At 44.4% G+C, this 121432-nt stretch overlaps 4 protein-coding genes and 1 non-coding gene across 16 annotated transcripts; 3 read left to right on the top strand and 2 right to left on the bottom strand.

Moving 5' to 3' along the window:
- Nucleotides 1–1421: 1421 nt before the first annotated feature.
- Slc22a17 (solute carrier family 22 member 17) lies at nt 1422–8636 on the top strand. The gene is made up of 10 exons (XM_070025324.1): nt 1422–1689; nt 1851–2339; nt 2487–2590; nt 4834–4988; nt 6413–6578; nt 6785–6930; nt 7072–7177; nt 7335–7552; nt 7783–7894; nt 8024–8636. The coding sequence occupies exons 2-10, from the start codon at nt 2073–2075 to the stop codon at nt 8310–8312; spliced, it is 1563 nt and encodes a 520-aa protein (XP_069881425.1). The 5' UTR covers nt 1422–1689; nt 1851–2072; the 3' UTR covers nt 8313–8636.
- Nucleotides 3631–3694, top strand: Trnaa-ugc (transfer RNA alanine (anticodon UGC)). The gene has a single exon. It is a non-coding gene; the product is annotated as a tRNA-Ala (tRNA).
- Nucleotides 8637–14166: 5530 nt separating the features above from the next.
- LOC138829148 (bcl-2-like protein 2) lies at nt 14167–36278 on the bottom strand. Of its 6 annotated transcripts, none has more exons than XM_070025272.1 (7): nt 18415–18780; nt 17946–18060; nt 17152–17219; nt 16768–16874; nt 16234–16321; nt 15996–16147; nt 14167–15111 (listed from the first exon to the last, which is right to left on the bottom strand). In XM_070025272.1, exons 1-7 carry the CDS (start codon nt 18763–18765, stop codon nt 15072–15074), a joined length of 921 nt encoding a protein of 306 aa, XP_069881373.1. In that variant the 5' UTR covers nt 18766–18780; the 3' UTR covers nt 14167–15071. The 6 variants fall into 6 exon arrangements, with proteins under 6 accessions (XP_069881373.1, XP_069881415.1, XP_069881382.1 ...); XM_070025314.1 differs by lacking the exon at nt 18415–18780 and adding an exon at nt 18207–18280; XM_070025281.1 differs by lacking the exons at nt 14167–15111; nt 15996–16147; nt 16234–16321; ... (2 more) ...; nt 17946–18060; nt 18415–18780 and adding exons at nt 31373–34314; nt 34904–35343; nt 35794–35881; nt 36192–36278.
- Nucleotides 36279–40217: 3939 nt separating this feature from the next.
- On the top strand, nt 40218–61347 carry Ppp1r3e (protein phosphatase 1 regulatory subunit 3E). 7 transcript variants are annotated; one of them, XM_070025246.1, is made up of 3 exons: nt 40218–40634; nt 40907–41367; nt 43626–44568. In XM_070025246.1, the coding sequence occupies exons 1-2, from the start codon at nt 40218–40220 to the stop codon at nt 41327–41329; spliced, it is 840 nt and encodes a 279-aa protein (XP_069881347.1). In that variant the 3' UTR covers nt 41330–41367; nt 43626–44568. The 7 variants fall into 7 exon arrangements, with proteins under 7 accessions (XP_069881347.1, XP_069881319.1, XP_069881328.1 ...); XM_070025218.1 differs by lacking the exon at nt 40218–40634 and adding an exon at nt 58651–61347 and having other exon boundaries at nt 41288–41367; nt 43626–43703; XM_070025227.1 differs by lacking the exons at nt 40218–40634; nt 40907–41367 and adding exons at nt 41428–42476; nt 58651–61347 and having other exon boundaries at nt 43626–43703.
- A 646-nt stretch (nt 61348–61993) lies between these two features.
- Rnf212b (ring finger protein 212B) lies at nt 61994–94435 on the bottom strand. Its single transcript, XM_070025258.1, has 15 exons — nt 94384–94435; nt 91721–91821; nt 89429–89481; nt 88890–88964; nt 78045–78160; nt 76690–76750; nt 75702–75730; nt 72723–72769; nt 72460–72502; nt 72257–72317; nt 71315–71363; nt 69159–69198; nt 68287–68384; nt 66822–66883; nt 61994–62560 (listed from the first exon to the last, which is right to left on the bottom strand). Exons 2-15 carry the CDS (start codon nt 91818–91820, stop codon nt 62495–62497), a joined length of 900 nt encoding a protein of 299 aa, XP_069881359.1. The 5' UTR covers nt 91821; nt 94384–94435; the 3' UTR covers nt 61994–62494.
- Nucleotides 94436–121432: the final 26997 nt, after the last annotated feature.

The raw sequence follows: 121432 nt of genomic DNA, 5'->3' as shown, positions 1-121432 counted from the left end.
TTGGTGAGACTATTATCTCCAATTAACCAAGTGATAAATGCACTAGCCACAAACAAAAAATGCTCAGGCGCAGTGCCCAGGCTCTAAGCTCAAACCCCAGGACCCGGGTGTGTGTGCACACAGCCTTCCAGTCATAGGAGCCGGATTGTGCAAAGGCCCTGTAAAACTTAGAGAACTGGAAGAAGACCAAGTAGCAGGAATGTAGACTTTGAGGAAAGAAGTGCAATGGGGTGTAGAGAGCATGCAAGATCACATATGAGGTGTTCAGAGTATTTACCATTAAAGATGGGGGAAAACACACCCACAATCAGACCTTTGGTTTGAAAAGATCATTCCATCCACACCAAAACAACAGATAGGGAAGAGGTAGAAACAGAGGATGTAGAACACCAGTTGGGAATTAAGATGCTACAGTACTCTTTGGAAGTGGTAAGGATGCATTTGAAAACAAACAGGTTAGAGTAGAAAATAGTATAAGTTTGGTCTTGATCAAAGTTAAGTCTGAAGTCTCTATGAGACATTCAAGGCATGTGGTCTAACAAGAGGCTGCTTGCCTTAAGGATACCAGGCTCAGGAGAGAGCTGGAGATGTGTATGAATTGTGTGTGGTGTGTGTGTGTGTGTGTGGTGTGTGTGTGTGTGTGTGTGTGTGTGTGTGTGTGTGTGTGTGTGTGTATTGGTGATCAGAAAGCCTAGGACCAAGTCTCAGGGTTGCAGACAGCAATGGTGAGGAAAAGGTCAGGAGGTGTGCCTGCAATGGTGAAAAGGATCAGAAGAAAGAAAACTTCAGGAATGTGGGACTTAGCTGCCCAGAGAGTGTAGAAGAGGTGGTCAGCAGTACCAAATGATGAGAAACAATGGAGATTTTAGTAGTTTTGTCATGATACAACTCGGAGAGGTGGTTCCCAAGTGGGGCATTAAAGCTAGAAGGTTTAGTTGCTACCCCAGTTCCCCATATGCATAAACCCTGTGCAATTACCTGTCTATAAATCTGCCTATCCCCAAGTCCCTTCCTCCAAGGTGGCCTTGTCCATCCTGTTATCTTCACAATCTAACACAAGTCCAGGAGCATAGGTGCTTAATAAATTTTGCTGATGAAGGATTGAGGGTGGTGGATGGATGGATGGATGGATGGGTGGGTGGGTGGGTGGGTGGCCAAATTAATGAATGAGTGAGTGAATGAATGATAGAGAATTGGGAGCAAAGGAGGAATCAGGCAATATGTCTGCACTGCCTATCATCCTACCATCTTTTTCTCTTTTTACCGCAATGACTCGCAGACCCAAGGAACAGACGACAAAGCCCCCAGTCCCTCCTTCCCCTGGGCTCCATGCCTCCCTGCCCCCCCTACTCCCTCTGACGAAGAGTCTGGACCCAAGGTTCTGGTGACGTGGGAAGGGGAGGAGAGTCTGAAGGAAGGGGAGGGGAAAGCAGCAGAGAGATCGCAGAGACCGAGGAGGCGCCCGCGGCTGCAAAGCTGCAGAGCGGGGTCTCTTCGGGCTCTCCGGGTCCCCGCACCTGGCGCGCAGCTGGGCCTGAGAACCAACCGCACATCCTTTTGGCACAGGCCCCCAAGGCCTCTGCAGTCGGCAAGCTGGCTCCCCGGGTCGCTACCGGGACCCCCGAGCCCAATGGCGGGGGCGGCAACAAAATCGACAGCACGGTAGAGATCACCCCCAGCTCCAACGGAGTAAGTGCCCGCGCCCTGGGGGGCTCCGCCACCCTTTCCCTGCACCCCGGCCCCCCGCAGGCCCCCTGCCCTCCCCCTTTGCCCTAGCCCCCGCGCCTCCCCGCGCTCTGCAGCGTTCTCCACCCTTCTGCCCCCGCCCCCCGCCCCCGTCCCCTCCGCAGGTCGGGACCCTCGGAGATGCGGTGCCCACCGAGCAGCTGCAGGGTGAGCGCCAGCGCCCGCGCGAGGGGGAGGGCGACGGGCTGGGCAGCAGCCTGTCCCTGGCGGTGCCCCCGGGCCCCCTTAGCTTCGAGGCGCTGCTTGCCCAGGTGGGGGCGCTGGGCGGCGGCCAGCAGCTGCAGCTCGGCCTCTGCTGCCTGCCCGTGCTCTTCGTGGCTCTGGGTATGGCCTCAGACCCCATCTTCACGCTGGCGCCCCCGCTGCATTGCCACTACGGGGCCTTCCCCCCCAATGCCTCTGGCTGGGAGCAGCCCCCCAATGCCAGCGGCGTCAGCGTTGCCAGCGCGGCCCTAGCAGCCAGCGCCGCCAGCCGCGTCGCCACCAGTACGGACCCCTCGTGTAGCGGATTCGCCCCGCCGGACTTCAACCATTGCCTCAAGGACTGGGATTACAATGGCCTGCCCGTGCTCACCACCAACGCCATCGGCCAGGTGAGGCGGCCAGGCCAGGCCAGGCCAGGCCAGGCGAGCGGCGCGGCGCGGGGCGCGCGGGGAGGCCGGGGGGGGGGGGGGAGGTTGGGGGATTGGAGGCGGCGAGGGCGGGGCCTCACGCCTGCTGCACCATTTTCACCTCCTCAGTGGGATCTGGTGTGTGACCTGGGCTGGCAGGTGATCCTGGAGCAGATCCTCTTCATCTTGGGCTTTGCCGCCGGCTACCTGTTTCTGGGTTACCCCGCAGACAGGTGAGGACAGGGCTGGTGGAAAAAAAGAGGGGTGCAAGGGAAACTAGCCCCCACATCTGGCTGCCTTTGCAAGAGGTCAAGAACGATTTGCTGGACTCTGCAGTCTCCTCTGGACTTCTGGTGTTAACTTCACTCCCCATCAAGAAATACATCTTCCACTCAGCTTCCACACAAAGGAATGACCTTACATAGGTGGACTCTTAGCTCTATTCCCACTGATCAGTACCTTCATAGCCATTGGTCCATGGCCTCATCTCCAAAGACATACAACAACACCCCCTAACCCCAAATCCTCTCTCCACAGACCAAAAGTCCTGTTCCTCTTTGTCCTTAGAACCCTAACCACCTCCCTTACCATCACTGTGGATTAACAGATTTATCTCCCCTTGCTAATTGCCCACCATTCAGCTCCAGCTCAGTGGCCTCCTTCCTAAAGACCAACTGCCACATTCCAGCTGGCCAATACAAGTTTACAAATGATCCTATCTCTGAAAAGTAGCCCTGACCCCACAAATCAATAACTATCTCCAAGGCATAATACCCATAACTCTAGCCTTAAGGATGATTGCTGTCAACAGTACCCCTCATAGATCCTCAGAGATTTCAAATCCTCTTAGGCCCCAATCCACATTTCTACCAGTCCAGTGCCCTCATCTCCAAAGAGCAATAACTCACCTGTGTATCAAAATTCTCATCCCCAATACTATTTTCCTCTCCACACCATCACTACTGACCAGATGTTTCGGCTCCACTGACTGTCCTCGGTTTTCAACCCCAGTAATCTACAGCCCCATCGAAATGAATTTAACACCTCAGCTTCTATGGATCATAGGCATCTCAACATTCAGTAGTCTGGTTCCTTAACATCAGTAGTCATTTTCACTACCCTATAGGCAGATATAGCTGAGGGCCAATGGTTGGAAACACACAAGTTGGCAGCCCATCTCTGTGTATCTCTGTCTTCATTCCTATAGAACAATAGCCACTCCCAAAATTCATTAATGTAGTCTGATAAAAAACAGAAGCCACGGGGCTGGGAAGGTGGTTCAGTGGTAGAGCGCTTGCCTTGCATGCATGAGGCCCTGGGTTCGATTCCCAGCACCACATAAGCAAAAAGCCAGAAGTGGCTCTGTGGCTCAAGTGGTAGAGCGCTTGCCTTGAGCTGAAGAGCTGAGGGACAGTGCCCAGGCCCAGAGTTCAGGCCCCACGACTGGACCCCAAAAAAAAAAAGTTAAAAAAAATTAAAAACAGAAGCCAGGTAACCACAGTCCATCCACATGAAAAATGGCGTCATTCCATTGTATTAATAGCTTTATTCCCAAGATTCAGTGCTCCCTTTCCACTGACCAGTCTTCATCTCCCATTGATCAGTAATACTATCCCCAAAGACCAATCATTTGATCACCTAAGGATCAATACCCCTATTGATCCTTTGTCAGTGACCATCATCACTCACCAATAGGCACATCTCTCATGGTCTAGATTAGTAGATTCATTTCCACTAACCATTCATATAGATTAATCCCCTTACCCTACAAATCAATAACCATTCCCAAATATCATTTCTTCAGTCTGCAAAGATTAGTAGTCTCTGATCAATCATCCCACCACCATGGATTAGTAGTCCCATTCCAATGGATCATTAGCTCCATCTCCTGGCAAATAGCTTGTCCCACTGACCACCCTATGTACTATAGACCTAGGTCTCAATTCCAAGGGCCTCATCACCCCCAAATCAATTACTTGCTTTCCTAAGATCTGTTTCCTAAGCTTCTATCTTCATTGACCACTACTGTCCCCATGCACCAAGTGGCCTCACCTCTACATATCAAGAACTACATCCAACCCCATGTATCAATGATCTTCTTTTCCTCTGGATAGTCTGAGCAAGACAGGCTCCATTCCCAGTAACCAATAAATAGTTCTATCCCCAAGGATAGCCTGAGATCCCCTAAGCTGCATCCCACTCATCCTTGGAGGGTAATCTCACATGTTCTGATTTCTGACTAATAGCCCGATCACCAATAGCCATTGGTCCCCTTCCCTTAAGAACAGCCACACCTCAGTGTCAAGTAGCCAGATGCTACCTTCCCAGTTTCTATTCCTTCCCATCCTTTTTAGCAGTCCAGTTCTTGCTCCCAAAATCTCATCCTTATTCCCCCAGCTTTGAAGGGGACAACTGGGCCGCACCCATCACCTCCCCACAAAAGAGTTCAAGTAACCAGAAAAAGCCCTCTCTACAGGTTTGGTCGTCGAGGGATTGTACTGCTGACCTTGGGTCTGGTGGGCCCCTGCGGAGTGGGCGGGGCTGCAGCAGGCTCCTCCACCGGTGTCATGGCCCTCCGATTCCTTCTGGGCTTTCTGCTTGCTGGTGTTGACCTAGGGGTCTACTTAATGCGTAAGTAGCAGCCTGGCAGAGACTTCTGCCTAGTATCTCATACCTGTTTTTTGCATATCCAGGCAATTCCTACTGCCCCCAGAATCTCTTCAGCCCTTTCTTTAGCCTCAAATTTCAGTTGAATCTGTACTGAAGTTGAACTTAGAGCCTCAGTCTTTTGCTGGGCAGGCTCTTCCACTTGAGCCACACTCCATTAGCTCCTGCACGAGTTATTTTTGATTACAGGATTATACTTGTTGCCTGAGTGAGCTCCTGGATCGATCCACCTAGTTTAGACTTCTTGCAGTAACTAGTACTACAGGCATGAATCACCAGGTCCAGCTTCTTCCCACTGAGATGGAGACTTGAGAATTTTTCTACTGAGCTAGCCTGAAGCTTCTATCCTTCCAATATCTCAGCTTTCCAAGTAGCTAGGATTACAGGTGTGAGCTACTGGTACCAAGCTTCCCCTAATGTCCTTAAAGCCATGGTCTGGGCTAACTGCTATCAGAGAATTCTTATTTTAAAAGTGAAATCCTTCCTGGATGAGGTGGCTCATGCCTGTAATACCAGCTACTTGGAGACAGAAATTGAGAGAATCTCAGTTTGAGGGCATGTTGAAGGAAAAAAGGAAGACTTCATTCCAAATCAATAAGCCAGGTATGGTGGTACATGCCTGTGATCCTAGCTACTTGGGAGGTCAGTAGATAGGATGATCTGTCTGAAGCTGGCCCAAAGAGCAAAAATGAGAGATCTTACAACTAAAAGCACAAAAGGAATGGGGTATGGCTCAAGTGGTAGAGCACCTGCCTAATAAGAACAAGTACAAGGCCCTGATTTCAAATCCCAGTATCATCAAGGAAAAGAAATCCTGGCCAGGTATGGTTTCTTTTGGGGAGGCTGAAGCATAACGATCTTAGATTGTGTGTGTGTGCGTGTGTGCGCATGCACGCGCGTGCACGCGCACGTGCTCGTACACACGCATGTACATGTACTAGGATTCGATCTGAGGGCAAGAACACTATCCATTAGCTTTTCATTCAATGCTGGCACTCAACCACTTGAGCCACAGCTTCACTTTGGCTTAAGATGATCTTAAATTCAAGACCAGCCTTGAGAGAACTGATCTCACTAATTACCAGATGAAGTCCTGACAAGCCATTTGACCTTGGACAAGGAGTAGGTAATATGGTCATAAAAGAGACCCAATGTGAAAGGGCCTTTAAACTGAGAATGTTGAGCACCCTACAGGCCTTCAAGGTTTGAGAGGAGAGAGGTGAACCATCTCTCCCTCTTCACCCAGAGGTTAGTCTATGGGGGTGGGGTGATGCCTGTAACCTCTGCTCAGGGTCTGATCTAGCTCTCTGTCCTCCTCCCTCTCTCCCCTCCCCCCTCTTTCCATCTTTCCCTCTCTCATGCCTCCTCTGTCCCTGCTGTATCTCCAGGCCTGGAGCTGTGCGATCCAACCCAGAGGCTTCGGGTGGCCCTGGCAGGGGAGTTGGTAGGGGTGGGAGGGCACTTCCTGTTCCTGGGCCTGGCCCTTGTCTCTAAGGACTGGCGATTTCTGCAGCGAATGATCACTGCTCCCTGCATCCTCTTCTTGTTTTATGGGTTAGTATCTCCCCTTCACCTACAGCCCAGACCTACCTCTAGCCTTGCCCTTAGCCCAGAGACCACTCCCCTTCTCCAACTGCCCCTGTGACAGGCCTGCCCTAGACCCGCAGTGGTGGGAATCTCCCATCTCTTGATGAGGAGATGGGAGAAGAAGAAAAGAGAAGAAGGGGTCCCTCACTGTCTATCCCACCACCCTACCCCAGCTGGCCGGGTCTGTTTCTGGAGTCTGCAAGATGGCTGATAGTGAAGCGGCAGATTGAGGAGGCTCAGTCTGTGCTGAGGATCTTGGCTGAGCGGAACCGGCCCCACGGGCAGATGCTGGGGGAGGAGGCCCAGGAGGCCCTGCAAGGTAAGAGGCGGTGGCTGCAGTGTTACCTTCCTGGTGGGTCCCCACCATGTGAGAGGATCTTGGGCTCTCAGCTGTGTGTACTAATAGCCCCTCTTTTCCTCCCCTCCCTCTTTCTCTCTCTTTTTTTTTTCCTTCACACAGAACTGGAGAACACCTGCCCCCTCCCTGCAACATCCACCTTCTCTTTTGCATCCCTCCTCAACTACCGCAACATCTGGAAAAATCTGCTTATCCTGGGCTTCACCAAGTGAGCCTGGGTGTGAGCTGAGGGCCAGGCCAGTAGCTGGAATAGAGGCTGGGTGGGTGGGGAAGGCCTGAACACACCTGGAGAGGGCAACTAAGGATGTGGAAAGATGCAGATAAGGATTCACATACTGTTCTTTGCTTCCCCAACCTTCTCACAGCTTCATTGCCCATGCTATTCGCCACTGCTACCAGCCTGTAGGAGGAGGAGGGAGCCCATCAGACTTCTACTTGTGTTCCCTGCTGGCCAGCGGCACAGCAGCCCTGGCCTGTGTCTTCCTGGGGGTCACTGTGGACCGATTTGGCCGCCGAGGCATCCTGCTTCTCTCAATGACCCTTACTGGCATTGCGTCTCTGGTCCTGCTGGGCCTGTGGGATTGTGAGCATTCTCCCTTCCTCACAGTGGGGAACCCAACAGAGGTGTATTAGACAGGCTTAACCCTTCCCAGAGATTCCACGAGCCTTCACCTGGATGTATGGCCCTATCTGTTCTCCTAGCCAATTAGCTGAAATCCCCAGAGATTCCAAGAGCCAGGAGGATGACACCTAGGGACTAGGCCAAGCATGGTCTCTCCACCTCCATTCATATTGTCCCTCTTGGTCCCCCAGATCTGAACGAGGCTGCCATTACCACCTTCTCGGTCCTTGGACTCTTCTCTTCCCAAGCTGCTGCCATCCTCAGCACCCTCCTTGCTTCTGAAGTCATCCCTACCACTGTCCGGTGAGAACAGGGGTGCTACTGTCAGGGTCAGGGCCAGGCCTTGAGGCCTCTGAGGAAAGAAAGAGAGAGCTGCTGCTGAAGTGTGGTTGGGGGGAGCCCCTAGTTAAAGACTGAAAGTCTCTCTCGCAGGGGCCGTGGCCTGGGCCTGATCATGGCACTGGGGGCACTTGGAGGACTGAGTGGCCCGGCCCAGCGCCTCCACATGGGCCATGGAGCTTTCCTGCAGCACGTGGTGCTGGCAGCTTGTGCCCTCCTGTGCATCCTCAGCATCATGCTTCTGCCAGAGACCAAGCGCAAGCTCCTGCCTGAGGTACTCCGGGATGGGGAGCTGTGTCGCCGGCCTTCCCTGCTCCGGCAGCCACCCCCTAGCCGCTGTGACCATGTCCCACTGCTTGCCACCCCCAATCCTGCCCTCTGAGTGGCCTCTGAGGATCATGGCGGGAGGCTGATCCAGACAGAAAGTTAGCATGGGGCCCTGGCAAGGAGATTGGGAAGACAATGAGGAAGGCAGGGCTGCCCAGAAGGCTCAGAGGCACCTCACGCCAGCCATTGAGGTGAGCTCAGAGGCTGTCCCCACCCCCCATCTCCTCCCTGCCCCTTCAGCAAGAGTCAGGGGACAAGGGGAGAGCGCCACACTGTAACCATTGGGTCTGGGCTCCATCCTGTGCTCAAAGACATCCTCCCAGACCTCATCTTTCTTGCTCTATCATTCTGTTTCAATAAAGACATTTTGAATAAATGAGCAGATCATAGATGCCTGGACTTTCCTCCCTTCTGTTGTCCCTCTGTCTCTTGGGGGAAAGCTTCTCAGTGGAGCAAAACCACTAACAATCACCTATCCCCTTCCCTGTAATCTGTCCTCAAATGCCAGCTTATAAATTGTCACACTTACTGCTTACTCCGCTGCCAAGACCACAGTAGGTGCTTTAGCACAGTTCATGTCAGTGTTGTCCTTAAAACATTTGCAAGGGGGCTGGGAAGGTGGCTCAGTGGTAGAGCACTTGCCTTGCATGCGTGAGGCCCTGGGTTCAATTCCTCAGCACCACATAAGCAGAAAAAGCTGGAAGCGGCACTGTGGCTCAAGTGGTAGAGCTCTAGCCTTGAGCTGAAGAGCTGAGGGACAGCGCCCAGACCCAGAGTTCAGGCCCCACGACCAGACCCCTCCCCCCAAAAAAAATTGCAAGGTAGTGCTTAGATCAATTAGGATTTGTAAACATTGACTTTAATGCACTTATACAAAACAGGAATTTATTAGGTGCAGTGGGGCATGTTAATGGTAAGACTCACAATTAGAAACAGACCTTAGTCATGAAAGGGCAGGAACTGAGAGTCCTCCTGGTACAGTGGGCAGAAACTAGGACTATCCTCGTCAGAGTTGGATAAAGTCCAGTGGGCATCCAATCTTTGGGAAACCCCATTGAAGATATATTTCTAACAAGCATGTGACTGTCCTGCATGCATAACACACCATTCTTACCCTTATTTTTCTTTGGTGCTGGTACGGGGGGGGGGGGGGGGCTTGAACGTAGGACCTTATCCTTTGGTCCCACTTTCTTGATATGGCTGGTGGTTTACCATTTGAGCCATACTTCCTGTTGGACATTTTGTTGGTTAGTTGAAGATAGTCTTGAATCCTTTCCTGCCCAGACTGGCTTTGAACCAAGATCTTCCAGGTCTCAGCCTCCTGAGAAGCTAGGATTATAGGCATGAGCTACTAACACCCAGCTCCACCTTTATTTTATATACCTAGAAAGAGGGGAAGCAAAACAACAGTTAGAAGTGGGACTGACTATTAATCCACAATGGAGGGCTGGGAAGATGGCTCAGTGGTAGAGTGCTTGCCTTGCATGCATGAGGCCCTGGGTTCGGTTCCTCAGTACCACATAAGCAAAAAGAAAAAAGCCAGAAGTGGTGTTGTGGCTCAAGTGGTAGAGCGCTAGCCTTGAGCTGAAGAGCTGAGGGACAGCGCCCAGGCCCAGAGTTCAGGCCCCACGACCAGATCCAAAAACAAAAAACAAAAAAGACACAATGGATCCCCCTACAGTATTATATTCTTACAGCTGAGAAAACTGAACTCAGAGCTAGTAACTTTCCTAAGATTAGGGCTAATGAGTAGCAGAGTTGAGAGATGTTAAGATGCAAGACTTGGGAGAAGGGGAACTGGGCCGTGAGTTCTTACTTGCCGTTTTTACTCACACTGTTGATGTTACCACGAGCCACACCTCTACTGTTGCTGGTTAACTGGAGATCAAATCTCATGGTTTTGTCTGCCCAGGCTGGCTTTAAACTGTGATCTCTGATCTCAGCCTCCTAAGTAGCTAGGGTTATAGGTGTGTGCCACGGGCACTTGATCTTATTTATCATTTATTTTTGTTTATTTAGTGCTGCCACTAGAGCTTGACCTCCAGTATGAATGAGCTCTCACTGGCCTTTTCACTCATGGCTAGTGCTTTATCACATAAACCGTATCTCCCAGTGGCTGTCAATAATTATTTCTGGAGAACTTGTAAGGACTTTTCTCATTTAATCTTCACAGCCCCCTGATATAGGGTCTCAGAAAATGGAAGATTTGAGAAATTAAAAGGGGTTTCCATTAAGTTTCCATTAAGTGGCAGAGCCAAGCCTTCTGGCCATTCTTTTCTACCCTTTCTAGTTCCTTACATTACAGACCAGTGGCACATTCTATAGTGCAATGTTCATTATTCTTTTTGGCCGGGGGGGGGGGGGGGAGGGTTAGTCATGGGGCTTGAACTCTGGGCGTGGATACTGAACTCTTTTTTTTTGTTGGTCGTGGGTCTTGAACTCTGGGCCTGAGCGCTGTCCCTCAGCTCTTCAGCTCAAGGCGAGCGCTCTACCACTTGAGCTACAGCGCCACTTCCGGTTTTCTGGTGGTTTATTGGAGATAGGAGTCTCACGGTATCTCCTGCCCGGGCTGGCTTTGAACCGCGATCCTCAGATCTCAGCCTCCTGAGTAGCTAGGATTACAGGTGTGAGCCACCAGCGCCTGGCTGATACTGAACTCTTTAGCTCAAGGCTAGCACTCTACCACTTGAGTCACAGTGCCACTTCCAGTTTTCTGGTGGTATACTGGAGATAAGAATCTCATGGTCTTTCCTGCTCAGGCTGCCTTTGAGCCACTCTTATCTCCAGTAAACGACCAGAAAACCGAAAGTGGCCCTGTGGCTCAAAGTGATAAACACTAACCTTGAGCAAAAAAATCTTCAGAGACAATGCCCAGGCCCTGGGATTTTGAAGCTGGGCACAATAGCTCAAGCCTATAATCTTAGCTACTTTGAAGGTAGAGATGGAGCCAGCGTGGGCATAAACATTCATGAGACTCCATTTTACTCACCCTAGTGACACAGGAAGGACAAGTAGGAAGATCATAGCCTAGACCAGCCCTGGGCTAAAGCAACTAAAAAATGACCAAAGCAAAAAGGGTCTGGAGGCACAGCTCAAGTGGTAGAGCACCTGCCTGGAAAGTCAGGCTCTGAATCATGCTAAATGAGGTAAACCAAGCTCAGAGACAAACATAGAAGCTAGATCTAAAATACACTGGGACATGATAAATTATACAGTATCTAGGGATTCACCAGTGGGACCAGAGGATACTCTCAGGAAAGGAACACAAAAGTACAATGTCTATGTGCATCTAATCACAGAATATTTATCAAAATTCATTCAGGAAATGGAAATAAGATTTTTTTCTTTGTTAATGTTTTTGTTTTGTCTTGTTTATCTGTCTTTGGGAGGGTAAGGGGCAGCACAGAAATGGACAAAGTATGAACACATGTAGCAATGGTAGACACTAGGTTGAAAATGAACTATGCAACTTGTAGGTGAGGAGGAAAAAACTGGGAGAGCAAGGTAAGGGGTGACACTGTTCAGAAAGAAATGTACTTTAGCTGGGTACCAGTGGCTCACGCCTGTAATCCTAACTACTCAAAGAGACTGAGATCTGAGGACTGTGATTCAAGGCCAGCCTGGGCAGAAAAGTCTCTTATCTCCAATTAACTACTCCAAAACTTCTGGAAGTGGTGCTGTGGCTCAATAGGTACAGTGCTAGTCTTGAGCACAAAGAGGCTCAGGGACAGTGCCCAGGCCCTGAGTTCAAGCCCCATAACTGACCCTCCCCGACACAAAAAAAGTACTTTACCTGACTTATGTAACTGTATCTCCTTTGTGCATCACCTTTAAACACCGTAAAAATAGTAGTCCTTAATTTGCACCTAGTAATTCCAACATGACGTTTGCACAGGGTCCTTTTGGCAGTAAGAGCAAATGAAGAGTTGCTCAAGCAGTGTAAGTAGGAATACAGAGAATGGACTTAAGAACTGACTGAACACAGAAAACCAAAGCCAAAAAGAATCCCAAACCAGATCTACCTTCTAAGAACAAATTTACAGTTTTAGAACTAGCTATTTGATGCCCTCTAGTGGATGAGACTTACCCAGCATTAACATCAGTCTACTTATGTGTTTGACATTCTTCTAACAGTTAACAGTAAACACTTTACCCAGCCTCTAGCTACTTGGCCTCTGCACAAATTTCCAGAGATCTAAAGACAGACCTATACAATAGGAGACAATACAACAATCAAATGTGTTGGTAGTTAAAACTAATCTGCAAATTCAGAGTACAATTTAACTTGGGAAGTGGGTTAAGACTTCATGGATACAGAACAAAGCCACTTATCAAACCAACTTACAGTCATGCATTCAAAGGAAATCATAAAGAAAACAATCCCAGCTAGTCCAGTACTGATGAAGGCTAACCTAGGGCAAAAAGCATAAGACCTTATCCAAAACAAATTCAAGCAAAAAGGTTTGGGGTGGGAGTGGGAAGAAGGTAAAAAGTATTCAAGTGGTAGAGGGCTTGCTCAGCAAGCATAAGGCCAAGTTCAATACTGAGTAATGAAGCCAGGGAGCAGAGGATTACTATCATACTCTGAGAACAAGTAAATAAATGGGTAAAGTATGAGGTTAAAAGAAACCCAACAGATAATAAAAAAAATCAACCATAACTTGTGCTGGGGCGTGATAAAGTACCCAAGACTTTTAAGACCAATGACACTAGAATTTAAGGGAAATCAAGTAAAAGTGGCTAACCTAACCACTTGTAAAACTTAAACCAGGTGCCAGTGGCTCAGGCCTGTAATCCTAGCTACTCAGGAGGCTGAGATCTGAGGATTGTGGTTCAAAGCCAGCCCAGGCAGGAAAGTCCATGAGACTTGTCAGTTGTGGGGCTTGAACCCTGGGCCTGGGCGCTGTCCCTCAGCTCTTCAGCTCAAGGCTAGCACTCTACCACTTAAGCTACAGGGACACTTCCGGTTTTCTGAGTGTTTATTGGGGATAAGAGTCTCATGGACAAGTCGGGAGCTGTTCACGCCTGTAATCCTAGCTATTCAGGAGGCTGAGGTCTGAGGATCTCGGTTCCAAGCCAGCCCAGGCTGGCTCTTATCTCCAATAAACCACTAGAAAACCGGAAGTGGTGCTGTGGCTCAAGTGATAGAGCGCTGGCCTTGAGCTGAAGAGTGCAGGGATAGAGCCCAAGTCCAGAGTTCAAGTCCCACCACCGACCAAAAAAAAAAAAAGTCTCATGATGTTCCAGATATCAGCCTCCTGAGTAGCTAGGATTACAGGCAAGAGCCACCAACAGGAAGTGGTGCTGTGGCTTAAGCGGTAGAGCCCTTGCCTTGAGCTGAAGAGCGCAGGGACAGTGCCCAGGCCGAGTTCAAGCCCCACAACTGACCCCCCCCAAAAAAAGGCAATTGTAAAGCCTTAAAATGTGGGGTGTCACATTTATAGGCTCACACCTATAATCCTAACAACTCAGGAGGCTGAGAGCTGAGGATCGTGGTTCAAATCAGCCCAGGCCAGAAAGTCCCTAAGACTCACATCTCACAACCAGAAAACTGGAAGTGGAGACTATAACAAGGCTATAACAACTAGCCTTGAGTGAAAAGCTCAGGGACAGCACTCAGACTCTGAGTTCAAGCCCCACAACTGACCACTACCACCACAAACAACAAAAAAAGGTAGGTAATAAATGGCTTATTTGCTTGTACAGGGGAACACATGATTGTACATTCTAATCTGGCTATTATTTTACTAAACTCCAGAAACTAGACCACCATCCTAACACGTAACATTCCTGCTACTTGCAATTTAACTCTTACTCCTTAATCTACAAGTGGTAACTTCCCCACCAAAACCCTACTCCTATGGTGGGAATTAACAGTATGTGCAATCTGAAAAACAGGCAGATAAATCTTACACCCAAAAGGCCAGAACAGTTTTTATTTTCAAAACAACTTTATTCATTACACATTTTAAAAAAAATTCCCACCCCTGGAAATGAGCTAAAAAAAAAAAAAATAATAAACAAAATCCAATCTCCCACCTCCCTGTTCCCACTTCCTCCCATTCCCTCCAAATAAAAGGGAAAGAAAGGCAAAGGAAAAAACAAAATAAAACAAAAAACTGAAAAACAAAAACACCCCAAAACCCCCCAAAACAAGGTAGTGCATTTCCCCAGGGGGAAGGGGAATTTACACTGGAGCCGCTGGGAGCGGAACGGAGATCTTCCGGCTACAGAAACCTGCAAAGAAAGACACTCAAAACAGAAAAAGAAACACAAAAGGAAACAAAATAGATCACCAGGCAATCTGGAGAGGCAGGGAGCCGGAGAGAGGGGTGGGGTGGGTGGTAGACCTGGCAGGACAGGAGCAGGCAGGTGGGGTCTGCGAAAGGCAGGGAGAAGATGGAGGGAAGGTAACAAGCAGAACAGTTTGATGTCCTTCCAGAGCCCTGGGTAAAAAAAAAACCATCCTACCACCCAAGCCCACCTACCCTTGAGCAGCCCCCAAGGGAATAAAGGGGGCAGGGAAACATGGGGAGCAGTTTGCGCAGTTGAGACGTGTCCATGGCGAATCCCCAGAGTGAATGAGCAGCCCCCTGCCCCACCCCCTGGGCCTTCCCCTACTTCCCAGAGCAGGTCCCTCCTCAGCAGTTAGTTACGGGATTCTCCCCCCTTCCAACAGTATATCTTTTTTTAAAAAATATTTTTTTTTCCATCAAGGTCATCTTCTGTTTTTCTTTTTTTTTTTTTAATTCTTTTTTTTTTTTTCCTTCTTTCCTCTTTTTTTTCCTCTCTCTCCTCCTAATACACACTTTTTTTAGTAAGGGCAATACCATGATGTCGCTCTAGCCCGGCCCCTGGAAGAAAGAAGGAGAGTTAAGTGTTAACATGATCACGAGATAGTTCAGCACAAGACCCTCCCCGTGGGCCCTTGCCCCAGTTACTGTCAGGGAAGGGATGAATGGCAGTTTTCAAGTACCCTAAAACTCCACAATCTCAGAAATAGTGACACATCTGAAAAATGAGGTTGGGGAAAGAGTATGGGTAGATGAAGTTGGACATGAAATGGGGGACAGTACTTTGCCAAACAGTGGCAATAAAGTACATCTGAGATAGAGGAGCAAGGAAAAAAGGCCCATTGTTAATCCAGTTTTCTCCCACCACTCTTAAAACCTATCTTATGAAAAGCCAAGGTTTATAAACCTAATCTACTTAAATAGAAAGAAACAAAAGCAACATAGACACCACTACTGTAGGCCCAGTGATAAACTTAACCTTGCAAAAAAATGGCTCAACTAAAAGAATATCTTAAAATCCTTCCACAGCCTCTGGTAGTCTTCCAAGGGAGGCTCCAACCTCAATCCCTCCCTAACTCGGAGAAAAGTAGCAAAGTCCCAGCAGTGCTTTCATTGCTCTGAAGCCCAGTTCTCACTAACTTTCTGTATAAGTATCTTCAAAGCCAGCAATTCCCAAGGGGAGGAGGGGGAATGGAGGGGTTGAAAGCTGGAGAAAGCACCTCTCAGACCACATTAGCCTTGATCACCAATTTTTGCTCCAGAAAAGGATGAAACTGGCCTCCTGACCTGGCCTGCAGCTACCTTCCTCACCCTGCACAGGCAGGAAACCAAGTCCCTGGAGACCAAGGGGAGGGGAAAGGTGGAAGGGTTCTCAGATCAGGAGAAAATGAGCATACAGGGATAGTGGGGGGCGGGGGGGAGAGGAGCAGCCCATCTATCCTGACCTGTAGACGCGACCCCGGGGCCTGCTGTTAAAACCACTGTAGAATCGAGATCGGGAACTGTTGTAGTTTGTGGTCCTGGCACGGTAGCGGGCACGTGGGAAACCCCGGTCTGTCGTGCTGATGCCTGGTCTGTTGGTCCGTTTGGGAATCACCTGAAATTAAGGGATAGATACAAGAAAGCCTCAGTGTCAATATGGAGAGTGCAGGTAATGCCAGAATAGCCAAATTCCAGACTTACCTTGATTTGTCTTCCTCTAAAAAGGGACTCATCTAAGGCCAGGGAAGTCCTCACTGACTCTTTGTCTGAGAACTCTATATATGCAAACCTAAAAGGAGAAACTGCTCATTTATCTGACAGTTTGAGTTTAGCACACAGGTTAAACGCAATTTACCCACATGCTTTGCTAGAATGAATGCATATTCACATTTTTTAGCCATTTAATTTTTTTATATGAAAAATCTTAACCAAAACTTCCAGCTAATCTTGGAAGATTACAAACTAGGCCACCCACAGCCAGTCTTCAATTTTATTATCAGGTCTCTGAAGGCATTTACACAGCAACACTACATATATTAGTGGACAAAGACTGATTGTTTTAATAATAATTACAGCTCAACATAAAACAAACTATTGCTGTGAGTTGTGGTAAAGCAATGCCTAACATGCACAGGACTTGGGTTCAATTTCCAGCACACCAGGAGAAAACAAAAAATCATTTTTATCTATTTTTAAACTGTGATTAAAATCACCTCAACTTAATTACCTACTTACCCTTTGGGATGGCCACTAAATTTGTCACAAAGTATGGTAACGCGGTTGACTGAACCACAGCCATGAAAGTGAGCTTCTAGCTCTTCTGCTGTTGCACCATAGTCCACCTAAGGAGAAAGTGTATTTCACAGGTACTAGCAAACTCCTATCTCTCAACAAATCCCTGCCTAGACCTTAGTGTGGGCCATCTATATATACAAAGGCCACGACAAAAACACTTCTCTAAATAAGTAATTGTTTTTCTTCCAACCCCATTGTGATCATTTCATTACTTTTTACCTCCTACCGCCTCTCCCAAATTGCCACCTACCCTATCTATTCAAGATCATTAACTCCCCAAAGTAAGACTGTCCCTTTAAACCAAGTAAAAGCCTTAATACATACATTGCCAACATAGATGGAGCGGGCATCAGCCTCCATCCTCTCTTCAATAGACATGATCACTGGGCCAGCTTTGAAAGAAAAGTAAGAATTTTACAAATAAGCATATATTCTACTTGATCAATATATATACATCCACTATCACTACTGCTATTAATAAACTCAGTCAACAGACCTGAGTCTGTCCCCTTCGCTTCTATGCCCATTACCCATGAAAGTGCCTAGCACGTAGTAGGTTCTCACCGAATATCTGAAAAATTAATACATCATAGAAAAATACGAAACTATAGAGCAATTTCCTCTCCGTAAATCAAATTCCTACTAAATAGCTTTAGCTGAAATGCCTCAATGAGCAAAGAACGAAATTAAATAGGCTAAGGTTCCATTTCTAGATTAAAGCAGCCCCTTACATCAACACTTCTTTCTCTTAGGAGTCCAAATTAAAGAATGTCCAGCAAGATTAAAAAGAAAACAGAAGAGGAAAAAAAAAAAAAAAAACGTAGACGTGAAGGTCAAATGCTAGCTGGCAAGATCCCCAAGAAGGCAGAGCAAGAACAAAGAGAAAGACATTTATAAAAGGGACAAAGGGAAACAAGATTACCACCACCAAAACATAGCTGCTGTCTCACAAAGGTCAGTGGAACACATAATGGACTGTGACCAAAGCACCTGCATAGTAATCACTCAAACAAGCAGCCCCAAGGTCCCCAGAATCTAATTGCTACATTCTTCGCGCTCCCCACCATCCTTCCAACCCAGGGACCAGGGCTGCGTATGCAACTGCCTGTTTAACTCACCATTGCCTGGAGGTGGGCTCATGTTCATCTGCTTCTCTACCTCGTTCTGTAGCTCCTTTAGCTTCTCAGCTTCTTCCTCCATCTCCCTGACTCGAGCTTTGATCGCTTCCAGCTCCTACAATGAGGGGAGAGGACATGCAAAAGAGCTTAAGAGGCACCAACGTCGGAACTGCCGTGCACTCAAATCGGCGCCCACCGCAGCCAGGCTCGGCCATTTCCCTCGCCCCACGCGAGGTCCTAATTAAAAGAAAAGCAAGTTACCTTCTCTCTCGAGCAACCCTAGGCACCCATGACGCTCGATCCGTCGGGGGAGGCAGGCTCTTGTGGAGATCCAGGACCCGGCCCCCGCCCGGCCCCAGCCACGTTATTCCCCGCCCAACCCCACCCCCAGCCTGCCTCCCGCTCGCCACAGCTCGGGGCCTGCCGTGACCCGGCCCGCCGGCTTGCTCGCTCGCGCTCCTTCCCTCACCGGGTCCTCAATGGCGCCGTCCCCGGGGTCACTCTCGACCAGTCCCGGCTCTTCCTCCTCCTCTTGGCTGCCAGGCGCTCCCGAGCCAGGCCCAGGGCCCGGAGCTCCCGGGGGGGCACGGGGCCGGGGCGGCTCCTCTTCAGGCTCGGGCTCCGGCTCGGGCTCCAGCAGCAGCTCCCCAGGCTCCAGTTCCTCAGACTCCAGGCCGTTCCCGTAGTCCCCTGCGCCCCCCGGGGCCCCCTCCCCGGCCTCCCCACCGGCCCCGGGCACAAGATGGCGCCGCCGCCCCGGCCCGGAGCCCCGACCGCCCGCAGCCCCCGCTGCCGCTGCCGCCGCCGCCGCCGCCGCCATCGCCGCTCAGACTGGGGCCCGCCGCCCGGCGATTGGAGAACTGCGCCGGCCACGCCGAGGATTCATTAGTCAAGCAGCCTGCCCGTCACTCCAAGCTACAACTCCATTGGGGAATATTACTTGGCAATCAGATAAGACCCCACCTCTAAGGCGGGGCACTGCGCCAAATTCTCAAATCCCGGTAGGGGAAACCTGTCTGTCAATCAACACTAGTCCCACCTCCTTTAAGTCCTTAGGTAACAATACGACCACGCTGTGACGACACTTTCTTTTCCTCCCCGCCTGCGGGCGGGCCCTCGAAATATAGGACGCTCCGTGATTGGTCCCTGAATAGGACTGTAGTGGGCCAATCTTCCCATCGCCTCACCGCTTGTAGTCCAGTCTTACAGGTCGACTAGCTTGCGAAATTCGAAGGGTTAACAGCGTGCATGACAGGTGAACCTTGCCCGAACGGCCTGCGGGGCGTAAACCTAGGAAAATCCGAGGTCACATGACCAGTCAGCGCTAAGTGGGAGCCGCCATCTTGATCCTACTGCTGGCTAATAACGAGCTACTAGGAAGACGAGGCTCGAAACTGGGCGGAGATTTCCGGAAATTGGTCCCCTACCCAGAAAAGCACCTGTAGTTGGGATGTTGCCGGAAGTTCAGGTTCTGAATTCCAGGAGAGAGCGTCCCTTTCCCGACTTTCTCGCACTACATTCCACTTGGTCTCCCAAACCACCCTGAGACCTACCGGTCGTGAGTCCGGCATCCTGTCGTGCTGCAGAGGCCTTCGGCTTCAGCCTGGTTCTTCCCTTTGTCCCCGGTGGCCCCCGGGCCCCTCCCCCAACACAGGATCTAGTCTAGAATGTCATTTCACATCTCTCGGCTTCCAGTGTCACTCCTCCAGTCTGCGCTGCTACCACACTGGCTCACCTTTTCTAGCCAGTCGTCAACATTCCTTACTCAGGCCTTCAGATACCAGGACTTAGCTACTTTGCAATAGTTGTTTCTACCGTTGTTTATCTGGCATCCAGGGTGTGCATGCTGTCGCCCCTTAATCAGACCACTGCAAGTCCTGGCATCATCTCCTGCGAAGCTTTCCACCCTCCTGCCCTCCTGTATTGACACCAGTGGCTCTAATTTCTACTGCTTATTTAACCGTTTTGTGTTGTGCTTCCTGTTTCCTAACTAGGTGGCAAGTACTGCACAAGAGGAGCCAAAATCTCTGTAAGATAATATACCTAACACTTAGTGTCCTACTACTGGATGTTTACTGACTGAAAGATACACTGATTGGAGATCTGTGTGCTACCTTTCATTTTTTGCAATGCCCCAGCTTCTAAGCCCTTTCAGACTCTAGTATTTCCCCAAGCAGGTTCTCATCTGACTCTGAGGAATCAGAGACCTGGCCCGGGAGAAGACAGTGATGCTACATTTAAGTAGGGATCCTACACACTTTAAAAGCAAGGTAAGCCAGGCATTGGTGGGTCACGCCTGTAATTGTAGCTAGGAGGCTAAGAACGGAGGATTGTGGTCCAAAGCCAACATGGGCAGCAAAGTCCATGAGACTCTTACCTCCAATTAACACCAAGAAACCAGAAGTGGTGCTGTGGCTCAAAGTGGTGGAGTACTAACCTTAAGCAAAAGACCTCAGAGATAGCTTCCAGGTCCTGAGTTCAAGCCCCACGACCGACAAAAAAAGAGGGAAGGAAGGAAGGCAGACAGGCAGGATCACTCACATTGCATTCATACAATCCCAGCGATTTGGGATGCTGAGAGATTATTACAGTTGAAGACTAGCAGAAGCAGATGTCAGAACCCTGTCTCAAAAAGCACCATCAAGCAGGGCGCCAGTGGCTCACACTAGTAATCCTAGCTACTCAGGAGGCTGAGATCTGAGGATCACGGTTCAAAGCCAGCCGGGGCAAGAAAGTCCATGAAACACTTATCTCAATAAACCACCGGAAAACCGGAAATAGAACTGTAGCTCAACTGGTACAGCACTGGCCTTGAGCTGAAGAGCTGAGGGACAGCGCTCAGGCCCAGAGTTCAAGCCCTATGACCGACCAAAAAAAAAAAAAGTACCATCAGCCAGGCACCAGTGGCTCACACCTATAATTCTACCTACTCAAGAAGTTGAGATGTGAGGATCTCTGTTCAAAGCCAGATGAGCTAAAAAGTCCCAGTCTTATATCCAATTAGCCAGGGAAAAAGCTGGAAGTATTGGCATAACTCAAGAGGTAGAGGGCCAGCATTGGGCAAAAAAGCAAGAGTGGGGGCTGGGAAGGTGGCTCAGTGGTAGAGTGCTTGCCTTGCATGCCTGAGGCCCTGGGTTCAATTCCTCAGCACCACATAAGCAAAAAGCTGGAAGTGACGCTGTGGCTCAAGTGGTAGAGCGCTAGCCTTGAGCTGAAGAGCTGAGGGACAGCGCCCAGGCCCAGAGTTCAGGCCCCACGACCGGACCAAAAAAAAAAAAAAAAAAAAAAAGCAAGAGTGTAAGGGCCTAAGTTCAAACGCCAGTACTGGCATACAAAACCCAAACTCAAACCAAACAAACCATAATCAGTGGTGTGGTTCAAGTGATAGAGTGCCAGGCTAGTCTAGCAAGTTCCGGGTCTTGAGTTTAAAAACTCAGTACTGGAGAAAAAAAAATCTGCAAGAGAGTTTTGTAGGCAAACCAAGGACAGGTTTGAGACCCAAATGGATATGAACCCAAACAAAATGTTTAACAAGGGCTGTTGTTTGTGTTTCAAGAAGAGTGCTTGCCTAGCAGGCTGTTTAAGCCCCAGTACTGCTGCCAGAAGAAAGCATAGTTGGAGCAGGGGAATTTAGACCAGGGGAGATCCCTACTAGGGAAAAAAAAAAAAAAAAGGCAATTCCTTACCTGGAATTGTCCATCACTTAAAATTTTGCTGTACATCCATCAGCCATCTCAGCTTCAGTAATCCAAGGGAACTGAAGTTTATTTAGTATGAAGACAAGCTCTCAATGACCGAGTTCCCTGGAAGAAAGGTCTTCTGTACTGATCTTATCCCAATCAAGATGAGTGCATAAATTTTCTGATACTGAATTTAAGCAATGTGGTTAAAGAACATGTGGGTTTGTTTTTTTTTTCTTTTTTGGTCAGTCATGGGGCCTGAACTCTGGGTGTGGTCACTGTCCCTCAGCTCTTCAGCTCAAGGCTAGCGCTCTACCACTTGAGCCACAGCGCCACTTCCAGCTTTTTCTGCTTATGTGGTGCTGAGGAATCGAACCCAGGGCCTCATGCATGCAAGGCAAGCACTTTACCACTGAGCCACCTTCCCAGCCCAGAACATGTGGTTTTTATTGGGGAATTTTTTATTTTTGTGTGCTGGTAGTGGGGCTTGAACTCAGGGCCATGACACTGTACCATTGAGCCACAGCTCCATTTCCTGCAAATGTGATTTTTAAATGCCTCTGAATTCTATTTTTGTTAAACACTTGTTTTCATAACAGATGATTCCTTATTTTATCTCATTGAATTCTCACCTAATAACAACTCTATGAAGTAAATACTTCCAAAAACATAATTATTTTTCCACTTTGTGGTTTTTTTTTTTTCTTATTCAGAAAATAAGTGGTTACTATGTAGTCCCAGGCTAGCCTCAAACTTGAGAGGCTCTTGCCTTAGCTTCTGGAGTTCTGGGATTTTAGGCCAGTAGCATTTTATCCAACAAATCATAACCTGTGTGTGTGTGTGTGTGTGTGTGTGTAAAATGCACCATAATGTATAACTGGGAAAAGACTACAAATTCCAACACAATTACATCGTGTGTGTGTGTGTGTGTGTGTGTGTGTGTGTGTGTGTGTGTGTGTGTGTGTGTGTGTGTGTGTGTGTGTGTGTGTAAAATGCACCATAATGTATAACTGGGAAAAGACTACAAATTCCAACACAATTACATCGTGTGTGTGTGTGTGTGTGTGTGTGTGTACTGTGGCTTGCATTCAGTCTCGAACTCTTACTAGTTTTATTACTCAAGGCTGGGGTTCAACCACTTGAGACATACCTCCACTCCTGGTGTTTTGCTCCTTTATTGGAGATAAGTCTTGAAGTTTTGGGGGTTTTTTTTCTGCCCAGCTTTGAATAGATTTTGAGATACTAGCTTTCTGACTAGCTAGGATTACAGCCAGGAACCACCGTGGTCTGGTGTTTATATGTTCTAAAGTAATCTAAAAGGTAAATAAATACATTTATCAAAGTGAAAGATGATGAACAAAAGTCCAAGAGACTTCATTTCCAACTAACTAGCAAAATGCTGGACTGGAGGCCTAGTTCACCTGGCAGAGAGCTGTGAGCAAGAAAGATGAGTAAGAACATGAGAACCTGAGTTCAGGCCCCAAATTCAAGCCCAAGTACCAGCACACACCAAAAAAAAAAGGAAGAAGAAGAGGAGGAGGAAGAGGAGGAGGGGGAGGAGGGGAAAGGAATGAAGGAGGAGGAAGAGGGAAGAGAAGGAGGAAGAAGGGGGGGAGGAGGAAGAAGAGGAAGGGGGAAGAGGAAGAAGAGGAAGAGCAGAAGGAGGAGGAGGAGAAAATGGTCTTACAACTTTTCTACATTCATCAATATTTTTTTAAAATTTATTTAGCCAGTCCTGGAGCTTGAATTCAGGGCCTGGGCGCTATCCCTGAATTTCTTTTTCTTTTCTTTTTTTTTTTTTTTTTTGGGGGGGGGAAGGGAGTCCGGTCATGGGGCCTGAACTCTGGGCCTGGGCACTGTCCCTCAGCTCTTCAGCTCAAGGCTAACGCTCTACCACTTGAGCCACAGCGCCACTTCCAGCTTTTTTCTTTTTGCTTATGTGGTGCTGAGGAATCGAACCCAGGGCCTCAAGCATGCAAGGCAAGTGCTCTACCACTGAGCCACCTTCTCAGCCCATATCCCTGAGTTTCTTTTGCTCAAGATTAGCACTCTACAACTTGACCACTTCTGGCTTTTCCTGAGTACTTTATTGGAGATCAGTCTCAAGAACTTTAAAGCACAGGCTGGTTTCAAACTGTGATCCTCAGATCTCAGCCTCCTGAGTAGCTAAGATTACAGTTGTGAGCCACTGGCACTTCCAATTTTTATTAAAATGCATGAATGATTATTTGTCAAAAATAAATACACTTAAAAGGATATTTAAATAATTAGTTATAAAATCCCTATTAGACACCAACTTATTTATATTTGTATTCCCTTTGCCTATCACCTTGTATTCTATAAATGCTAATTGATCCTATTTAATGTCTTGCCTGTTGAGGTAGAGAATATCATCATGTTTTCCTCTGAGAATAAAATTATTTATTTTTTGCCAGTCCTGGAGCTTGAACTCAGGGCCCGGCACTGTCCTTGAGCTTCTTTTGCTCAAGGTCAGCACTCTACCACTTCTAGTTTTTTGTGTTTTTTTGTTTGTCAGCTGTGGGGCTTGAACTTGGGCCTGAGTGCTGTCCCTCAACTCTTCAGCTCAGGCTAACACTTTACCACTTGAACTACATAAGAGTCTCATGGACTAGGGCTGGGAAGGTGGCTCAGTGGTAGAGAGCTTGCCTTGCATGCATGAAGCCCTGGGTTCGATTCCCCAGCACCACATAAGCAAAAAGAAAAAAAAAAAGCCGGAAGTGGCGCTATGGCTCAAGTGGTAGAGTCTAGCCTTGAGCTGAAGAGCTGAGGAACAGCGCCCAGGCCCCATAACCGGACCAAAAAGAGTCTCATGGACTTGAACCATAAGAGTCTCATGGCCGGGCGCCGGTGGCTCACGCCTGTAATCCTAGCTACTCAGGAGGCTGAGATCTGAGGATCACGGTTCAAAGCCAGCCCGGGCAGGAGAGACCGTGAGACTCCTATCTCCAATAAAGCACTAGAAAACCGGAAGTGGCGCTGTAGCTCAAGTGGTAGAGCCGCTCACCTTGAGCTGAAGAGCTGAGGGACAGCGCCCAGGCCCAGAGTTCAAGCCCCACGACCGCCCAAAAAAAAAAAAGAGAGTCTCATGGACTTTCCTGCCCAGGCTGGCTTTGAACTGCGATCCTCAGTGTGAGCCACCAGTGCCCAGCTATACTTATCTTTAAATTGTACATTTATAAGTAAAGGACAAGGATGTTTTGGAAAAACTGAAACTCCAATGATATGCCTCTGAAGAGGCCAAAATGTGTTAACAGAAGGGAATGATCAATGGAGTTGAGAGTTAAATTAATGGGCAAAGGCTGGGCTGGAGGTGGTTCAAGTGGCAGGGTATCAGCTTTAATTAAGAAAGCCAAGTAAGAGTGTAGGGTTCTGAGTTCAAGCCAGGTGAAGACTTCTCCAATTGAGTCCAGGAGGGGAAAGTTTTGTCAGTAGATAACACAAAGGTATTTGGTTTCTTGGTAGTTTCATTCTCATTTTTTATTTTATTTTATTCTTGTGCCAGTCCTGGACTTGAATTTGGGGCCTGGGCACTGTCCCTAAGCTTTTTTTGCTCAAGGTTAGTACTCTACCACTTGAGCCACGGCCCTACTTCCAGCTTTCTGGTGGTTAACTAATGATAAGAAGCTCAAGGACTTTAAAGCCAGAGCTGGCTAGTCTCTTGAGCAGTTATAGGCAGGATTATAGGCAGGTACCCGGCTCATTCCTGTTTTTAATACCTACTTTGAAATATTCACAAGTGAGTAATCTGTGATCTAGAACCACATTCATATGGTATCCACTAGTCATTTGTGGCTATTGAGCACTTGAAACATGAGTAAGTAGTCTTATTTGAGCTGTGCTAAAAAGATGAAATACACACAATTTAGAGGGGTTAGTATGAAAAGAAAATTAGTTATATGTTACTTTTATATTTTTTTGGTACTGGTCCTAGGGCTTGAACTCAGGGCTTGGGAGCTGTTCCTGACCTTTTTTGCTTAAGATTAGCACTGTACCACTCTCAGCTCCACTTCTGGCTTTCTGATAGTTGGCTGGAGAAAAGAGTCTCATGGACTTTCCTGATCAGGGTGGACTCAAACAACAAACCCCAATCCTCGGATCTCAGCCTCCTGAGTAAATCAGACATGAGCTACTGGCACCCTGCTTAAAATGCTATTTTGAATATAATGAACTAATACTACTAAAACTTTATAGAGTTTTTGTAGTTTTTTTTTTGAGATAGTGTCTCACTACAGAGCTCAGGCTGGTCTCAAACTTGATATTTCAGCCTCAGCTACCAGAGTAGTTGGGCTCATACCACAATGCCCAGCTTGTTTTGGTATTTTTTTTACATCTGTGACTTGCTTTCTATTTCATTGGACAGTTCTGATACAGGACCTTGGAACATCTGTCATTTACTTACCTGTTTTAGAGCAGATCCCACTTATCTTCTCATGTTGTCTGGTCTTGCTTACATCAACTCCCTAGTTCCACCCTTACATAAAAGAAGGGCAGTCACGTAAATGTGAATGTGCCGCTGCTTAATTTTCATTCTGATTGTTTTTTTCTAGGCAATCTGAAAACCTTGTTTCAATATACTGTAATAGATATTTATGTTCATTATTTTTTAAAAAATCAGAAAATGCACCAGGCATAGGAGCTAATGTCTGTAATCCTGGCTACCCAGGAGGCAGAGTTCAGGAGGATGGTGGTTTAAGGCCAGCCTTAGCAAAAAAGTTTGAAAGACCTCATCTCAATGCCTGTCATCTCAGTTACACTGGAAGTGATAATCGGGAGACTAAGGTTCAGGCTGGCTTGGTCAATACAAGAGACCCTATTTTTTTAAAAAAGAGAACTAAAAAGGAAAAGGGCTGGGGGCATGGTTCTCAAGTGGTATAGCACCTGCCTAGCAACCCTAGTACCACATACACACACAAAATCAGAAAATACTAAAAAAAAAAAAAAAAAAAAAAAAAGAAAAAAAAGAAATGTACAACCCAGAGACAATCACTAAGACCTTGACATAAATATCCTTGGCCCCCTCTTACATTTTGAATATACAGATGGGCACTGGGTAGCTCATATCTATAATCCTAGTTATTCAGGTGGCTTGGATCTAAAGATTGAAGTTTGAATCCAGCCTGGGAAGACAACTCCAAGAGACTCTTATCTCCATTTAGCCAGGAGAAACAAAAAAGTTACTAGAGGCATGACTCAAGTGGTAGAGCACTAGCTAGCTACAAAACCAGAATCATGTCATTTGCAGGAAAATGAATGCATACAACTAGAGGACATCATACTAAGGGAGACAAGCCAAGTTCAAAACAACAATTAGCTGGCACCGGTGGTTCATACCTATAATCCTAGCTATGTTGGAGGCTAAGATCTGAGAATCAAAGATACAAAGCAAGCCAGGGCAGGAAAGTCTGTGAGACTCTAATTGCCAATGACTCAGGGACAGTCCCCAGGCCCAAAGTTCAAGCCCCATAACCAACAAAATAGCAACAAAAAAAGTCCTATGTTCTACTTATATGTGTGTATATGTGTGTATATATATAAATACATATACATATATACATATATACACATATTACATAATTTATATGGCTAAACATAGAGCATAAATCAAACTAAAATGACTATTCAGAAGAAGGGTAGGGGAAAAAAGAGGCTGATTAACAAATTGTAAGTATATATGAGGGCAACATAGATAAATTTAAGAAAAGCTATTGATCAGTAAAAGGAATGGGGAAGAAGAAATATAGACTCTGTAGGTGGGTGGGGACTCTCAAGATAAGGTTTGGATTGAAATTCCTCCCCTATGACTAATATAAGTTAATTAAAAACAAAACAAAACAAAAAAGTTGTTACTAGAAGTATGGCTCAACTAGCTGGGAGTGGAAAAGCCAAGAGCACGAGGCCCTGAGTTTAAGCTCTGGTATTCACACACAAGAAAACCCAAAAATTTAATATACAGGGAGCACACATGTGTTTTAGCCAGGTGAGATCATACTATACATGTTTTCTCACTAATATTACTTTTTTTACTCAGTAAGTATAAAAGCATCTTTCCTTGTCCGTAAACACTTATATATGTCTTTCCAACTTTATTTTTCATGGTTTTACTCAAAGTAACGTTGAGCACTTCTCTGAACATTCAATTTAAAATTTAAATCTACTAGGGTGGGGGAAGGGTACAGAACTCAAGGGGAAAAAGTGCAGTAGTTGAGCTCACTGGACAATGATGAAAGTAAGTTCTACAACTGGTGGGTGGAGACAGGAGGAAGAGACTGGGAGAGAATGAGAGAACAGAAGATACCGTAGGAAAGGAAATGTATTCATTACCTAACTCATGTAATTGTAATCTCCCTCTGTATATCACCTTTATAATAACAATGAAGTAAATTAACTTAAAAATATTAAATCTAGGTTGGGAATGTAGCTTAGTGGTAGAGTGCTTGCCTAGTATGCATAAAGCTCTGGGTTCGATTCCTCAGCACATATATAGAAAAAGCTGGAAGTAGCTCTGTGGGTTCAAGTGGTAGAGTGTTAGTCTTGAGCAAAAGAAGCTCAGGGAAGCTGGGCACTGGTGGCTCACACCTGTAATCCTAGCTACTAAGGAGGCTGAGACCTGAGGATCAAAGTTCAAAGCCAGCCCAGGCAGGAAAGTCCATGAGTGTCTTATCTACAATAAACCACCAGAAAACCAGAAATGGAGCTGTGGCTCAAGTGTAGACTGCTCACCTTGAGCTGAAGAGCTCAGAGACAGCTTGCAAGCCCAAAGTTCGAGCCCCATGAGCGACAAAAAACAACAAAAAAGCTCAGGGACAGTGCTCAGGCCCCAGTTCAAGGCCCAGGACTGGCAAAAAAAAAAAGGAAGAAAAAAAATTAAAAATTATTTCCATCCTCCTCCAGTCAAGTGTTTCTGTTTCTAGTCTAACATGAAATTTCTTCGTTTTGGTCAGTAAAATGGAAGGAATGTACAGGCTCAGGTCTTTGTTCCCTTCACCTCAGTGCCTGGAACTGTGCTTAGCACACAGAAGACACTTAGATAGTTGCTCTAGAAATGAATGATAAATGAAACACACCTCAGCATATTATGTTGTTGTTTTGCTTTGTTTCATGAGCCTGTGTTCTCACTCATCTGTTTTGTTCAAGGCTGGAGCTCTACCATTTGAGCTGTATCACCACTTTTGGCTTTTGCTAGTTAATTGAAGATAAGAGTCTTTCAGATTTTAAATCAGGATCCTCAGATCTCAGCTTCCTGCGTAGCTAAGATTACAGGCATGAGCCATGGACTCCTGGTTTCAGTATGTTTAAGTTTTCAAAGAATCTGCTATTAAGTAAAAAAAAACAAAAACAGAATTATCTACTCATTTACCAGAAACCATAAATGTTGCCTGATTTTATCAAAAGTGCTATTTGGAGAAATGGCTTTTACAGAGAACCGTCTAAATGAAACCATACATCCATCCCTCTGGATAGTCTAAAATTTAGCCATATTCTAAATCAGACCATTAAAAAGCATATTTGAGTTAAATTATGATATGCCTGACAGAACAAACGACTCTCAGACTCGCCAGTTAGTATTTCTAGAGAAAACAGTTATATAGATAAAACTCATTATCATATTTAGTGTTAGGTGGTGTTAGAGAATGGTGTCTACTATATTAAGTGTTGTCTCAGAAAAACCACAAAACTTTTTGCCCTCCTTTGAGAGGCTTTCATCACTATGAGGACTATGAATCTCATTGTTTTCCAATTGCCAAGATGGTGAGATCTGAATTCATGTATTTATAGGATAATTTTTTTGGGGGGGTCCATTCATGGGGCCTGAACTCTGGGCCTGGGCACTGTCCCTCAGCTCTTCAGCTCAAGGCTAGCGCTCTACCACTTGAGCCATAGTACCACTTCCGGCTTTTTTCTTTTTGCTTATGTGGTGCTGAGGAATCGAACCCAGGGCCTCATGCATGCAAGGCAAGCGCTCTACCACTGAGCCACCTTCCCAGCCCCTAGGATAATGTTTTTTAAAAAAGATGGTCTCATCTTTTTAAAAAGCTGATCTTGAATGTAAGATCCTCCTACCTCAGCTTCCCTACTTCTAGGATTACAGGCATGTACCACTATACTCAACTCTAAGAATGCTTTTCTGTGTATTAATTTTTGCTTTATCTTGCTATATTTCAATCTGCTCTTTATCCCTACTTTAAAAACGTGTATCTTCTCATTGCTTTTTTTCTTTTGTGTATTATAGTAAGATGCTTCAAGAGCTTTTTGGAACTAGGCAAATATAATCCAAATATTTGATTAAGTACACTGCAGTAGAAATAAATGCACTAGCTATCAAACCTGACAGTATTCACCACTAAGTATAGCTAATTCTCTTCCTCCTAGTGCCAGGTTCATCAAGTCACTCAGGTTTTGCTATAGTTTCCACTAATAGATTTATTTTTTTTAATTTTTTTTGGCCAGTCTTGTGGCTTGGTCCCTGAGCTGCTTTTGCTCTAGGCTAGCACACTACCACTTTAGCCACAGCGCCATTTCCAGCTTTTTCTGTGTATGTGGTACTGAGGAATCAATCCCAGGGCTTCATGCATGCTAGCTAAGGCACATCCCCAGCCCCACTGTAGATACTTCTATAGAAAAAAGAATGGAAAAGCAACATGAGCTCCTCTAAGAAATTATATTCCTCACAACACAAAAACCCAAAGGCCAATTTAATTATTAAAAGATAGGTATTTCCCATTATTATTATCATTATTCTTGTGAAGTTATGTGTTTTTGTTTTTTCTTTTGGTGTCAATACTGGGGCTTGAACTCAGGGCTCATGCTCTCATTTGGCTTTTTTTTTCCTCCATCAAGACTGGCACTCTATCATTTGAGCCCAATCCAACTTTTTGCTGGTTAACTGAAAATAAGAATCTCATGGACTTTTTTTTATCAGTCGTGTGTCTTGAACTCTGGGCCTGGGCACTGTCCCTCAGCTCTTCAGCTCAAGGCTAGCACTCTACCACTTGAGCCATAGCACCACTTCCTGTTTTCTAGTGGTTTATTGTAGGTGAGGACTTTCCTGCCCAAGCTGGCTTTGAACTGAGATCCTCAGATCTCAGCCTTCTTAGTAGCTAGGATTACAAGTGTGAGCCACCAGCACCCGGATTTTCCATAGACTTTTCTACCCAGGGTGGTTTCTAACTGCAATCTTCCTATGTAGTTAGGATTATAGGAGTGTGCCACCAGTGACCTGCTCAGACATGACTTTGTGATCCTAGACTAAAGGAACAGGAGATGAACTGAATAATCCTGTAGGTTCCACAGATTTCAGCAATTTTCATTAAAATGGCCAAAACTACAGCAAGGAAGCAGGGGCTCCCATTTTTTGCCAGATTGGGGGCGGGGGAAACTGCTGATCACCACATACTTCCAACAAAAGGCTGGATTCCAACTGGGATCTGCAAATATTTTTGATGTTTCCTTTGTTTCATAGTTGTTTGTGTCTATCTCAAAGTACCACACATCTACCTGTCTTGGGGTTTAGGTCAGGATAGATGGAGTTTTGGGCTCTGGGATTTCAACCAGGGGAGGGGAAGGGGAGGAGGAGAGTAGAATATTGTTTTTTAAATCTCAACACTTTCCCGAATCCCTATAACTTTTAATTGTTGCTCTTAGCAAGATCAGGAGGAGTTGATTGTATTAAGCAAAGTTCTAGCCCCAGGCTAAAGCATATAAAAGTCACAAAACCCTGTGCAGTCCTTCTCATTAAATTTCTGGGCTTTATTTATTTATTTTTTAATATCACCATTACATATTACACAAAAATAAAAGTCAAATGAACTTGGTATTTATAAATTATTAAATAAAAATACAGGAATATATATTTATATTTATAGAGCTTTTCTTTTCTTCTAAACTAACCAAATCTCTTCTCCTGCCGTTTTATGATTTAAAAAAGTAAAATAGTGTATGTATGCCCTAGAATAAGTGGGGAGTGGGATTAATAATTGCAGGACTGAGTTGCCCTACTTCCGCTCCTTCCTTGGCCTAAGCAAAGTCTCTATTTGTCCCTTTGGGCTCTGGAGAGCAAGAAACATCCTCTCCATCTATGTAATCTTTAAAAATGGTAATTATATTTATTTCCCTCATTTAATAAAAATGAAATGGATTTAAAAATTGGGAGCCATACTCAGCCTTCTTGGCCAAGAGCTAATCCCAAGAAACTATATGGCTCTGAAAGAGAGTCTCTAGTTTTCCCTGACAGAAGAGTCTCTGGGGTTTCCATTGCCCCTCAAATTAAGGGCAGAACAGGTCAAAACTGCCCACTGTGGTCCCATCTAAGCTACGCTTCTTGGAATACAGACCAAGCCCTTTCCCCTTTCAGAAAATAGCCTCTTCTTCCACCCAGGTGTGAAGGCCTCAAAACAGGACATTTCAGTAACTTCACCCTCGTCCCTGCTTCTCCTCACTTCTGAAGGCCCCCAGGAATGCTAACTGGATTGGTGTCCTGTGGTGGAGGGTTGGGAGAAGCATCTGCTCTGCACCTGGGGGAGCTGATGGCCTACTCAGTGGTTTTCCAATGTCTTTCAGCGGCAAACCCCTTAATGCAAATAAAATCTTACCCTGAACCCCGATAGGTAACACAGCTACAAGGGGAGCTGTTCTTTTTAAGGGCGAGTTGCCCAGTCTGCTCACCTCCCCCCCACCCCTTTACCTCCCCAAGGACTCCTGAGGCGCAACCCCTAGGATACTTAGGGGCTTTGCCAAGCAGTTTGAAAACCACTGGCCTAGTTTGTCCTGAGCAAGTCAGAGATTTTCCCCCACCCCAACTGCTTGCCACAGACCGGCTCTGAGTTTATGGTTCAGCATACTCAATATCAGACCAAGTGGCTCATGCAGTCTAACTACCTCCCCCATAAATACCATTAAAAAGTGCAGCCTTCTCTCAAAAGCAAAGGTCTGGACTAAACACCTGAGGCCAATTTGGTCCCACATTCTAGCAAGCACGACTAGGATGCCACATTCTAGGACCAAGGGAAAAATCCCCAAGAAGTCAACCGTGGTCTGGCTAAGCTGATCAGTGCTCAGGACAATGGGCAGGGTTCTAGAGCACTGTGAAGGAAATCAGCATTGGAGAGCAGCAATTTGAGCACCTTGACAAGTGCAGCATTGAGGTCTGGCTCAGGGCCTGCATTTGGAGTGAATTTCTCCCTCAAAAGAAAAAGCTATAATTTGGATTTGTTCTAGAGGACTGTTAAGTTCTAAAGTTAGTGTCCTCAGACTCTGAAGTAGAGACAAAGAATATAAATGCAAACAAGGTGGCTTCAAAGGAAATATAAAAATGCTTCTAGGTATTCTAGAACCCATACACCTGGCCCCTGATAAAGCAGCACCAAAGCCCACCACAAAGAATAGGCCAGTAATGGAATACCTGTCACCATCACACCCATGGGGCTCAGAGCTGGAAAGTTCCTCTCAAGGCATCAACAATCTCACTGAGACAATGCAGGACCCAGACTGTATTCTAGATCAGCATTTATGCCCATACCCGTGAAAGGAAAATTAGAGCCCCAATGTAGAGTTTTGAGCTTAACACCCTCAAAAGGAAAAATTAGAGCCCCAATTTAGAGTTTAAGTGTAGGTGCAGAGGTCCCCCAAATAGGCAACATTTTAGGCACCATTGTGCCCCAGTGGGAGGGAAGGGTGGCAGGCAGGTCCAGTTACCAAAGCCTCCACCCACCCAGGCTCCACAGCCCTGCCTTCAATCAGCCCAGGAGGCAGCAGCAAGTGCAAGATGCACACAGAGGGGATGATGAAGGAACAAGGCCAGTTGCAGAACAGCTTTTCTCTCCAAAGCCCTGCCAATGATTTTCTGCAGAGAGGTGCCAGAGTCCTCGGTCTGGATACAGTGTTTCTCCCTCAACCTTGAGGCCTGGGAACAAGGCTGGGAAGTGTGGGGAGAGGAAGGGCAAAGAACTATCCCTTCTTGTTCTTGCCATTGCAAGAGGGAATGTTTTCTCTTTGAAGAATCCTACCATCACCAGATTAGACAAACAGCCCAGCATGCACAGGAGCACACGTGCACATGCACACGTGTCCAAGCAGCCCTCAGCCATGGCCACCTCTTCCAATCACCTGATCACCAAGCTTCCATTCCAAAGGGATGCACCTTCTGGGGTCCCAAATCCCACTCAGCCAATGGAGGCACAATTCCTCGGAGTTGTGAAGCAAGTTCCAAGTGGTTTCATGTGCCCATTCTATAAAGCATCCTATTGATCATTCCCCCTTTTCCCGCCCAAATCTTGGAATGGTTCTGTCTCCTAGACCCTCACCTTCTTAAAACATTCCCCAATATCTCCTGATCATTCTTCCAGCCACCTGCCTAGCTTGCTCAGCTCCCTCACACATGACCTTCCTTCCCCCTGCCCTTCCCTGCTCCATGACCATTCATCCACCCCACTTGTTCCAAAGGCATTCTTTGTTCTGTCTCTGCTCTCCTGCCCCCCTCCCTCCCCAGCCACACCTAGCCACACTTGGCCCCAGACTTTCTCTCACTTGCTAGCAAAAAAGGCCCCTACAGTTACCAGGGCCCCCAGTGCCACGGCCCCCGTCAGCACTGTCCTCACTGATGCCCAGTTCCCCTCCCGCAGACGCCGCGCCTCCTCCAGGGCCCCGTCCCCGTATAGAGCTGTGAACTCCGCCTGTGGGAGAGAAGGGAAGTAGAAGAGAAAGAAGGAGAAAGGGATATCAGGAGAGGAAAATGTGGAGAGAAGAGGAGAGGAAGAGTTCCAGTTCCATCCACTGTGAGCACTATCCCACACCCGGCTCATCTTCAGCCAAAGCTCTGATCCCCCCAGTAACATCCCATCTTCCCAGGGTGCCTGGCCTATTTGCACTTACTGCCTCAAGTGAACCCCCCCATCCTTAGCAAAAAAAAAATCAGCTCAGAACTACTATCTTTTGCTGAGACTAAGCACCACCACCCCCTCCATAGACCTTCCCACCTCCCATGCCATGTAGCAAGGTGTAACACCTTTTCTGTGTAGGCATTCAGTGGGTACTGTGTATAATACTGTGTATTTGGTCCGCTGCTTGGGACCATGAGTAATCCAGTGATTACTGTGTGGCAGCACAGGGCCTCCCAGTCTGATGCCACCTAAATAGGGCGCTCAAGCCCCCATGCCTCCTTCCCAGCACAGCTGCCCCAGCTTCCAATCAGAACCCCCATTCTCCCCCTGGAGACCAGCTTTGCAGAGAGATGTTCAGAGCAGCAATGGAGAAGCTTCTTACCCAGCCCCCACTGCTGTGGATCCAGTCGGCCAGGCGTGTCTCCAGGTAGGCCACCATCCACTCCTGCACTTGTCCCACCAGTGGTTCCATTTCTTTGTTGACACTCTCCGCACACAGGGCAGCCCCAAAGACAAAGAAGGCCACAAGACGGCCCCAGTTGGGGCCTCCTTGGAAAAGTTCATCAGAGACCTGGGTGAAGCGTTGCTGGGCTGAGCCTGGGGTCACATGCAGCTGAGCTGCCAGATCAGAGAAGGTGCGCCGGAAGCGGGTCTCAAATTCATCTCCAGCTGCCCGCATGGCTTGATGCAGTGGGTCAGCTGCTGGGCCCTCCCCAGGGCCCGCTCCACAGACATAACCCTTCTGCCTCAGTTTATAGCCTACAAAGTCAGCCACCAGAGCCCGTGTGTCTGGGGCTGAGGCTGGGGTCGCCATCCGGGCAGCTGAAAGGGGCAAAGATGAAGACTGGCATGAATACATGGAAACTCTGGGCAGAGACCCAGAAGTGATATTTATTTCTGGTTTGGCCAACCCAAAGAGACAGGAAAGGGAATTCGCAGAGACCATTCACTGGGCAAGGACCAGCAAGGAAAAGGATTAAAGTCATGTGTAGGTCCGGAAAGGGGGGGGGGCACTAACTTTGTTATCTACCAAATTAAATGTAAATAGAGGAAATTTTATTTTTAGGATATTTTAAGATTGCTTTCATAATACCAGCTCCCTTTTCCCCGGCCCCAGTGCACCTTGTTTTGGCTCCAGGAAGGGACTTAGGGCCTCCCCAGAAGAAAGAAAGATGTTGGCAGAAGCACAAGATGGGGAGGAGACAGGAGCTGAAGAGAAAGGTGGGAGAAGCCAAGGGTTGCACGGGACACAGACATAAAGAGGACACTCACCCAGCCTGGATGGCAGCTCTTAGGACCCAGCGCTGGTGGCAAGGAGCCCCCAGCTGGGGCCTTTCATCCTCCTGGCCAGCGTGGAGCCCTGGTAAGAGGAAGGAGAGATCAGAACTCGGTGGAGAAGGCCGGGCTCGAGATCTGGCCTGGGAAGGGCTGGGAACTCCTGGGACTGGGCCCCTGCCCCCAACGTTCTACCAGCTGTGTGGCCGAATCCATGTTTAATGACTGTCCTCCCGGGAAACCCAGGGCCAAGGGCTTCCGGCCGGCACCTTCTCTACTCCCGGCTCCCCCTCCCCCCACCCCCCACCAGTGCGGCCCCAAGGCCCAGCTCCTCCCTTACCCCCACCCTCAGCTGGTCTGCAACCCCGCCCGCCGGCCAGGTTTAGGGATCTCACGGGTCAGGCCGCTGCCGGGATCCGGCCGTTTCCTGGTGCAGGAGCTGGGAGGGAGGGAGAGAGGGAGAGAGGGAGGGAGAGAGGGAGGGAGGGAGGGAGGAAGGGAGGGAACGAAGGAGGGAGGAGAAGGGGGGGCAGGAGGGAGGGCCCGGCGCCGGGTGATGATGGGGCCCAGAGATGCGTCCGGAGAGAGGGGCGGGGCTGGGACGCGGGCCCGGGAAGGGCCACAGCTCGGGAGGAGAGGGCCGCTAAAGGCGGAGAGAGGCTGGACCTAGAGGGCACTGCGGACTGTGCTGGGCGGTTGAGCATCGAGGCTGCTCGGAAGAAAGCACCCTGGGTCTGAGAACATTCCGGAGCAAATCCAGTATATCGGAAGGTCTTCGCTGTTCCTTTGCACTTGTTGAACTTTTTAAACCCCGGATTATGTGCCTGGAAATGAGGAGCAATTATTAAACTTCAGCCAGGCATCAGAGGGCCCGGACTTGGATTGCTCACAGTTTTTTGCAGTACTCTTATTTTATTTTGCAACCCGATTGCAAATTTAATTTACTTTTAATCCAATACACAAATATTCTCACGATGGAAAAAAAAAGTAACAAAAGCTCAAAGATCCACCCCCCCCACACACACACACTTTACCCACTCCTTACTAGCTGTGGATGTCGCCCTCCAAAGTTAATGTTTATCCTTACTGATTATGTATGTGTGCTATTTGTGCATGGCAATATATTTATACAGGGCAGTTGAGAGGGCCAGGAGCAGTCTGACAACAGATCCACATGAAAGCACTCAGGCATTGTGACCTTGTAGCTTCACCCCTGGACTCTTGGAGCAAGCAATTCCTTCAGCTCCATATGGAGAGATCACTAGCCAAAGGCCAGGAAGAGACAATCCAGTTCTCTTTTCCATGGTTCCTTTCCATTTGCTCACGTCTCCATTTGAAGCCTTGGTGCTCCTTCTACCTTATGATAGGTAAAGAAGCCAAGTCCTTTTTTTTTTTTTTTTTTTGTCTATTGTGGGGCTTGAACTCTGGACCTGGGCGCTGTCCCTCAGCTCTTCAGCTCAAGGCAAGCACTCTACCACTTGAGCCACAGCTCCACTTCCGGTTTTCTGTGTGGTTTATTGGAGATAAGAGTCTCATGGACTTCCCTGCCTGAGCTGGCTTTGAACCAGGATCCTCAGATCTCAGCCTCCTGAGTAGCTAGGATTATAGGTGTGACCCACTAGCACCTGGCCCATGTTCATAGATTTTATAACTATGTTTCAATAAGACAATAAAACTCCACAACATAATTTTAAAAATAACTCCTGGTGCTGAGCTCCTGTGGCTCACACCTGTAATCCTTGCCACTCCGGAAGCTGAGATGTGAGGATCTCAGTTCAAAGCCAGCCCAGGCAGACAAATCTATGAGACTTTTATTCCCAATTAACCGGAAACAACCAGTTCTGGAGGACTGCATTAAATGGTAGGATGACAGCCTTGAGCAAAAAAAGCTAAAACAGAGGTGCCTCGGTCCTGAATTCAAGGACCAATACTGACATAAAAAAGAAAAAGAAAAAAAGTTCTGTCCAAACAGCATTGTTATGTTTAATTCTCCTGTGAAAATGCAAGCAGGAATGAACTGCACAATTATAAGACAATATATGTCTCTTCTTATTCCAATTTAGCTACATGTGATTTTTCAGATAAATTATCCTGTTTTAAATCTAGAGATTTAGCATCTGGAGACATGGCTAAAGTGGTAGAGTACCTATCTAGCAAATGTGAGGTCTGAGTTCAAAACTCATTATCACCTAAAAAATTAGAAATTTCATTTTAATCATTTAATTTCTATTCATATTTTCCATATTATGGTTAGATGTTAATATCTTCATAATGAACACATAATGAACATATTATCATTAAATATTTTATTGTTAATAATTTTTAGTTGCTAGTTTTCCTTTTATTGATTTTATGTTTCTGTGGTAACAAGGAATCAAATCTAGGGCTTTGTGCATAAAAGGCAAGCACTCTACCACTAAGCCACATTCTCTACCTCTTAAATCTCTTGGTCAGTCATGGGACTTGAACTTGTGGCCTGGGCACTGTCCCTGAGCTCTTTTGCTAGCACTTTACCAACCCTTAAATCTTATACACAACTAAATTTGTGAGAGTAAACTCTAGAATTGCCATGCTGAGGTCCTAAACCCAGCTCCCCAGTAATTAGCTATGTGATCCTGGGCATGTTTATAATCTTCTGTCTCTCTCTGTATCTATGTCTCTGTCTCTTTCTCCTCATCTGTAAAGCAAGTATAATAACATTATCTTGTGATGGCTACATTTCCTGAGTTAACATTTGGAAAACTCTTACAACCTTACCTAGCATATTGAAAGTGCTATAAAAAGCTCAAGGACAGTGCCCATGCCCTGAGTTCAAGCCCCAGGACTGGCACAAAAAAAAAATGAAGAAAAAAGAAAAGATCAATAGGCAAGTTAGCAAAAATTAAAGATACTTCACATGTTAATACAAGTGAAGGTAGCAGATTCTGTGCCCTTCTCAGAAGCTCTCACTAAAACTAAAAATCCAAAGCCCTAGATGTAAGAGCTGTGTGCTCATTATGTGTGTGTGTTTGTGTGTGTGTGTGTATGCGCGCACGCACCAATAGCGGGGCTTGAACTTGCAGCCTTGTGCTCTCATTTGGCTTTTTCCTCTCAAGGATGATGCACCATTTGAGCCACATCCAATTCTGACTTTTTGCTAGTTAATTGGAGCTAAGAATCTCTGGAATTTGTCTTCTAAGCTGGCTTTGAACCAACCCTCAGATCTCAGCCCCATGAGTAGTTGGGATTACAGGCCTGAGCCACTGGTGCACAGCTTCAAATGTGCCTATTTGTTCAGTAATTTAAAGAGACCATGAATCAGACACAGTTTTTCCCCCTCTCAGATTTGCAGTTGAAGATCAGAACTCTAACCTACAGTTTTTACATATGAGGAACCCGAGGTCCACAGAAGTTGTGTCTTGCTCAGAGTTACACTGCTACACTGCATCAGAGGTAGTACTAACAACTAGGTCTTCCACTGCTCAATTCAGGCTCTCCCCAATGGGAGTGTTTAGTCACCCACTCTTTTGAACGCAACACCTCTCTACTGATCTTTCCTTTGTACTCACTACCACCACCCCTTCCAAACCTGGAGCAGTGAGTTTGCTTGGCCGCAGTGGCTCATGCCTGTAATTCTAAACTACTCAAGAGACTGAGAACTGAGGATCGCAGTTCAAAGCCAGCCAGGGTAAGAAAGTCAATGAAATGCTTCAATTAACTAGCAAAAAGCTGGAGTGGAGCTGTGGCTCAAGTAGTAGAGGCGTGTTAGCCTTCCTTCAGTGAAAAAACTAAGAGCCAGTACTGTTGCAAAGAAAGAGAGAAAAAGAGAAATTGGGGGGGGGAGTGAATGAAGGAAGGGAAAAAAAGAAAGAAGGAAAAAAGGAAGGAAGAGAAAATGATCAGATCTGAAGTTGAAGTCTTTTGACCCTTCTCCTGCAAGAAAATGAAAGACTACCTTTCCTTCCTTCTTCTTAACCCTTTCTGTGCTAGGGAGGTTGACCACATCACAAGGGGGAAAATGGGTGGCCTCACTTGGGACCGAAAGCTTGCAGTCCCCGCCCCCTGGTGCAGCAGCGAAGAGGGATAGAGAGCCACCTGTCAGAGGGATGTGGGCGGGGGCCGGGGCAGCGAGGCCCGCAGGACCGGAGAGTAGACGCCGCTGAGCGCACGCTCAGAGCAGACAGCTCGCAGGAGGCAGGATGCGATAGTCTTAAGACACTGGGAGCTGACAGCCAGAGGGAGGGAAAGGTGGTTACGGAGACCAGGCAGAGCCACCACGGGAGGTGAAGGATCGTGGAGGTGACAGCAAGGAGAGAACGCCGCGGCGAGGGGCTGCAGAAGCGGGCCCGGCGGTTCCCGTGTGGACGCAGAACAGGCGGGAGAGAGGGAGGGAGGGCAGCGGCAGGGCGCTGAGGGCTAGCCCAGCTGCGGCGGGGGGTGACATGTCCCGCGAGCGGCCCCTCCGCACAGACATTCCCCGCAACCTAAGCTTTATAGCTGCACTGACAGAGCGCGCCTACTACCGCAGCCAGCGGCCAAGCCTCGAGGAGGAGCTCGAGGAGGAGCTCGGCGAGGGCGGGACCCGGCCCGGTGCCCGATCCCGCGCTCACGCTCCACGTCGGGGTCGCCGAGCTCGCTCTGCACCGGCCGGCGGCGGTGCGGCTCGTGCGCCCCGCAGCCGTAGCCCTGACACCCGCAAGAGAGTACGCTTTGCGGACGCGCTGGGGCTGGAGCTGGCCTCCGTGCGCCGCTTCCGTCCCGGAGAGCTGCCTCGGGTGCCCCGCCACGTGCAGGTTCAGCACCAGAGGGACGCCCTCCGTCACTTCGCGCCGTGCCAGCCGCGCGCCCGCAGCCTCCAGGTAGGCGGCCGGGGGCACGCCCCTTCCCCGGGACTCCCCCAGTTGGCCGCGGCGGGCGTGTGGGAGTAGAATTTCCAAGGAGCACCCATCCAGCTGCAACCCAGAGCTGGCAACAGCTCTTCCCTTTTGGGGATCCCCAAGTTGGGAGTGGCTCTAGGCCACTCTTCTTTAAAGGGGCCCCATTCTGCCAGCCCGAAGCCGGGTCGGCCTCTGATTGGCCCGCACCTCTAACCACGCCCCCTTCACTCCTCCCCGCCCCTCTTTCCACCCAGGAGGCGCGCGCCGCCCTGGAGCCGGCCTGCGAGCCCGGTTTCGTCGCGCGCCTGCAGGCACAGCGCATTTGCTTGGAACGCGCCGAGGCGGGCCCACTGGGCGTGGCCGGGAGCGCGCGCGTGCTGGACCTGGCCTACGAGAAGCGCGTGAGCGTACGCTGGAGCGCCGACGGCTGGCGGAGCCAGCGCGAAGCCCCCGCCGCCTACGCCGGCCCGGCCCCGCCCCCTCCGCGCGCGGACCGCTTCGCCTTCCGCCTGCCCGCGCCGCCCATTGGAGGTTCTCTGCTCTTCGCCTTGCGTTACCGTGTGACGGGTCACGAGTTCTGGGACAACAACGGTGGCCGAGACTATGCTCTACGTGGGCCCGAGCATCCGGGCAGTGGCGGAGTCCCGGAGCCCCAGGGCTGGATCCACTTTATCTGAAACGAGGCGCTGGCCCGCCACTACGGAGAAACTCAAAGGCACCCGGGGCGGGGGCGGGGAGGGGGGCGAGGGGAAGCCGAGGGGGGCGGGAGGAAAGGGGAAAACCAAGGTCGGCGGAGTCCAGGGTGGGAGAAACCCACGAAGTTCAGAGAGGTTGGGGAGGTAAAAGCCGGCTGAGTGTAAGAGGGAACTCACGGCACAGAAAAGACATGCAGAAGGGCGCTGGAGGTATTAGAAGCAAACAGAAGAGAGGGTAAAGGTGAATATGGGAGAAAGTACCTCGTAAGCGGCGTTATGTATGGATTGTGGAGGTTTTTGATTTGTGAAGGCATTCAGATCGCCTCTACTAGCCTTGGCAACCTCGGGTCCTCCATCCCTGCCCATTTTAGCTTTTCTTTCATCCACAATTGCATTGCTTAATCCTGGGGACTTGGCCATTGCTCCCTGGATTCCCTTTTTACCTAGTCTTCATGGTCTGGCTGGGAAGTACTGACAGTAATCAGAGCTTCTTCGTCTCCAGGCAGGCAGGTGGGAGTGAAGGCAATTGTAGCCATGTTCTTTTAGTTAAATAATGGGACACCTAAGAGGTTGGTATACTCAGGGCTTCCAGAAAAAATGCCAGCCTTATCTTTCTGGGTGCCTTCTTAACCTCTAGCACTTTATGGACTGTTTGTCAAGGGGCACAAGAGTCTTCACCATTGTTTTTTCCTGCTATAGTAGAAAAGGAAGTCATTGACTAGTTGTATAAATTTGGACACATTACCTGTTTGAGTCCCAGTATCCTTCTTGTGAAATTTGGTCTGAGTTGGTTGATCTCTTAAGGCTACTATTTGACATCTACATCCTCTAACCTTATGTGACTGAAGATTGCACAGCACCTTCAACCCATGTTTAGGTCCCCACATTTTGGGCACATATATTCTAGAGCCCAGGAAAGATTCTAGCCTTCAGCTACAGAGTATTCCAGAGCTTCTTCCAAATCATTGCTTATCCTACACCCCTTGCTTTTTTGCTTTTGCCTCTACAGATTTCCAGCAGGGGGTACTCAGCTTTGGGAAGTGTATCTCCATTGAGAAAAGTAATGCTTGGAAGTCCCAAAATGAAAAGAAGCAATGTTGAGACCTCTCTGGATGAGAAAAGATTATTGGTATAGCTGGGTACTGGTGGCTTAGACCTGGAGTCATAGTTACTCAGGGAACTAAGATCTAAGAATTCCATCCAAAGCCAGCCAAGGCAGGAAAGTCCATGAGAATCCTGTCTCCAATTAACCACCAAAAACCTGGAAGTGGACATGTAGCTTCAGTGATGGAATGCCAGCCTTGAGCAAAAAAGCTAAGGGACAGCCCAGGCCCTTAGTTCAAGCCCCAGTACTAGCACACACACACACAAAGATTATTGATATTGATAAAAGAAATGGAGCCTGGCACTGGTGGCTCATGCCTATAATCCTAGCTAATCAGGAGGTTGAGATCTGAGGATCTTGGTTCAAAGCCAGCCCAGGCAGAAAAGTCTGTGAGACACTTATCTCCAATAAATCACCAGAAAACCAGAAGTGGCCCTGTGGCTCAAGTGGTATAGTACTTGCCTTGAGCTGAAGAGCTCAGGGACAGCTCCCAGGCCCAGAGTTCAAGCCCCACGACCGATAAAAAAAAAAAAAAGAAAAAAGAAAAGGAAAACCTATCAAGAATGAGAGCAACTTAGAAATTAAATGGCACCCAGAAGATGGCAGTCTCATTCATATCCTGAGTCAATTAAATGGAAAAACCTGATTCTTCCACGCCTTCACATTCAACCTGTTGTTCTGGTTAACTTTAACCTCTGGGTCATTATTTTATTGAGTCCATACTTACCTTTTTATCCTCTGACCTCTTTGCTTTTCTCTTTCTTTCTTTTTTTTTTTTTTTTTTTTTTGTCAGTCATGGGCCTGAACTCTGGGCCTGGGCGCTGTCCCTCAGCTCTTCAGCTCAAGGCTAGCGCTCTACCACTTGAGCTACAGCACCACTTCCGGCTTTTTCTGCTTATGTGGTGCTGAGGAATTGAACCCAGGGCTTCATGCATGCAAGACAAGCACTCTACCACTGAGCCACCTTCCCAGCCCCTGCTTTTCTCTTTCTTCCCTGGCCATCCCTTCTTATCTCTTTTTTCTTTGAATATGTAGGATATTTATTTACCTTTATTTCCTCCTTTTTTCTCTTTATCCTTGTTGATCTCTGTTATTCCTTCTCCCTTCAGAAGAGGTGAAGACCCTACTTCCTTTTCTTCCAAGACCATGGTTGATCCCACCTTTCTCCTTCAGGCTCCTTCACTGTCTTCTGAAGGGAGAAGAGGGAAAAGAAGCAGTTCCTGTTATTACAGATGAACAAGGAGCACCCAGGTAACTAACTCTCCACACTCTTTTTTTTTTTTCCTTGGGTCTGGTCATGGGGCCTGAACTCTGGGCCTCGGTGCTAGCCCTCAGCTCTTCAGCTCAAGGCTAGCGCTCTACCACTTGAGCCACAGCGCCATTTCCCGCTTTTTTCTTTTTGCTTATGTGGTGCTGAGGAATCGAACCCAGGGCCTCATGCATGCAAGGCAAGCGCGCTACCACTGAGCCAACTTCCCAGCCTCTCTCCACACTCTTTTCTGCCATTCATTTCTCAACATATTCTGCTTTCTCCTTTTCTCTATCAGTAAGTAGAAGAGAGTGGGCATATATGCCCATGTTTGCCCCTTCTCTCCAGAGCCTCAGTTCTTTGACAAGAGATAGCTGGGTCATTCCTAAAACAGGTGCCCATTTAAACAACATCCTTATCTTTTGAAGAAAAAAGAATTTCATGCATCTTGTGGATCACCTTCAGGTTCAAGTTCCAGCAAAGTGAAGAGAGAAACTGTATTGGAAACCACCACTCAGTACACTGTTGAGTCATCTGAGGGGAGCCCAGGAAGTCTCGGTCAAGGTTCAGTGTGTAATAATGTCTTGCCTAATGTGTATGTGTTGCTGTTATGTTGAATTAGCAATAATCATAGCACACACTTAACATTTGTCTGCTAAAATGTATTTTACATGCATGCTCAAAACCTATTGGTCAATTATCATTGTCTTTGTTTTAGATAAAAGTCTCAGAAAAACTTAGTAATTTGTTTAAGATCACACAGCTAGGAAATGGCACTGCTAGGATTTTAAGCCCAGGTAATCTACAGATACTATATGCAATACCATGATGTTATTTTTTTTCTTTAAAAATAAAATTACAAACATTGTTTGTGTATCATCTCTTGCTAGGAAAAGACCTGTGCCTTTCCATCCTCCTAGTCTTGTGAACTGGCTTGGAGAAGGCAAAGCACTGAGGGTCTCAGTCTTCCTTTGTTTTTCTCAAAAACTTGCTGTTGTTGCCTGTGCCAGTGTCCCAGCTCCCCAGGACCAGAAGGGGCCACTCTATTTGTCTGCTAAAGAACTTGGGAGTCTATTGATACCATCTAGAAGAATGGATTGATTTTCTTTACCCATTAAGGAATGAAAAGGCAGGAAAATGTTTAAGATAAACCAAGTAAGTTTATTTGAAAGTGAACAGAAAGCCGTGAAAGTAGTAAGACTTTTAGTTCCCTGACCTAGGATGGAATCCAGGGCCATGGCAGTGAGGAGGTGGTTGAAGGCTTCCATATGAAACCATAGATCCTTGAGATCAGTGTGTGAAAGGATTTCAAGATGGCTAACAAAAGGGAAGATTTAAGAAGTATAAGTTTTAGCAAAGTTTTATTTTAGTACATCAGGGTTAAGGTAGGGAGAAACAGAAACATTCTAAACCTCCCCAGTAGGAAAGAGGAGTTAAAAGACTCAAAATGGCAATTGTTACCTGCCTTTATTCCTTCTGAACTAAGGGAATACAGATGGTCACAACTAGCAGCCCCCCAACCCTTAGACAATGGTTCTGGGTAAGCAAAAATATGGAGTTATCTCTGGGACTACTCAAAACAGGGACCATAAGTGAGTCTTAAGCTTCCTTTCATCAGATAAGCCTCTCATCCTGCAGTCTACCCATTTACAGAGAGTGGCCAAGTTTTTACCATTTCAAAGGAGAAGGCAATTTTAGATAGCTAACCCCAATTAGTTTTCTCTGGTCTTGTAACTTAGCATTTAAGTGGAGGGAGCCTAACTGCTTTGTTGTTTCCTGGTTCCAATTTGAGTCTGCCCATTTTTATAGTTACTAAAAATAATATGGGCTGGGAAGGTGGCTCAGTGGTAGAGCACTTGCCTTGCAGGCATGAGGCCCTGGGTTCGATTCCTCAGCACCACATAAGCAAAAAGAAAAAAGCTGGAAGTGGCGCTGTGGCTCAAGTGGTAGAGCACTAGCCTTGAGCTGAAGAGCCCCCAGGCCCAGAGTTCAGACCCCACGACCGGACCTTCCCCCCCCCGCTCCCCCCAAAAATAATTATTTCCCTGTCTTCTCTCCCTATCTGTTCTGTCGTACCTTTCCATACAGTGTATTCTCTCCTGGCTCCACCAACCCTCTCTAGAGGACATTTTGAGTGTTTACTTCTCTTCCCCACTACTCATTGTCCTTGGCCAGGCAAATTCCCTAATATTTCCACAAGAAAGGTCTCTAGTTCAGACAGCTGCTAATGATCTATGCTTGAGCCCTCTTTGAGAGCCCTGGTATTATCTTTTGAGTAAATGCAGACTCCCACTGGAGATGGAACCAAGGATAAAACTTTTCTGAGCTCTTTATAAGGAATTGCCTTCTTAGACTCCCCATTAGTGGGATTAAGTTACAGTTTCCTCCTTTGTCCCAAGGCTGGGCCCTGCCCTGGGCTGAGCTGTCTTCTTTCATTTATAATGATAAATGCTACACCTATGGTACTTGGACTTATAAACTGTCAGTGCCACCCCACCTTGTAGAATGGGAGAAAATAATGAATATTGAATATTCATTGTGTTGTCTGGTCCTCTTGAGATTCCCAAAAGTTCCTGCCCATAAGCCTTTGGTGTGTACCTCTCTCTTAATGTGAGAACTGAGACTGTGCCTCCCCTGCTGACTTCCTGAGTTTGGACTGACCTGGCACAGCAATATTATATAAACCCTACTGTGCACATCAAATGAATTTGTCTATACTTCCTTTCCTCTGTAGTATTGTTTCCAAATCTCATCCATATTTCTTCTAGCCCCATTAAATGAGTACTCTAGGTAGGTCTGCAGCCAGGGACTACTATATCCCTGGTTGCTGGGAAATCTTTAGGGGTTGGCCAGATCTTCAGGGGTCCTGTCGTGTGTTATGTGTTCCAGGATCTTACCACCATTTGGGGTAATAGGAAAGTACCAGGGCCTAGCTCTTTAGTTCCCTGGCACCAGCAGCCGCTGTTAAAGAGAGCCACTTGGGAAAAACTTTTTGGTTGGGACTGTTTCTTAGGAGGCCATTTGAGTTACATTCAATAGGCACTATGGAAAAGCAAAGCCCTTTGTCAAAAGCAACCCTGAAGCAAAGGATAAGAAATATGACAGACAAGACCTTTATCTAGCCTAGGATAGAGTGATAGAAGGGATTAAAGGAAAGAAGTCCTTGAAAAAGATCAAGTTCTATCTGGTAACATAACTCAAGTGGTACATAGTACTTGCCTAGCATATACAATGCCCTGGGTTCAATCTCCAGTACCACCACAAAAGGAAATTCTTCAAAAAAAAAAGATCTAACAGGATAACTCTCATAATCACCTAAAAGATGAAAGAATTCATTACCTACCACCTAAGGAAAAAACCACCTTACTAATATGGAATGTCTAGCTGGAGCAAGTTTAGATATGTTATCATGTCATAATGGCCAAGTTGTGATATCACTACGGAACACCCACTCTTCCATGCATGGTGTAATGAAGCCAGACATGCTGAAGGGAAGAGTCAGCATGAGGAACAGACACCCACAGAAAGGTAAGCCCAGGGCTTCTTCTCATGGCTTATTGAATACCTAGGGGCTCTGTGGTCCTGATCTCTTTTGAGACTTCTTAGTTTCCTGATGGGTTCTTCAAAGAATTCTTTCACAAACACATTCAGCGTAGGTTTTTTTTTTAATAAGTTTTTTTAATTGTGAAAATACTGTACAGAGGGGTTCCAATTACATGAACATGAGCAAGGTAATGAGTACATTTCTTATCAAGCATTGTTGCCTCCTCCTTTGTTTTTCCCCTACCATCCCTTCCCTCCCATCTCCCAATCTCCCCAACTACATCACCTCCCCCCCCACACACACCTTCAGCATAGCTTTTGCTTTCTCAGATCCATCGATTCCTAGGACTTGCAGTTCTCTTTGGCTCTTTAGCTCTTCCTAGCTCTGGTATTTCTTAGAAGATGAGACAGATGCTGGAGCAGGATTCTTTTATCCATTTTGTTAGTCCCAAGGGTAGATCCATGTTTCTGAGTGCTAAAAGTCTACAACTTGGAAGAAAAAAAAGATAAATTAAAAATTACAAACCAAACTTGGGCACAACATGAGGAAAGATACCAAACAAATTGGTTTTTACAAAGATGATGAAAGGGGCTGGGAAGGTGGCTCAGTAGTAGAGTGCTTGCTTTGCATGCATGAAGTCCTGAGTCCTCAGCACCACATAAACAGAAAAAGCCGAAGTGGTGCTGTGGCTCAAGTGGCAGAGCGCTAGCCTTGAGCTGAAGAGCTGAGGGATAGTGACCAGGCCCAGAGTTCAAGCCCCACAACCGACCAAAACAAAAAAAAAAGATGATGAAAGATTATGTGGCAAATAGGTTTTCTTCAGTATATTTCATGCTCTTTGATATGATTACATAGTATTTAAAGGATAAGAAGTCAGGCACTAATGGGTCATTCCTGTAATCCCAGCTACTCAGGAGGCTGAGATCTGAGGATTGCAGTTTGAAGCCAGCCCAGGCAGAAAAGTATCTCCAATAAACTGGAAAAAAAAACAACCAGAACTGGTGCTGTGGCTCAAGTAGTATCCTTGAGCACAAAGAGGCTCAGGGACAGCATCCAGGCTCTGAGTTTAAGCCCCAGGACCAGCAAAAAAAGAAAGAAAAAAAAAAAAGAAACAACATCATTACAACAGCTCCATTCTGAGGAGCTAGGGAGTACTGTTTTAACATGGGGGGCTGGCACAGTTCAGCCCATAATATTATATCTACATGGAAACAATTTATTCACAGAAGTAACTACTAACTACACATAAGTATACCTACTCAAACTAAATGGCTTTTTGTTTGTGCTAATGCAGGGGCTTGAAGTCAGGGCCTGAGCACTGTCCCTGAGCTGCTTTTGCTCAAGGCTAGTGTCCTACCCCTTGAACCACAGCTTCATTTCTGGCCGTTTTTGGTAGTTTATTGGAGATAAGAGTCTCACAGACTTTCCTGCCCAGGCTGACTTCGAACCACAGTCCTCAGATCTCATCCTCCTGAGGTGTGAGCCGCTGGCACCTAGCTCCCAAACTAAATATATTTCCTACTTAGCCATTTCCAAAATATCTGGCATATCTGGGGTTTCTATATTGCTAACTGATGAAGGGGAAATCAAAAGGGAAGAGACACCAATCTTTTTTCTTTTCTTTTTTGTTGGTTGTGGGGCTTGAATTCAGGGTCTGGGCACTGTCTCTGAACTCTTTTGCTTAAGGCTAGCACTGTAGCACTTTGAGCCACAGCTCCACTTCTGTGGGTTTGTTTTTTTGGTTTTTTTGTCCCTCAGGTCTTCAGCTCAAGGCTAGCACTCTACCACTTGAGCCACACACAGTGCCACTTCCAGCTTTTTTTTCCTGTTTATGTGGTGCTGAGGAATCGAACTCAGGGCCTCATGCATGCAAGGCAAGCACTCTACCACTGAGCCACCTTCCCAGCCCTTCTGTGTGTGTGTGTGTGTGTGTGTGTGTGTGTGTGTGTGTGTGTGTGTGTGTGTGTGTGTGTGTGTGTGTGTGTGTGTGTGTGTGTGTGTGTGTGTGTGTGTGTGTGTGTGTGTGTGTGTGTGTGTGTGTTGAATGGTTAATTGGAGATAGGTGTTTCAAGGAGGTTTTGTTTTTTTGTTTTTTCCTGCTGGGGCTGGCTTTGAACTGCAATCCTCAGATCTCAGCCTCCTGACTAGCTAGGAAATATGAGCCACTGGTGCCTGGCAAGATACCAATCTTAACCACATTTTCAGTTCAAGTAAATTTTTGCAAATTTTACAAAACCTCATGTACATTGTCATGTGGCTGGGTCTCTCTCACTGCCTTACAGGAAGCACCTTGAAACTTTGGAATCCTTAGATATAGATGGGGTAAAGGTATCAATCATCCTTGCTAATCACTGAGCCTTGCAAAAGGAGAGAATATTTTTACCAAAGGTGGAGCCATTAACATCTGTATATTGAATATAGTAAGTCCCTATTCATCAGCACAAGTTCCTGAAAGAGGGGCTGAATATTGTCCTACTAAAAGTGGGTCCCTCCCTTTTCTCATATTGTCTGCTTAGACTTCTTCCTCTTAATCCAGTTCCTACCTCACTGCACTCCATCTTCTAAACCTAGAGGGTGAAACTTGAAGAGGCTTCATCTTACACTCTAGAATTGGGTCAAGGGAGGTTCTTCCTTTCGTGGATTATCTCCTTTCCTCCCAGTCTCCGACTCAGGAGTGTCTTGAAATAGAAAGGTGACCAAGTTTTCCACCTTTTATTAATTCCAATTTCATGATCAAAGGACAGCTAGAGTGACTCACCAATACTTCCAGGGTTAGGTAATTAGTTCTCCTATAAAGTTCCATCCTGGCTTTCTAGCTGAACATGAACACTTTCTAGTTAATCCAGTCTAACAAACTGTTTGGGTTATGAGGGAGCAATCTCTTTCTTGGTAATTGAAGGCTATCACTAGATAAAATGTTCTACTTTTTCCTTCCATCATTACATACAAATCAGTAGAGCATTGTATTATCATGATTTAGGAGAATGTCTTAATAGATATCAACAGTCCTAGCTCACACCCTGAAGAATCATCACTGTTTCTAACTGATTTCTAATTAGTATGTAATTACCCTCATTATTTTTTTTTTCCAGTCATGGGGCTTAAACTCAGGACCTGGGCACTACACCTGAGCTTCTTTTTGCTCAAGGCTTGTACTCTACCACTTGAGCCACAGTGCTACTTCTGGCTTTTTCTGTTTATGTGGTACGGAGGAATGAAACCCAGGGCTTCATGCATGCTAGGCAAGCATTCCCAGCTCCCTATTTTTTTTTTTTTTTTTGGTCAGTGTGGGGCTTGAACTCGGCTTGGGTGCTGTCCCTGCACTCTTCAGCTCAAGGTGAGCGCTCTACCACTTGAGCCACAGCGCCACTTTCAGTTTTCTAGTGGTTTATTGGAGATCAGAGTTTCACAGAGTTTCCTGCCCGGGCTGGCTTTGAACTGCGATCCTCAGATCTCAGCCTCCTGAGTACCTAGGATTATACGTGTGAGCCACCAGCTCCCGGCTTTAGATTTTTTTTGTAGCGCTTGAACTCAGGACTTGAGCACCATCCCTGAGTTTCTTTTGCTCAAGGCTAGCACTATACCACTTAAACCACAGCTCTACTTTGGCTTTTTGGTAGTGAAGTATCATGAACTTCACTGCCCAAGCTGGCTTCAATCCAAGATCCTCAGATCTCAGCTAAAATCCTCAACCAGATCTCAGATCTTAGAGTAGTTTAGGATCCAGGCATGAGCTGCTGGTGCTCAGCCTGATTTTTTTTTTTTTTTGCTATGTATTACTTTGAAAGAAAGCTCTTAGGAGCTGCAATTGTTACTAAATGTAATGAAAATTAGCGAGACAGACTATTAAGAGAAAATAGACAGCTTTGAAGCTTTGTGCCAGTTCTGGAGCTTGAACTCTGCGCCTGGGCACAAGGCTTTTTAAAGAGGACCTGGGAGATGTCACTGAAGAAAGAAGTGTTCCCAATTTTTATTACGAAGATGGAGAATCCTAAATAGGCTAAATTTGGCCCAGAACTTCATACAGTGTGGGGTAATGCTTTCCTCAAAAGCATTTTATTGTGACCCTTTACTTGACAGGGAAAACCAAACTCCCCAAATAGGAAGCAGAACTCCGAACCCTTTTTACCAGGGCACCGGGAGGAGCCAGAGGGGTCTGGTAGGTCCCAAAATGGTGACTCCAACATTTCATCTTCAGGAACACCTTTCTGGTATCAGATTGACCCATGAGACCACTGGTTCCTAAGATCCCCCAGAAAGATTTCTGGGTGCAAGATATCTGATCCATCTCAAGCACAAATTCTCAGTGGCTTGAGTTTTTTTGGGTTTTGTTTCAGTCTTTTTGGTTATATGGCTTTCTACAGCTGATGCTGCTGGTGGCGGCTAGGCATGGGCTGGGGAGGACAGGGCTCCTGTGTAAGTCAGGAGGAAATATTAAAAAGGACTCCCAGAGGACTTCCTAAAGCAGTAAATGTAGTTATTCCCAGTCCAGACAGGTAGAGAGAATTTAAGGGAGAATGATACCCAAAGTACTTAGAAGGTCCTGTGTTGATAGGTCGAGTAGGCGAGGTACCACTTAAAATACCCAGTCCCAGGGGACACCTTCTTGGCTGACCCCAGCCGTGAACCGGGCAACCAATTGCAGTCTTCAGCCGAGACCCTACGCAGCCAATGACCGGTCCAGTGCGTGGCGTTGGTACCCGCCTGCTGGTACTCGCCAATCAGAACTCAGGCCACCTTGGCACCGCCCCCTTGGCATCCACCCACCCATCAGCCCCGCCTCCAACTCGCAGGAGCTGGGAGGGCTGGACCCCCAGGCTCTCGGGGGCGGGGGGACAGTCCTGGCCCCGACCCTCCGCGCGGGTGGGCTTGGAGCAGGCCGCAGCGATTTATAACTCCACTCCCACCCGGAGGCCCTCTGCCCTCTTCCCCTCCCCGCTCCCCCTGCCCCCTCGGCTCATGGTGCGAGGCTGGGAGCCGCTGCCAGGGCCGGACCGCGGTGAGTGACCCCCAGCCCCTGAACTTCCCCTCCCAGCCGGTGCTCGACCTCCGACCTCCAGAGTCTCATCCCTGGCCGGGAGGAGGAGAATATTAGGTTCGAAGTCGTCCGATTCTCCTTTTTTTCCTCCGGACTTTTTGGTTACTTGTTTCTGGGGAGGACGAGGGGGTGTGAGGGAGTCTGGGTTGGGGTGCCCTTGGCCAGGGGGAGGATTGAGATTCGCCTGCCTCCTGAGGCTCACCCTGTGAGTGCCAACAACTTTTTGTTCTCTGACCCAGTTCCGAGCAATGTAGACTGCCTGTGAAATGGAGGCTAGGAGAAACAGTTCCTTCCCAGGCCGCTCCCCCATCCCCATGACGACCCCCAGGCAACCTCAACACACAGAACCGGACTGAGAGGTTTAGGAGAGACTGCCCCTGACTCGTGCCCAGCCACAGACAGAAAACCAACCTGGAAACCAGGAGCCCAAGTCCTCAGCAGTTCCCGGTTGTTGCGTCTTAACTCGAGACTTCTAAACTGAAAGAAGACTCAAGCTGAGACCTGTTTGGTAATGTGGGCCTGGATCAGATGTTTTTTGTGTGTCCTATAAGCCTCCTTGCCATACAATTGAAGCTCTTTTATATTATTATGTTAGGTAGTAATTATAGCATCAATTGAAAAAGACAAAGTTAATTTTAAAGATAATGCATACATATCTTAAGTACAATAATTAAAAGTACATTTACTTCACCAATCTTTTAGTGCTGAGACTTTATAACTCTATTGAATGGAGTTCCCAATTGCTTTTCTAGTTTTTACTACACAAGGGAGTCTCCTTGCTGCACCCTGAGAATTTTATCAAATTAGGGATGTTTGGGCCCACATCCAGGCTAATTAAATCAGAATTGAGAGGAGGGTGGTCTTTTAACTTTTCCAGGTCATTCCAGTGTATCACCATAGATGAGAGCCTCTCAGACACTTTTCATCTATAATTGCCAGTTTTTATTTCTAGAAAGTGAAGTGAGATTGGATACTTCCCTAGAAGGAATATAAGTGCAACACTTTTGAGATTTTCAAGGCTTATCACCAGATTTACAGTTGACTTGCTCACTGCTAACTTACCAGTTTTTACATGTATATTACTCTTTATGTCTCTGCAGAGTATTTTATTTTTTATATTTTTGTTTTTTGTGGTAGGGTCTTCAGTTTCCCAAATTGACTTAGTTTTCATAGGAACAGTTTTGATTGGTGTGTGTGTGTGTGTGTGTGTGTGTGTGTAAGACATGGGACTTGAATTCAATACCTGACACTTTCACTTACTGGCTAGCACTCTACCAGCTGAGCCACACCTCCAACCTCAGGAACAGTTTTTAATGAAGTATTTTTTTTTTAATTTTTTTATTGTAAAGATACTATACAGAGGGTTACAGTTACATGAGTGAGGTAATGAGTACACTTCATCTTGAACATTGTTACCCCCTCCTTAATGAAGTATTTTTATAGGCTTATGTGATATTTAACATTATTATATACATACAGGAAAAAAACATGGGCATAGGTAGTTTTTTTTGGGGGGGGGGCAGTCCTGTTGTGGGCCTGAACTCTAAGCCTGGGTGCTGTCCCTCAGCTCTTCAGCTCAAGGCTAGCGTTCTACCACTTGAGCTACAGCGCCACTTCCAGCTTTTTTTTTTCTGCTTATGTGGTGCTGAGGGCCTCATGCATGCAAGGCAAGCGCTCTACCACTGAGCCACCTTCCCAGCCTGGCATAGGTAGTTTTAAAATCACACAAACAGTTCCACTCCCACAGATAAACCGAGTGAGTCCAACGATTTGGGTGCACTGGAGAGTACCACTACACTGCGTTGTTGGTCATAGAATCCAATGGGTCAGGAGAGCCAGGTTCCTGCCCAGTGGATCACCCTTTCTATTTTCTTTGATACTTCTAGCAATTTGTCCCTTCCTTTGTCTTCCCATTCAATTACACCAAGCTTTTTTATCCATAAGCAATTACCATCACTGATTTTATTAAGTTGGGAATAGAAAAGGCAGAGGTTCTTAAACTTTTTGATATCAGCGAAGCACCTAAGGATGTAAATGTTTTTATTTTTTTTCTTTTCTGGTTTTGTTGCTTGAGCTCAGGCTCTGGGTTCTGTCCCTGAGCTAGGTCTCTATCACTTGAGCCACAGTGCCACTTCTGGCTTTTTCTGAGTAATTTATTGGAGATAAGAGTCTCTCAGACTATCCTTCCCAGACTGGCTTTGAACTGTGATCCTCAGAGCTCAGTCTCTTGTGTAGCCAGGATTAGAGGCATGAGCCACCAGTGCCTGGCAGTGTAAATGTTCTTTTTTTTCCTTTTGCCAGTCTTGGTGCTTGAATTTAGGGCCTGGGCACTATCCCTAAATTGCTTTTGCTCAAGGCTGGCATTCTACCACTTGAGCCACAGCACCACTTCTGGTTTCTGGTGATTAACTGGAGATAAGAGTCTCACAGGGCTAGGAATGTGGCTTAGTGGTAGAGTGCTTGCCTCGCATGCATGAAACCTTGGGTTTGATTCCTCAGTGCCACATAAACAGCAAAAGCTGAAAGTGGCGCTGTGGCTCCAGGTAGTAAAGTGCTAGCTTTGAGCAGGGAACAGTGATAGTGCCGGGTCCTGAGTTCAAGCCCCAGGACTGGCAAAAAAAAAAAAAAAAGGACTCACAGATTTTATTACCCAGGCTGATTTCAGCCTGTGTAAGAGATCCTCAGCTCTCAGCCTCCTGAGTAGATAGTCTTGTAGGCATGAGCCACCAGCACCTGGCTTGTTTGTTTGTTTTGTTTATTTATTTAGTGCTGGTCCTGGGGCTTTTACTCAGGACCTGAATAAAAGATGAGAGCCACTGGTGCCTGGCTGCTTTATTCTTTTTTTTTGGTTAGTTGGGAATTGAACTATGGCCTAGGTGCTGTCTCTGAGCTCTTTTGCTCAAGGATAGTGTTCTACCACTTTGAGCCATAGCTTTACTTCTGGTTTTCTAGTAGTTAATTGGAGATAATTGAACCAGGTGCAGGAGGCTCATGGTTCAAAGTCAGCCTGGGCAGGAAAGTCCGTGAGACTCTTATCTCTAACCACAAGAAAACCAGAAGTGGTACTGTGACTCAAGTGGTAGAGCGCTTGCCTCGAGCTGAAGGGCTCAGGGACAGTGCCCAGGCACAGAGTTCAAACCCTACAACTGACCAAAAAAAAAAAAGTCTCACAGACTTTCCTGTCCAGACTGACTTCTAGCTGTTAGATATTAGCCTGCTGAGTAGCTAGTATTACAGGTGTTAGCCACTGGAGCCCGGCTTACTTTATTCTTTATGCTACATTTTCCTCATATCTAAAGGCAATTATATGTCCTTATGGGAAAGGATACAACAGAGGTTAAGTAGATAGCAAACATCGTCAGAAGTTTCCTCCAGCTTGCATTTATTTTCTAAATTGTGGTATAACCACAGGCCGTGAAGCAATGTAGGGATGAATCTGGGAGGAGAAAGGTAGAACTATCACATAGGCAATTCATGTGGCAATTAAAAAGGACCTAAATTATGGAAGTAGTTCTCCCAACTATGATTTTCATGCTTTTTTTTTTTTTTTGAGACAATGTCTCTTTGTAGATCAGGCTTGTCTTGAACAGAATAAGTAGCCTAGGTTGGCTGAGATCCTCCTACCTCAGTCTCCAGAAATGCTGAGATTACAGGTGTGTGCTACTATACCCACAGCATACTTTTTTTTTAAAGCAGCAAAATTTATTCTGAAATTGTATACAATTGTATACCCCAAAATACAGAAAATATAAAAGCACAGGGACTTGGGATATAGTTCCGTTGTAGAGCACTTGTCTAGCATGTTTAAGTCCCTGTTCCCAGCACTGTAAAATAAATTGGAGGGAAAAAAAGCCAGGCAAAGTGGATTATACTTGATATTTCAGCTACTTGAGACAGATTGGGAAGGTCTCAAGATCTAGCCCATTCAGAAACCTAGCTCAATAAAACAAACTGGGCATAATGATACATATTGTCATCCTAGCTATATTTTGGGGTATACAAAAAATAACAAAACCAGAAAAGAGTGGAGGTGTGAGTCAAGTAGCAGAACACCTACTTACCAAGTGCAAGGCCCTGAGTTCCAACCAAAAAGAAAAATAAAATCTATGGGTAGGGTGGAGGGAGAGTTAAGATTGTATGATGCTTAGCCTACATGAGGCTTGGGTTTAATCCCCAGCATCAACTACCCCCCCTCAAAAAAGAAAACTACCCCCTCAAAAAACAATCTACCCATGTTGCCTCCATTTACCCACCTAAGATATCCTTCAAGCTTACTGAATTTAGATCTGTATTGCATTCTACTTGTTAAGATTCAATTTCTTTTCAATTTTTTAATTTTTTGCCAGTCCTGGGGCTTGAACTCAGGGCTTGGGCATTGTCCATGAGCTCCTTTTGCTTGAGGCTAGTACCCTACCATTTGAGCCACAGTGCCAATTCTGGCTTTTTCTGTTAATATGGTACTGAGGAATCGAACCCAGGGCAAGCACTTATACCACTAAGCCACATTCCCAGCCCAAGATTCAATTGTTAAAAGCAAGCACTAAATATTGATTGTAGCAAGCACTAAAATACTTAGTAAAGCCGGGCGCTGGTGGCTCATGCCTGTAATCCTAGCTACTCAGGAGGCTGAGATCTGAGGATCACGGTTCAAAGCCAGCCCGGGCAGGAAAGACTGTGAGACTCCTATCTCCAATAAACCACCAGAAAACCGGAAGTGGCACTGTAGCTCAAGTGGTAGAGTGCTCGCCTTGAGCTGAAGAGCTGAAGGACAATGCCCAGGCCCAGAGTTCAAGCCCCACGACTGACAAAAAAAAAAAATAATAATAAAATACTTAGTAATTCTTAAAATTACAAAAAATCCCTAGGGCTGGGCATGTCCTTGAATGGTAGATACTTGTCTGGTATGCATGGTGCTCTTTGTTCTATCCCCAGCACCATAAAAAGTGAAATCCCTGATATTACATGACACTGACTTCATGGACTTGATAATTTATTTTCTCAGTTCATCTATAGCATTTGCATAGGAATCCTGTCAGAGGTAATATTTATAAATACCAATGCAATTTCCCAAAGCATTCAAAGTGACTTGTGTTTGAAAGGATCTCTGAAGCCATCATAGAGAACTGAATTAAAATTAACAGAATATTCTGGGAAATAATCTGAGCAAGTATTTCAGGAATGAAGACTGGGGCTATCTCTGCAATCCCCACACCCATCACCCTGGGAGCCATGCTGCTGCTGGACAGCTTGCAGGAGTGGGTTGTAATTCATAATGAATCTGTCCACCTGGTTTTGAGGAGAAAGCTGGGCTAGACTGATAAGAGCAAGAAGTCTCTTGCCCAGTGTGAAAGGGGCTTAGTGGAGTGTGTGTGTGTGTGTGTGTGTGTGTGTGTGTGTGTGTGTGTGTGTGTGTGTGTGTGTGTGTGTGTGTGTGTGTGTGTGTGTGTGTGTGTGTGTGTGTGTGTATGTTGTGAAAGTGAAAGTAGGGGAGGAGGAGGAAGAAACATTCCCCTCTTCACGGGCCTAAACCCATGGGGAGTGAGCCCCGTTTGTCCCCTATCTCTACTCTCTTATCTCTTCTCCTAAGAGATGAAAAATGAATAAGCTGTCTGATTTGAGTTTAGGACTTGAAGGTAGTATTCCCCTCCTCCCAACTGTACCACCAAAAAGGGAAAGAGTGAAAAAGGGCTGGGCAGAGAACAATGCTGTCTGACTTTCTAGGTAGTGAGTTGTTGGTTACTTTTCTGTCTCCACATTCTAGAGGTAATAGTAAATTGTTAGGAGCCAAAAAGCAATAGGAGATTACTGTTACTTTTGTTTTCGTAGTTGAGTCTTCATTTAGTGATTCCTGTTCCATGAACTTTGAAAGTGAGAGTTGGGCTCAGCTCCAGAAGTAAGTTTGAATTGGAAAGCTAAAGACTGTGTATAAAGATAACCTTTTCTTCTTACCTTCAAAAAACCAGTTTTGTCTTTAGTGAAACATGCACTATTCATGTGACTTGAGATCATTTTTATCCTGGCTTCTATGGGCTTTAACCTTTTCATAAAGTAGCCCAGAAATTCTAACAGCCTCTGATGAGAAATTGTTTGAGGCACTTTAAAACAATACAACATGATATAAAGATAGTAGTTCAGTGTCCAACATAAGTTTTGTACAAATTGAGTAATATAGGGCTGGGAATGGCTCAAATGGTAAGGTGCCTGCATAGCAACTGTGAGGCCTTGAGTTCAATTCCCATATGTGAGAGAGAGAGAGAGAGAGAGAGAGAGAGAGAGAGAGAGAGAGAGAGAGAGAGAGAGAGAGAGAGAAATGAGTGATACGCCAAGAGGAGCCTCAATGATTAAGCTGTTTCTCTTCTTATTACAGCTATCTGTGAAGGGTACAAATCAGAATACAGCATGCCTCCTAATAAAGAGGCCAGCAGACTTAGCCCAGCATCAGGGCTCATCTGCCTACCTCCAATCTCTGAGGAGATCCAGCTTGTGTGGACCCAAGCAGCTCAGACCAGTGAGCTGGACAGCAATGAACACCTGCTTCAGACCTTCAGCTACTTTCCCTATCCCAGCCTAGCAGACATTGCCCTTCTCTGTCTACGTTATGGGCTGCAGATGGAGAAAGTCAAGACTTGGTTCATGGCCCAGCGCCTCCGATGTGGCATTAGCTGGTCATCTGAAGAAATAGAAGAGACACGAGCCCGAGTGGTCTACCATAGGGACCAACTCCATTTCAAATCCCTTCTCGCTTTTACTCATCATGCAGGGCGACCCCCAGAGGAGGCATCTCCAATGCCAACTGAACAACTTGGTCTTGGAATAGGTCCTCTGACGCTTAGTGAGCCTACCCAGATGAAGGGATTGAAGGTTGAGCCTGAAGAGTCCTCTCAGATCCTACCTCTGCCATTGAGTCATCAGAAAGCAAAGGAGCCCCTGATGACACCTGGCAGTGGAGCATTCCTCCACCAATCAGATATTTTGCAGGATCTCCAGAGCTGTGGCCTCTCCAAGGAGCAGGCACGTAGGGCTCCTGAGCAGTCAGCTGGCATAGGTTCTGCTTCCTGGAACAACTCCACAACTGTCCACCAGCCACATGCTCAAATTAAGCCCAAACCAATCTCAATACTTGCTAGTAGTTGTAAGGAGGAGTCAACATCTAGTGTGACTCCTTCTTCCTCTACCTCTTCTTCCTCTTTCCAGGTACTGGCTAATGGAGCTACTGCCACCTCTAAGCGCCTCCAGCCACTGGGCTGTATCTCGCAGTCACTCTCACTCAGTGAACAGGGACAACCCTCACATCTGGAGCCAGCCTGGTCCCATGGGCTAAGGCCTAATTCAGCTGCAGGTAGGGGTGGCCTCACAGAATACCTTTCCCCAGATATGCAACGCCAGCGAAAGACTAAGCGCAAAACCAAAGAACAGCTGGCTATCCTCAAGTCCTTCTTTCTACAGTGCCAATGGGCACGACGGGAAGATTACCATAAATTGGAACAAATCACTGGTTTACCTCGACCTGAAATCATTCAGTGGTTTGGTGATACACGCTATGCCTTAAAGCACGGACAATTAAAATGGTTTCGGGATAATGTAGTACCTGGCGCCCCTAGTTTCCAAGACCCAATGATTCCTACACCACCTTCAACCCGCTCCTTGAAAGAATGGGCTGAAACACCACCTCTGCCAACCCCTCCACCCCCCCCTGATATACGACCCTTGGAGAAGTACTGGGAAGCTCACCAACAGCTCCAGGAAGCTGACATTATTAAGTTAAGCCAGGCATCTAGGCTTAGCACTCAGCAAGTACTGGACTGGTTTGATTCTCGATTACCTGAGCCAGCTGAGGTGGTAGTTTGTCTAGATGAAGAAGAAGAGGAAGAAGAGGAGGAACTGCCAGAAGAGGATGAGGAAGAAGAGGAGGAGGAAGAAGATGGTGATGATGATGATGATGTGATTATACAGGACTAAGGTGGGGGCGGCTAGGGAAAAAGGAATCTGTTACTAAAAGATGAACCAATTTAGTAACTGCTTAAACAAAGAAACCACATTTTTATAATTGCCTTGTAACAAAGAACTAAAAAACTTAGTGTTCAGGGTGGGCTATAGGGGCATGGCTAGGTTGAGAGGATGGCCTGGGAAAGATCATAGGACACAAAACAATGTATTGGATCAGCAGAAATCTAGTCTCTAGCCTCCAGGTAGAGTGGGCTGAGGATCTGTGCAAATGACAGGCCAGTAAATAGCTTTAGCTCTCCTCCTTTTTGCGGTTCTTTTCAATTAGTGTAACAGGGGCCAGACGTTCACACATCTCCAGAAGGCCCGAGAAGGAGGAGAAAAATACTCTAACTCAACTGATGACTCTAATGCACCCACAGTCTTACCATTTTCACTAGAATATAAGGCTACCTTGTACCCCTTCTTTTCTGAGCACAAGTCCATACATCATGCAGCTAAGAGTCTCAGTACATCCTGGTCTTGTTGCCAGTATGACATTGTTTTGCCTGCTTCATCACTGAATCACACCAGTAGCACAGTGTCCTCATTTCTAATTCTAGGACCACTTTGCCTTCTACCTTTTTATCTCTACGAAATCCCTTTTGTCTCAGGGTAAATCTTCCCACATAGTTTGTGTTAATAACTGGGGTGGTGAATATTTAGGTTGGATATTTATTGGAGGTGGGAATTAAAGGAGGTGTACTTTAAAAGTAGAATTATGTTACAGAGTGATGGAGAAGGAATGCTTTCTCCTGGTGGAAAGGTGGCAGAGATAGTTCTAGGTTTGGTTTTACAAACCTGACATTACCTCTGTCCTGCTTGACAGAGATTGAATTTTCCTATTTTGCTACTGATTGAATTTGTGTCCAGAAAACTCTTCCTTCTCTATTGGTTTTATCTTGTAGACAGAGGGACTACAATCTTTAATTGGATTATTGATATTTTAGATTGGTTTTCATCAGTTGGATCATATGTAAAGCAAATAGATCAATGGTTTAGTCATCTAAAGTAAGGGTGGAAGCCCCCAATTGCTAGACTATAATAAAGGCCAAAATTAAAGTTGTTTCTTTCTTCTCCACTCTTTTATTTGGTCAGTTGTGGGGCTTGAACTCTGGGCCTGGGTGCTGTCCCTCAGCTCTTCAGCTCAAGGCTAGCTCTCTACCACTTGAGAGACAGCACCACTTCCAGTTTTCTGAGTGGTTTATTGGAGATAAGAGTCCCAGAGACTTTCCTGCCCTGGCTGGCTTTGAACAGTGATCCTCAGGTCTCAGCCTCCTAAGTAGGCTAGGATTATAGGTGTGAGCTACTGGCACCCAGCTCAGTTTGCCACTCTTATGGTCTAGAAATTGATGGATCCAACTCCATTAACATTTCTGATTTAGGGGCTAGGTGTGGTTTAGTAAAGGAGTATTTGCCTACCTTGTGTCACACTCTAGGTTCAATCCCATCATTAGTTTTAAAATATTTTGATTTCATATACGTTTATTATTCAGAAGGGCAGGGCTTATTGAAGTAAAGTAAAAGACAATAGATTGATATCTGTGATCACATTGTTTTCAGTAGCTGATGATAATGATTAAAATTAAAATTTCTGAGATTTCAGCAATGACAGACCCAACAAGCTTGGGAGTAACTCCACTTTTACATCCCATAGTTGTAGAACTTCTAATAACAATCAAGTTGCAGCATTCATAAAGGACATCTTTATTATTTATACACTTCAGTATGCTGAGAACCTGTTTCTCCAACTATTGTTTTGACAAAGGAAAATCAACATATTTAATCTAACTAAGCATAGAGGAAACAATAGACAAATAGAGTATACTAAATTAGGAAAAGGAAACGAGTGTTCCTTGTTAACATTGGTAATGGGATAATAATTCAAAGCTAAAAAATGAAATCCAGAAATGAATAGTTGATGAGAATGTTAGTCAATCTCCCAACTCCAAGCATGATACAGAGAATTATTTTTACAACTTTAGTTTCAAATTGTAAGAAATGAAAGGAGCTACATATTTTGGGGGATAAACATCTTCCTGTATTCTTACATAAGACTTGACCCCATTCCTGAGTGGGAAGATAGAATAGAGGAGGCAAAGATCAAAAGGGAATAAGTACAGAGTAAAACCATGAAAGAGAGTAGGAGCATCTTTTTCAAAGCCATGTTTCCTAATAGCTATTGGCCATCTCTTAGAAGCATGTACCCATCCCACCTGAAAGCTGATCTATCGGGGAGTGGTCCATACATCTTTCTCCCTGGCTAATCCCACTTGCCTTTGTTGGTACAGCGTCTGTAACAGAGAACAGAAAGGCAGATTTGAGTGTTTATAACAATAAAAAAGACTAGTAATGACCTCTTTGGGTCATTACATCAAATGAATTGGGATTTTACCCACTATTACTTTCCAGTGTTTTTTCAACATTATGATGACTATCTTTTCCAAAAAGATTTGATTCATCCTGTGTGACAAGGGTTTTGTTGCTGCTTATGAAACTATAACATTTCAGTGGTTTACAATAACAAGGTCAAATATTTGAAAATCAGTGATTGGCATATCCAGAGACAAGAAGGCACTTTGTGGAGGTGGCATTCCAGTAAATTTTTTAAACTTTGTGATGGATTTTTTTTTTGGGGGGGTGGGGTACTGGTACTGGGGCTTGAACTTAGGTCTGGATCGTTGAGCTTTTTCGCTCAAAGACTAGCTCTACCACTTGAGCCACAGCTCCACTTTTTAACTTTTTGGTAGTTAATTGGTGATAAAGGTCTCATGGAATTTCCTGCCTGGGCTGGCTTCAAACCACAATACTCAGATCTCAGCCTCCTGAATAACTAAAATTAAAGGCATAAGCCACCAGTGCCCAGCCAATCTGTTATTTCTATTTTCTTCTCATTTTCCTCTCTACTAAACTCCAGAAAAATTCAGAATGTATGGATTTGTATCCATACCATGCACAGCATGACAGTTATTATGGTTATCATGATACTCAAGAAAATCCCCATTGTTGGGGCTGGGAATGTGGCTTAGAGGTAGAGTGTTTTGCCTAGCATGCATGAAGCCTTGAAGTTTGATTGCTCAGTACCACATACACAAATACAGAAGTGGTGCTATGACTCAAGTGGTGGAGTGCTAGCCTTGAGCAAGAGCAGTTCAGGAACAAATGCGCAGGCCCTGAATTCAAGCCCCAGGGCTGGCAAAAAAAAGAAATTTCCCGAGCTGAAGAGCTGAGGGACAGTGCCCAGGCCCAGAGTTCAGGCCCCACGACCGGACCCAAAAAAAAGAAAAAAGAAAAGAAAAAAAATTCCCAATGTTAAAATATTTTTCAATAGCAGATATAACAGTTATCCAGATTTCTTCAACTACCATATGTGTGTGTGTGTGTGTGTGTGTGTGTGTGTGTGTGTGTATACACATACACATATACATACATACATACATATGTATATATATAGATAGTCATGGGGCTTAAACTCAAGGCTTGGGCACTGTCCCAAGAGTGCTCAAGGCTAGCATTCTGCCATTTGAGTCACAATGCCACTACTAGGTTTTGTTTTTGTTTTTTTGTTTTTTTTTTTGGGTCCGGTCGTGGGGCCTTAACTCTGGGCCTGGGCACTGTCCCTCAGCTCTTCAGCTCAAGGCTAGCGCTCTACCACTTGAGCCACAGCGTGTCACTTCCAGCTTTTTTCTTTTTGCTTATGTGGTGCTGAGGAATCGAACCCAGGGCCTCATGCATGCAAGGCAAGCGCTCTACCACTGAGTCACCTTCCCAGCCCACACTACCAGGTTTTGAGTGGTTAATTGGAGATAAGCATCTCACGGGAACTTTTCTTCCTGGGCTGGCCTTTGAATAGTGATCCTCAGATCTCAGCCTCCTGAGGAGCTAGTATTACAGGAGTGAGCCACTGGTGCCTGGCTTGCCTCAATATTGTGTGTGTGTGTGTGCGTGCGCGCGCACACGTCCTAGGGTTTGAACTCAGGGGCTGGACACTGTCAATGAGTTTTTGCTCAAGGCTAGCACTCTACCACTGGAGCCACAGCACCACTTACAGCTTTTTCTGTTTATGTGGTACTAAGGAATCAAACCCAGGGCTTCATGCCTGCTAGGTAAGCGCTCTACCACTAAGCCATACTCCCAGCCTTGCCTCATATTTTTTAACTACATTTTAAAAATTAAGATCCAGTTTGGATGATAAAGAGCAAAAAGTAGTCTGCTGCTCTCAGGAGGAACTAGCTATGCTGCCGTCTCTAGACAGGGACAGCACTTTCTGACTTAGTTACCTCTAGGTCTTCTGGGAGAAATAAAATTAACCATGAGCAAAATACTAAACTTGGATTTCCAAAGGAAGTACAGTATTCATGATTAACTGAATTCAATGGACACATGTCATCTGCCTATATTGGATACTCTCTCAGCTTCACAATGTGTCTTTAAATGAGTTAATACATTCTAACGGCTATAGAAATGGGTTTGAAGCCGGGCGCTGGTGACTATGGAGGCTGAGATCTGAGGATCATGGTGCAAAGCCAGACCAGGTAAGAAAGTCCATGACACTCTTATCTCCAATTAACTACCAGAAAACTGGAAGTGGTGCTCAAGTGGTAGAGCACTATAACCTTGAACTGAAGAGTTGAGGGACAGTGCCCAGGCCCAGAGTTCAAGCCCCATGATTGACAAAAAAAAAAAAAAGAAAAAGAAAAAAGAAAAGAAATGGCTCATGTCCATAATTCTAGCTACCTCAGGAGGCTGAGATCTGAGGATCATAGTTCAAAGCCAGCCCAAGCAGTGGCATCTGTGAGATGCTTATCTCCAATTAACCACCAGAAAATGAAGTAGAGCTGTAGCTCAAAGTGGTAGATCACTAGTCTTGAGCAAAAGAGCTCAGAAACAGCACCCAGGTCCTGAGTTCAAGCCTCATGACCGACAAAAAAAAAAGAAGAAATTGGTTTGACATAAGCAAATGCTCAATAAGTTATTAAAAAAACAGTTTGGGGGGCTGGGAAGGTGGCTCAGTGGTAGAATGCTTGCCTTGCATGCATGAGGCCCTGGGTACAATTCCTCAGCACCACATAAGCAAAAAAAAAAAAAAAAAAAAGCCGGAAGTGGCGCTGTGGCTCAAGTGGTAGAGCACTAGCCTTGAGCTGAAGAGCTGAGGGACATCGCTCAGAGTTCAGGCCCACGACTGGACCCAAAAAAAGCAAACAAAACAGTTTGGGGATTTGTATTTGTAGATAGTCATAGATCTCAAGTCATTTTCCATTGAAGGTTGATCCTTATGAAAGGATTTTTATGGAGGGATGCTATTTCCTTAGTGTTGTCTCTTAAGGTTTAGGCTCTAATATTTTTCTGACAAAAATAATGAGCATTTTGGACTATGCAAACAAGACAGTATGTCAACCTTAATATTTAAAAGCTGTTTTGAGTTCACCAGAAGCTTGCATTGAAAATGAACCTAAACATCCTCAAAACCTAAGCCATGAAAGTTAAAGCCAGGTATAATAGCTCATACCTATAATTCCAGCTATTTGAGAGGTAGAGATCAAGAGGATTGCAGTTTGAAGCCAGTCCAGGCAAAAAGTCAGCAAGATCCCTACCAACAAATAAGCTTGGCATACCTATAATCCCAGCTACTTGGGAGGCACAAATAGGATTGTGATCTAAAGCTAGTTGCAGTGGGGGAAAGGCAATGTGACCTAGGTGACAATGGCTTATCTCTAGAATCCTAGCTAGTAGGGGCTGCAATCAGAGGATCCAGTTTGAAGTGAGGCAGAGTATGATAGTCTGTGAGATTCTATCTCAAATCTGTAAAAGCCATAATTTATATGTAATCCTACTCAGGAGACTGAGATCTGAGGATCACGGTTCAAAGCCAGTCCAGGGCAGGAAAATCCGAGACTCTTACCTCCAATAAACCACTAGAAAACCAGAAGTGGCTCTGTGGCTAAAGCAGTAGAGCACTAGCCTTGAGCTGAAGAGCAGAGGGACAGCGCCCAAGCCCAGAGTTTAAGCCCCACGACCGTCAAAAAAAGACTAGACATTTTCATTTAATGGTACTGGGGTTTGAATCCAAGGCTTTGTACTTGCAAGACAGGTACTCTACCACAGAACCAGATCTCTAGTCATAGACTTCCAATTTAGCAGACTTCTTATAAACCTAACCTCTACCATGCTCTTTTTCCTTTTGTTGCCTGAATCAAAATCCCATATATTTCCAAAGCCTCATTTTAGCTATCTGTGGAGAAATGGTTTCCCAGTTGAAACTGTTCCTCCTCCCAGAAGAAACATTTTACTGGAAATACTCTGGGAATGTCAATGTGTCACTAGCTAAGGTACCTTAAGTTGAAATTCTTCATTATGCAGCTTGCTTTTAAAAACATTCTACATTAGGAACCTAATCTGATAGGAGTACAGAATGAATTAACTGTTTACCATATTTGAAACCCATGTTGTTGCTCACTGGTTACATTCTACAACCACCTAGTATAGTACTACCTAGTGTGCAGAACTAAGCCAGCATGTTTTTATACATAGATAAGTTGGCAAGCCAGGCCTCACCTGCAGGACTGGTAGCTGGAAAGCAGGAAGATTCTCGAGTGTGGTTCTGCTCTCTCTTTGACCTGAAGAACAGGATGGAATGGTGAAAGATAACTTAGGCAGTGCCTCAGCAGTTACTTGTGGACCCAAGTATCTAGGTAGTTCTAAAGGAACACTAGCAGAGATACTTTTACTGAAAAAAAGATGGGGAATAGCTGGGCATCAGTGGCTCACACCTGTAATCCTAGCTACTCAGAAGGCTGAGATCTGAGGATCACGGCTCAAAGCCAGCCCGGGAAGGAAAGTCCGTGAAACTCTTATCTCCAATAAACTACTAGAAAACCAGAAGTGGCACTGTGGCTCTAATGGTAGAGCACTTGCCTTGAGCTGAAGAGTGCAGGGACAGCGCCCAAGCCTAGCGTTCAAACCCCATGACCGACCAAAAAAAAAAAAAGATGGGGAGTAGAATGGATACTAGCTTTAAATTCTCAGAACTGAGCCTCCAAAATATTCAATATGGAATTTGAAACAAAATAACCTAAAAGACTAGGCATGGTGGCACATGACTCTAAGTCTAGCACTAAGGAGGCTGATGCAGGCAGATGGAAGTACATCTTCATAGACTTATATGCCAACTTAAGCCACATGAATTTCTATCTTAAAAAAGAAAAGGCTGAGGGGCTGGGAAGTTGGCTCAGTGGTAGAGCGCTTGCCTTGCATGCCTGAGGCCCTGGGTTCGATTCCTCAGCACCACATAAGCAAAAAGAAAAAAGCTGGAAGTAGCGCTGTGGCTCAAGTGGTAGGGCACTAGCCTTGAGCTAAAGAGCTGAGGGACAGTGCCCAGGCCCAGAGTTCAGGCCCCACAACCGGACCAAAAAAAACCAAAAAAACAAAAAAAAAACCAAACATATTTGCCGGGCACTGGTGGCTCACGCCTGTAATCCTAGCTACTCAGGAGGCTGAGATCTGAGGATCGCGGTTCAAAGCCAGCCTGGGCAGGAGAGACCGTGAGACTCCTATCTCCAATAAACCACCAGGAAACCGGAAGTGGCGCTGTAGCTCAAGTGGTAGAGCGCTCGCCTTGAGCTGAAGATCTGAGGGACAGCGCCCAGGCCCAGAGTTCAAGCCCCACGACCGACCAAAAAAAAAAAAAAAAGAAAAGGTTGAGGATGTCTATCAGTGATAGGTGCTTGCCTATTATGTACAAGGCCTTGAGTTGGATATCTAGCAGCAAAAAAAAAAAAAGACAAAAACAATTTAATCCTACAAGGCAACTGGCAACTGGGTGAGGAGTAATCAACAAAATCCAGGCTTCCCTTCACTGTAAAGGAATGGGATGGCTCCTCAAATATATTAAGGGGCTAAACTAGTGACAATGCCCTTGGTGGGCAGAGGTAAATCTGAATTTATAACTTAGAAAAAAGCTTCATTTTAGCATAGGTGCCAATGATTGAAAACACAACTTGGGAAATAATGTTTAACTTACTAGAACTGTTGGGGGTGAGGATTCTTGGGTGGTCACAATTCCCATTTAAGAATGTTCTGACAGAAGAAATCCCCTGTCCAAAGGAGGCAGATGAAGGTCTAAGGAGGGAAATAAAATAAGCATCAGCAGAGAAAAGGAAGATAAAGGTAAAAAAATCAAAGAAAAGGCCTAAGCCAGGGGCTGGTGGCTCACGCCTGTAATCCTAGCTATTCAGGAGGCTGAGATCTGAGGATCAAGGTTCAAATCCAGCCTGGGTAGGAAAGTCAGTGAGACTCTTATCTCCAATAAACCACTCAGAACACTGGAAGTGGTGCTGTGGCTCAAGTGGTAGAGCACTATCCTTGAGCTGAAAAGCTGAGGGACAGAACCCAGACCCAGAATTCAAGCCCCATGACTTACCCCCTCCCCAAAAAAAGGCCTATACATTTAGCCTAGAGAGGAAAAAAATATCAGCACCCCTGCTTACAACTGAAAATAAAAAGAATTTGCATGCATATTAAACACAGTGCCAAGGGCTGGGAAGGTGGCTCAGTGGTAGAGCACTTGCCTTGCATGCCTGAGGCTCTGGGTTCGATTGCTCAGCACCACATAAGCAAAAAGAAAAAAGCTGGAAGTGGCGCTGTGGCTCAAGTGGTAGAGCGCTAGCCTTGAGCTGAAGAGCTGAGGGACAGAGCCCAGGCCCAGAGTTCAGGCCCCATGACCGGACCCAAAAAAAAAAAAACAAAACACAGTGTCACTCAACCTTCTCTTTTGTTTACAAAGCAGGTTATAAACTTCAGTGGTATATGCCAGTAGAGAAGTTAACTCCAGGGCTGCTGGCAGAATGCCAGTGTTCTTCCTTCCCTAGAGGAAAGAAGCACAATGTCTCTCACCTGTAAGACAGGCTCTGAGTTGAAGCTGGTGAAGGGGTTTCTGGAAAACATTTAAACAAACCAGTCAGATAATTCAGGAACTGGAGAAGAGGTATACTGAAACCAGGACAAAGGAAATGGAGATCAAAATTTTTGATTTTGTGTGTGTGTTAAATGAAAAGGCACACAAATCACCTAGCAGTGTCTTATAAAGGTGCTTTATTCTTCTCCCTTTTGTGATCCATTACTGCCTTGAAGCAAAAAACAAAAACCGAAAGCAAAAAGGACTGCGAACATGGCTCAAATGATAGAACACAGAACACCTTAGTGAGTATGAGGTCTTGAGTTGGAATCCCAGTACACTCCCCACCCCCTACAGCCCCCCCCATTTTTTTTTTTTTTGCCCATCCTGGGGCTTGAACTCAGGATTTGGGCACTGTCCCTGAGCCTCACTGTGCTCAAGGCAAGCTCTTTACCATTTGAGCCACAGAACTACTTCCGGCCTTTTCTGTTTGTGTGGTACTGAGGAATCGAACCCATGCATGCTAGGCAAGTACTCCACCACTAAGACACATTCCCAGCCCCCCAAACATCTTAAATCAACATTCTACTTTCAAAATCTAGGAAAAAAAGAACAAACCAATACAAAATAATCAGAAGGAAGGAAATAATATTAAACCACAAGTAGATGAAATAGAGAACAGAAAAATAATAGAGAAAAACAAAGGTTTCTTTAAAATGACCAAATAAGAGACAAAGAAAAAAGACGGTTACTAATGGAGGAATAATACCCCCAAACTTTCAAACCTGATAGTAATAAATGAATTAGAATATCTATATTTTTCAAAGAAGAAAATTTGGAAGAATTAGGACACTCTTGGTGAATTATTTTTATTTATTTTATTTTTTGTCGGTCATGGGGCTTGAACTCTGGGCTTGGGCGCTGTCCCTGCGCTCTTCAGCTCAAGGCGAGCGCTCTACCGCTTGAGCCACAGCACCACTTCTGGTTTTCTAGTGGTTTATTGGAGATAAGAGTCTCAGGGACTTTCCTGCCTGGGCTGGCTTTGAATCGTGATCCTCAGATCTCAGCCTCCTGAGTAGCTAGGATTATAGGCATGAGCTACTGGTGCCCAGCTTGGTGAATTTTTTAAATAAAAAAGATTTGGAGGTACAGGAGAAAAAAAAAAGATTTGAAAATTCCAAAGGTGCCCCTTGCTTATTAAAAAAAACAAACTCTTCTATAGATATCCTCCAGGGATTGGCTAATGTCCTTGAAACTAGTAACAACTGTTCTAAGGAGATGTAAATAAATTTAGTGTGGAACCAAAGTACATCTCTGAAGCGTGTGTGTACACATGCACGTGCGTGTGTATATCTGTGTGTGTGTACAACCACACACTTGTACTAAAGCTTCAACTCAGGGCCTCTTGCTCTCTCTTAGCTTTTTTGCTCAAGGACCGTACTCTTCCACTTGAGCCACACCTCCACTTCCCAGCATTTTTATTTATTTATTTTTGTAGTCATGTGGCTTGAACTCTGGGCTTGGGCACTGTCCCTGTGCTGTTTAGCTCAAGGCAAGTGCTCTACCATTTGAGCTACAGTGCTATTTCCGGTTTTCTAGTGGCTTATTGGAGGTAAGAGTCTCATGGACTTTCCTACCCGGGCTGGCTTTGAACCATGATCCTCAGATCTCAGCCTCCCGAGTAGCTAGGATTATAGGCATGAGCCACCGGCACTTGGCTTCCCAGCACTTATAATAATAATAATCTTTTTTTATTCAACTGCTGGTCTGGCTTTGAACCAAGATCCTCAGATCTCAGCCTTGCCAGGGTTACAGGTGTGAGCCACAGGTGCAAGCCTTCACTGGAATGTTTTTACTTTTAATACACAGTGAAGACACCTTCAGTTAACAATTGACATCTTTACTTTTATGTTTACTTGTACTGCCATCTTGTGGCAATTTTAAAAACTGAAGTCAATTAGTTTTCTTAGATGCTATTACTCAGCTTGCTAACATTCCCTTTGAGAACTTGAAAACTTGTAATACATGTGTTGTTTTCTGGAATCCCTATGTGGAAAAAAAACGCAGTGTCATTATATTATACATAGAAAGCCAGAAGTGTGCTGGTCTCTGCACAGAATATGCTGACTTCAGACACCTATTCCCCACCTCTCACCAATATATGAGTTTCTGGGAGTGCTCCTTTCCTGCAGGCCTCTGCCTCCCTGATGGACAAATAGTAAGAATTAGTGAATATATCCTGGTTCTTTAGATTTCCTATTCCATAATATCTTTCTATATCTATATATGTAAGAATATATCATTCTCTCAGTGTGAGTATACTAATTTACCAATGACCCAGGTTTTGCTACTTCCCAAATGAACATAATGGATACTATTACTTCAACTCTGAGCACTTCCAGTATTTATTCCTGGACCAACTACATGCCAACTGATTTTTGTGTCAGGTCTCCATTGCCAAAGAAATTAGGGCCTGCTGCCAGGCGCTGGTGGCTCACATCTGTAATCCTAGCTACTCAGGAGCCTAGGCAGGAAAATCTGTGACACACTTTTTTTTTTTTCTGTCAGTCATGGGCCTGGGTGCTGTCCCTGAGCTCTTCAGCTCAAAGCTAGCACTCTACTGCTTGAGCCACAGCACCATCTCCGGTTTTCTGGGGGTTAATTGGAGATAAGAGTCTCATGGACTTTTCTGCCGGGGCTGGCTCTGAACCATGATCCTCAGATCTCAGCCTCCCAAGTAGCTAGGATTAGAGGCGTGATCCACCAGCACCTGGCTGTGACACTCTTATTTCCAATTAACCACTACAAAATCAGAAGTGGAGCTGTGGTCAAAGTGGTAGAACACTAGCCTTGTGCAAAAGAGCTCAGGGACAGCATAGAGGCCCTAAATTCAAGTCCCATAACAAACAAACCAAAAAAATAGGGTCTGCATGGCTTCAAACAAACATCATGGGCCAAACCTAATATAAATTTCAGTTTGCTGACTTAAAATAACTTTCCAGAGTTCAGGCCCACGACTGGATCTAAAAATAAATAAATAACTTTTCATTAAGCACTAGAAACCTTAACTTAGAAAGGTAAGTTGAATATTACTTACTTGTCCCGCACTACCAAAGACAGTTGCTCTGTAAGGAATGGACTCCACCGAAGAGGGCCTACTATATAAGGTGAGATAAGAAAATGGGTGCTAAATCTTTGACACATACCTGAAGTATCCTCAGTCTCAAACTGAGCCATATCCAGGCATTTCTTTCACAGTTGCAAACAATTTTAATGCTGCTATATAGGCTTTCTACTTACCTGACTACTTGGCTGCTATGCTGGGAACTGGGTCGTGGAGTAACTAAAAGAGAATAAAGTATAGGATGAAAGGCTCCCAATAATGGCACACTCTGCTTGCCTCACCAACTGCTGGTAGTGGTTATCTGGTTCTATGATATTAATCACATCATATGTAAGATTAGGAAAATCACATTATAGTCTGAGAGAAAACCATCTTCTATAAGTGAAAAGGATATTTATTTCTCTCACATAGATATATGGGCAAAATAAATATTCTCTACCTGATTGTGATGGGGAAGTAATGCCCATTAGTCGGGGTGTGGTCAATCTGGAAAAAAAAAATAAGCAAGCAGCTCTAATTTCATTAAGGAAAAGTTTAGTAGCTTAATGCCAAGCATCAGTGGCTCATGCCTATAATCCTAGCTACTGAGAAGGCTGAGATCTGAAGATCATGGTTTAAAGCCAGCCCTGGCAAAAAAAAGTCCATATTAGACTCTTATCTCCAATTAACCACTCAAAAACCGGAAGTGGAACTATGGCTCAAAGTGGTACAACACAAGGAAAAGAGCTCAGGGAAAGTACTTAGGCCCTGAGTTCAAGCTCCACAACTGATAGAGAAGATGGAGGAGGAGGGGGGAGGAGGAGGAGAGGGAAGGAGGAGGAGGGGGGACGAGGAAGAGGGGGGAGGAGGAGGAGGGGGAGGAGAAGGGCAGGGAGGAGAAGGGCAGGGAGGAAAAAGAGAAGGGGGAATAGTAGCTTGCTTTATCAGCACAGATTGCTTACTGTTATGTATTAAAGGTATTCACCCTAAAATATAGACCTTTCATTTCCAGTTCCCTAAGTGAAACCTTCACTTCTCTATTGCTCATAATAGAGGTCTTTCCTTTCTTCTCACAGTGCCTTACCAATTACTCTCTACCTTACATCTATCTGTCCATACATTCACACGTTCCTCCATTCTCTTAATTCATCAATCCAACAGGTACTTATTTAGTGTCTATATGTCCTAAATCCTGAGACAATTAACTAAGGATCCTCTCTGATAGGCTCACAGGCTAGTGAGTCTAGCTATATAGCTGATGCGTAGAGTGCTTGTGTAGTGAGGCCCTAGGCTTCATCCCCAGTAATACAAAGATATCACAACATTTAGGTATTATAGTGAGTGTATCATAAATACCTAAGTATGAAAGAACACTAATTGAGCCAGGTACTGATGGCTCACTCCTGTAATCCTAGCTACTCAGGAGGCTGAGAGCTGAGGACTGCAGTTCAAAGCCACCCCAGGCAGGAAAGTTTGTGAGACTCTTTTTTTTTTTGGGGGGGGGGCGTCCGGTCGTGGGGCCTGAACTCTGGGCCTGGGCACCGTCCCTCAGCTCTTCAAGTCAAGGCTAGCGCTCTACCACTTGAGCCACAGCGCCACTTCCGGCTTTTTTCTTTTTGCATATGTGGTGCTGAGGAATCGAACCCAGGGCCTCATGCATGCAAGGCAAGCGCTCTACCACTGAGTCACCTTCCCAGCCCCTGTGAGACTCTTATCTCCAATAAACCACCAGAAAACCAGAAGTGGGGCTGTGGCTCAAATGGTAGAGTGTTTGCCTTGAGCTGAAGAGCTGAGAGACAGCGCCCAGGCCCAGAGTACAAGCTCCACCAACAGACCAAAAAAAAAAAAAAAAAAAAAGGAAAGAAAGAACACTAATTGGTAACTTATGTGAATTTGGGGATGCTGTTATTTTTTCCTTTTTTCTTTTTTGCTGGTCCTGGGGCTTGAACTCAGGGCCCTTGAACTCACTGTCCCTTAACCTGTTTGTAATCAAGGCTAGTGCTACACTACCTGAGCCACAACACAACTTCGGTCTTTTTTCTAGGTAGTTTATTGGAGGTAAGAGTCTCACAGATGTTCCTGCCCCAGCTGGTTCCTGCAATCCTCAGATCTCAGCCTCTTAAGTAGCTAGGATTATAGAGCCACCAGTGCAAGGCTTGTATCTTTTTTTAATCCTACTCAATGGTAGGTCAAAGATACCACCAATTAGAAGGACTGTTTTTTGTTGTTGTTGGTGGTGGTTGTGGGGCTTAAAACTCTGGGACTGGGCGCTGTCCCTCAGCTCTTCAGCTCAAGGCTAGTGCTCTACCACTTGAGCCACAGAGCCATTTCTGGTTTTCTGAGTGCTTTATTGGAGATAAGAGTCTCAGGGACTTTTCTGTCCCTGCTGGCTTTGAGCTGGCTTTGAACTGTGATCCTCAGATCTCAGCCTCCTGAATAGTTAGGATTATGGGCGTGAGCCTCAGGTGCCCAACAGGACTGGTATTCTTTTGCTAGCACCTAAGTAATACTTAATGAACAGTAGGCACTAAATTTTTTTGGGGGGGGGTGGGGTCTAGTCGTGGGGCTCAGCCTGAACTCTGGGCCTGGGCGCTGTCCCTCAGCTCTTCAGCTCAAGGCTAGCGCTCTACCACTTGAGCCACAGTGCCACTTCCAGCTTTTATTCTTTTTGCTTATGTGGTGCTGAGGAATCAAACCCAGGGCCTCAGGCATGCAAGGCAAGCACTTTACCACTGAGCCACCTTCCCAGCCCCTGAATAAATATTTATTGAAGAACCAGAACATCTAACTTTGCCTAATGAAGTCTTTGCAGAGGAAGTGTTTTGAATTTTAAAGGATGAGTAAGAATTCTTTTTTTTTCTTTTATTTATTTTTTGGGTCGGTCATGGGGACTGACCTCTAGGCCTGGGCGCTATCCCTCAGCTCTTCAGCTCAAGGCTAGCACCCTACCACTTGAGCCACAGTGCCACTTCCAGGTTTTTTTTCTGCTTATATGGTACTGAGGAATCGAACCCAGGGCCTCATGCATGCGACGCAAGCACTCTACCATTGAGCCAACTTCCCAGCCCCAATGAGTAGGAATTCTTAAGATGGGAGTCAAGGTTGAGTGTTAACAATTAAGACTTCATTTCAGCACTTTTCAGTGAGTAACTTTTTTACAGAGGTAAGAGAAATTCTTCAATCATTTTCTCCATGGAACTTAGACAAAAAAACAACAGGCTAAAATAAAAGCTTCCCAGCACAAGGAAATAAGAAGTGTGTAAGGAGAAGAAAATGCTAATTATGTGAATTTGATCTTCCATATTGTATGCATGTATCAAATCATTGAACTACACTCTGAAATATGTACAATTAGTATATGTCAATTAACTTTTAAAAATGAAACATAAATGTTCAGGATAGGAAAATTTACCAGCTTATGGCAGCTGATAAAACTGACCTGCTTCCTTGGTACTGAACTGGAGATTCCTGCAGGTAAAGATGTATAAGGGAAGGAAGTTACAGATCAAACATTTTATTCTGTTTTTTTTTTTTGGGGGGGGTAGTGGGGCCTGAACTCTGGGCCTGGGTGCTGTCCTTCAGCTCTTCAGCTCAAGGCTAGTGCTCTACCACTTGAGCCACAGCACCACTTCTGACTTTTTCTGCTTATGTGGTGCTGAGGAATTGAACCCAGGGCCTCATGCATTCAAGGCAAGCACTCTACCACTGAGCCACCTTCCCAGCCCCAAACATTTTATTAAATGGATCTCAGTCTTAACTAGTTCAGTAACTCAGATGCAATGCCCTTATTTATGTTTAAGATTCCCAGGAGGACAAAAAACAAAAGCAGTATTTCCTCAGAAAATTATTAGCTTTGAGGTAATAAAATTTAGTTTCTATTCATCAAAGTACATTAATAATCCTGTAGACTAATATATCTGGGAAAATATGGAGACTTTATAGGGACTGAAAGTAACACAGCATGACTACAATGTGCGTACAATGTGCGAGAGCAGTTATAGAAATGAGGTCAATAAGAAAATTATGTAAATACACAGAAAGTTGTTAGGAAGAAAGACATTTTCTGGAAAATAGGACATGTAAGAGAGGAGGAAGTCTGAGATGTCTTGTGCTTCCTGAAAAGAAATTTTAAGTTGCAACATATGTCTTTTGTATAAGAGCTCCCTAGTGGGTATCTTATGACCTAACCCACAGACATTTGAAAATGGATTTCAAGTGTGCTAAATGTTGATCCTTTCAGCCCTCCCAGGTCTTCTGTGGCCTAATCCCTTTGCTATATTATAAATGAGGAACAATGCTAATTTCTATATGCACCATGATATGAAAAGTCATGATATGAAAAATGTTAGGAAGCACAATTTATACAGACAGCTAGACAGATGGAAAAATTAGCAAAAATAATAGCAAAGAAAATCTATTTGATTCACCTTTAGAATGGCTAGAAATTTCTTTAGTTCTCCATTCTCCTTTTTTAAGATTGACAGTTCTCTAAACAAAAGATGGAACAATCAGAACCAGGTCAGTTGATAAGAATTATTATGATTAATATTGTTATTGTGATTATCAATATCTAGTCAATGCAGATATACAAGATATTTGCATTAGGGATCTCATGATTCAAAGACAAAACAGAAATGTTTTGATGGTGCAATGAAATGAACTAAATAAGCAGTCACTTGGTAGGACTTCAGGGGAGTTTGCATAGAATTCTATTGCCCTTCAGACATTCATCTGGACTGCTGATGCCTAAAATATTTGTATCAAGAATTCCATTTTTTAAAAAGAGTTTCATGTTTTAGCTTAATATTCCCAAAATATTCCTTTCCAGAGCTAACATTTTAAATGTTATGCCTCATATTTATCAATGTGAATAAGCAGTATCTAAAAAAACAATTCTAAAGAAATAGGTTTTTGAGGAGTATTAAGATTCTGAACAAGGATTTAAAAAATGATCTGCCATCTGAGCCAAGCCCCCAGCCCTTTTTGCTTTTGTTTTATTTATTCAGATAGGGTCTTATACTTTTTTTTTAGTTGGTCATGGGGCTTGAACTCTGGGTCTGGGTGCTGTCCCTCAGCTCAAGTTTATCTCTCTACTACTTGAGCCACAACATCACTTCAAGTTTTCTAGTGGTTTTATTGGAGATAAGAGTCTCATGGACTTTCCTGCCTGGGCCGGCTTTGAACCGTGATCCTCCTATCTCAGCCTCTTGAGTACCTAGGATTATAGCTGTGAGCTACCAGCACCCAGTTTAGGGCAAACAGACTATAATCATCTTATCTTTACTTTCCAAGTAGCTGGGATTAAAGGCATGTAAATGCCATGCCCAGCCTAAGCAGCAATTTTGAAGGAAGGAAGTAGCAGAGTGCCACTAGAGAGGAGAAAAAATAAAATGGAGACTGAAGGGACCAAAAAAAAATTATGCACTTGATTTTCCTAAGACAAACATAAACACACAGGAGATAATTTTCAGTCTTTTCTTTTTTTGGGTCAGGTGGTGGGGCCTGAACTCTAGGCCTGGGCGCTGTCCCTCAGCTCTTCAGCTCAAGGCTAGCGCTCTACCACTTGAGCCACAGCGCCACTTCTGGCTTTTTTCTTTTTTGCTTATGCGGTGCTGAGGAATCGAACCCAGGGCCTCATCCATGCAAGGCAAGCGCTCTACCATTGAGCCATCTTCCCAGACATAATTTTCAGTCTTTGCAATCATAATGGAATAAGGACTATAGCCTCTCTGAAAACAAAACAAAATACCTAACTAAGGATTTGACTTGGCTTGGCACTTACTTGTTCTGGTTGGCCATTGTTTGCCTTGCCTCCTGCATGGCTGCTTCCAATTTTGTAATTCTATGTTTATAAAAGGCAAGGAGAAGATCTGTTTGTTTCTTCTGGAAATGCCACACCTACAAGGGAAAAAGGTCTTTTTGCTTTTCATTTTAATTACAGTTACAGAGTTTCTTTCCTTTTTTTTCTCTCCCCTCTCCTGCTTTTTTTTTTTTTTTGGGTCCGGTCGTGGGGCCTGAACTCTGGGCCTGGGCACTGTCCCTCAGCTCTTCAGCTCAAGGCTAGCACTCTACCACTTGAGCCACAGCGCCACTTCCGGCTTTTTTTTTTTATGTGGTGCTGAGGAATCGAACCCAGGGCCTCGAGCATGCAAGGCAAGTGCTCTACCACTGAGCCACCTTCCCAGCCCTTTTTTTTTTTTTTTTTTTTTTTTTAATGTCCATCATGGGGCTTGAACTGGGCCTGGGCGCTGTCCCTGAGCTCTTCTGCTCAAGACGAGTGCTCTAAAACTTGAGCTGCAGTGCCACTTCCTGTTTTCTAGTGGGTAACTGGAGATAAGAGTCTCATGGACTTCCCCAGCCAGGGCTAGCTTTGAACCGTAATCCTCAGATCTCAGCCACCTGAATAGCTAGGATTACAGGTGTGAGCCACTGGTGCCCAGGTGCCTCCTCTTTTTTTTTAACCAAAAAAAAAAAAAGAAAGAAAAAGAAATAAATACATATTCTGGCTAATAAGCTTAGAGTTCAGGAATACCATAACTAGCTACCATTTGGTACTTGTGTTTAGGTCAGCATACCCTGGTATTATAAGGAGACAATGACAAATCTTTCAGCAAGCAAATCTAGTTAAGATTAATTTTCTTTTGACATTGAAAAACAAGTCCTTGACGCACACTCCTATAACTAGCTTCCCTCACTTTTAGCAACAAAGGGAAATCCCAGAATTCATATTTTAGTATAGCTCTTTTTCTTTTCTTTTTTTTTTTTGCTGGTCCGGTGTTTGAACTCAGGACCTGGGCTCTGTCCTTGAGCCTCTCTGTCCTCAAGGCTAGTACTCTATCACTTGAACCACAGTACCACCTCTGGCCTTTTCTGTTTAAATGATACTGAGGAATTGAACCCAGGGCTACATGCATGCTAGTCAAGCATTCTACCACTAAGACTACTTCCCAGCCTGCTTTGCCAACTTATTACAATACTGTATTTAAGGATTTATTATAATATACCCTCTTTATACTTAAAAGCAAACAAAACTAGTTCTAGATAAATAGGAATTTATTTTATTTTTATTAAAAAGACTTTCTTTTCCTGAGGGGAGTCAGTAAAAAGAGTTTGAACTTGGCATCTTGTTAACTCAGCTTATTCATGGTACTCTACCACTTGAGCCTTGCCTCCAGCCTGGCTCTTTGCTGGTTATCTTGGAAATGGAGTATCCCAGAAACTTCTGTCTAGACTGGCTTTGAACTGTGATGCTGTCAGTCTTAGCCTTCTGAATAGCTAAGATTACAGGTATGTGCCATTGGCATTCAGTGGTTGTTTTTAAGTAAAAATAAAACATATTTTAGAATATTTGAATGAAGTAGAGGCAGGAAAAAAAAAATGAAAATCCTAGGATTTACCTAAAATGGAGGGAGAGCAACGATATTATAAATAGATGTAACAGAGCTCAAAACATAGAATTCCCAACATTTAATCCTAGTTTCAGGATCAGTCTGTGTGATAAAATTAAGTTAAAAGAGCCGGGTGCTGGTGGCTCACGCCTGAAATCCTAGCTACTCAGGGGGCTGAGATCTGAGGATCATGGTTCAAAGCCAGCCCGGGCAGGAGAGACCGTGAGACTCCTATCTCCAATAAACCACCAGAAAACCGGAAGTGGCGCTGTAGCTCAAGTGGTAGAGCGCTCGCCTTGAGCTGAAGAGCTGAAGGACAGCGCCCAGGCCCAGAGTTCAAGCCCTGCAGCTGACCCAAAAAAAAAAAAAAAATTAAGTTATAAGGATAGCTTCAAGAAAACCCAAATCGGGCTGGGAAGGTGGCTTAGTGATAGAGTGCTTGCCTCACATGCATGAGGCCCTAGGTTCAATTCCACAGCATCACATAAACAGAAAAAGCCAAAAGTGGTGCTGTGGCTCAAGTGGTAGAGTGTTAGCCTGGAGCAAAAGCAGCTCAGGGACAGCATCCAGGGTCTGAGTTCAAGCCTCAGGACCAGCAAAACAAAAAAAAAGAAAGAAAGAAAATAAGGAAACCCAAACCATGAAGGGGATATAAAATGGGAGTGAGTTCTAGGTCACTGGAGCTATATATCATGATGCTGCCTCAAAACAACAAAATTTGAAATTTGTATGATAAAAATTATAAAACTGGCCGGGCGCTGGTGCCTCACGCCTGTAATCCTAGCTACTCTGGAGGCTGAGATCTGAGGATCAAGGTTCAAAGCCAGCCCGGGCAGGAAAGTCTGTGAAACTCTTATCTCCAATAAACCACCAGGAAACTGGAAGTGGCGCTGTAGCTCAAGTGATAGAGCTCTAGCCTTGAGCTGAAGACCTGAGGGACAGCACTCAGGCTCAGAGTTCAAGGCCCACAACCGACCAAAAAAAAAAAATTCATTTTGGAGAATCTTTTTAGACAGAACATAGTGTAAAAAATACATTTTTGGTCTTTGTCCCTGGTTTGTAATTCAGAGCTCTTGTTATATGAGTTTGGTTATGAGCCTTTGCTTATATATTGAAAGCTTGGTTGCCAACATGTGGCACTATTGGAAGGTATTGAAATTTTAGGAGGCAAAGCCTAGCACATGAAAATCAGGTCACTGGGGGCATATTCTTGAAAAGGATCCTGGGACTCTGCCCCCTCCCTCCCTCTCTGTTTCCTGGCCACCATGAAATGAGCAACTGTTCTCTACCACACTGCCATGATGAATTGACTGGTTACAAGGCTTAAGTCAAGAGAGCTAGAGCCAGTCAATTGTGGACACAAGGCTCTGAACCCATGAGCCAAAATAAACCATTACCCCTTATAACCTCTATCTCAGTTGTTTTTGTCAGAGTTGGAATGGTAACATAAGTCCTAAAACCTTTGCAGTTTCCTGAGCACTAGAAAAATCTCCTTCCTTCTCTTCTCTTCCCTTCCTTCCTTTCTCTTCCCCCCTCCCCCTCTTTCTTTTTTTTGTGGTACTTAGGGCTCAAACTTCCAAAGTGAGTACTCTTTTTTCTTGCGGATCAGTCTTTAAAAAAATTTTTTTTTTTTAATTGGGGCTGGGAAGGCTCAGTGGTAGAGCGCTTGCCTTGCATGCATGAGGCCCTGGGTTCCATTCCTCAGCACCATATAAGCAGAAAATGCCGGAAGTGGCGCTGTGGCTTAAGTGGTAGAGTGCTAGCCTTGAGCTGAAGAGCTGAGGGACAGCACCCAGGCGCAGAGTTCAAGCCCCATGACTGGCCAAAAAAAAAAAAAAATTAATTGTTACTATTAATGTATAGAGAAGTTACTGTTTCGTAAGTCAGGTAATAAGTTCCTTCCTTCCTTCCTTTCTTCCTTCCTTCCTTTTTTCTTTTTTTGTTGGTCAGGGGACTTGAACTCTGAGCACTGTCCCTAGCTCTTCTGCTCAAGGTTAGTGCTCTACCACTTGAGCTACAGTGCTACTTCTGGGTTTTCTGGAGATAAGAGTTTCATGGACTTTCCAGCCCGGGATGGCTTTGAACTGCAATCCTCAGATCTCAACCTTCTAAGTAGCTAGGATTACAGGCGTGAGCCACCAGTGCCCAGCTATGAGTACAGTTCTTTTTGGGCAATGTTCCCTTCCTTTGCTCCTAAGTAGGTGCTATTACCACTGAGCCATACCTCCAGTCCTAATTGTTTGGCTGATTATTTTTCAGCTAGTGTCTTAGCTTCCTGTGTACCTGAACATGATCCACCTATGTTAGACTTCCTGGTAACTAGGGTAACAGACTCATACCACCACATAATTGAGAAGGGGCTTGCTGACCTATTAGTTATCATTACCTTTAGGTGTTGTACAAAGGAGTTTCAATTCAACATGTGAGTTTATGAGTCTAATACATCTTGATGGATATCACCTCTTCCTCTTTCTCCCCCATTTCTCCCAATCTCCTCAGGCTACCTAAGCATATTGAATATTATGACTGTATTCATCTACTCTTTCCTTCTCTTTGTTGACTTTTTTCTGCCTGGGCTGGCCTCAAAGCACAATCTCAATAATCTCAGTCTCCCAAATAGCTAGGACTACAGGCATGAGCCAACCAAAAGTATTGGAGTTTGAATTAAGGGCCTTGTGTTAGCAAGGCAGGTAGTCTACCAGCCATTTAAGCAATCTCTACTCATTTTTGATTTAATTATTTTTCAAGCGGGACCTTGTTCTTGCACAGGCCAGTCTCGGACTACAGTCTTTCTACCTCTGCCTCTCAAATAGCTGGCATTATAGATAAATGCCACCACATTCCGCTAATTCTTTTTTTTTTCCCCTGTGGTCATGGGGCTTGAACCCTGGGCCTGGGTGCTGTCCCTCAGTTCTTCAGCTAAAGGCAAGCATTCTACCATTTGAGTTACAGCACCACTTCTGGTTTTCTGAGTGGTTTATTTGAGATAAGAGTCTCATGGACTTTCCTGCCTTGGCTGGCTTTGAACCGTGATCCTCAGATCTCAGCCTCCTGAGTAGCTAGGATTACAGGAGTGAGCCACCGGTGTCTGGCTCAGCTAATTCTCTGACATAGAGTTTTATTAACTTTATTTTTGCTTGGGCTAACCTTGAACCTCTCATCTCCACCTCCCTCATAGCTAAAACTATAGGCCTGTGCCACCACGCCCGCCACTGTTGGATTTATTTTTTCAATATTAGAGATTTTCAAAGTTTTAGCCCAATGAGGAATGAAGAAATCCTTGTTTATTAGTTGTAAGATTTTTTTTCTGGCTGGGAAGGTGCCTCAGTGGTACAGTACTTGCCTTGCATGCATGAGGCCCTGGGTTCAATTCCTCACACCACATAAACAGAAAAAGGCAGAAGTGGTCCTGTGACTCAGGTGGTAGAATGCTAGCCTTGACTTGAAGAACTGAGGGACAGTGCTCAGGCCCAGAGTTCAGGCCCCACAACTGACCAAAAAAAAAGAAAAAGAAAAAAAGAGTTTATTTCAACAGTATATGTGATCATTATTTATGTTTATGTTGGCAAAAACCTAATTTCAAAGCCTTTAAGAATATATAAAATGTTGGGTGCCAGTGGCTCACGCCTGTAATCCTAGCTACTCAGAAGACTGAGATCTGAGGATCCTGGTTCAAAGCCAGCCCAGGTAGGAAAGTCCATAAGACTCTTCTCTCAAATAAACCACTCAGAAAACTGGAAATGGCGCAATGGGTCAAGTGGTAGAGTGTTCACATTGAGCTAAAATGCTGAGGAACAGTGCTCAGGCCGAGTTCAAGCCCCACAACTGACAAAAAATAAATAAAAGAATATATAAAGTAGGCACTGGTGGTTCACTGCTGTAATCCTAGCCACAAAGCTATTAGACCATGGTTCAGCCAATTCCTAAAACTGGCCAGCTGTCTCTTACAAATAAAGTTAAGGGAATATAATTACACTGATTTGTTTACATACTATGATTATTCCTTGCTATAATAGCAGAACTGAGTCACCGTAACAGAAATTGTATGAAATGCAAAGCTACAATATTTACTTGTTTGCTATGGTCTGAATGTCTGTGTGTCTCCTCCAAATCCACATGTAAAAACTTAGTCCTGAAACAGTAACGTTGATAGGTAGAGCCTTTAAGGAATGAATAGGTCATGATGGCAGAGCCCTCACAGATGAGACTAATGCCTGAATAAAGAAGTTTGAGCTGGTCGCCGGTGGCTCACACCTGTAATCCTAGCTACTCAGGAGGCTGAGATCTGAGGATTGAGGTTCAAAGCTAGCCAGGGCAGGAAAGTCCGTGAGACTCTTATCTCCAATAAACCACTAGAAAACTGGAAGTAGTGCTGTACCTCAAGCTGAGTTCAAGCCCCAGAACTATACACAAAAAGAGTTGGGGGCATGGCCCAAGTGGTAAAGCACATGCCTAGCGAAGCTCTGAGTTCAGCCCATAACTATAAACACACACACAAAAGTTCTAGTCTAAAATAGCCTTTGAGACTCAAGGCAAAATAAACTCCCAGCTATAAGTCCATATAAAGTCAAAAGCAAGTCACATACTTCCAACATTTAATGGCACAAAGTATATCACCTACTCCAAATGGGAGGATCAAAGCAAAACTGAAATCCAGTAGGGCAAATGCTGAATTCTTTAGTTCTAGGAATCAATGCACATGGTAACATCATGATGTGAGCTCCAAAGGACTAGGACAGCTCTGACTTCATGTTCTTCTTGTTTGCAGATAACATAAAACCTCTTACAAACCCATCAGTAATGTCCTACTGATGCAGATAATTTAAATTTCTTGCCATGGCCTATAAGAACTTAACTCTCAGATCCTACCTTAAATAACTGTCCTCTTAACCAGCTTTAATGTGTTTTCATTCATTAACAAAGATTTTTATGCACCTAATTTGTACCAGGTACATAGTCAGACATTGAGTGTTACAAAGATATAATCTGTTTTTGAAATGTTCACAGTTCAGTAAGTTAAACTGAACAAATAAATCACTTCTTTAAAGTTAAAAATTTTGCAGACTTAAAAGCAATGTGGGATAGAAGGACAAAGGACATTGACTCTGCCTACATAATTCAGTGATAGCTTTTACCAAAGAAGGAAGAATTACTGCAATGTAAAACTAGAAGAAAGCTGTCAGGATCCATATGGGACTCTCCAATTCCTTTGACAATTATCTAGAAGTGAGTGAGGAATTCTAAAAAGGTAGCTTGAGTACAGAAGAAAAATGCCCTTCCGAAGTCACTATAGAGATTGAGAATGGATATGTAGAGCATTTTTTTAATGACAATGTTTGGATATCACATATTAGGAACTAGTTAGAGAAAAATAAACACAACTAACCAAATCTCTGCCTTCATGGAGCTTATACTGCAATGCAGAACTTAGGCAATAAATATATAATATAAAGTTAAGGGATAACAGTGATGATAAGAAATAAAGTCAAACAAGGAACAAAGAATGCTGGGACTGCTTTTAAGATATGAGAATCAATAAAGATCTGATGGAGAAAGGAAGTTTTAAGCAGATGACTGAATGACTCAATCTGGGTCTGGGTATTTCATGGATCAGTTATTCAATTTTACAGATTTACGAAAATACATTTTCAGACTTCGCTGACTTCACCAAACTGGCACTTCACTAAAGTGATGATTAACCAATCTTTCCTATTTATTTTATCTTGATTATTTGACCATGTGTAATTGGTCCCATGATTAGGCAGGTTAAGATTCAAACTACACATAATTTCTCTACTGATGATTAACTAATCCTAGGCTTAGTTATTAACTATAAGTCTACTCTTTCTGTTGTTCATGTGACCTTTTTTACATTACTCTTTCAGACTCAGCTGGATTTTATTTCATCGTAAGATTAAACATGCTATCCCAAATATAATAGCTCACCTAACCAGCTAAAATCCAGGATGCAGCCAAAGCACTAATTATCCTTACTCTTTTGAATTAGGACTGAGGGATAAGATTGTGAATAAAAAAATTAAATCATGTATCTGCAACCAGATGATGCCTAAGGATCATCTGCATGTTTAGAAAAGCTGTTCTCTAATAACAGGTGCTAGCACCAGTGGCTATAAATGGGAAGAATGGAGGATTATAATTCAAGGCTAGCCTTTCTTAGTTTGACTTCTTCTTTCCCTATGTGAATTCCTTTTATGTCTTTCTCTTACCTTATTGCTATGACTAGGAGTTCCAAAATTACATTGAAAAATGAGTGGAAAGTGGACATCTTTGCCTTGTTACTGATTTTATGGGAAATGGTCACACGACACCTTCTTAACAGTAGAAGCTGGAGATGGTGGCATAAACCTGTTCTTTTGGGTTAGACAGAGAGCCTAAGACAGGCAGATCTAAGTCCAAACATGTGCCTAGGCAGAAAGTGAGACACAATTTCAAATATATTTAGCACAAAAAGGAACTGGAGATGTGGCTCACTGGTAGAGTATCTGCCTAACAAGCATGAGCCTCTGAGTTCAAATTCCATATGGAAAAAAAGGTGAAGTTGGGCTGGGAATGTAGATCTGTGGTAGAGTGCTTGCCTAGCATGCAAGAAGCCCTGGGTTTGATTCCTCAGTGCCACATAAACAGAAAAAGCTGAAAGTGATGCTGTGGCTAAAGTGGTAGAGTACTAGCCTTTAGCAAAAGCAGCCCAGGGACAGTGCCTAGGCCCTGAGTTCAAGCCGTAGGGGGGGGGTGGGGGGGAAGTGGAGCCTTCTCCTGGTAGATCTTCCCTAGCACAACTGGAAAAATAAATACAGAAGAGAAACAGTGAAGCCAGGTGTAGTGGTACATACCTGTAATCCCAGCACAATAGAGAATCTGAGGATAGCCTAAGCTACTTGTGAGACCTTGTCTCAAATAAATAAGGGCTAGGATTCTAGATCAATGATATAAGATTTGCCTAGCATGTACAAGACCTTGGGTTCCATTCTAAAAATGCCCCATCCCCTCAACACAACAAAAAGGACAGTGATAAAATTTTAAGAAGCCTATCAAGATAGGAATTCCAGGGGCTGGGAAGGTGGCTCAGTGGTAGAGAGCTTGCCTTGCATGCCTGAGGCCCTGGGTTCGATTCCCCAGCACCACATAAGCAAAAAGAAAGAAAGCCGGAAGCGGCGCTGTGGCTCAAGTGGTAGAGCACTAGCCTTGAGCTGAAGAGCTGAGGGACAGCGCCCAGGCCCAGAGTTCAGGCCCCGTGACCAGACCCAAAAAAAAAAAAAAAAAAAAAAGATAGGAATTCCATGAGGTTATAAAATAGTCTCAGCAGAGTGGGAAGAAAAACAACAACAACTACTAAGTTTTTACAATTTGAGAATCTCCCTAATAGTTCTCCTGCCGTCTTTCTACTTTCTCCAATATTTCTATTGCTCTAACAAGGTCAATGGTTTGCTAATGCTGACACATTAGGGGAAAAACCCAAATCTATTAGTTGGAAACCAGTAGCTCATGCCTATAATCCTAGCTACTCAGGAGGCTGAGATCTGAGGATCCCTGTTCAAAGTCAGTGAGACTCATATCTCCAATTTAACCACTCAAAAACTAGGAAGTAAAGCTGTGGCTCAAAGTGGTAGAGGGCTAGCCTTGAGTACAAGAGCTCAGGGACAGAGCCAGTATCCAGGCCCTGAGTTCAAACCCCACAACTGACAAAACAACAACAACCAAAAAAAACCTAAAACCCTATTTTATAAAACTTAAGCAGTCAGTTATAAGTAAATTAAGAGTTACTATTAGAAGGGCAATTGAAAATGAAAATCATTAGATCCTTACCACCATGTAAAAGTAAAGGAAAAATAAAAATGAAGAGTAAGATATACTTTCATAAATGCAAATTTATAAGCAAAAGGTTGAGAGTTAAACTACCAAATCCATTGTTTGCAAGAGGCCTGTATATTCAAAGTCATTTTTAGAAGATGAACCTATCTGCAGAGAAAGATGACAAAGCTCCCTAGTACATCTCTTAGTCACAGGGACTACTTACTAGAACTAGAAAGTACATCAGTTTTGGAGGCATGACTCAGTTGATAGAGCACCAGCCAATGAGCAAAAGATTCAGGTACAGTAGAATAGAAAGTACAAAACAGGCTGGGTGCTGGTGGCTCATGCCTGTAATCCTAGCTACTCAGGAGGCTGAGATCTGAGGATGGAGGCTCAAAGACAGCTGGGACAGGAAAGTCTGTGAAACTCTTTTTTTTTTTTTTTGGTCGGTCGTGGGGCTTGAACTCTGGGCCTGGGCGCTGTCCCTCAGCTCTTCAGCTCAAGGCGAGCGTTCTACCACTTGAGCTACAGCGCCACTTCTGAGTCTGTGAAACTCTTATCTCCAATAAACCACCAGAAAACTGGAAGTGGCATTGTGGCTTAAGAGGTAGAATGCTCACCTTGAGCTGAAGAGCTCAGAGACAGTGCCCAAGCCCAGAGTTCAGGTCCCACAACCAATCAGAAAAAACAAAAACAAACAAACAAACAAAAACAACCAGAAAGTACAAAACAGGAATTAACTACATTGTGATTTTTTAATAGCCTATTATAGATTCTGGGTCAATAAAAAGTTAACTGGCTGGGGCTGGGAAGGTGGCTCAGTGGTAGAGTGCTTGCCTTGTATACATGATGAGGCCCTGGGTTCGATTCCTTAGCACCATATAAGCAGAAAAAGCCAGAATTGGCACTGTGGCTCAAGTGGTACAGTGCTAGCCTTGAGCTGAGGAGCTGAGGGACAGTGCCTAAGTCCAGAGTTCATGCCCCAGGACCAACCAAAAAGAAAAAAAAAAAAAAAAAGCTAACTGGCTAGCTGGGTGCTGGTGGCTCACGCATGTAATCCTAGCTACTCAGGAGGATAAGATCTGAGGATTTCAGCTCAAAGCCAGCAGGAATATCCGTGAAACTACTATCTCCATTTAACCACCAGAAAACTGGAAGTAGCACTGTGACTCAAGTAGTAGAGAGCTAGCCTTGAGCTGAAGAGCTCAGGGACAGTGTTAGGCCCAGAGTTTAAGACTCATGGCTAACCGCCCCCTACACCCCCCCCCAAAAAAAGTTAACTGACTGAGATCTATATTAGGAAGAAAGCAAAGAGCACAGTCTCTCCATTATGTACAACAAAAATCTAAAGTGAATCTTTGGTAAAAGAATGAGGCAGTTAGAATTTACCTGGAAAATCAGTTTTTCTTTACTTTTGTTTTTCATACCTGAGAGATGTGACTAAAATACTTCAAAGCTGTATCCACAGGGCTTTTGAAGAACATTTTCTCCTGAGGTTTCAACTATGAAAACAGTAAGAAACACAGTGAGTATATCTACAATGAAATGAAATAATCCTACCATTTTACAATTGCTATATGTAAGTTATTTTGTTCTCTTTCTCTCTCTCTCTCTCTCTTTCATGGCAATCCTGGGGCTTGAATAGAGGGCAGGATGCCACCCCTGAGTTTCTTTGCTCAAGGCTAGCATTCTATACTGATTAAGACACAGTTCTACTTCCAGTTTTTTGATGATTAATTGGAGGTAAGAGTCTCACAGAGTTTCCTGCCTTGGCTAGTTTCCAACTGAAGTCCTCAGATCTCAGCCTCTTAAGTAGCTAGGATTACAAGTGTGAGTCACTGGCACCTGGCTGTTCCTTTTCTTTATTAAAGTATTACCTACATCTTGTTTATACTTCCTACAAGCTAGGGATGGGATAAGATGCTTTGTGACAGAGGTGGGATATAGGGCGGTGGAGGTGACTTACATTATCAGAAAGAGCCAGATACTTGCAATGAGTACCACAAACAGCACATTTTTCTGAAAGGTAAAAAAGAAAGTTTGATTCTCATGGGCATAAAGTAATACATTCCTAACATATATGGTAATAATCAAGTAGGCTAGCAAGAAAAGGGTTCTTACTGAAGTTAAAATATTGTTTTAAAGGAACATTAAATCTAAGCTCTATTCTTCAAATCAGTACTGCCATACTAATATGTTGAATGTGTGTGTGTGTGTGAGTTGTGAGGATTGAACTCTGGGCTTGGGTGCTGTCCTTGCACTCTTTAGCACCTGAGCCACAGCACTACTTCCAGTTTCCTGGTGGCTAACTGGAGATAAGAGCCTCACAGACTTTTCTGCTTGGGATGGCTTTGAACCCAGATCCTCAGATCTCAGCCTCCTGAGTAGCTAGGATTACAGGCGTGATCCAGCAGTACCCAACATTATGTTGAAATATTAATTAAGCTTCCACACTATATTTCTACTAATCTTTCATGTGTATGTTGTGTGTAAGCTGTTTGTGTGTGCATGCACACACACACCTGTTCTGGTGCTTGAACACAGAGCTGGCACTGTCCCTGAGCTGTCATGCTCAAGGTTAGCACTCTGCCAATTGAGCCACAGTTCCACTTTCAGCTTTTTTGTGGTTAATTGGAGCTAAGTGTTTCATGGACTTTCTTGCTCAGACTGGCTTTGAACCATGATCCTCAGACCTCAACCTCCTGAGTAGCTAGGATTATAGGTGAGCAACTGACTAATCTTCCTGTCTTTTTTTCCCCCAGAGCTGAGGACCAAACTCAGGGACTTGAACTGGCCAGGCAAATGCTTTTCCACTGAGCTAAATCCCCAATCCCCCTTCCTGTCTAAAAACAAATAAACAAAAAAACCCCTCAATTTTCCTTTGTGAGACAAAAAAAAGACCATTTTAAACACCCAATAGGAGAGACTATGTTTACAAGAATACTGGGAACAACACAATGATCTTAACTTTAACTTAGTATACTTGTTATCCTATCTGCCTGACAGCAGGCACATACTGTGTACTATCAGGAACTCCTCCAGTGATTCCTGCTCTTTTATCATTTTGCTAATAATCTTAGACTTGCTTTGAAGCTCTCTTATGCTCCAATTAGTTCCATCTGAAAGAAGCAAAAATTCAAGTTCCAATTCTTTAAAGTGCAAACTTAGTTAGTAGTGGTGCTAGTTATTTATTAAGATAAATTCTATGTCAGGAGAAAACATCACATGGCTTATGCTTCAGAGACAAACCACTTCAAAATGAGCTGCTGTTACTATAGTGAACTACCTTGTTACATCAACAGATAACTTTAAAAGAGTCATGTGATCCATGTAGAGAAAAAGCTCTCCAGAGACAACCTTAGTTGACTGCTTTCTTTTGGGGAAGAGGAAAGAAGATTTTTTTCCCCAGTCTGTCCTTCATATTGTTCCCAGCATCAGCTAACAAGTGCAAACAAAAGCCACTAAAACACTTGTACGCCTTTACCATCCAACAGGATATGGTTCAGGATCTTTGGCTGGGTATACTGAGACTTCCATCATGTGGCCACCGCCAGATCTCTAGCTTCATCTCTCATCATTTCTTACCTTATTCCTTATATTCTACCAATCTCAAATATGGGTAGCCCTTTGCACCATGGTTTTATAATGTCCTATGTCTATATACTGCTACTGTCTCAAACTACAATGATTAATTAAATAAGGACTTGCTTTATCCACTTGCTAACCTATACAATAACTACTGCGATAACACTTCTTCTGTAAAGTCTGACCAAAGTATACTATGTTAAATCCCTCTTCTGCAATGAGTGGAAGGACTGAGGTTCAAGGCCAGCTTGGACAGAAGTTTTGAGTCCCTACTTAATAAAAAAACAGGGCTGGAAGTATGGCTCAAATGGCAGAATATCAGCCCAACAATAGGCCTACCAAATGATATTTGTTCTAAATCACACAGGAAAGGCTAATATTTCTATCTAGATTAAAACATTTTTGCCAGAGCCAGGCACTGGTGGCTCACACCTGTAATCCTAGCTACTCAGGAGGCTGAGATCTGAGGATCTCGGCTCAAAGCCAGCCTGGGCAGGAAACTCCATGAGACTCTTATTTCCAGTTAAGCACCAGAAAACCAGAAGTGGCGCTGTGGCTCAAGTGGTAGAGTGCTAGCCTTGAGCCCATAGTTCAAGTCCTAGGACCGCCAAAGAACAACAACAACAAACCCAAAAAACAAATATTTGCCAGAAACTGAAAACAAGTCACTTACCCAGAGTCATACAGTGTTTACAGAAAATATGGCCACAGCTGGTGACAAAGAAATGGGCCCCATCTTTGCGGAAACAACGGTTGCAATGAAACCAATCCATTCTGTAGCAGATAAAGAGTAAGAACAATATGAAGAATAGCTGAATTATGGGCTGTTCCAAAATCTATGCAATACTTGGTTTAGTTTCCCATAGTCTGGGGATATGAACATATTACTGTGGGCATTCCAATAGATCACAGGAAGTACATATAAAGTGAGAAAAAGCTTGTAAATATGCTGTCATAAAGTCTATCAATCTATCTTAGAAAAGTAGTATGAAGACAGCAGCAAGATTTTTTTTTTGAGTGGTGAGATTATGACTGTGTATGTACGTGTGTGTGCCCTCTGGTGTTTTTGAGATTAGGGTATCACTGTGTATCACTTGCTGGCCCTGAACTCATAACCTCCTGCCTTAGCCTCCCTAGTATTGGGATTACAGTTGTGCATCATTGTGCCTGGCTCTATGCTTTTTTGTGTTCAAGCACTCCAGAATAATGTCTCAATTTGTAGTAGAAAAACAATTGTAGTGCTCGTTTTGGCAGCACATATCCTAAAATTGGAAAAACAAAAAAGAAAAAAAACAATTGTAGTTGGGCACCAGTGGCTCATGCCTATAATCCTAGCTACTCAAGAGGCTGAGATCTGTGATTTGTGGTTCAAAGCCAGCCCGGGAAGTAAAGTCCATGAAACTCATCTCCAATTAACCACCAGAAAACGGGAAATGGCACTGTGGCTCAAGTGGTAGAGCCCTTGCCTTGAGCTGGAGAGCTGAGAGACAGCTCCCAGGCCCAGAGTTCAAGCCCCAGGACTACACACATACAAAGGAGGGGGAGAAGAGAAAGTGAGAAAGAAGAGAAAGAAAGAAAAAACAATAGAAGAGAAAGAAAAACAATTGTAACTAATTTTGTTTTGGCTTTGTTTTGTTTTGTTTTGGTAGGTTAGTGGAGATAAGAATCTCACAGATTTTTCTGCCTGGGCTGGCTTTGAATCCAGATTCTCAGATTTCAGCCTCCTGAATGGCTAGGATTACAGGTGTGAGCCACCAGTACCTAGAAGAAAAAAAAATTTTTTTAAATAAACATTTAAGCTGGATGCTAGTGGCTCATGCCTATAATCCTAGCTACTCAGGAGGCTGAGATCTGAGGATTACAGTTCAAAGCTAGCCTTTGCAGAAAAGTATGTGAGACTTTTTCAAAAAATCTGGAAGAGGCACTGTGTCTTAGGTGGTAGAGCACTAGCCTTGAGCACAAAAAGGCTCAAGGATAGCTCCCAGGCCTGATTTCAAGACCCAGGACCGGCAAACAACACACACACACACACACACACACACACACACACACACACACACACACACACACACACACACACACACACACACACACACACACACCAAAATAAAGCAAACAACACACACATACACACACACACACACACACACACACACACACACACACCCCAAAATAAAGCAAAAAAAACAAAGAACAACAACACACACACACACACACACAAAAGAAATTCTGGGCATTGGTGGCCCATACCTGCAGTTCTACTACTCAGGCTGAGATCTGAGGATCATAGTTTGAAGCTAGGTCAGGCAGGAAAGCCTGTGAAACTCATCTCTAATTAAGCATCAAAAAAGCCAGAAGTAGAGAGGTGGTTCAAGTGGTAGAGTAAGAACCCTGAGCAAAAAAGGCTCAAAGGCAGTGCTGAGGCCTTGAGTTCAAACCCATTACTGGCACACACAAAAAAATACAGAAATGAACCATAATTTTACATTTAATAAAATCATGTTTAATGAATATGCTACATATGAATAACATATTCCCTAGTTTGATCCTTTAAAATTGAGGGATTGGAAGAGATGAGGGAGGGGAAGGGACAATGGAAAGGGGTGACAATCAAGATGCACTGTATCATAAACTTTCACGTTGAATTGCAACCCATTTGTACAATTAAAGATAATAAAGGGCTGGGAATATGGCTTAGTGGTAGAGTGCTTGCCCACCACATAAACAGAAAAAGCCAGAAGAGGTATGTGGCACAAGTGGTAGAGTACTAGCCTTGAGCAAAAGAAGCCCAGGGATGGTACCCAAGCCCCAAGAGTGTAAAAAAAAAAAAAGTAATAAAAATTATATAATGAAAAAAAAATTATCTTACAAACTGACTTTCAATCCCTGTTCCAGAAAATGCACAAAACTTAAAAAAAAATAAATTAAATTGGAAAAACTAATCAAAAGATAAGGTAAATTTTCTCCACTAAAATATTTTCCTTTTCATTTGTGTGTGCATGTGTTCGTGTATTTGCTAAGTCAATGCAGGCTGGTTTGTACCACGCATGAATTATGTTGTCAGGTAGACGAGAATTTCGATAACACTTGCAGAATGAACAGTTTCACGCAAAGGTATCTCCAGAACCAGGAGCTTCCGATTTGTATTTGTTGCCCTCGTTCCTCTGGCGTCTAGCCAGGACCCAAGTCTAAACTTCTGAAAGGCCCCGCCATGTACGCCTCGATTCAAGAGCAGCAACCATTAAAACACAGTTGAACAGGATGAACCCCGGGTAAGAAAGCGAATGGAAGGGTCAAGACACCCCCCTCACCCCGCCCATCACAGAACTCGCCTACTTTCCAGAGATGGGGATTTTCGAATTTTCACAGCGGTAATCCCAGAAGGCCTCAAATCTCCAGGAACCTTCCAGTTCTCCTCGCCAGGAGCAGGAAATGGCGGGAAAATGAAGAGGCGGCCACGCACCCAAACGCGGCAGAGTGTGGGCGTGGCCAGCGGTGCTTGCGTGATGCGTGGGCGGGAAAGCGGGCGGGGCCTAAGCCAGAGTTATGACTATAGACCCCGCCCCCTGCCGGATGCTGAGCCCAGGAAAATGCTTTGCATTTAGGGATTGGGGACAAGTAATGATTATGATTTGATCTCATACATTTACTATGGAAAGCACAATAAATTAAGCAACTAAACAACGAGAACTCAACACCACCAAATGGGATCACCAAGTGGTAGAAAGTTTAACATTCATTCTAAAATAAAATGAAATAACAGATGCTTTGAAAGGCCAACAGAAATAACAGAAAAACTGGAAAATGATACGGAGAGAAAGGAGTTGGGTATTAAATGAAAACTGACAAATCTCTGTGGGTGTGGAGGGGGTAACCTCTGTGTGTGTGTGTGTGTGTGTGTGTGTGTGTGTGTATGTGCGCACACGTGTGCTAGTCCTGGGGCTTGAATTGAGGGCCTAAGTCCTATCCCTGAGCTTTTTTTGCTCAAGACTATTGCTCTACCCATTAAGCTACATCGACACTTCTGGCTTTTTGGTGGTTAATTAGAGATAAGATTCTCATTGACTTTTCTGCTCGGGCTGGGTTTGAACAGTGATCCTGTCTCAGCCTCCTGAGTAGCGAGGAATTACAGGTGAGAACCACCAGTGCCCAGTTCAAAATTCTTATTTTTATCAGAAAGTTTAAATATGTCACTAGTAATAAACCTCACTATTTACTTCCTTTCAAGTGACAAACTCACTTTCTTTATTTTGGGGGGGAAAAAAAGTCTACCAAATATTCAAGCCTTAACATCCATAGTTAGAATGTGTGTCAGTTGATCTTTCAAGTAAAAATGGCATTCCATGAGCTGGTGGGGTATGGCTCAAATGATAAGAGGCAAGCCCAAGGTCCTGAATTTTTTTTTTTTTGGTTGGTCGTGGGCCTTGAACTCTGGGCTTGGGCGCTGTCCCAGCGCTCTTCAGCTCAAGGCAAGCGCTCTACCACTTGAGTCACAGCACCACTTCCGTTTTTCTAGTGGTTTATTGGAGTTAAGAGTCTCATGGACTTTCTTGCGCTTTGAACCGTGATACTCAGATCTCAGCCTCCTGAGTAGCTAGGATTACAGGAGTGAGCCACTGGCACCCGGCTAAGGTCCTGAATTTAAACTCTGGTGTTGTCTCTCTCTCTCTCTCTCTCTCTCTCTCTCTCTCTCTCTCTCTCTCTCTCTCTCTCTCTCTCTCTCTCTCTCTCACACACACACACACACACAAAGGCATCCCATGAAAAGCTTACAACTTAAACTACAACTACTGAATAAATGGTTTACCCTAAACATAACCTCAGTACTACCTAAATATCATGGACCATGTAAAAGGAGAAAATAATTTTAAAATTTATGAAATTATAGCAAAAGGTGATAAGATTGCTTAGAAGTAAACTATAAAGCCGGATGCCAGTGGCTCATGCCTGGAATCCTAGCTATTAAAGAGGCTGAGATCTGAGGCTCAGGTTAAAAGCCAGCTTGGGCAGGAAAGTCCGTGAGACTCTTATCTCCAATAAACCACTCAGAAAACTGGCAGTGGTGCTGTGGCTCAAGTGGTAGAGCGCTAGCCTTGAGCTGAAGAGATGAGGGACAGCATTCAGGCCCACAGTTCAAGCCCCACAACCAACAAAAAAAGAAAAAAGGAAAACTATAAAACAGTTCAATACCTCAGTCCTACATAAACAGAAAGAGCTGAAAATAGCACTGTGGCTCAAGTGGCAGAGTGCTAGCCTTGAGCAAAAACAGCTAAGGGACAGTACTCAGGCCCTGAGTTCAAGCCCTATGACTGGCAAAAAAAAATTCCAACAAATATTGATTCCAAAATGTTTTTTAAAAGGATGGTTATGTTTTATTAGACTTTTAAATAGAATCAGAGTCTGTGAACTTGCAGTCATATAGAGTGCTGCAAAAATCTTAAAGAAAGTATTAGCAGGAATTAGAGGCATGGTTCTAGTAGTGGAACACCAGCCATAAACAAAAAAAGCTGAAGGGGTGGGAATGTAGCTTAGTGGTAGAGTGCTTGCCTAGCATGCATGAAGCCCTGGGTTTGATTCCTCTGTACTACATAAACAGAAAAAGCCAAAAGTGGTTCTGTGGCTCAAGTGGTAGAGTGCTTGCCTTGTGCAAAAGAAGCTCAGGGACAGTGCCCAGGCCCTGAGTTCAAGCCTCAGGACTGGCAAAAAAAAGCTGAATGAAAGTCAGAGGCCCTAAGTTCAAGCCCCAGGTACTGTAATATATACATAAAAGATATTAGCAAATATAATCCAATAATGCATTTTAAAATTGCCCATTATGAACAAATGATATTTATGATAAGAATGAAAGATAATTCAATATTAGGAAATTCTTTTTTTTCTTTCTTTGTTGGATCTGATGCTTGAACTCAGGGTCTGGGTGCTGTCTCTGAGCCTCTTTGTGCTCGAGGCTAGTGCTCTACCACTTGAGCCACAGCACCCCTTCTGACTTTTTCTGAGTAGTTTATGGAGATAATAGTCTTGCAAGGACTTTTCTAGCCCAGGCTGGCTTTGAATGGCAATCTTCAGATCTCAGCCTCTGGAATAGTTAGGCATAAGCTACAGGCACCTGGCAAGTATTAGGAAATCTTAAGTGTTACTTAATATGATTATTTAGCATATCTATGTATTTGTTTATTTAGTTACTTGTGTGTCTCTCTGTGTTGCCAGCTGGATTTATATTCCTGGACTCAGGCGATCCTCCCACCTTAGCCTCCTGGTAACCACCACTAAGCCTGGCTTATGGTGGAATGTATGTATATGTATGTATATATGTATGTAGTTAGTTAGTTAGTTTTACCTTTCTGTGGTATTGGGATCTGAGCTCAGGGCTATGTACTTGCTAGACAGGCATTCTATTGATGAAACCATAACTCCAGCTAATATAGTAATATTTCTAAGAAGAAAAATCATATTGTCATTTTAACTTGACAATTGTCGGGTTTTTTTTTTTTGCTTGTTTTCTTAGGTGTATTTTACTTTTTTAATTTAATTTTTTTTTTTTTTTTTTGTCAATCATGGGGCTTGAATTCAGGGCCTGAGTATTGTCCCTGAGCTTTTTCGCTCAAGGCTAGCTAGCACTTGATAATACAAGTTTGATGAAAAGAATAAGCCCATTGATTCAAGAAGCTGAACTCAGCTGGGCTCTGATGGCTTGTGCCTGTAATCCTAGCTACTCAGGAAGCTAAGATCTGAGGATCAGGGTTCAGCCAGCCTGTGCAGGAAAGTCTGTGAGACTCTTATCTCCAATAAACCACCAGAAAACCAGAAGTAGCATTGTAGCCCAAGTGGTAGAATACTCACCTTGAGCTGAAGAGCTGAGAGACAGTGCTCAGGCCCAGAGTTCAAGCCCCACGACCAACAGAAAAAGAAGAAGCTGAACTCCAACTAGAATAAAATCAACTATATCTATGTCAGGATGTATTGTAGCCAATACTAACAATTTTAGAAAAATAATTGACAAAGAAGAGCTCTTGATAGCTAGAAATCGTGACACATTCCTTAGGAACATGTCTCCTTAGAAACTGTCAATAGTAAAAGAAAAAAAAAGAAAAGAAGCCATTGATGCTAGAAGGAAATGAGTACTTTTTTTTTTTTGTCCGTCCTAGGTCTTGAACTCTGGGCTTGGGTGCTGTCCCTGAGCTCTTTAGCTCAAGGTGAGTCCTCTACCACTTGAGCCATGGTGCCACTGCCAGTTTTCTGGTGGTTTATTGGAGATAAGAGTCAGAGCTGGTAAGGTGGCTCAGTGGTAGAATGCTTGCCTTGCATTCATGAGGCTCTGGGTTCAATTCCTCAGCACCGCATTAGCAGAAAAAAGCTGGAAGTGGCAGTGTGGCTCAAGTGGTAGTGCCTTTGCTTTGAGCTAAAGAGTGCAGGGACAGTGCCCAGGCCCAGAGTTCAGGTCCACGACAGACAAAAGAGAAAAGAAAAAAGAAAAAGGTGGGAGCTGGGAAAGTGGCTCAGTGGTAGAGTGCTTGCCTGGCATGCATGAAGCCCTGGGTTTGATTCCTCAGCACCATATAAACAGAAAAAGCCAGAAGTGGCACGATGGCTCAAGTGATAGAGCACTAGCCTTGAGTTGAAGAGGTGAGGGACAGTGCCCAGGCTCAGAGTTCAGGCCCCATGACCGGCCAAAAAATAACAAAAACAAAAACAAACAAACAAAAAAAGATATTCTGAGATGAGGGTTGGGAATGTGGCTTAATTGTAGAGTGCTTGCCTAGCATGCATGAAGCTCTGGGTTCAATTCTTCAGTACTACATAAACAGAAAAAGCTGAAAGTGGTGTTGTGGCTCAAGTGGTAGAGTGCTAGCCTTGAGCACAGAGAGGCTCAGGGACAGTGCCCAGGCCCTGAGTTCAAACCCCAGGACTGGCAAAAAAATAAATTAATTAAAAAAGAAAAAGAAAAAAAATAAAGATATTCTTAGATGAAGGAAAACATTGATAGGGTGTCATAAGTAGACTTATACTACAAGAATGACTAAGGGAAGTTCTTCAAACAAATAGGAAATAATAAAGAAGGAAACAGAACCAGCAATGCAAAAAAAACAAAAAACAACAAAAAACCAGAAAGAATAAAAATACAAGAAAACATAATAGGGGCTGGGGGTTTAGCCCAGCAGAAGGGCGCCCGCCCTGCACGCACAAGGCCCTGGGTTCGGTCCTCAGCCCTGGAAAAATAAAAAGAAAACATAATAACCTATTCTTTTCCCTTTATGTTTTCTAATTATGCTTCATATTGAATTATGCTGCCATTACTTGACAAAATAATAGACAATGATGTTATGTATGTATAATTAACATCTAAGAAGAAACACCAAGATATTTATACAAAAAGCTATATTGGAAAGCATTATAGATAAATGAACATGAAATTGTATAGTTGTGTATAGCCAGGAAGTAACCTTCCAGAAGGCTCACATGATGAAGGTGTGGTCCCCAGCTGGTGGTTCTGTTGAGAGGTGATTGATCCTGACAGAACTTTGCCTCTTCAATAGGCTAATCCATTGATGAAATCAAGACCAACTGGGCCATTGAGAAATGGGGCCTAGGGCTGGGAGTTTACTTTATGTAATAGACTAGCAAGCTCCCTGACCTGAGTTCAAAGCCTCAGTACCACACATACATACAAAAAAAAAAGACAGGGCCTGATTGGAGGACGTAAGTCACTGTGTCACTACCATTGTAGGTGTGTCCTTGAAGGGTATATCTTATCCCTGCTCTGTAGGGAGCCGAGGCGAGACTCCGCCCACTCCCTTGCAGCTTTGAGGTAACCACCCCAGACAGTGCTTGGTGGGACGCCTGAGCTTTGCGCGTGCGCGAGCCAGGTAGAGTCCCCAGCCAATCCCATGACACCTGGTGACGGTGAAAGGCAGGCAACCAACAATAGAAAGACCCGCGTTCCGATTCTCCTATATAAGCGGCTGTGTTTCGGGTGCACGCTCTCTCGCGCCCAAGCTCTCCTACAACTAAAAGGCTCTCCAATAAAGCGTGATCTGAGAAGACTCCTGGTGTGGTGGTCGTTTTTCCTCGCTGGTCGAGTAGACGGTCGCTACAACTGGTGGAGCTGCCCCTCACCCGTCGGCCCCCCCACCGTGCCCGCCGGCAGGGAAGAGTCACTTTATAAAAGAAAATACCTGGTCGCGGCTGGCAGCCGCTTTCCCAGTTTTTGAAAATCCAGTTACTAATGAAAGAGATTTTGAGCCGGTTTCCTACTCCCAGTTAAAAGATTCAGTTGAGGCAGTCAGGACTTATGGGGTGTCGGCCAATTATACCACTGCCTTGCTTCAAAGGCTAACTATTAATGCTATGATTCTGTGGGAGCAAAAACTGTTCAATATTTTCCTGAATTAGTGGCTAAACAGGCAATTTTGATTCTGAAAAAAAATAAAAATAAAAAATATAAAGTATTGTTTGATGCACTTTGCAAAAATTCCAGATAAATTAATTATTCCATACACCCGTGAGCAAGTTGAAATTTTAGCAGCCACAGTGGATATGTGGGCAATTCTTGTTTGCTCATTTCCAAATGTAATTGATAATCATTATCCTAAGCATCCTCTGCTTGCCATAGTTAACAAAAATTTAGTGTATTTTCCTGTTGTCACTTCAAAGGAGCCCTTGGTTGATGCTCTAACCATCTTTACGGATGGATCAAAATCTGGACAAGGTGCCTTTTTTGTTCAAGGACACAAACAGCCGGTAGTCTTTAATTTTCGGCCGAATGTCCCACAGGCTGTTGAATGTTTAATTGTGCTTAAAGTTTTTAAAAGATTTGATCAACCTTTTAACTTATTTTCTGATTCATTATATGTTGTAAATGCCGTTGCTTCTCTTGAAGTTGCTGCTTCAGTTAAGCAGGCCAGTACAATTTCTAATGTTTTGTTACAGATTCAATCCCTTATCTTAAACAGAAAACATCCTTTTTATATTGGACATATTCGTGCCCACTCTATGTTGCCGGGCCCGATGGCAAAGTGTAATGATTTGGTGGACCAGGCAACTCGGGCTATGGCTCTGGTTGCTGCTGATCCTGTAGAATTGGCAAAAGACTTTCATAGATTGTATCATGTACCTGCTAATACCCTTAGGAAAAGATATAATTTGTCCAGGCATGTGGCAAGAGATATTGTTAAAGCCTGTAAATCTTGTGTTACTTTTCTTCATCCTCCCCATGTGGGGGTAAACCCCAGGGGGTTGAGACCAAACGCCCTATGGCAAATGGATGTTACTCATCTGACGGAATTTGGTAAGTTGAAATATTTACATGTGTCTGTGGACACCTTTTCTGGTGTCATTCATGCCACACCTCTGGCAGGAGAAAAGGTGTCTCACGTCAGAATACACTGCTTAGAAGCTTGGGCAGCTTGGGGAAAGCCCCTTAGACTCAAGACGGATAATGGCCCTGCTTATACTTCCCATGGTTTTCGCGCCTTTTGCGCACAAATGCAGGTTGCCCACACCACCGGATTGCCCTACAATCCTCAAGGACAAGGTATAGTGGAAAGAGCTAATCGAAGCATAAAAGAAATGCTTCAAAAGCAAAAAGGGGGAGTTGCTGAGTCCGCGTCCCCCAGGGAAAGACTTTCTCTTGCGCTCTTTACCCTTAATTTTTTAAATCTAAATGACAACGATCAGTCTGCCGCAGATCGGCATATGACAAGAGACTCCATGGATACTAAAGACATGGTTATGTGGAAGGATGTTATTAATAATAAATGATATGGACCGGATCCGGTAATAATGAGATCCAGGGGAGCTGTTTGTGTTTTTCCACAGAGTCAAGAAGTACCTCACTGGGTGCCAACGAGACTGACCAGGCCGGTGGAGACTGCAGCAGAACCCGCTCTTGAAGATGCAGCTGATCTTCCTGCTGTTAGCAACAGTGCTAATAGCAATCCCTGTGATAGCTAAACCAATGATGCTGTGGGCTGTTACAATTTACTGACTGGATTGCCTCTGCGGTGTCCTTTTCCAAAGAGCGGGTGGGAGTTGGAATGTTTTTAGCCTGCTGCTTGGGAGGATGCGTGGTCTGCCTATGGTTGGTCTGTCGCCTTCGAGCCCAAACCAGAAGGGACAAGGTTGTTATCTTGCAAGCATTAGCCGCTTTGGAGAGTGGATCCTCACCCCAGATTTGGCTGTCGGCCCTAAGAGGCAGTTAAGCCTTACCATTCTGCATAGCCTTAGCACCCCGAGGGATCAGGGGATCCCATTGCACCGGGACAGGTATGCAATTTGCAATTTGGGACAGGGTGCAAGGCAAGTGCACTGCACTTGAGGAGATGGTTCTCATCTCCTCAAGAAGAGCATGCTGGGTTGCAAGTGGGTTGATGCCCAAGATCCCACCTCTGCAAAAAAGGCATCGGACGGGCCTGGTCATCACTGGGGAAGGCGCGCCCCTCAGGCGAAGGCCAGTGCAAGGTCCTCTCATTAATGTCTTAGACAGAGGCCCAACCTCTACTCTTACCTGTTGCCATAAAACAAAGAAGGGGGAACTGTAGGGAGCCGAGGCGAGACTCCGCCCACTCCCTTGCAGCTTTGAGGTAACCACCCCAGACAGTGCTTGGTGGGACGCCTGAGCTTTGCGCGTGCGCGAGCCAGGTAGAGTCCCCAGCCAATCCCATGACACCTGGTGACGGTGAAAGGCAGGCAACCAACAATAGAAAGACCCGCGTTCCGATTCTCCTATATAAGCGGCTGTGTTTCGGGTGCACGCTCTCTCGCGCCCAAGCTCTCCTACAACTAAAAGGCTCTCCAATAAAGCGTGATCTGAGAAGACTCCTGGTGTGGTGGTCGTTTTTCCTCGCTGGTCGAGTAGACGGTCGCTACACTGCTCCTTCCTGTTTTTCTTTTTCTCTCTGCTTCTTGGCCTCCAGGAGGTGAGCAATTTTGCTCTGCCACACTTTCCCTACCATGATGTTCTCCCTTGCCACAAGTTCACAATGATGGAGACAAATATCCATGGACTGATACCTCGGAAATGGTGAGCCAATGGCAATCTTTCCTCCATCAGATAGTTTTTCTCAGTTATTTTGCTGGAGAAAAAGGAAAATTGAAGACTGGTTAACACATCCATGAGAAAGCAAGAAATAAGAAACAGGAATGAAAAATGGAGGAATGAACAGAGGAAAACAAAGTAAGATAATAATAAGCAATAATCACATTAAATTTAAATGGTCTAAATATATCAATTTGAAGACAGTTATTGATAGAATTGGTTAAGCCAAGAGCCATTGGTTCGTGCCTTTAATCCTAGCTAATCGGGAAGCTGAGATGTGGGGATTGCAGTTCAAAGTCAGCCTAGACAGGAAAGTCCATGAGACCCTTATCTCCAATTCAGCACTAAAAAAGGCAGAAGTAGAGTTGTGGCTCACATGGTAGAGTGGTAGCCTTGAGCAAAAAGGCTCAGGGAAGCCGGGCGCTGGTGGGCTCACGCCTGTAAGCCTAGCTACTCAGGGGGCTGAGATCTGAGGATCTTGGTTCAAAGCCAGCCCAGGCAGGAAAGACCGTGAGACTCCTATCTCCAACAAGCCACCAGAAAACAGGAAGTGGCGCTGTAGCTCAAGTGGTAGAGCGCTCGCCTTGAGCTGAAGAGCTGAGGGACAGCGCTCAGGCCCAGAGTTCAAGACCCACGACCAACAAAAAAAAAAAAAAAAAGGCTCAGGGACAGCACCCAGGCCCTGATTCCAAACCCAAGAATTGGAATATACGTACACAAAATGGCCCAACATAATCCCAAAGAAATATGTTGAGTTTTAAAAAATGTCAATCTCGGGCTGGGAAGTTGGCTCAGTGGTAGAGTGTTTGCCTCACATGCATGAGGCCCTGGGTTCGATTCCTCAGCACCACATAAGCAGAAAAAAGCCAGAAGTGGTGCTGTGGCTCAAGCGGTAGAGTGCTAGCCTTGAGCTGAAGAGCTGAAGGACAGTGCCCAGGCCCACAGTTCAAGCCCCATGACTGACAAAAAAAAAAAAGCCAATCTCAAAAGGCTATATTTAATATGATTCCAGATATATACATGCAAATATATGTATATCTATCTGTCTGTTTGTCTTTCCATCTAGTAATCTATCCATAGATAGATGGGGGTGTGGTAGGATAGTACTGGGGTTTGAACTTAGGACCTCACACTTGCTAAATGCTGGGCAAGTGCTCTATTGCTTGAGCTATGCCCTCAATCCTTTTTACTTTCAGTATTGTTCAGACAGGGTCTCAAGTTTTTTCGTTTTTTTTTTTTTTTTTGGGGGGGGGGTCCGGTCGTGGGGCCTGAACTCTGGGCCTGGGCGCTGTCCCTCAGCTCTTCAGCTCAAGGCTAGCGCTCTACCACTTGAGACACAGCGCCACTTCCGGCTTTTTTCTTTTTGCTTATGTGATGGTGAGGAATGGAACCCAGGGCCTCATGCATGCAAGGCAAGTGCTCTACCACTGAGCCACCTTCCCAGCCCCGGGTCTCAAGTTTTTATACCAAGCTGTGACCTGGACCATTATCCTCCTACCTATGCCTCCCATAGAGTTGGGATTACAGACATGAACTACAATATCCCAGGTTATTGATTGACATGGGGTCTCACCAGTCTTTTGGCTTTGAATGATCATCTTCCAGATTTCTTGACTCCTATCCAGCTGAGATTATGGTTCTGAGCCAGGATATCCAGCCATTTTTAATTTATTCACTTTTTTTTTGTATTACTGAGATTTGAACTCAGGGACTTGTGCTTACTAAGTAGACACTTTACCACTTGAGCCTTGTTTCTAGTACCAAATTGAACTTCTTTAGAAGTTCAAAGCCCTAGTACTGTTGCCTCCCTAACAAAAATTAAAAAAACAAAACATGACAAATAAAAAAAACCCTGCCCACTTCCATTTACAATTTTCAACTCATGGAGTTGAATATCACTCTGCTTCTGGGTACACTTGAAAAAAAATTTTTTTTTTTTTGGTCCAGTCGAGGGGCCTGAACTCTGGGCCTGGGCGCTGTCCCTCAGCTCTTCAGCTCAAGGCTAGCGCTCTACCACTTGAGCCACAGCGCCACTTTCGGCCTTTTTTTTTTTCTGCTTATGTGGTGCTGAAGAATCGAACCCAGGGCCTCATGCATTCAAGGCAAGTGCTCTACCACTGAGCCACCTTCTCAGCCCCTTGAAAAAATATTTTATCTCACAAAAGCAAAGGCCACCAAAGGGCAGCTGGCTAGGTTCCCTGAGGCTCTTGATAAGTAATGTCTGCCTTTGAGGGCTCAGCATAATCATCTCCACTGAAGCCTCAGCAATAGCATCCTCATGAACGTCCAACAGCAAAGTGTACATACTATCCCTGTAGTTGCCAGCTGGACCAGCAAACTTGTCTGCTTAGTGCAGCAACAGGTAAGCCAACTATAGATGGTAAGACTGCTTCTGGTGACTGACCTTTAAGTGCTGGCTTAGGCAATATTCTCACCTAAGGTGTCCAACTAGCCAAAGAGGCCAGTAGATAGTGTAGCTATCTATACCCAGTGTCCTAATAAGTGTATCTAGAAATGGGAAACTGACAGGAATTGATTTTGGTGGTAGTAGGGGTATGAAATGTAGCACCTTGGGCTAGCAAGCTACGCTGATGCTTTACCACTTGAATCACTCCTCCAGCCCTACTTTTTGCTGGTTATTTTGAAGATGGGGTCCAACAAATTTTTTTTGCCTGGGATGCCCCTCAAACCCTGATCCTTCAGATCTCAACCTCCTGAGTAGGTATGAGCTACCACATTCAGCTGGGAACTGCACTGTAATTCTGTATTTGAATGTATAAAATAATTATGTTTCTTTTCTCTTTTTTTTGCCAGTATAGGGGCTTGAACTCAGGACCTAGGCACTATCCCTGAACTTCTTTTGCTCAAGGCTAGTGCTCCACTGCTGGAGCCACAGAACTACTTCCTGCTTTTTCTGTTTTTTGTTTTGTTTTGTTTTTTGGTCCGGTCGTGGGGCCTGAACTCTGGGCCTGGGTGCTGTCCCTCAGCTCTTCAGCTCAAAGCTAGCGCTCTACCACTTGAGCCACAGTGCCACTTCCGGCTTCTTTCTGCTTATGTGGTGCTGAGGAATCGAACCCAGGGCCTCAGGCATGCAAGGCAAGCACTCTACCACTCAGCCACCTTCCCAGCCCCCATGCTTTTTCTGTTTATGTGGTACTGAGGAATCTAACCCAGGGCTTCATGCGTGCTAGGGAAGCACTCTACCACTTAGCCACATTCCCAGCCCAAAATAATTACATTTCTACAGACAAAATTATATTATAAGCTGAATTCAAAGAACTTTTTCTTCCATATTATGATCTTTCTAATGTTCCCTATCTATAGTCCTGTAGATATCTTTTTTAGTTCTTGCAGATGTTCTACTGCATGTATTTGCTTTTTTTTTGGGGGGGGGTCCAGTTGTGGGGCCTAAACTCTGGGCCTGGGTGCTGTCCCTCAGCTCTTCAGCTCAAGGCTAGCGCTCTACCACTTGAGCCACAGCACCACTTCTGCTTTTTTCTTTTTGCTTATGTGGTGCTGAGGAATTGAACCCAGGGCCTCATGCATGCGAGGCAAGTGCTCTACCACTGAGCCACTTTCCCAGCCTCTGCTTTTTTATTTATATCCCTCTGTGGTAAGGACTGAATCTAGGACTTTGTACATATGCATGTACTCTACCAACTGAGCTATATTCCCAGCTCTGTTAAGTTTATAACTTACTACTTTAATAAGATTTCTTATTGCTTGGAGTAGTTCTTTCATTGATTCTCTTGGTGGCACAAATCTGTAATCCTAATAATGGTGGGCTGAGGCAAAAGGATTGTGAGTCAGCCTCCAGTAAGTAGTAAGATCCTATTATAAACAAACAATAGCTTGTTGACTGAGGCCCATTGTGGTGGTATATACTTGTAATCCCAGCACTGGGAGGCTAAAGCAGTATTTCAAGTTTCAGGCCAGTCTGAACTACATAAGGAGACCTTGTCTCAAACAAAAACAAATAAAAAATGCTGGCTTTGGCACACACACACACACACACACACATTTTCATTATGTTGAGTACCATGGATACCAAATTTATTGAGTTTTTAAAATCAGAAGCAGGTGTGAATGATGACAAGTATTTAATAGTCTCTGTATATAACCTTTATAACAATAAAAAAAAATAGTCAGGCACTGGTGTCTCATGCCTGTAATCCTAGCTACTCAGGAGGCTGAGATCTGAGGATCAGAGTTAAAAGCCAGCCTGGGCAGCCAAGTCTGTGAGATTCTTATCTCCAATTAACCACTAGAAAACCAGAAGTGGTGCTGTGGCTCAAAGTAGTTCTAGTATTATTTTTATTATTTATTACTACGAGTTATAGTACTGGAGATTGAAATCAAAATCTTGTGCTTTCTAATCAGGCTTTCTACCACTTGAGCTATCAATGAGCCATCAACTCTTCACTAACTTTAGAAACATTTTAGCCATTATTTTTCTAATATTAAGTTCCACATTCTTTTTTGTTGTTGTTGTTTGTTTTGCTTTTTTGGGGGGGTCCTGTCGTGGGGCCTGAACTCAGGGCCTGGACGCTGTCCCTCAGCTCTTCAGCTCAAGGCTAGTGCTCTACCACTTGAGCCACAGCACCACTTCTGGCTTTTTTATTTTTGCTTATGTGGTTCTGAGTAATGAAACCCAGGGCCTCATGCATGCAAGGCAAGTGCTCTACCACTGAGCCACCTTCCCAGCCCAAGTTCCACATTCTTGTTCTTCTCCTAGAACTACAATGCAAGAGTTAGATCTGATTGATTGATTGATTGATTGATTGATTTTTGTCAGTGGTGGGGCTTGAACTCTGTGCTTGGGCGCTGTCCCTCAGCTCTTTAGCTCAAGGTGAGTGCTCTACTGCTGGAGCCACAGCGCCACTTCCTGTTTTCTAGTGGTTTATTGGAGATAAGAGTCTCACGGAATTTTCTACCGGGGCTGGCTTTGAACCGTGATCCTCAGATCTCAGCCTCCTGAGTAGCTAGGGTTACAGGTGTGAGTCACTGGCGCCCGGCTAGATCTGATTTTTGAGAGGGCTAATTTCATTTCCTTTGTTTTCTCATATTTTTTTTTTCACCTTCTCTGATTCCTTTTTTTTGTGCCAGCCCTGGAGCCTCCTAGGGACTATAACTAAACTTTTGTGCTCTACCACTTGAGCCACAGCTCCACTTCCAGCTTTTTTTTTTGAGTGGTTTATTGGAGATAAGAGTTTCCGATTTTCCTGCCAAGGCTGACTTTAAACCACGTTCCTCAGACTTCAGCCTACTGAGTAGCTAGGATTACAGGTGTGAGGCACCAGTTCCTGGCTTGACTTTTTCCTCTTCTCCATGCTGTTATTGAGCCCATCCAATAAGCTTTGTGGGATGCTCACTAGCTACAAATTCAGTTACTTGATAGATGTGAGAAGAGTCAGGTTATATATTCATCTTGCATGAATTTTGGTAGTTTATAACACTCAAGGAATTTGTCCATATGTATGTGTATCCAATTTACTGGTAAAACATGTTCAAAAAATTCCCTTTTCTTTTTTTATAAGTAAACTTTGTATTTTGGAATAATTTTGGAGATACAGAAAAGTGTTAGAGATGATCCAAAGAGTCCCTGTAATATTCTTCCACTTGGTTTCAGTTTCCTCTAATGTTACTATCATACAGGATTTCTTTCTTTTTTTTTTTTTTTTTTCTTTTTGCCAGTAGTGAGGCTTGAACTCTGGGCTTGGGCACTGTTCCTGAATTCTTCAGCTCAAAGTGAGCGCTCTGAGTAGCTAGGATTATAGGCATGAGCCACTGGCATCCAGCTTCATATAGGTATGGTATATTTGTCAAAACTGAAAATAAACTGGTAGAGTACATTACTGTTACCTCCAGACCGTTCAGATTCCATTGGTTTTTCCATAAATGTTCTCTTTCTAAACTAACACACCATATTACGTTTCATTATTTTGTTAGTCATCTCTGCTGACCTAGTTTTTCAAGCTTTCTTGTTTTTTATAACCTTGACACTTTTCAGGGAAATTGGTCAGGTATTTTGTAGTATGTCTCTCAGTTTAGGCTTGTCTTATGTTTGTTTTTAATGGGCCAATTGAATCATCACTGAGTTCCAATATCTCTCCCATCATGTCAAAGCCCAACTTCCACAATATCCACTCAACACTCTGGAAACATCAGTCATGGGGCTTGAACTCTGGGCTGGGTGCTGTCCCTGAGTTCTTCAGTTCAAGGCAAAGCGCTCTAACACTTGATTCACAGTGCCACTTCCTGGAAACATCACTCTTGCTTACTTGCTTATGAAAGTATTTGCCAAGTTTCTCCTTGGTAAACTTGCTTACTCTTCCCTTTTTATAATCTGCTCTTGAAAGCCAGACTCTTAGTCCAGCCCACTCTTGAAGTAGGGAAGAAATGCATAGGGAATTATCTACACAGGTTGTTTGAGATTCTTTTGTAACAGAGGTTTGTTTCTGAGCCTACTACAGGTAGCTAACATTGTAATTTTAGCTACTCAACAGCTGAGATCTGAGATCTGAGGATCAATTTGAAACCAGTCTAGGCAGGAAAATCCATGAGACTCTTATCTCCAATTAACCAGCAAAAAGCTAGAAGTAGAGGTGTGACTAAAGTGGTAAAGTGCTAGCATTGTGCAAAAAAAGCCAAAAAGTGTTAAGGCCCTGAGTTCAAGTCCCAGTACCAGCACGCACACACACACACACACACACACACACACACATCAACACATCAAATAGTTCATTTAAGTAACAGTGCTGTGGCTCAATGGTTGCCTGTTTACCTGTTTGCCTAACATGCATAAAATCTGGATTAGAATTCTATCACCAGAAAGCAAAAAAAAAAAAAAAAAATACTCCATAATTTACTTACTTGCTCTATCATTTGTTTAAATCAGTATGGATGCCTTTATGTATTTATTTTATACTTTGGCTTGTGATCTAATAATATGCTAGGTGTTTTTGTGTGCAGTTATTCTAGCTTTGGCCATTGGGAAACATTTCCATATTGAATCCTGCAGTGTTCCATGCTCATCTTGTACTTTCCTTGACCCAGCAATAAAATCAGCCAATTCTCCAAGGAGTCCAGGTTGGTTACTAATGAATGTATCTTGAAAACAAAATCTGGGCACAAGTTTTGCTCAGTGAAAATGATGTCACTGTTGGTAGGCCCTTTCAGTGGATAATGCCAGGTTCATTCTAACTTTCTGGCAGCAGTATTAGGGCTTGATCTTAGGGCTTCAAAACTCACACCTGGTTTTTTTTTTTTTTTTTTGCCAGTCCTGGGGCCTGAACTCAGGGTCTGGGTACTGTTCCTGAGCTTCTTTTGCTCAAAGCTAGCACTCTATCATTTGAGTCGTAGCACCATTCCTGGTTTTTTCTGTGTATGTGGTACTGAGGAATTGATCCCAGGGCTTCAAGCATGCTAGGCAAGCACTCTACTACTAAGCCACATCCCCAGTCCAGCACACTTTTTTTTTTTAAATTAAGGCTGATATTCCACCACTGGGGCCCCAGGTCCCCTTCCGGCTTTTTCTGGTGGTTAATTGAAGATGAGTCTCACAGAGTTTTCTGTCCAGACTAGCTTTGAACTGTGATCCTTAGATTTCAGCCTCTTGAATAGCTAAGACTATTAAGTGTGAGTCCCCAGCACCTAGCTCACTTTTTGTTCAAATCCAGTATGCATGTAAAAACAAACTTCAGAAGAGTTAACCTGTGTCCTGTGAGAAATGAATTTACCAGTTTGTATCTTTTGACATTAAGAAATTGGATTACGACCAGGCACTGGTTGTGGCTCATGCCTCTCAGGAAACTGAGATCTGAGAATCACAATTTGAAGCTAACTCAGGCAGACTTGTGGGACTATTTTCTCCAATTAGCCACCAGAAAACCAGAAGTGGTACTATGGCTCAAAGTGATGGAGTGCTAGCTTTGATGGAAAAAGCTCAGGGATAGTGCCCAGGCCAAGAGTTTAAGCCCTATGACCAACAAAAAAGAAATTGGATTATGAGCTAGATAATAAGTAGTTACCAAAGAATTTATTGTTAATTTTGTTAGGTGTGGTAATAACTTTAAGTTATAACAAAACAAGTTGCCTATAATTTTTTCTCATAGATGCTTACTGAGATGTAGGGATACAATAGCATGATGTCTGGATATTTCTGGTGTGATGGAAGGTGTTTGTCATACCAACTATGGCAAAAATGTATAAGTAGGGGATGATTGAGGTCCAGCCTGGCCTAGACAAAAAGTGAGACCCTACCTCAAAAATAACCAGAACAGGAGCTGGGAAGGTGGCTCAGTGGTAGACTGCTTGCCTTGCATGCCTGAGGCCCTGGGTTCGATTCCTCAGCACGACATAAGCAAAAAGAAAAAAGCTGGAAGTGGCGCTGTGGCTCAAGTGGTAGAGTGCTAGCCTGTGCCCAGGCCCAGAGTTCAGGCCCCACGACTGGACCCAAAAAAAAAAAAAAAACCAGAACAAAAGGTTCAAATGGTACATCTGTCTAGCAGATACGAAGCCCTGAGTTCAAACCCTAGTGCTGCCAACAAAGCAAAATGAAAGGGAAGGCCCATTATTCCTGATCCCATTACCCAAAGAGAAATATAGCTGGCAGCCTTTTATTTTATTATTATTTTTTTGGAGGGGTCCGGTCGTGGGGCCTGAACTCTGGGCCTGGGCACTGTCCCTAGCTCTTCAGCTCAAGGCTTGAGCCATAGTGCCACTTCCGGCTTTTTTCTTTTTTTTTTTTTTTTTTTTTGCTTATGTGGTGCTGGGGAATTAAACCCAGGGCCTCAGGCATGCAAGGCAAGCGCTCTACCACTGAGCCTTTTATATAAAATCTTTCAATATGTCTTTAAGTACAAATGCCAAAACACAAAGTACATATGATATGCTGTAATCACTTAAACAAAACTCTAATAAAATTGCACATGGTACTTACAACTTGTTTCTTTAGTTAGTATTTCATGTTTATCCTTAAAAATAAAATCAGAGGGGCTGGGAAGGTGGCTCAGTGGTAGAGCACTTGCCTTGCATGCATGAGGCCCTGGGTTCAATTCCTCTGTACCACATAAGCAGAAAAAGCCAGAAGTGGTGCTGTGGCTCAAGTGATAGAGCACTAGCCTTGAACTGAAGAGCTGAAGGACGGTGCCCAGGCCCAGAGTTCAGGCCCCATGACTGACTAAAAATAAATAAATAAATAAAAATAAAATCAGAATTCAGATTTCAGGACCTGTACTTTCTAAGCAATAGCAAGCTCCCAAGTAGCTAGGATTATGGGGGTGAGCCACCAGTACCTGGCTTATACATCATTTTAATTATTTATTTATTTATGGGGGTGCTGGGGCTTGAACTCAGTGCCTCTAGCTTGACTTTCTTGCTCACAGCTGTTACTTACTTGAACCAGACCCATATCATTCTTTTAGAGGTTACATGTTTGATTATTCATTCCCTAATTTAACTAATCAATCTTTTTTTTTTTCTTGCCAGTCCTGGGCTTGAACTCAGGGCTTAGGCACCATCCTTAAGCTTCTTTTGCTCAAGTCAAACACTCTACCACTTGAGCCACAGCACCACTTCCATCTTTTTTCTCTTCTTTCTTTCTTTCTTTCTTTCTTTCTTTCTTTCTTTCTTTCTTTCTTTCTTCCTTCCTTCCTTTCTTTTCTTTCCTTCCTTCCTTCCTTCCTTCCTTCCTTCCTTCCTTCCTTCCTTTTTCTTTCTTTCTTTCTTTCTTTCTTTCTTTCTTTCTTTCTTTCTTTCTTTCTTTCTTTCTTTCTTTCTTCCTTCCTTCCTTCCTTTCTTGTCGTAAGGCTTGAATTTTGGGCCCTGGTGCAGTCCCTCAGCTCTTCAGCTTAAGGCTAGTGCTCTACCACTTGAGCCCTAGCACCCACTTCCAGCTTTTTCTGTTTATATGGTGCTGAGGAATCGAACCCAGGGCCTCATGTATTCAAGGCAAGCAATCTACCAATAAGCCACCTTCCCAGCCCTTTTCTGTTTATGTGGTACTGAGGAATTGAACCCAAGGCTTTTTGCATGCTAGGCAAGCACTCTACCACTAAGACACATTCCCAGCCCAAACTAATCAATCTTATATTGATGTATACATAATTCCAATAAATATTGCCCCCAAATGCTGTGATCCTTAGTAATTCACCTTTGAACATTCATGCAATGATCTAAAATTAATTGTCTAAAAGTATATTCTGTTTGATTATAATGTTATATATAATATATAAGACATATATATAATGTTTTAAATATCATATAATACATTATTATTATGTTCTATATATTATATAAAATTATGAAATATTATTATGTATAACATGATATATAATATATACTATATTACATAGCACATATATTATATAATGTATTATATATGTATATATATATTTATATATTGCACCAGGTTTTGAACTCAGGGCCTTATGACCTTCCCCACTAGGCTGGTGCTTTATCACTTGACACGTGCCTTATTTTGTTGATTAATTTGGAGATGGAATTTCTCAGACATTTCTGCCCATTCTGTTTTTAACCCTTAATCCTCTGGGTCTCAGACTCTTTTTTTTTTTAATTAATTAATTTATTTATTTATTTTTGGGTCCGGTCGTGGGGCCTGAACTCTGGGCTTGGGCGCTGTCCTTCAGCTCTTCAGCCCAAGGCTAGCCCTCTACCACTTGAGCCACAGCGCCACTTCCAGCTTTTTTTTTTTTTTGCTTTTTTGCTTATGTGGTGCTGAGGAATCGAACCCAGGGCCTCAGGCATGCAAGGCAAGTGCTCTACCACTGAGCCACCTTCCCAGCCCTGGGTCTCAGACTCTTGAGTATCTAAGATTATAAGCACCCAGATAGATAGATAGATAGATAGATAGATAGATAGATAGATAGATAGATAGATAGATAGATAGATCATCTTGATCCCATCTTCTTTCCATTTTTACCATTCCTATTCCTCTTTTTTTTTTTTTTTTTTTGGATCCGGTTGTGGGGCCTGAACTCTGGGCCTGGGCGCTGTCCCTCAGCTCTTTAGCTCAAGGCTAGCACTCTATCACTTCAGCCACAGCGCCACTTCCGGCTTTTTTCTTTTTGCTTATATGGTGCTGAGGAATCAAACCCAGGGCCTCATGCATGCAAGGCAAGCGCTCTACCACTGAGCCATCTTCAGCCCCCATTCCTATTTCTCTAAGCCCGTCTTTATTCTTGTTTCAATTATTAGGTGCCTCTTAACTGCCTCTAGATTTGCCCAGTTTTATTCTGTCACACCATTGCTACCAAATCCAGTCACTGTTGTCTTTAGAAGTACCCAACACTTTCCTGACAATTCACTGAGCAAGCTGCTAAACTCTTCATGATCTAGGATTCTTTTTGCAATGCTCAATGTTTGGTCCAAAGCAACACATAGTTTAGTCACATTGGATTTAAATTACACTCTCTCATATGCAAGCCTCTGTGTGTTTCCTTTGTTAGGAATATTCTGTTATTACCTTTTTTTTTTGGGGGGGGTGCAAGATGGGAGCTTGAATTAGGTACTGACGCTTTCTCTCATTGGCTAGCACTCTACCAATTGAGTCATGCCTCCAACCTCTCTATTACCTTATTAGCTTCTATTCATCCTTCCTGGTTCAGCTCAGAAACTACTTTCTCCTGAGGCTTGCTCTGAGCTGCCTTGTTGAAGAGGCTCCCAGAGCAACTTCATCTCATGGCTCTTGTCTCACTGTACTAAAATTGTCCCCTTATCTCTCTCTAACCTACTGGATTTCATCTTTGTTTGGGGGTTAACAGTTGTGTCTGAGAGGTGCACAGTAGGAACTGATGATTGCTGATTCCAACAAGAAAATAAATGTCAGGCAAAAAGCTTATCATCTTCCAGGCCTTCACACTATCAGGATTATATTTCAAAGAGAAAAGAGAAACTTAGGGATCAAATGAAGATTGTTGGTTATATAAAGTTGCCACCATTAGACATCATAAGCCAGGGTTATACCTTTCAATTAAATCATTCATTCAACAAATATTTCCTGAGCAAATGTCATGAACTACACTAGGGATAGCAAAGAGAAGACCTAGTACTGGTATTCGTGGAATTTAAATCTTCCTGAAGTTCTAATGGGGCAATTTAATCAAAGCCTCACTGTACCCAAGGCACTAAGCTAGGAGGAGGCAAAAATGTTATAAAATTTGAGAAGGGCTGGGAATGTGGCTTGGTGGTAGAGTGGTTGCCTAGTATACCTGAAGCCCTAGGTTCGATTCCTCAGTACCACATAAACAGAAAAAGTCGGAAGTGGCGCAGTGGCTCAAGTGGTAGAGTGCTAGCCTTGAGCAAAAGAAGCTCAGGGACAGTGCCCAGGCCCTTAGTTCAAGCACCTGGACTGGAAAAAAAAAAAAAAAGAATACTTCCTATCCAAATACTTCCCTCCAAAAAGCCTATGACAGTGCCAGGCACTGGTGGCTCACACCTGTAATCATAGCTACTCAGGAAGCTGAGATCTGAGGATCCAAGTTTGAAGCCAGCTAGAACAAACAAATGAGATACACTTATTTCCAATAAACCAGTAAAAAGCTGGGAGTAGAGGTGTGGCACAAGTGATAAAGTGCCAGCTTTGAGCAAAGAAGCTAAGTAAGAGCTCAAGGCCCTAAGTTTAAGCACATACACACAAAAAGCCAATGACTTCCTAAGGGCATACTCAAATATATACAATTATATACATTACAAAGCAAAGAATGTGGTAACTTCAGAAATATGAATTCGCTTAGTTTATAAATATTACAACAATATGTTCCCTTATACTTTATGCTCCATAAATGTATTTTCTTTGTAAGAAATATGATAATAACATGTTATTATCATAAACAGAAAGAAATGAAATGCCTAAAAGAGGTAGCTGCAAGCAGGGTGCTGGTGGCTAGCTACTCAGGAGGCTGATATCTGAGAAGTGAGGTTCAGAGCCAGCCTATGCTGGCTGAGACTTATTTCCAGTTAACCATCAGAAGACCGGAAGTGAAACTGTGGCTCAGAGTGGTAGAAAGTGCCAGGTGCCAGTGGCTCATGCCTGTAATCCTAGCTACTCAAGAGGCTGAAATATGAGTATCACAGTTCAAAGCCAGCTGTGGCAGAAAAGTCCATAAGATTCTTATCTCCAATAAACTACTCAGAAAAAGCCAGAAGTGGTGCTGTGGCTCAAGTGGTAGGTTAACCTTAAGCCCAAAGAGGCTCAAGGACAGCACTCAGATCCTGAGTTCAAGCACGCGCGCGCGCGCGCGCACACACACACACACACACACACACACACACACAAAGTATACGAAAGTGGTAGAAAGATAACTTTGAGCACAAAATCAGGGACAGATTCCAAGTCCTGAGTTCAAGTCCCATGACCAACAAATAAATAAATAAAACATTACTGAACATCTGTATATATCAACTGTACATGATAATAGATATTGCTCTTAAGGCACTTTCAGTATGAAATAAAACAGGTTTGGAGCTTTTTATAAATCTCAAATATATATCCATTAAGTAATACCATAAAAAAAAACAAGATACAGTTGGGTATTGTAAGGTAAATTAAATAGATAAGTATCCATTGGTAGGTGCCTAGGTGTCCAGAGTTCTGGGATTACACACATGCATGATCACACTTACTAGATGTATTTGAATGAGCCTTAAACAATGTCAAGTTTCACTCTATAGAAGTGATAAGAGGAGCATTCCAGGCCCCAAAAAAAAAATCAGCAAAGGAATTTATATGGTTGTCCAGGGTGGCTGAGGGGAATGGAGGATGAGGCATCAAGAAGGACAGGAGGGCACTGGATTGATGAAAAGAAACTAAGCAACTCAAGGGCAGTGATGGGAGGGAGGGAATGAGAGGGATAGAGAGAACAGCTCACCCTAAACAAAAGGAAAGAAATGTCCTATCACCCGATTTGGAAAAAATAGTTGTGTTGTCAAAGTTTGTAGAGTTCACAAACTATAGACCATGATAATGTCAATTCACCTTGTGAAAGCTAAGTATCACTATTCTACAATATTGTGAAATTTATGTAATCACTTAATCACAATAAAGAAATTTTTAAAAAAGAAGGACAGTAGGGACTGATTTGGGTCAAACCTGAAGGAATGGATAGAAGCCTATATACAGGAATTTGGACTTTTTTTTTTTAACCAGTGGAAGATGTATTGAATTAAACTCTTTAATGATTTCATGGATACAATGAAGATTTGGGCATTGCAAGAAGTTGCCACCAGAGGGTACCATAGGAGAAGGACTGCCTAAGAAATTAGGAAAGTCTTTTTTTTTTTTTTTTTTTTTTGTCCGGTCATGGGGCCTGAACTCTGGGCCTGGGCGCTGTCCCTCAGCTCTTCAGCTCAAGGCTAGCGCTCTACCACTTGAGCCACAGCGCCACTTCCGGCTTTTTTTCTTTTTGCTTATGTGGTGCTGAGGAATCGAACCCAGGGCCTCTGGCATGCAAGGCATGCGCTCTACCACTGAGCCACCTTCCCAGCCCCTGCCTAAGAAATTAGGGAGGGCTTTTTCTTAGCGGTTTCAACCAGAACACAAAAATATGAATAGTGTACCTATTAATGAGATATCGTGTGATGGTTCATTATATATCCCATCATGTTCAAATCTGATTAAATCAAGCATTTATCTTTTTTTAGTTACAAAACCTTTTTAGCTGGGTGCCAGCAGCTCATGCATGTAATCCTAGCTACTCAAGAGGCTGAGATCTGAAGATTATGGTTCAAAACCAGCTTGGACAAGAAAGCCCATGAAACTCTTATCTCCAGTTAACAACCAAAAAACCAGAAGTAGAGCTGTGGCTCACGTAGTAGAGTGCTAGCTTTGAGCAGAAAAGCCCACGGACAGCACCCAGCCCCTTCTAGACCCTCCTAACCCCTCTGGGTTATATATGTCACCCCAGACAATAGCCGGTGAGAAGGAGTCTTGCTGGCAATAAACCTTTCTTGGTTCTCTGTACCTAGATGTCTGCACAGTTCTCGGGCAAAGTCTAATTATTCTTATTTAAGCTAAGAATTGCTTTGTGCTATGTTGAACCAAGGAAGGCTTTTGAGCAAGACAGTAATCAACTTCAAGTTTGATAAAAAACATAGCTCTGGAGGCCAAATGAATGTGGGAAGTTACAGACAATAAGGTAACAGGAAGCTATTGTGGTGAGACAGAAGACAAACGAATAGTTGTGGAACAAGGCAGCTGTTATGGTATAGGAAGAAGACAGCTGAGAAACAATCTTCAGAGGCAGAGCCAACAGGACTTGAAAGCTAATTTGAAATGGTACTAAAGAGGGAAGAGGAAGGAAAAAGAGAAATAGAAGTTTCCAGCATGAGTGATTGTGAAGATGATATTGTGAACATGGCTAGAGGTGGGGACCATAGAAGAACAGCTTGAGAGAATTGAGTGGAGCTTAGTTTTTGTTTTCGTTTTGGTGGGTCATGGGGCTTGAACTCTGTACCTAGGTGCTGTCTATTAGCTGTTCAGGTCAAGGCTAGCATTCTACCACTTGAGCCACAGCACCACTTCTGGTTTTCTGAGTGGTTTACTAGAGATTAGAGTTTCATGAACTTTCCTGCCTGGGCTGGCTTTGAACAGTGATCCTCAGATCTCAGCCTCCTGAGTAGCTAGGATTATAGGTGTAAGCCACCAGCACCTGGCTGGAGCTTAGCTGTCTTTTTGTTGTTGTTGTTGTTGGTCCTGGGGCTTGAACTATGGGCCTGGGTGCTTCCCTCAGCTCTTCAGCTCAAGGCTAGCGCTCTACCATTTGAGCTACAGCACTACTTCGGGTTTTCTTTTTTTTTTTTTTGTCAGTCGTGGGGCCTGAACTCTGGGCCTGGTGCTGTCCCTGAACTCTTCAGCTCAAGGCCAATACTCTACCACTTGAGCCACAGCGCCACTTCCAGCTTTTTCTGCTTATGTAGTGCTTAGGAATTGAATCCAGGGCCTCATGCATGCGAGGCAAGCACTCTACCACTGAGCCACCTTCCCAGCCCCCTCCTTCGGGTTTTCTGGTGATTTACTGGAGATAAGAGTTTCATGGAGTTTCCTGCCCAAGTTGGCTTTAAATGGCAATCCTCAGATCTCAGCCTCCTGAGTAGCTAGGATTATAGGCATGAGCCATAGGCATCCCGCTTGGAGCTTAGTTTTGAACCCAATGACTACTGCTATGTTTTGGACCTTGAATGTCCCAGAAAGGAAGAAAGAAAAAAGGAAGAGCCGGGTGGTGGCTCATGCCTGTAATCCTAGCTACCCAGAAGGCTGAGATCTGAGGATCACAGTTCAAAGAGCCGGGTGGTGGCTCATGCCTGTAATCCTAGCTACCCAGAAGGCTGAGATCTGAGGATCACAGTTCAAAGCCAGCCTGGGCAGGAAAGTCTGTGAGGCTCTTATCTCCAACAAACCACTAGAAAACTGGAAGTGGTGCTGTGGCTCAAGTAGTAGAGCGCTAGCCTTGAGCTGAAGAGCTGAGGGACAGTGCCCAGGCCCAGAGTTCAAGCCCCAAGACCAACAACAACAAAAAAAAAAAAAAAAGGAAGGAAAGAGAGAGAGAGAGAGAGAGAGAGAGAGAGAGAGAGAGAGAGAGAGAGAGAACTGGGGGGGGGGGGGTTGTGGATTCAAGGCATGGCTCAGTTGGTAGAACACTAGCCAAATAGCAAAAGCAGCAGGTACCGAGTCTGAGTTCTGATCTCAGACCAAAAATAAGAAAAAAGGAAAGAAAGAGGAAGGAAGGAAGAAAGTAAAGAGAAGGGAGAAAGGAAGAAAGAGGAAGGAAGGAAAGAAGGAAGGAAGGAAGGAAGGAAGGAAGGAAGGAAGGAAGGAAGGAAGGAAGGAAGGAAGGAAGGAAAGTAGAGGACAAGGAAAGCAAGCAGAGAAAGAGAGGAGGAAGGGAAGGGAGGAAGGAAAGAAAGGAGAAAAAAAGAAAGGAAGGAGGGAGAAAGAAACAAAGGGAGGGAGGAAAAGAAGAAAGACAAATAAAGTTGTAGCACCTGGAATAGTGGTTAAGTATCCAGACTCTTCCTTAACTTCTAATGTGACAGATAATACTGTATTACTTGTCTGCTACCTATTTTTCCACGCTCATTTGTTTTTGAGACAGGGTCTCTATTTGTAGCCCAGGTTGGCCTCAGACATTTTTTTTTGACAGCCCTGGGGCTTAAACTTGGGGTCTGGGCACTGTCCCTGAGCTCTTTTATTCAAGATTAGCACTCTACCACTTGAGCCACAGCGCCACTTCTGGCTTTTTCTGTGGTACTGAGGAATGGATCCTAGGGCTTCATGTGTGCTAGGTAAGCACTAAGCCACATTCCCAGCCCATTTACTATCTTTAAGTAGTTGTACAACGAAGTTACCATTCAACAAATCAGTTTATGAATTCAATGCATCTTGATCTATCTCACCCCTTTTCTCTGTCTCCCCATCCCTCCCAACTCAACTCCATCCCTCAATTTTCTTAATTTCATAGGATATACATTGACTATTATGACTGTGTTCTCCCTTCTTCTTCTTTTCATTCTTCTACCCATCTCCTGTTGACCTCCTCCCTACACGTTTCCATTGCTGGTTTCCTGATAGTCATTCTGTCTACACTTGTATACAACCTAAATGTGTTTACCTGTACCTGGAATGCATGAATGGATCAAGAAAATCTGGTATATCTAAACAATGGAAGTTTACTCATTAGGAAGAATGGTATTATATCATTTACAAAGAAATGGTGGACCTGGAAAAAATTATGGTAAGTGAAGTAATTCTGACCCAGAGAAACAAATGACATGTTTTCTCTCATATGTTGAAGCTAAAACTAGTTTATAAATGTACAAGTAACCATATAGCTATGTATAGTTTCCTAAAGTAAAAATTATTTCCCTTCAATTATTTCCCTTTGAAAGCATTGCTCCATTTAAACATCTAGCATTGCTTCTGAGAAACAGAACACTATTCTGATTCGTGATTCTTTTGTATATACAGGGGTTTCTCTAGTATCTCTGGGAAATACATTTAAGACTTCCTAATTGATACCTGAAACCACAGACAGTACCAAACCCTGTTTAAGCTTCCTTTGTTAGGTGCCCAGTTAACTAAGTTATACTGGGAGTTCGGGGGAAAGAGGAAGATCTAGTTTGTCTACCTACGGTCATTGAAGTCCTTGAAAAGAAATGGTCTTCATCACCAGTATATCTCTAATGTCTAATAGTTGCTCACTATTGATTAAATTAATGACATTAGTTCAACATACCTAGGTATGTGTAATCCAGTTTCTTTTGTTTATTTATTTATGTATTAATTTATTTGCTAGTACTGAACTCAGGGTCTTTGATGGGAATCTGCTTTGTTCT

The sequence above is a fragment of the Dipodomys merriami genome, unplaced genomic scaffold (genome assembly GCF_024711535.1).
Source record: "Dipodomys merriami isolate MVZ:Mamm:240054 unplaced genomic scaffold, mDipMer1.0.p SCAF_1, whole genome shotgun sequence".
Classification (NCBI taxonomy): domain Eukaryota; kingdom Metazoa; phylum Chordata; class Mammalia; order Rodentia; family Heteromyidae; genus Dipodomys; species Dipodomys merriami.
The sequence above is the reverse complement of the archived record's forward strand: the minus strand, read 5'-3'. Positions and strand labels throughout refer to the sequence as shown.

Excerpts from the sequence above, each read along its gene's own strand:
- Rnf212b (XM_070025258.1), bottom strand. The coding sequence starts at position 91,820 with ATGGATTGGTTTCATTGCAACCGTTGTTTCCGCAAAGATGGGGCCCAT. Across the intron at positions 89,482-91,720 it reads TAAACACTGTATGACTCTGG|AAAAATGTGCTGTTTGTGGT; the intron begins GTAAGTGACTTG and ends TTTACCTTTCAG. Across the intron at positions 71,364-72,256 it reads TCTTTGGTAGTGCGGGACAA|GGAGGCAGAGGCCTGCAGGA; the intron begins GTAAGTAATATT and ends TTTGTCCATCAG.
- Ppp1r3e (XM_070025191.1), top strand. The coding sequence starts at position 47,160 with ATGCATGGTGTAATGAAGCCAGACATGCTGAAGGGAAGAGTCAGCATG. Across the intron at positions 47,230-58,650 it reads GAACAGACACCCACAGAAAG|CTATCTGTGAAGGGTACAAA; the intron begins GTAAGCCCAGGG and ends TTCTTATTACAG.
- LOC138829148 (XM_070025272.1), bottom strand. The coding sequence starts at position 18,765 with ATGGCGGCGGCGGCGGCGGCGGCAGCGGCAGCGGGGGCTGCGGGCGGT. Across the intron at positions 16,322-16,767 it reads TTTAGTGGCCATCCCAAAGG|GTTTGCATATATAGAGTTCT; the intron begins GTAAGTAGGTAA and ends TTCTCCTTTTAG. Across the intron at positions 16,148-16,233 it reads TTAGAGGAAGACAAATCAAG|GTGATTCCCAAACGGACCAA; the intron begins GTAAGTCTGGAA and ends CCTTAATTTCAG.
- Slc22a17 (XM_070025324.1), top strand. The coding sequence starts at position 2,073 with ATGGCCTCAGACCCCATCTTCACGCTGGCGCCCCCGCTGCATTGCCAC. Across the intron at positions 7,178-7,334 it reads CTTATCCTGGGCTTCACCAA|CTTCATTGCCCATGCTATTC; the intron begins GTGAGCCTGGGT and ends ACCTTCTCACAG. Across the intron at positions 7,895-8,023 it reads GTCATCCCTACCACTGTCCG|GGGCCGTGGCCTGGGCCTGA; the intron begins GTGAGAACAGGG and ends TCTCTCTCGCAG.